Here is a 121,034-nt window from a genome sequence, read left to right as displayed (position 1 = left end):
TCTAATTTGATTTTTTCTATGAACAGTATTAAGCTGAGTTAAAATGGCTATCGGATATTGTGGAAAACTCTTTTTAAACCGAAGATTAGCAAAAACTTTAACTGATTTCGGAAATGCTAGTAAGAACAAACAAAGATTAAGACCCAGAAACCAGAGAATTTCAATTTCAACAGTTGGAAAAAAATTCAACATTTTAACCGAAAATTAACAAAATTCAAAAGAAACCCCCATCTGATGTTCTTCATGAAATTCCTTACTTCCTTTCTTCTAAGTTGTTAATGTCTACTTTTTTCTTTTGTTAAGAGGTACATATATTATTAAGCTATTAAAATGTCATTACAATACAAAGAAACGATAAAATATGGTACTCTACTCCATGTCTTCGATTTTTTCTTCTTTCTTGCCAATTTCGCAAGCCTATCCGCAGGCGAATTGAATTTTCTGTTTGTGTAGTTGAATTTCACCCTTTCAATCCTTCGTTTGACTTCTTGTATTTTTCGGATGTGAATTCTAGACTGCCATTGAACTTCATGCTTGATATTCTGAATGTTTTGGATGATATTGATGTTATCACTTTCTATGATGATTTTATTGTATTTATGTTCAGCCGCCCATATCAGGCCATTGAGAATAGCTATTGCCTCGCCTTCTTCACTATTTCTGCTTCTAGTAATGAATGTATGAGCTTCTATGAATTTAGAGTCAGAATCATGGATAATAAGGCTGGTACCTGTAATTTCATGAACATTGATAAAAGACGCATCTACATTAATTTTCATTCATGTATGTTCCGGTGGGTTCCACCTCTCTTGCGAGGGTTTATTCATGCTAGGTTGTGTTATAGTATTTCTAGAGAAAGATTGTATCATATTAATAATATGTGAAAGAGAATTTATTTCATGTTGAAAACAACGATCACATCTAGTTTTCCAAATGATCCACAGGATTGTGGCTAATTGATTTTGGTAAGCAGGATCGCTGAATTGAGGAGTGTGTTCCCATGAAAAGATCCATTCTGCCACATACATTATATTCTCCGAAATAATATTAAAATAGAACCAGATGTTTCTAGCCAGAGGACAGTGAAGGAGTGCATGCTCAATAGATTCAATATCATTACAATTAGGGCAGTCCAAGTTAATGTTAATATACTTACCAATTCTTTCTCTCACTGGAAGAGATTTGGTACATATTTTCCAAATGAAATTTTGGATTCTGGGAATAGTTGGGAGCGACCAAATAAATTTCCAGTTAGGATTGAGGGGAGGAGGGGAATTCATACTAGTGCAGAGGTATTTATACAGAGATTTAACCGTAAACTTACCCGATTTTGTTAGCGTCCAAATTCTTTGATCTTCACCAGCTGCATAGATTGGAATGGATTTTATTAAGTTATGGGTCAAGTTGTCAAAGGTTCTAGTAAGAGCCTCTTCATTCCACTCGTTGTTCATGATCAATTGAGTTACCTTAGTCAGATTGGACTCATTGCTACGCTTCTGGGGAGTATTAATGTCAAGAATCCAACTATCCGTCCAAATGTTGATGTTCTTTCCATTATGGACCTCCCAGGTCGTAAAATCTTCAATCTGGTTCAGTTGCTTCCTTATAGTCTTCCAGTTCCAAGAATGATGTCGCTTGACTGGACCCGGAGTCTCCGTATGGGGAAAATACTTAGCTTTCAGGAAACGGACCCACATTGCATTGGAGTCCACCTTAATCCTCCAAGCTAGCTTACTGAGCATAGCTTTATTATCTAGTTCAGGGAGATGAATACCAAGACCTCCCATGGATTTGGGAAGACAAATAGACGACCAAGATTTCGTGCAAATACCTTTGGACTTACCCCACCAGAACGACTTTTGAATAGTCGAAATGTTTTTACTTATGCCTTTAGGAATGGCAAAGCATTGCATTTGGTATCGGGGTACGACGGCTGCTACCGTCGAAATAATAACAGTGCGCCCGGCTTGAGAAAGGAAGGAATGATTCCAATTCTCTAGTTTGTTTTGATCTGTTGAAGGATGTCCTTGAAAGCATTGTTCTTATTCGCTCCAATGAAAAGTTGTGCCCCTAGATATTTATCCGATGTGGACGCATTCTTAACTTTAAGAGAGCGCATAATAAGACGCTTGAATTTAGGGCGATAATTCTTGGAATAGAAGATATTTGATTTCTTGTAGTTAATCATCTGACCAGAGGAAACACAGAAAGTATTAAGAATGTTCTTGAGAATATGAATATTATCCAGGGAGTTGCGACCAAAAATAATGCAATCATCGGCAAAGAGGAGGTGCGAAATGGTGAGATTAGGATAATTAGTAGGGAACCCCAGGAAAGTCTCTGAGTCACGTTCTGCTACAATCATTCTACTCAAGCCTTCCATGGCAAGAGTGAAGAGAAAGGGGGAGAGGGGATGTCCCTGCCTGATACCCCTGGTCGGATGAAAAGTGGGACCCGGATGACCATTGATCAGAACTGCCATCGAAGAAGTAAAGATACAACTGTTAATCATCTTAATCCAATGCTCAGAGTAGCCTAGTTTCGCCATGATATCAATCAGAAAATTCCACTCAATCCTATCAAATGCTTTAGACATGTCCAATTTCAATCCGAAGTACCCCGTCGCTCCTTTCATTCTTTTCATCGAGTGAATGATCTCCTGTCCTATTATAATGTTATCCGAGATCTGTCTACCCGAAATATACGCCGCTTGAACGGAGTAATGATAGAATTAAAGGTTTCTTTAAACCTATCAGCTAAAATTTTCGTGATGATTTTGTAGGTGGTATTAAGAAGACTAATAGGTCTGTAATCTGCATGAGTCTGAGGGGTAGCAGTCTTAGGAATAAGACAGATGTGAGTATGGTTTCGGCAGGCAAAGTAGCAGTAAGAAAAAAATTATGTACAAGGGTATGGATATCGGGCCTAACAGTGCCCCAGTTGGATTGAAAGAAAAAAGGGGGGTAACCGTCGGGCTCCGGAGCCGCCTCTTTCTTGAGACCCTTAATGGCCTTATTGATTTCTTCTTCATCCGGAATAGCATTAAGTTTATTATTCTGATTAGGGGAAATAGAATGGTGAAAAAGATTATGGATATTCGGGACAGTGGTAGTATTATTCGTAGTGTTGATGTTAAGGAGGTGAGAGGTGAAGATAGACTGAATGCTATTAATCCCTTCTTGCCAATCACCATTGTTATCTTTAATAACCATGATTTTATTGGTACGGTTACGTTGAATGGCCTGCGAATGAAAATATTTGGTGTTCTTATCCCCCACCGAAATGAAGTTATTTCTGGATTTCTCCTTCCAAAGATTCTCTTGGTATATGTACAGTTGTTCTAGCTGCTCATTCAGACTAGTGAGCTCCTCCTTATTACTGCTTTCCTGTAATCTCTCTGTAATAATCTTGATGTTTCTTTCAATATTACCAAAAACACTTTTGTTCCATTTAGTGAGATGTTTACTTAACTTTTTGAGCTCCACATGGATATCTTGATTTGTCTTCCAGTTTCCCGTAATGAAGTCATGGCATTCCGGGTGAGTCATCCAAGTACGAAGGAATTTGAACGGCTTAGGCTTATGATTAATATTATTAGCGTCAGCAAGGAGAATAGAGAGATGATCAGATCCCACTGTATCTATGTGAGATATACCCGAGAAATGGTATAGCGTCAGCCAATTAAGATTAGATAGAGCTCTATCTAGTCTCTCTTGTATGAGATTCTCACCATACTGCTTATTGCTCCAAGTATAAGGACTACCCTGATAACCCATATCCATGAGCTCAAGATGACTAATAATAGAGAGAATACTAGAAATATGGGAATTGGTAGCCTGAGAACCTCCTTGCTTCTTCTGCATGTCTAGAATATTATTAAGGTCACCGATGACCATCCACGGCATATTATTATCAACTCTAAGAGTTTTCAGCGTTTTCCAAGGTTTAAGTTTATTCTTATGGTAGGGGCAACCATAGAAGCGAGTAATAAAATTATAGACCCTGTTATGCGGATTATAGATTTTAGCGTGAATAACATTATTATCCAAGTACAGGATGGTAGTATCTAAATGATGCTTCCAATACATAACTAGGCCACCAGCTTTGTTAAGAGGCTCAACAAAGTGACTACTGTAGTGCTTATGAATCTTAATATTCTTATTAATAATATTACACTTATTCTTAGTTTCTGCGAGGAAAATAATATTCGGGTTATGTTTTTTGATGAGATTCAAAAGATGTTCTTAGTGAGATACTGCGCAATCCCTCTAACATTCCAGCTAAGAATAGAGGGACAAGGGCTAGGGGGAATTATTCATAATGTACTAACTAAGTATAGAGGCACCACCCCCAAAAGGTAAAATTAGAACGAACACACTAACTACAAGCCAGTATAAAAGCACCCACCCCAAGAGGATGGAGAAACCCGAAGCCTACATTAAAGGCACCCACCACCAACTCTCAACAGAGAAGGTAAAGTTAAAAACTAAAATAGCTAAAGCTACTATAACAAACCTAACATCTATATATACGAAGCCAGAAAGATACAGATCATAAATCGCAGGAGATTAAAAGTTACAATACATATAACTAAACAACTAAAAATCATACCACAACCAAAGCTATAAGATTAGCAAAAAAACATCTAACTAATGAACATATATTCATACCATAACCAAGTCCATAGGTTAACAAAAATCACATCTATCTTATATTAGATGTGAATAAGCAGTCCAACCAAACCAGCAAGCTAACTACAAGCTGAAATAAAGACAAGAAACCAAACCTAAGCTAGAACAAAGAACAAAAGCTAATACTATAATTAACAGAAACACAAATAACAAAAGTAAAGCTGATAATCAACCAAGTAAACTATTCATGATCTCCCTCCTCTCTGGCTTCTGTAGATGGACTAGGAGACGCCAACAATGAATCCGAGAAGATGTGTCTACGTCTTTCTTCTTGACTATCAATGGATTCCAGTGGGGGGTGAACCAGCTAGGAGGAATGGATGAGGAATGGAAGGACGACGACGAGGAATTACCCGAATACCAAGCTACTGGGTTCTCCACCAAAGATGTATCACTATTCTTCTCCATGACCTGAGCCTTCCTGAGATTAGTTTTCCTCCTGACTTCCTCCTCTATCTTGACCTCCATAATCATATCTAGGTCTTTCCGTTTTCCTCGATCCTGAAAAATCTCATGAGGAGGAATGGGAGGAACAACCACAGAGGAAGAAGGAACAACTGAGAGAGCCAAATTATCAGAATAATGAGGAACAGAGGACTGTGTCTCCATAGGAGAGCCAAAAACATGAGATTGAGGCTTGATACAGGGAGTGATAGGATGCTCCACTATTCTACACTTATGGCAAATGGCTTTAGGAAATTTGTAGTAGCTAAAGTTAACTGGCTTACCTCGATCAGTGAATATAGAAATAAGAGTAGCCAACAGAGGAGTCCTGACGTCATACATAAACTGAATCCGGATAGTAGAGTTGGTAACCATGCTGAAGTTCTTCGACTGAATCTGAATAATGTACCCCATGCATGAGAAGATAATCTCTAGATCGTGCCTATTTTGAATGAAAGAAGGGAGACCCGAGAAACTACACAACATGGGTTCTAGCATGAGTGGGGGAATCACATCTCTAAGTGGAAAATCCACCTCCTGCATCACCACTAGATAACCTCGAATGATCCATGGTCTACCTTGGTGGATTTCATTCAAGACAGTAAGATTTCGAGGTTTGATGAGGAAGTGATTAGGGTCAGTATCAGAAGGGGTAATCCTACACTCTCTGAAGAAACGAGATTGACCAGAAAGATACTTCCTTATGAAACCGATGCCATAGTCATACTGGCAACACAACCTAGCTAAGAAACCAGAGGAGATCTCTAGAAGTTCTTTGTTTTTTGAAGGCTTTGGGTAGCAGATAGTAAGGTTACCGTAGTCAGAAAGACTAAGTTGGATGGACATCTTCTGGGTTAGATCGTCAATATTCTGATGAGACATGAAAATGTCCCATCTGAATCTCTTAACTAAGGCTAGTTAGTCCAATTCGAGCAGTTACTCTGATGAATTATGTGTTTCTTTTGTCCAGGTGTCTTTTACGGAGTTCAATGCGTAAAACGGATAAAATCAAGAGTAAGACGTGTTAGGGGTATTTTGGTCATTTGTGATTCTGGGAATTTTTGTCAACATTGGTGCTCGGTTGAAAAGTAGAGCCCAAGATGAATTCGTGGGTGAAAACGGAAGTCAAATCGGAGTTCAGATGAGGAAACTAGAGCGGATCAGAGTCCGAGTCAAATCAGTTGACTAAAAGTCAACATATATTATTAGTGACACGTGGCGCGCAAGATGTAAGTAGATCAATGGTACAGGTGAACGTGTGGTACACTGTTGGGAAGCATTAGATGGCGCTCGGGATTTGTTTTGACACTTGATTTGGTACTTCACACGTTAAAGCTTCAATGCTCCCGAGACGATCTAACGGACACAATTTCGAGCGTGCGGATCAACAAGGATTAGATGGCCTCCTCAACTTTATTTGATGCACCTAGCTACAGCAAAGTTGTCCCACATTAAAGGATTTGCATTCACCCCAAATCTTTATCCAGTAAACCAAAAACGTGATTGGCTCCCAAATTAAGAACCATGACCAAGTATGTAGGATCATTCCTTTTTCTCTCTTTTATCTTCTCATATTATTTTGGAGGGATAAATTAATACAAATAGATAGAGAAGGAGATGAGACCGAGAGAGAGAGATATTTGGATGGATTGGCTTGAACTATTTTTAGAGAGAAGTATATGAGCTGGAGAGTGATTGAGAAAAATTTGAATGGAGGAGATATCTCCCGGCTCACGACAGGCATCATTATCTCGGCTTGGGACAAAAGGAGGAGAACCGACCACCATTAATCATCTCGGGTTTTTGGGAACTCACGGCTGAAACCAGAGAAAATATTAATCATCTCCTCACGGCCATTGAAAGAGTAACCGAGAGCTAGAGAGAGAAAGTGAGTGAATTAGTTTTTTTTCTGTTTTCTTTTTCTTCTTTTGTCATCCTTCTCTTTGTGAGAGAGAGAGGAATAGATTGAGAGAGTTAAAGAGAGAGATAATTACTGTTCTGTAGAGAGAGAAAGAGATTGAATTTGAATTTACAAACTCCATTAAAAACTCATCTTTTCTTCTTCATCCTTTACCGTTTTGGTTAAAGATAGAAAGGGAGAGTTATATTTCTGGTTTATAGAGAGAGAAAGAGAAAGTTTAGAGTAAAAAGAAGGAGAAAACAGTAGAGAGAGAGAAAAACCAGTCAAGGAAAATAATTTTCTCACCAGGAAATCGTTTCCGGGAAGACGAGAAAATTATTTTCCTTAAGGGTCTGTTTGGCTGCATAGAGGGAAATTTGCGAGAAAAAAGGTGTTTTCTTCTCCGATTCTTTTTCTTTCTTTAATGTTATTATTTCTCATTTATCCCACCATGATTATGATCTCTTTAGTGATGAGTAGCTAATTTTCCTTTAGTCTAGGGTTTTGATGAAGTTCTAATTATGCATATTACACAATTATTTTGATAAATTAAATGCTTCATGTATTGATTTCTTTCAAACTTTGTTCATGATTTATTCATCGATTAATATTCTTGAGTTGATTTATCATATTTAGATTGACACCTTTAATGATTTATACTTCTTAGTTGTTAGTTGATCATTGAATCGTGACTCGTCTTTCATTACCTATGCTTCTTGAAGCTTGATCCACCATGTTTAGGTTAGGTTCTTTAATGGTGGATACTTGCTAGTTGATAGATAATAGTTAGAGTTGATAAGAACTTAGTATTTTGATTCATAAAAGATATAAAATTTAATTCGAGGTCTATGCATGATTAGAATGGATTCTGAACCCTAGGCTACTTCTCCCATAAAATCATTTACCATTATTATTTGTCTTTGTTAGTATTATTGTTTGAAATTGCAAGGAAATCAAAATCTGAAGAAAATCCAAATTAGTTATAGGAGTCAGAATAGATTGACTTAGTCTCTGAGGAACGAACCGGTCTTACCGGAACTATTACTTGACACCCGTATACTTACGGGTGGTGGCCTATTTAGGAAACTTTATAGGCCCATCATATTCTGAGCAGAGGGGTTGGTCGACATGAAAGGAATAAAAAGGTAGGAGATGAAGAAGTGGATGAATCTCTCTCTCCAGAAGGAAACTATTATGAAATGAGGAAGAAGACAGGAAAGAACTTTAAAGGAGATGATACCTCCTTCCTTTCTACTTCCCTCAGAATACCTACCCATCTCTAAGAGTACACGTGTATGCAAGAGTATAAACACTCGTCTAGAAGAAAGAGAGATCTTCTAGAGATCATACACACTTGTACATCAAGATAGAGAACCAGCCCCAGCAGACGAAGCGGCTCAAAGACGCAACAGATTCGGTACATGCGAGGGAGAACTTGAATAGTGTACTCGATTGACTCACTTAGTTATTACACGTGTTTAAAATTAAAAGAAATTAATTGACAGATGTTGAATATTATTGGTTTATGATAAATACCCTGATCTTCTCTTGATTATTCCTCTTGTTTCTGTTTCCCAAGGAAAGTTAAAGCTGGCTAATCTTCCTTTATTCTTCTTAAATTCGCCTAAATTAGCTTTTAATGTTGACTATTGTGTCTAGGTAACCGTTCTAGGTGATTGCATGTTGAGTTTGTTGGTTGATATACCTTCCGTTATAGCACTAATGGTGGTATTAGAGTTTCGGTAGGGAAGAAAGGAGAGGGATGACTACTTTCTGGGCTGACGTCAGCTTGGAGTCTCTCTCTCCTCCAAAACCCTTCAGTTCTCAAGAGTTATAAGAACTTCAAGTTGTTAATGTCTACTTGTTATGATATTTTTGTCTTGGAAAATTATTCAAAAAGCATATTTAAAGTGACAGATTAAAAAACCACGAATTATAGAGAAGTGGCTGGCTAGTTGCAACTTCAACAATTTTAACCAAGAATTATAGAATGCTCATTCTGTGTATAAAAGTTTACTGCAATTCCCTGGCGAATTCAGTAGTTTCAGGTTGTCAAAGTTTTAAGTTTGGAGAGTACCAAGACATATATTCTTGGTTACTAGATCCCCCTTTTTTACTTGAAACTATTTCCACACGTCCCCTCACGTGTGACATTCTTGCAACATAACATCCATTTTTTTTTGTGACATTGAGTGTGCCCAACTTTTAGCAGTCACATGTGGATCTAGCTCCAGTATCATGTTAAGTTTGTAGTCATCCAATTCAAAACTATTTGAAAATGAACAGAGATGACTTGAACAATATTACATTCTTGGTTACCAGATCACTTTTTGTTCGTATAAAATTATTATCAGAAAAAGTATCACACTAAAGACTAGAATTAGTGAAGTGTATTGGAGTTATAAAATGTGACCAAGCAACCAAGTTTACTATGGTCACTCGGAAAGGTGTCAAATTTAAAGGTTGTGGCATGTACACTACACAAACATAGTCTTTTATAGTAGTGGGACACCTCACATTTGAACAGTAAGGGTTCATCGATATTATGCTAAAAACAGGTTCTGTCAAAACTATTAGTTGTGTTAAAGATGGTGTCTCAAACGATCTAAGATTATTTTTTCTTAATCTCTCGGTAAATAGATGTACTTTTGAAAACAAAAAGGGCTTAAACATTACAAACAATGGAAGCAGTAGAGAACGACTAGGTGGCTACGGCAAGAGAAATGGAGAAGTTACAAACGGAGCGAGGCAACTCGCCTAAGAACATATCATGTGATATTGTTTCTCGCTTGTGTTTTTCTTAGCGGTTGCTTCTGTATCTCCTTTAGCACTTATCTCCACTTGGTATTTTGAGTTTTTATAAATATGAACCTATGTCTCTTGGTGGTGTTCGTATAATTGTACAAGTGCTATCATATGGGGTCAATCTTTATGAATAGCTCAATAGCTTATAGGAAAATTTGGCATTGCCCCCTCTTCTAGTGTTACTGACGAGTACTTCACATTTATGTTGTCCCTTTTGAACCTAGATATTGGGATCTCCAGTCAACTAGGTTGGGTTTCTATTGCGATCTACTCATTTTCTTTAGGCTTTAAGCCCATTCCCCTTGATAACTTGTACATTTGCTCTTTCAATAACCCCTTTGTAAACAGATCCGCTAGGTTATCCTTTGATTTTATATAATAAATTGTTATAATTCCACTTGAGAGCAAATATTTAACGGTATTATGTCTTCGGTGTATGTGTCGAGATTTTCCGTTATACATTTTATTATGTGCCTTGCCAATTGCTGATTTACTATCGCAATGTATTTTAATAGCAGACACGGTTTTGGCCAAATTGGAATATCCTCTAGAAAATTACGAAGCCATTCGGCTTCTTCTCCAGCTTTGTGTAAAGCAATAAACTCTAACTCCATGGTTGATCTTGCTATGCAAGTTTGTTTTGAGGATTTCCATGAAACTGATGCACCACCTATAGTAAAATCATATCCACTTGTGGATTTAGAATCGTTTGTATCTGAGATCCAATTTGCATCACTATACCCTTCAAGAACTGCAGGGTATTTAGTAAAATGTAACCCATACTCCTTTGTATATCTTAAGTATCGGAGGACTCTTATTAGAGCACTCCAGTGGTTTGTACTTGGATTACTCGTAAACCTACTCAATTTACTTACTGAATACGCAATATCAGGTGTACAATTCATTAAATACATCAAACTACCAATTATGCGAGAGTATTCTAATTGGTTAGAACTATGTCCCGTATTTTTAGTTAGGTGTAGACTAAGGTCTACAGGAGTTTTAACAACCTGATTATCATTTTTGTTGAACTTCTCTAAAATTTTCTCAATGTAATGTGATTGAGATAAAACTATTCCGTTGGAAGTTCTACAAATCTTGATTCCAAGAATTAAGTCTGCTTGACCCAGATCTTTCATATCAAATACTTTTGATAGCATTTTCTTCGTAGATTTGATCATATCTAAATTGCTACCCATTATTAACATGTTGTCTACATACAAACATAAAATTATAACTCCGTTGGTAGTAGATTTAGTGTAGACACATTTATCACACTCGTTAATACTAAAACCATTTGACAACATGGCTTTGTCGAATTTTTCATGCCACTGTTTTGGTGTTTGTTTTAGCCCATACAGTGACCTCACTAATTTACAAACTTTCTTTTCTTGACCGGGTACTATAAACCCTTCCGGTTGTTCCATATAGATCTCCTCTTCTAATTCACCATTCAAGAAAGCAGTTTTAACATTCATTTGATGTATCTCTAAATTATATAGAGATGCTATAGCAATTAACACCCGAATTGATGTTATTCTCGTAACTGGAGAATACGTATCAAAATAGTCTAATCCTTCTTTTTGTTTAAATCATTTTGCGACAAGTCATGTTTTGTACTTGTCTATAGAACCATCCATTTTTAATTTTCTCTTAACAATTCATTTATAACCCAATGGTTTACACCCTGTTGGAAGATCTACTAACTCCCATGTATGGTTCTGAAGGATAGACTCAATTTCGTTATTTACAGCCTCTTTCCAAAATTGAGATTCAGGAGAAGACATTCCTTCTTTGTATGTTTGCGGTGCTTGGTATAACAAGTATGTGAGGAAATCAGGACCGTATGTTTTGGCAATTTTTTGTCTCTTGCCTCTTCGGAATTCCTCTTTATTTTCTTCTGCTTGTGGTTCTTGAACCACATCCTCCATATCATCTTTGTTTGTATTTCATCGTTACTAATATTCTCAAATTTCCTCTTTTGAGAATTTTTCTCATCATCTAATTTACATGGAAATATGTGTTCAAAAAATGTAGCATTTCTTGATTCGATTACTGTATTAACATGTAAGTCTTGAATTTCAGATATATGTATAAGAAATCGGTATGTACTTCTATTATGTGCATATCCTATGAAAATACAATCTATAGTTTTTTTTGTCCAATTTTGACCTTGTTTGGTGAGGGAATCGCCACTTTTGCGAAACACCCCACACTTTGAGATATTTATAAGAAGATTTTTTTCCTTTCCATAACTCATAAGGAGTTTTATCCTTTTTCTTATGAGGCAATTTGTTAAAAATATAGTTTGATGAAAGCAATGCTTACCCCACAAAATTTGGGGTAATCCAGAACTTATAAGTAATGCTCATCATTTCTTTTAAAGTTTGATTTTTTTCTTTCAGCGACTCCATTTTGTTGAGGCGAATAAGCAACCGTTGTTTGATGGATGATACCACTTTCGGCACAAATATCAACAAATGGTGATTCATATTCACCACCTCTGTCACTTCGTAAAGCTTTGATCTTTTTATCGAGTTGATTCTCAACTTCACTCTTATATATTTTAAATTTTTCTACAGCTTCATCTTTACTTCTTAACAAGTAAACATGACAATATCTAGTACTATCATGTATAAACGTGATTAAGTATTTTTTTCCCACCTACTGTTTGAACTGTTTTTAAGTCATATATATCACTATGTATCAGTTCTAATGGTTCTGTGTCTCTTTCAACTAAACGGAAAGATGACTTGGTCATTTTAGATTCGACACAAACTTTACATTTATTATTGGGATTTAAATCGAATTTAGGTATAAGGTCCATGTTAATTAATCTTCTTAAAGAATCGTAATTAACATGTCTTAACCTCTCATGCCACTTAACAAGAATCAACAATATAATCGGAATTATTAATTTTATTAATCTTAGGAATAGCAGTCATTACATTCATCTTGAATAGACCTTCACTTAAATACCCTTTTCCCACGTACATCTCATTTTTAGTAAGAATAAAATCACCCGATTCAAGTACAAGCTTAAAGTCATCCTTACTTAATAAAGAACCAGAAACTAAATTCTTTTGGATGTCGGGTACATGAAGAACATTTTTTAGAGTTACTTCCTTACCAGATGTGACTTTCAGTATGACTGTCCCATTGCCTTCAACTTTGGATATCGCCGAATTTCTCATACATAAAGGTTCAGCATTTTCCACCTTGTTATGAGATGAGAATACTCCTTTATTTGAACAGATATGACAAGTAGCACCCATGTATATCCACCATTTTCTTGGATTATTTACGAATTTATCTTTAGAAATAACGGCACGTAAATTAATCTCTTTAACGCCATCAGACAAGTTATCTATCACTTTGTCTTCCGTTTTTCCATCCTTGTAACTTTTCTTCCAAGTTTTGGAGCGACAGTCTTTGGCAAAATGTCCCTTCTTGTTGCAATTATAGCAAGTCCCTTTGAACTTCTTGGAGTTCCCTTGATATTTTACTTTACAATAAGTCTTGGGAGCCCGCCACTTGGGACTCCCAAGTGAACCGTCCTATCAAATGGGACAAAAAGACAAGGACCAACTACTTTCTCTCTCAAGAAAGTTCCTCATCATTTTGTCCCATTTGGGTAGGACGGTTCACTTGGGAGTTCCAAGTGACGGGCTCCCTAGACTCATTGTTTACTTTACCAGAAAAATCAACGCCAACAAATTTCTTAGGTTTTTCTCAATGAGAAAAATGAGTTAGAGGGACAGAAATATTATTTCCGTTGTTACTTGCCATTTGTCTACTCAAGTACACAATTTAATAGACAAATTAGCATCTCATCATGTAATATAGTAATTACATTTCAACACACTTCTTGATCCTATAACTACTTGATGATAAATAATAGATTCAAAAAATGAAAGCACTTACGAATAGCCGAAACCCAAATCAATGTAATATGTATACAAAGATAATATTTAAATAATGAGGAAAACAACATAATGTTTTATTCTCCAAAATAGGTTTTATTTTCCAAATCAATGTAATATGTATACAAATCAATTTTGTATTTTGTTTTGTTGGAAAGAGGGTCGCCGGAGTTTTTAGAGAGAGAGAGCGATGAGAGAATTTTTTTTTTTGGAGGTGAAGGTGAGTTGGAGAGAGAGATGGGTGAGTTGGAGAGAGAGAGAGGTGAGTTAGAAAGAGAGGTGATGTGGAGAGAGAGAGAGAGAGAGTTGACATGGAGAGAGATGTGTGGTGGAGAGGGAAATGAGGTGGAATTAAGATTTTGTTTTTAATTTTAAAAAAGGATTAATCGAAGGGTAGTTAGGGCATTAACTTAAAAGTAGGGGGCAATATTTGAATTTACAGAAATTTGGGGGCCAAATAAGAATTAACTCAAAGGAATTTATCCTGGTCCCGCTGGGATTCGTGCCGGGCATATTGGTCATTTCCTTTTGAAATGAACCACCTCGAAACCCTTACCCTAATATTATATATTAAATGGGCCGTATGTCATTTGAGCATTAAATCACTTCATTCAAAGCAAAAAATCTCGATCAGTTGCTAAAAGAAAAAAATCCCCATCACTTAGCTTTAACCCTAATCGATGGAACCAATTCCACCGCCACCACCGCCACCACCACCGCTACCACCGCCACCAGTACCAGCTTTTATCAAAAGCATTTTTAGGTACGTAGACAAAACTAAGACATGCTCCATCAAAATCATTAGATCCAATGTTGTCTACATAAACACATTGTAGACGGTAAAACGTCTACGGGTCGGAAAGTCTAACAGTCAACGGGTCGACGGTCAAAAGTCTTGTCGGGTCGGGTCGGATGCTTCGGGGACCGGCTACGTGTCGAAAAGAACCTGCACACAAAGAGAGAGAAGAGATCGTGAAGCCTCTGGGACACCGGGATGGTGCCGACCTAAGGGGGCTCCGACGGTCAAGTCAGATACTCGGTCAAATATAAATAAGAAAGTCAAAGTGGGAAATAGAAGAGTAACCGTCGTCGGAGTGCTTAGGTGTCGCGGCTCGTGGAGTTGTCGGAACAGATCCCCACGGTAGTGATATACTTACTGTACTAAAAAGGGTGATGGTGATGATATTTTGTCGTTAACTTGCTGGTCGAAGGTGGGACTTGCGATAAGGTGCTGGTCGTAAGTGGATTGGACGGTGAGGATTGTTGGATGGATGATGACGATACGCCTAGCGTCTTATCGCTAGGTGAGTGATGCGGTAAGAAGGTGGTCGTATTAGGATGACGATACGGCCAACTAGTTACTGCGAGATATTGTTACGGCTAGCTAGTTACTGCGAGATAGTGTTACGGCTAGCTAGTTACTGCGAGATTCGTGACTACCAAGCTTTTATCCTCCAACTTCTAAGACGATGAGTCAGAGACTTTGGAAGAGTGAAGAGCTCTTTGAGAGGCTTATCGAAGAGAATGGTAGTGAAGATGGATTGGATTACTCGAGTATTGCTGTCGAATATTGGATGCCTTGGTCTGGTTATAGCCTCTTGTATTTATAGTGGTAGAGGAGGGTCGTCTTGATGACGGTCAGCTCGTAACCGACGTAATTACTCTGTGACATTACTCATGGAAGAACGTTAAGAGATGATAGGGGATCTGACGTATCGACCGTCAGATGAGTATTCAATTCTCTTGGGGGACGGTCAGGATGTTACCGCGTGTGCGATAAGCTACTGGCCGGTAACGTCCGTCTTCAAGTGGAAGATACGGAATATTCACCATTAGTGCGGTTATGGATTGCGCGATAACCTTCTAGCCGTCAGATAGCTTAGTACTGGGAGGTGGTTATCGCGCGACACGTGTCAGATATGCTTAGTGTTAAGCGGGTATGGATCTGGTGATCATGCTAGCATCTTGGGCCGTTTACCGGGCCTCCTTATCAAGCTTCACGGATTTTATCCTTACGAAGCGGTTGTTCATAAATTCTGCGGGCACCTCGTGGGGCGGATATTTGCCCATACACACATACAGATTCAAACGAGAGTTTCCGTGGATTAATTTTTCGAAATTTCGCCTGAAGTTGAGAAATTTGGGGTTTAGTGAACCGGATGTGTGGACCAAGAAGGAACCACGAAAACATTATTTTTTCTACCATCAAAACCTGCAACGTGACGGTGATATGCTACACCGGGTGGTACGGGAGGAAAAATCTGATTTTCCGGAGGGAGATGTTTATACCACTATTCCGGTCTGGCCACCTATTGAAGAACAAAGGGTCGATGCTCAAGAACCAGCCGGCGAACCTCATGTTGAGGAACCAGCCGGCGAACCTCATGTTGAGGAACCAGCCGGCGAACTTCATGTTGAAGAACCAGCCGCCGAACCTCATGTTCAAGAACCAGCCGCCGAACCTCATGTTCAAGAACCAGCCGCCAAACCTCATGTTCAAGAACAACCAGCCGGCGTTCAAGAACTAGCCGACGTTGAAGAAGCACCAGCCGGCTTGCCAGATCCGGAGGTGATTAATCCATTTGATCCTGTGGGGTTCATCGAACTCTTTAATCAAGATAATTTTGAGGATCCTCATCCTTTCAATATTGGAGGTATGTTTAATCAAGATCCTTTAAATGATCCAGATCCTATATTTAACCAAAATCTTTTTAATGAACCAGATATGTTTAATCCAGATCCTTTCAATTTGGGGGGATTATTTAATCAAGATCTTTTTAATGTGGGGGATATATTTAATCAGGATCAATTCGGCTTCCATCCGAATCCTTTGGTTTTTAATCCCCATGCTTTCTTTTTTTTTGATGAAAAGAGTCTAATGCCTAAATTTATTAGCTACTCGAGCTTAGAGAAATATTTGTTCTATCATTCGTCAATTGACTTACAATACATCTAGGAGCCATAGTGATCTCCATAGTCTGGTTTAAGCTTAAATTAAAAGCATCCGTAGCTAACAAATGAGCTGTCTGATTTGCCAGTCGCGGACAAAACAGAAACAAACAATTTCTAAGTTTCCGAGCTTCATTTTTTATCTCCATAATTATTGGTCTGATTCTCCAAGGTCCATCTTCAGGGTTTGACAAGCATGCTTTAATGACCGACAAAGCATCTCCCTCAATTGTGCACTCATACTCAGGAATACGGGAAGCTAGATTCATCGCCAGCTTCGCTGCCTTTGCTTCAGCTTCCAAGGCGGACGAAGCCTCGGTAAGAGAAGTAGCTGCCAAAATAAACGCTCCGTCTTTTCCTCTACACACTGCCGCTAAAGCAGCTCTTTCCCCAACAAAAGCTGCATCAAAATTAATTTTGAGCCGATCATTATCGGGTGGAATCCAAAACTTTTGAGCCCCATATATCATTTTCATTGTCTTCAGTAACCATTTGATAACTAGTTAAGCCAGAGAAATCTTTATGCATAGCTTGGGCTTCCCGAATGACCGAATAGCAGTTCGGTTTCTCCCCTTCAAACACACATTTATTTCTAGCTTTCCAAAGAAACCATGCTACATATATTCGAAGTTCTATCACCTCTTCCTCTTCACTGCTAGCTAACCAACGACACATTAGGTCTTGAAACCTTTCATCTCCTTCCACCCTCAAATTTAAAGGTGAACTCAGCCACGTTTCTCTCGCCACCCTACACGTTCTTAAAACATGATCGAGGGCCTCTTCTTCTTCCTTACACATAGAGCACTCTTTTGAAATTTGAGGATTGTATTTAAGCGCCCTTGACTTTGTGGGTAATGTATCATGTAACACTCTCCAAACAAACATTTTAACTCGTGGAGCTAGATTTATCTTTGTCCAGATCCTTCTCCAAATAATGCCAAACGGCAAGTCGGTGAAAGAAGAGGAGGAAGATGCCTTTGCAATAGAAGTATAAAGTGATTTGGAAGTGATATTACCTTTTGTCGTATGTACCCAAACGAGTTGGTCGTCCCCTCCTTCTTTGGTCACCGGAATTTGTTTAATAGCTTTCACAGAAACTTCATCAAACATCACTGTTAATAATTGCAAATTCCAATTCTTTTCAACAGTTAGTAAGTCCCTAACAAGGAAAAGGTTTGGAATCTCTTGATACCCCTGTTTTTTATTTGGTTTGAACCCTCTTAAATTTGGTACCCAAGGGTCTTCCCAAATCCGAATCTTTGAGCCATCTCCCACCTAATAACAAGTGCCATTTTGAATAAAATTTCTCATCTCCAACATGCTTTTCGATGTGGAAGTGGTGGACGTTTTGGCCTTATAACTCCAAAAGTCTTCGCTTTTGAGATATTTAGCCTTCAATAATTTTACCCATAAAGCCTTTGGTTCGTTTAAGAACCTCCAAGTTAATTTTCCCACCATCGATTGATTAACCATTCCCATATCCCTTATGCCGAGACCACCATCTTTTTGTTTTGCTTGTAGTTTCCTCCAATTAATATAGTGCATCTTCGATTTTGCCGTATTGTGTCCCCACCAAAAATTTCTTTGGCACCTCTCAATTTTATCAATAACACCTTTTGGAGCAATATTTGTCGACAGAAAGTATATTGGTATAGAAGCTAGTTCACTTTTGAGTAAGATCGTTCTGCCAGCATGCGATAACGAGTTTCTTTTCCACCCCATTAACTTCTTCTCAATTTTGTTGATGATAAAGTCATAAGATGCTATTTTGTGTTTGGGCTTCAACAAGTAATTCCCTGAATAGACATCATCCTCCTTCATCTCTTTCACCTCTAATATATTTATGACTTTCCCCCTCCTCTCAATATCACAATTCTTGCTAAATTGTATCGATGATTTTTGATAATTGATTAACTGTCCTGAACAATTAGCATAAACCTCTAATATATTTTTCAGCTGATTAACATTATCTTCCGAGGCTTTCCCGAAGAAGAATAGATCGTCTGCAAACATAAGATGACTCACACTTGGGGCATATCTATTCACTTTCAACCCATTATAAAGTCCACTATTTTCTGCATGTATCATGAGTTTTGTGAGGGTTTCAGAACATAGAATAAACAAATACGGACTAAGTGGGCATCCTTGTCTAAGTACCCGCTTACTATAAAAATGACCTTTTGGTCGTCCGTTTAGTAATATCGAGAAAGATGGAGTAGACACACAATTCATTATAAGTTGGTGTGTATTTCCCAGGATCCCATATCTTCTCAATACCTCACTCAGAAACTGCCAATCTATTCTATCATATGCTTTGGCCATGTCGACCTTTAAAGCAAACGACCCTTCTTTTGCAGACGTATGAGCAATCGAATGAAAAATTTACCGGGCAATCATAATCAAAATCAAATGGGTTTCTTTCCCGATCCCCCTGTGCACAACAATTTAAATCCTGTTTTCAATAATGTAGTACATCCAGATCTTGCGGTGAATAATCAAAATGATCCTGAACCAGAAGTCATTAACCCTGAACCTCTAAATCCAAATCCCGTTAACCCAATTAATCCTGAACCTCTAAATCCAAATCCTCTCAACCCAATTAATCCAATGTTTAACCAAGATCTTTTTAATGAACCAGATATGTTTAATCAAGATCCTTTCAATTTGGGGGGATTATTTAATCAAGATCTTTTTAATGTGGGGGATATATTTAATCAGGATCAATTCGGTTTCCATCCGGATCCTTTGGTTTTTAATCCCCATGCTTTCAATTTACCGGGCAATCATAATCAAAATCAAATGGGTTTCTTTCCCGATCATATGGTTTTCATTCCAAACCCCCCTGTGCACAACAATTTAAATCCTGTTTTCAATAATGTGGTAAATCCAGATCTTGCGGTGAATAATCAAAATGATCCTGAACCAGAAGTCATTAACCCTGAACCTCTAAATCCAAATCCCGTTAACCCAATTAATCCTGAACCTCTAAATCCAAATCCCCTCAACCCAATTAATCCTGAACCTCTAAATCCAAATCCCGTCCACCTAAATCCCGTAAACCCAAACCCATTTAACCCTAACCCTAACCCATTCAACAATGTCAACAACAACAACCTCCTGTCGGCCAGAGTTATGGAAATGTCCGACATTCTATTCGGAATTGCTACCGAATTAGCAAATCGGGGTCTGTAGAAAAACTAGGCGTGGTTTGTTTATATTCTTTTAGTATATGGATTGCAGTAAATTTTGGTAAATTTTTCTAAGTAGGCTGTTCAAATTAGAAAAACTAGGCATGTGGTTGGTTTTGTTCTTTTAGTATATGGATTGCAGTAAATTTTGGTAAATTTTTCTAAGTAAGCTGTTCAAATTAGAAAAACTAGGCCTGTGGTTGGTTTTGTTCTTTTAGTATATGGATGTCACGTAGAATATGAATGGAAGTGTCTCTTTGAATATCAAATGATATCTTTGTATGGTATCAAAATCAATAAAGTGTGCCGTCATTTTAAAAGACTTCCTCGATGTCAACAAGAGTCTTGGAAAAGTGTATGTAGACATGAACTTCATAGGAGTCAATGAAAATTCTAATCCACTATTCATCTTGTGATGTATGAATACCAATACTATGACTCCATGAATGAATTTAAAGGGTATTCATGTCATTTCCTAGTACGCAAGTGTGTCATTTGTCAAAGATAGTTAGACAGCTTAATGGGTTATTTCCTAGAAAGTGATTGTTAACTTTTTTGTCCATAATTACGATCTAGGTTTCATTGTTTCAATAGTGATTAAATCACTCCTAATTTCTGAAGAAAATCACCTAATGAGTGTTGGCTCAAATTTATTAGACAACTAATGGAAGGTTTAATTCTTATTTGACTGCTATATTTGTATCAATTCTTATTTTAGTCCCACAAGGCCACAACTAACATATCAATCAATTTCACACCGTGGAGGCAAGCCAAGAGGGAAGAGGGAGAGGGAAGTGGAAAGACAGACAACGAGGTAGGATAAGTATATAGGATCCACAAGGGTGTAAGGGTTGACTACAAGTGAAAACTCTAAAATAGATTCATGGTTCTATCCAGGGGGCCTTGTTTAATCAGGTTGGACCATAAGACTTAAAGGGTGCTTCTAAAGGCACCAAGCCAAAAGGTTGTTAGCATCCATCTCTATTAGCACCAGACTCAACTGCTCATTTCTCTGTTAGCACCGTTCAACTATGTAGGCACCAGTCAAAGCCAACTTAACAATAACACCTCCATCCGTTTATCACAAAATCAAACAAAATCTATCGGACGGACTGAACCAGTCCGAGCCTTGAGAGGACCAAACGGATCAGTTAATCCGGAACTTAAGAGGACAAAACGGATCAGTTTATCCGGGACTTAAGAGGACCAAACGGATCAGCTGATCCGGGACCTAGGAGGACCAAACGGATCAGCTGATCCGGGACCTAGGAGGACCAAACGGATCAGCTGATCCGGGACTTAGGAGGACCAAACGGATCAGCTGATCCGGGATCTAAGAGGGCCAAACGGATCAGCTGATCCGGGGCTTGAAAAACATCCCAATCCTCACTCTTTCTCGTGAACTCGACCATGACCAGCTCCTCTGCTACTTCTCACAAGGTTTTCTTCATCTTTCTCTCTCTAAAAACCCTTATTCTCATCTCTCTCTCTCTTTCTCTCTCTCTCTCTCTCTCTCTCTCTCTCTCTCTCTCTACCTTTCTGAATCTTGCTATCTTTCTTCTACATTTACAAAGGGGATATAGAAGGGATGAAGATGAACATGAGAAGGAAGAGGAGAGAAAATGAGTTCATTTTGTGGATGAAATTTGGTGAAAAATGAAGAAGAGAGTGGACCCATTCTTTTCAATTTTGTGTATTTACTAACAGGAATAGAAAGTAAATAAGTAAAAATGATTTTTTTTTTTTTTACTTACACTATCTAGATGAGCACACATGATTTTTGTTTTGGAAAAAAAAATGAATTGGTATTCTTTTTATTTTGGAAGAAGAAGATGGAAGAAGCAAATGAAGGTGAATGTCACCCACATTAAAAACCGGTGCTTATAGAGAACTCGGGTCAATGGCTATTGACCCGAGTCAATAAAATTTCTGGATGCTAACAGCCTTTTGGTCCGATGCCTTTAGAAGCACCCAAAAATTCAACCTAACAAACTCATATTGCTGACATTACATGTTAACCTCTAAGTAATTCCACTATGCCATTGACCCGAGTCAATAAAATTTCTGGATGCTAACAGCCTTTTGGTCCGATGCCTTTAGAAGCACCCAAAAATTCAATCTAACAAACTTATATTGCTGACATTACATGTTAACCTCTTAAGTAATTCCACTATGTACTTGTAAATTTACTTATTTTTACCTCTTTTAATTAATGCCCATTAATAATAGAACGTCTAATTTTTCTTTAACCTAAAATATATACTAATGGAGATTTTTTTTTTTTTTTTTTGTTGAAGGGATATACTAATGGAGATTTCGGAGCTTTTGGAGAAATTGCCTGAATTGAATTCGAGGCTGCCCTAGATTATGGTGTTTATGTTAAATTAATTCTTGGGCATTTTCCCAAGAAAGTATCTTTTATTTCAGCTTTCAAGAGATATATTAATATTTTTTAGATATAAAATAATCTATTATTTAATAATGAAGATTTTTTTTTGTTGAAAGGTTTAATAGTGAAGATGATTCAACATTGATGTGGGACTCCACAATGGGTCTTCTATTTCATTGGTATAAAAATGAAGATAATTCAAAAATGAGGTGGGGCTCGAGAGTTAGTCTTCTATTTCTTCTTGTGTTATTCGAAAACCAAACCGTTTTAAGTTCTAAGTGTCAATTCTTTATGTTGCTTACTGTCAATTTGAATTGATCCCATTGATAGAAGTTCTTTTTTAACCTAAAACATAATGGAGATCACTCTGCTTTTGGAGAAAATAACCTAGATTGAACTCCAAACTGCCCTTGATTATACTGTTTATATTAAATAATTTAGGCAATCATTTCAGTTTCCAAGAGATATATTATAATGTTAATTCAAAGTAATCTATTGTTTTATAATGAAGAAATTTAAAATTGAGTTGTCAAATTGAAGGTAAACATTGGAAAAACACATAAATACTTTCAACAATTAGATAACCAAATGAAAATAGTTTTAAATTCAACCAATACCGGAAAATTGTCACTTGATATTGAATAATATTGCCTATTTTGTACTTTATCAATTTACTTGTTGTTTACGTTGACATTTCTATGAGCACATTCTTGGATTATTTTTCTTTTAGTCGGAAAAATCTACCTGCATTATGATTAAAAGAATTTTGAGCGGAACTATTTTCATTTTTGATCATTATATGCAACACCTCTAAAAGATGGAAACAAAATCGAGAATATATGTTAACCGGGAACTAACAATTGGATATTTGTAAGTTGTAACATTGTTTTACTGAATTTCTTGTCTCATCACCATCCTTGTAAATTTTCATTAAATGATGTTAGACATCAGTATAACAAATTCGCAGCAAGTATGAAACATTCATATTCATGTAACTTGCTTGTTTATAACGCAATCTAATTTTACATCAACAATTCATAGCATTATTAAAAAGACTGCGTCAAATAATTAGTTAGCATTAAAAATTTGCAAAAGAAATTCGGAAGTGAATAAGTCATTGAGTCGGTTTTAGATAAATTTGACCAGATAGACTCATTGAAAAAGTACCAAACGTACCTTCATGAGTCATGCATCGGTTGCAAATAAGATATAAATTATAAAATATAAAATATAAAATATAGAAATAATAACATATTTACTTGCATCATAAAATAATGAAAATGACAAAAAAATGAGCCAGTACTTGGCCAATGAATGATTTACAAAATAGAGTTTTGTTTGACTTGTTATCTTTACAAAGCTTACGTTTCTATGGGTGATTTCTATGTCTTTTTCATTTTGGAGATGGAAAGAAAAATTTGTAGCATTGTAGTTGTGTACAACTTCAATTTACCTCAATTAGTAGCAATGTAGTTGCCAACAACTCTTGATGGGAGTGGTAAGAGGTATAATCTTCCACCTTAGAGGTCAAGGATTCGAGGCACGCTGAACAATTCAAAAAAAAAAACTTCAATTTACCTCATTTAGAAATTTAAATCCGAATATTATTGACGTTTCTACTCTCCTCTCTATAATTATTGAGAAAGCTAAGTCACTCCATTGAAATATACCAAATTATAGTGAGAAAGCTAAGTCACTCCATTGTAATATACCAAATTATAGTTGGTATATTTTGAGTATATAATTATAGTTGTGAATGAGTTGGGTTCAAATTTTGAGTATAATTACATATAAGGACCATATTAGTTGAAATATACCAAAGTTTAATTTGAAACTAGTTAGGATAATTCTTTTTTTTTTTTTTGTTGAACTAAGTTAGGATAATTCTTTCATAAAAAAAGAACTAGTTAGGATAATTGATTATGCCAAACAACCCTTAATGGCCTCTAGTGGGATTAGTCAATTACAACCTAAATTATTACCTAATGCCTACTTTTGTCCTGCTCTATATTGTATGATTAGAAAGTTGAACCACTTTTCTCTAATAAAAAGTACTTTTGGAATCTCATTATAGAACTCTTTTTAAGAATTCTCTTCTAATGAAAGTAGACCAGTTTGTACAAAACTTAAACACGAAAAACCAGCACATATACCACCATTATTTTTTTTCTACTAAATATAACAACTCAAAGAGATGGGTATAAGCTCAACAACAAAAAAGAGATGGGCATAAAGACCCTACCATGTGAGTTATGACTTTGTAGAGGTAAGGGGGGACATTGAACTCATGGGCCAACCTTAACCAATTTGTGTTGTGTTAGAGCATCTCCAATAGGACACTATAATAAACACTCTAAAATTCTAGTTTTCAAGTGTCAAATAAAGATTCTCTTTTCTAGTGTCAATATAGAGACACTCTACATTTGTTTGGTCTCCAATGGAGATCTCTAAAATCTCTTACTTAATACACATGTCCCTCTTCAATTCAATAGATAGAAAGTAGTTGAAAAGCAAAGTTTTCTATTGGTGGAATCATAAAGTAACACTTAGAGAGTCTCAAGTAGACACTCTCATTTTAGAGTTTCTCTCTCTAGACACTCTATAATAAATGTGTCCAACTCATAATAGAGTGTCTAACAAAGTGTTCCATTCGAGATGATTTTTTAACAAAAACTCCAAAAAGTCATATGTGGCACTCTAAGTATTAGAGATTGAGTCTACTTGAGACTCTCTTACCCCAAAAGCTAGCTCAAGAGGTAAGGTTCATCCCACACATATTAACACACTCCCTGCCCCTTCCACAACCAATGTGGGATTAACCTAACAACTATAAATACCAAGTTAATGATTCGTTTATGGATCTTATCAAATATATACTATCTATCACATATTTTAATTATATCGGTATAAGAGACAGAGTCACGGAGACACATATTTGTCAATAAAAGAGGGGAGATAAATGACTGAAAATATTAACATCTTTGAAATGTTTAGTGATTCTTAGTTTAGAGAAGAAGAAGAATTAGAACTCAATTCACTTCATTAATGAGTAAGAAGGAGTTAGTTCATATTTATACATGAGTGTTGTTAGAGAGGGAGTTAGTTACAACAAGAAATAACAGAAATAACACTCCTCACTTTAGCTAACAGCACCCCTCTTTATTCTTAGACAATCCCTTCTATCTATATCCTTACACTCCCCCTCAAGCTGATGAATCGAAGAGAAATCAGATTGAAGCATAGACAAACAGCATCACCTCATGAAGGAGAGAAGTAAACAGAGGATTGAAAAGTCCTTTAGTAAACACATCAGCCAGCTGCTGAGAAGAAGGAACAAATTCCAACTTAAGAACACCCGAGGCAACAAGTTCTCTCACACAATGATAGTCAATTTCATCATGCTTTGTCCTAGCATGAAACACTGGATTCATAGCAAGATATTTAGCACCCATGTTGTCACAAAACAACTCAAATGGCTTAGAAAGAATAACACCAAGCTCCTCAAGTAAGTAAGAGACCCAGAGCAATTCAGAAGAGACACAAGCAAGAGACTTGTATTCAGCCTCAGTGCTGGACCTAGCAACTGTAGGCTGCTTCTTAGAGGACCAAGCCACCAATGTAGAACCCAAAAACACACAGTACCCTGAGGTTGATATTCTTGTATCAGGGCATCCAGCCCAATCAGAATCAGCATACACCTGAGCAAATAGGAATACCAGAACCTAAAGTACATTTTACATATCTGAGTATCCTTTTAACTAACTGAAGATGGAGCTCAGTAGGTGACTTCATGAATTGAGCTACATAATTCACTCCAAAGGAGATATCAGGCCTAGTCATAGTTAGGCATTGCAAACCCCCAACAAGACTCCTATACAAAGTAGGATCAGACAAAGCAACACCATCATGAACAGACAACCTCTTTCCAAAGGGAATTGGTGTAGCAATAGGCTTGGAATCCAAGAGATCAGCCTTTTGAAGAAGTTCTAGAGCATATTTCCTCTGAGTAAGTAACAAACCAGAGGTAGGAAGAGAGTTCACTTCAATCCCCAAAAATAATGCAATGAACCAAGATCCTTCATTGCAAATTCAACACTCAAGGTAGAAATAAGAGACTGAATAAGAGATGAAGAAGACCCAGTCAATATAATATCATCTACATAGAGTAAGAGAATGAGAATATCACTTCCTTGAGTGTAGACAAACATGGAGTGATCTGTAGAACTTCTCTGAAAACCATAATGTTGAATAAAATCAAAAAATCTAGTGTACCAAGCTCTTGGAGCTTGCTTCAAGCCATATAGAGATTTGTGAAGATGACACACTAGAGAGGAGTTTTCTGAATCAACAAAACCTGGGGGTTGAACCATATACACATTTTCATCAAGAACCCCATGGAGAAAGGCATTTGACACATCCAACTGTTTGATGTGCCAGCCATTTGTAACTGCCAATGTAAGAACTACCCTGATAGTGGAAGACTTCACCACATGACTGAATGTTTCAGAATAATCTACACCATCAAGTTGATTAAACCCCTTTGCCACAAGCCTAGCCTTGTGTCTTTCAATGCTCCCATCCTTTTTGAGTTTAGTCTAAAAAACCCATTTGCAACCTAGGATATTCATATCAGGGGTATAAGGTACTAAAGACCAAGTGTTGTTCTTTTGTAAAGCATCAAACTCCTCTTGCATTGCTTGACGCCAAGCTGGATCCCTAAAAGCCTGCTTATATGTTGTAGGATCAAGAGGAACCTCTAATAAGCTTAGATAAGCTTGAGGAAGTGGATGGCAGATAGAGAAATGTGAAACATAATCTGGTAAGTACCTAGACCTATGAACACCCAATTTTGATCTTGTAGTCATGGGATGAACTGGCATTGCTTCTGAGATAGGTGCAGGAGCCTCATGAATAGGACCTATCCCAGAAGAGTCATTTGACTCACCCTGAGAAGGAATTGAATTATGAAAAGAGGAAGTTGGTAATGATACCTCAGGTATAGATGTTTCTCCAGTTGTAGTGATGATAGGCAGAATCACTTTGTCAGGAGATTGAGGAATATCAAGAGATGAAGAAGAAGATGTCTCAGCAAAAGGAAAACACCCTTCATCAAACACCACATGTCTTGAGAAATAGACTCTACCAGTACTTTTGTCTCACTTATAACCTTTGTAAATTGGATTGTAGCCCAAGAATACACATTTCAGTGACTTAGGACTCAATTTATTCTTTCTTATAGCTGCCAAGTGTGGATAGCAGGCTGAGCCAAACACTTTCAACATGGAATAATCAGGAATCTGACCAAATAAAATTTCATAAGGGGATTTACCATCAAACACTTTAGTGGACAATCTGTTAATAATATATGAAGCAGTATCAAAAGCTTCAAACCAATATTCCTAAGGAAGAGAACATTGAAAAGCTAAAGTATTTCCCATCTCTGTGATTTGTCTATTCTTTCTCTCAGCTCTTCCATTTTGCTGAGGAGTGTATGGGCAAGAGCACTTAGAGAAATACCATTATTATCCAAAAAATGTTTAAACTCACCCTTAGATAATTCAGGAGCTCCATCTGTTTGAAAAACTTTAATAGAAGTAGAAAGAAGTTTCTCAAAAGTGAGCTTGAATTGCTTGAAACAGGAGAGACTGTCTGATCTAAATCTCATAGGATATATCCAAAAGTGTCTACTAAAATTATCAACAAACAATATGTAATATCTAGCTCCTGAAATAGATGTAATTGGAGATGGCCCCCAAATATCACAGTGAATCATGTGCAAAGGACTAGGAGTAATACTTGAAGAAAGTTCAAAAGGTTGAGACTTACTTTTACCTAGTTGACATGACTCACATATGCCCACTGAGTCAGATGAATCAAATGAAATATAAGAAGACCTATGAAGAGTTTCTAAAACTGATTTAGCAGTATGACCAAGTCTTTGATGCCACAAGGTTGCTGATTCAGTTGTAGTTGACACATATTTTTGATCTTGATATGGAAGTGTGTCAAATTCAATTGGATATAGGTCATTTATCATAGGTCCTGTTGTTAATATTACTTGAGTGGCTAGGTCTTTAACATCATAGCCCCATGGAAAGAACTCTACTGAGCAATTGTTATCTCTAGTGAATTTAGACGCAGATAGTAAGTTCTTTCTCAAATCAGGTACAAGAAGAATATTTTTCTTATAGAATTCATGAGAATTTGATTGAATTTGAGCATCTCCTGAACTAGTTATAGGTATTGAATTACCACTGCCTACTAAAACAGATTGAGAACCAATATAGGGCTTAGGGTCAGTGATTACCTTAGCATTATTTGTCATATGACTGGAGGCTCCAGTATCTGCAAGCCAAGAACCCCCTGATGGACACATAGAAGATTTTGAGGCAATATTACATTCTTCTAATATAGCATAGTTGCATTCTTCATGACCTGAATCATCTTTTCCATTTTGATCATCTGACTTAGACTCATCTGAGATATGCATCCCAGCAAATGCTTGTGTATTGGAATACTTATCATATGAATATCGAAATCTGCATCTATGTGCTTGATGTCCCCACTTTCGACAAATTCCACAGGGTATACTTGAAAAATCGAAGGTCACTGCCTTCTGATTATGCTGATATTGTGAATTTGTGTTTGAATTTGAAGTTGTGTTTGAATTTTGTTGTGTTTTAATCTGAGATTCACCTGATTTCTGAGAATTTGTGTTTGAATTTGGTCTCGAGGACTGAATATGGTTGAATTTGGAACCAGAATGGTTCGATTTGTATGAATTTGAAGACTGATTCGATCTGTATGAATTTGGTCTCATATTCTTTTGTGGAACATTTTTAACATAATAGGCTAATTGATCTTCTTGTTCTTGAGTTAATAGCCACTGTTCATGATGAAGGAGCTTAGATCTAAGCTCAGGTAATGTAATATTGTCTGTTCTATTATTCATAGTGATGAGAAAATGATTAAACTCTTTTCCTAAACCAGATAGTATAATTCGAATCATTTCTCTATCTGAAACCTTATCTCTAACAGCAGTTAATGAATTAGAGATAGATTTGAGTTTTCGAAGATATTCACTTACAGAAGCTGATCCTTTCTTCGTGTTTTGGAGTTGTCGACGAAGAAAATCTTGTTTCGCCTCAAATTCCTCAGCATATACTATTTCTAAATAAGTCCAGATCTCTTGAGAAGTTTGAAGACCTAATACATCTGCTGAAATTGATTTAGAAAAGGTAGCTTTTAAGCAAGATCTTACGAAATTATCTTGTTTTCTCCAGTTGATGAACTCAGGATTAGGTATAGATCTTCCTTCTGAATTAATTATTGATTCTTCTGGTTTGATCACAGTTACATCAACATAACCATAAAGATCATTACTAATCAGAATTGATTCGAATTGATCTTTCCAGATCAAATAATTTGATTCGTCAAGTTTATCTGAAACATAATTTGTGATGTTTATTGCTGGAGAATGAGATCTGAGATTTGAGGAAGATGAAGGTAATGAATTATCTAGGTTTACCGACTCCATTAGTGTTGTTTGATCGTGATCAATGAAAGCCCTAGAAGCTCTGATACCATGAAATGTTTAGTGATTCTTAGTTTAGAGAAGAAGAAGAATTAGAACTCAATTCACTTCATTAATGAGTAAGAAGGAGTTAGTTCATATTTATACATGAGTGTTGTTAAAGAGGGAGTTAGTTACAACAAGAAATAACAGAAATAACACTCCTCACTTTAGCTAACAACACCCCCTCTTTATTCTTAGATAATCCCTTCTATCTATATCCTTACAATCTTAATGAGATATATCGTTGATCATGTTATGGTACATCATATCAGTACATATACCGCAATGAACCACATCAAGTGTGAGTTTACAATCGGAGTCGTGTCATTAAGATGTAGTATACTGATTTTAATGTGTAAAAGACATAATATTCTCAACCCTACCAGACAAGTTTGAATGCTAATGGACAAAGTTTTGTTTTTCTTTTTTTTTTGGATGAAATGTTTTGTTTGTTGAACTGACACCCCAACAATCTAACATGAAAAATGCTCTTCAATCCTAAGGAAGGGCCACCAAACTTCCATTTTCCCATTTTTTCAAAATGGGTGAGTTGTAAAACTCAAACCCCCCAACTATAGTAAAGTCTTTCAACAAAAAAAAAAACTAAAAAAACTATAGTAAAGTCTTGTATAACTTCGACAATTTGTTTAAAATAAAAAAGATGTAGCATGGGTCGTAAGTATATCTTACATAACATGCATGAAGGCACACATTCAATACTTTTTCTCGTAAATATATTTTTGATTTATTCTCAACTTTTTATTCTATTTGGGGAAAGAATATAGTTCAATGTGTGAGATCCTTGCACATAAATACTTCCGAGCAAAGAATACACAACTAAGATGGTTATTTAGATTTATATCAGAAAAGCTTTTCCAATCTAATTGAAATCATTTCAAATTTTTATTAACCCACTCCATGTGAAAAAAAGGTTACACTTTATATTACATAAAAGAAAGAGTTCCAACTGAAATTTGTGAAATGCTAGAAAACAAGTAAAACCAAAAATATAGAGTAATCTTATGTGGTCATTTGTGATCGTATTTTTCAATAACTTTAATCTATTAAAATGTGAATCATGACATACCACATATTTGTGTCCATAGCTCCTCTAGTCTTTGTTTCGCAAGCAAACAATAATAAAGGGTTAGAATTTTTTTTGATGAAGAAACTCTTTTCTATTTCATATTCCTTTTTAGTTTGTTTTAAGTGGGATGAATTTTGAAACCGTCCAAGAGTTAGAAGGTCCAAGACCTTCCCTTCACCAGAATAGGTCAAAAATCAGAAGATACAAAAAAACAGGTCCCTACCTGGATTGGCAATCCATATCTCTTCTCTACAACATCTTTATATAGTACTATATTTTTCGGATAAATTTTTTTTTTTTTTTTTTTTTTATATAGTACTATATTGTTCTCACACATATACAATCCCACTTTTCTTTTCTCTATGGTTACTTTAGGCTATCGATGGCATATTCATATTTGCAAGTCATTGACTTTTCAATATGAAATTCCCAACTAAATTCTTAAACAATTTGATCAAATTCTACAAACCTAATTTTTGTAATATCAAATATCTTAGACTATATTAGAAGTAGAATATAAATACATTTCGATTTGAGTTTGGAGTTTGTTTTGATTTTAAAGTTAATTTACAATTAAAACAAGCATGATGTTTGCAAAAATAATTAAATAGAAAAGAACTTATATGTCTTTTCAAACTTTCAATATAAAATTAGATTAATTCTAATTAGGCTAATAATTTGTTACAAACTTATAAATTTGGCTAAAATATTTGTCCACCTTTCTAAGTGAGCCCCTTAAAATCATAACTCTATTTAGTAAAATTTAACACTTGCCATTATTTCATTTTTTTCTCCTTCACCACTACCACCACCATTGTCTTTTCTTCCTTTGGTTTTTTCCTTCTTTCTCTCCTCTCTAAAAACCCTAATCACCCTAATCGATCATGAAAAGAGAGAAGATAGTGGTTATATTGGTGAAAAAAATAATCATTTTTTCTATAATATTGGAAGGTGTCTGTCAATTAAATTTGACTAATGAAACTAGGTTCTTATTGGAATGTTAGCCTATAAAATGAGAGACTTTGTGCATGTGAGTCAAAGATTATGTGTAGTTGACTATATCAAATCCCACAGTTGAAGCCTGGGAATATGTTAGTTTAACCTAGGCGGTTGTGAAACACAGGATGGCAGGAAAACCTTTGTTGAGAGATGCATGCTAACGCAATAACCCGTTTCACAACTAAGTGAACAATACCCCTTCATCCTTTAGTCGTTTTGGTCCGGGGTAAAAGGTTCCATAATAGCTCCAATACAGATACTTTTGTTTAATGGAGTGCAAATTTTTGGTCAATTTTTTATTCTTACTTGTTCTATTTTTTTTTGAGAACTTTCTACTATTGCTTGTTTTCCAACTCGATAAGAGTAGCGCAAACGGTTATTTTATGCGACTTTTAATTCTTTTTATTTTTGATATGTTGCTCCTTTCATCTTTTTCAGACTATCACCTTCATTTTGCTCTCTCTTTCTTTCTATCTGATTGAGAAGTTTCAATTTGATCTGAAATTCTTAAGACTTATTCATGATTTTCGAATGTAATCCTAAATTTAATTCCAAGAGAAAATGAGAGAAAAAAGAGAGAAAATGGAACTTTGTCCGATGGCAGTTCGAGCCGGAGTACATGGTTATGCAGACTATTAAAGTTGGACTATTTATTATGTTTTGTTTTTTGAGAAATCGACTACGATCTACGTTAGTCGATACAAGACATTGATACATGAAAAAGATGTGATAAACACGATAACCGCGTAAGTTAAACCATTAATGAAAGATGCTTAAAGTCCAACAACATGAAAGAGGCTTCACATTATTTATACCCTTGATAACTCAATTTCACTAAACCATGGATTTGACCTCCTCCACTAATCGAGTCTATGTCAAAACTTTTAACCATTTGGGCAAACAAGTGTTCACATTTATTGTGTTTTGTTTCATTCACTTTGTAGGAAGGTGATAAATACAGGCACATTCAACTTAATGAGAAACGGTCAAGGGGTTGGTGAATATCTGCCACGTCAGCTCATCAACCGCGTAAGCAGTACAGATATCTTCCCTACACGGACAATCCGAAAGAATCACTGAATTTTCTGAAACCGCCTAAATGAAGTTGAGGAAACCGTATATATATACACATAGAAACTGTACCCTTTCTCCTACTCCCCAATCTCTCTCTCTCTACTTTCTCTCTCTAGAAAAGTTTCTCTCTTCATAATAGTCTATTCTTTCTTTCTCTGAAATCAAACTCATTTTGATCAAAGATGGTTCGTATAAGCAACAACTTAGTTGGTGTTCTAAACTTTGTGACATTTCTTCTTTCGATTCCCATCTTGGGTGGAGGAATTTGGTTAAGTACTAAAGCAAATACAGATTGTGAGAAGTTTTTAGAAAAACCCATTATTGCTTTAGGTGTATTTCTTTTGTTAATCTCACTTGCTGGTTTGATTGGTGCTTGTTGTCGTGTTTCATGGTTACTTTGGGTTTACCTACTTGTTATGTTCATCCTTATTGTTCTTCTTTTCTCTTTCACCATTTTTGCTTTTGTTGTTACAAATAAAGGTGCTGGTGAAGTTGTTTCAGGAAGAGGGTATAAAGAATATAGGTTAGGGGATTATTCAAATTGGTTACAAAAAAGGGTTAATAGTAATAAGAATTGGAATAGGATTAAAAGTTGTTTACAAGATGGCAAAGTTTGTAAAAGTTTGGATGAAACTAAAGATCCTCAAGATGTCTTCTTTATGAAGAATTTATCACCCATTCAGGTATAAAAATTCTCACTTTCTTGTTCTTGATGTTTGTTTTAGAGGGTTTTTTTTGTTTATGTTAAGTCTTAATTTGAGTTTCAGTACTGGGTAGTTGTTAATCTAGGGTTTTGGTTTCTTGGGTAGTTTTGGATCTTGATTTGTCTTCATGTTCTTTTAGATGTTCTTTTTTATGATTTAACTTTGGTACTTTTTGGCTATTGATCTTCTTCTTTACTTTCTAAACCAAGAAGAAATTTTCAGTTTTTTTATACCTTTCAATTTTCTTTTTGTTTAGTTTTTTTTCTTGTACTCCATTTAGGGTTATGATTGATCACTTGATCTTGGAAAGTAATTATGTGTTTGTTTTCTTTTACATAATTTTTATTCTTCATCTTTTTTCTTTACTTTATTGTTAAATTTATATTTTATTAAAGTTTTGATATGCTTTATTTTGGTTTGCTTCTTATGATTGTTTCACTTGTTTATGATTTTACTAATAATTTTGTCACTTTAATTCCAAATTGAAGGCCAATAAGTTCTGATTTTAGTTTGGATTTGGTTATCAAACTCTGCTTTTTTATTTTGGATCTTCATATTATGAACTAAAATTTTGGGTTTCCATATATTCTCATATAGGAACATATATATGGAGTTTTTTAGTTCCCCCCATTACTTATAATTTCTCACCATTAGTTTCTTAGATCAATGAAAATGCACTACTAGTGGAATTAGGTTTTTTCGAATTACCTTTCTTAAATGTTTGTTGTTCCAATTTGTTGTTTAAGTCTTAACCATTCTGTTTAGGTACCACATTGATCTCTTCTAGTAAACCCTTGAATTTTCAGCATGATAGATTCATATACCGGCATTAACATGGTTCCAAATCTACAATTCCGCCGTCTTATCATTTGGTTTAATACCAAAATGAGATGGTTCAGAATGTTGATTTTAAGTTCATTTGGGTCGGATATTACATATTGTTTCAAATAACTTAGGGTTATTGTGCTCCTAACCAAAACAAGTAGGACTCAAACGACTCGAATTCAAACGTTCTGTATTAATAGATTAGAGCTGCATATATCGGTTTTTATTTATAAACTACCTATGTTTGTTTTTCAATGAATCTATAGTAAATCTGTCTGAAATTTTGGTAGTTCTGAAGTAGTTTCGTTATTAGGAATTCGAAATCTGACTTGGGTTACCTTTGTGTTTGATTATAGTCTGGTTGCTGCAAACCACCATCTGAGTGTGGATTCACATACAAATCCCCTACTGTCTGGGAGAAAACCGCAACAAATTCTACGAACGCAGACTGCACATCTTGGTCGGACACGGATCTCTGTTACAACTGTCAATCTTGCAAGGCTGGAGTTTTGGCGAATCTTAAGACCGACTGGAAGAAAGTTGCCATTGTCAACATTATTTTTCTCATCTTCCTCATTGTCGTTTACTCGGTCGGATGCTGTGCTTTCAGGAACAATAGAGAAGATAATTCGTACCCTAGATGGAAGGGACACCCTTGAAGACTCCAATCTTCCTCTTAGTTTACCTTCATGATATGCTTTTAGTAGTTGTTGATACTTCTCTCTTACAACCCATATAGATATTATCATTTCTATGTGTTTGGATCTTATATTTTGTGATTTTGTTTGATTGTGTAGCTACTTCTGGTACATAATATGATTTCCTTTAGTTCTCGATTCAAAAAAATTTATTTGTCATACAATCTTGAGCAAGATCAAGTCTAAGTGAAACCTCCAAATAGAGGGGTTTTGAACTTCAAATTTATGCTACAATCTTGTTATCTCTTCAAAACAGAGCTAGTTTGCCACTCTAATCTCCAATCGAAAAAGATATACTACATGTTGCACATGAAACCTAAACAAATGGTGGAGGGTAGTGAAAAATTATACTAGTAGTTTTCTCTCAAGTTTTTTTTTGATGAAAGAGTTTTCTCTCAAGTTGCTAATAGAAGATGGAACTTAGAAGTTCTCATTTTTAGTATTTATTTTGCATAGAAATTCTAGGAGTTGGTGATCAATATCTACCTACTTTTTTTTTTTGTAGTATGTGTTTACTCCATTATAAAATATGGAGTATCAAAATCTTGTTTAAGGGGCTCACTTTACTAAAAGAGCAATCTTGTTTGGAATTTGTGAGGGTCTTCTTATAACTTTGAGCCACTTAGTTGACTTGAAAAAACTATTGCTTAGTCAATACTCACATTGATTGCCTACAAATAAAATATCGTACTGCAATTTCTTAGGTGTTGTTTGTTTTTTTTATTTTTCAGATCTGAAGATGTTTGTTTTTTACATTTAGGTAAATCTGAAATTTCGTCTGAATAGATTACATGTCTGAATGGGATGAATAATGGTCCATTCTTTTCAGACTTCAAAACTAGTCTGAAAATGAAGCCCAACATCTGATAAATTACGAAAGATGTATATACCCCTGTTTAAATCTAAAATACAGAACTATATCCATCTTCTTTGTCCTCTTCCACCACCACGACACCACCACCACCACCACCACCACCACCACACCAAAAAAGCACACCAACACCACCACACGACAGACCATACCACCACCAAAAATCAAATCGCACCACCACATGACAAGTCACACCAAAACGCACCAACACATGACAGACAACACCACATCGCACCACCACATCGAACCACCAAATCGCACCAAACCACACCAAATCGCAGCACCAAATCGCACCACCACATGACCAATCTTTGGTTGTAAAGTAATAGAACTACAACTGTTCTACCTACTAGCATTCGCCATTGTTAGGTTCACAGCTAGAAACAAAATGGGAGAAAACTCAGCTCGGGGTTTGTAGTAATGGTGTTAGAGAGAGAAAGGGGAGAGGGGAAATAGAAGAATTCTGAGATTGGGGTTATGGGTTATGGCGTTAGAGAGAGAAAGGGAAGGGGGCGGCAGGAAGGAGTTTTGCATTTTGGATTTAAGGGAGTAAGGTTTTGTGAGTCAAGTGTTTTGTTTGGTAAAAATATCATATAGGGGTATAACTGACAAAATTTTAATTGGGACTTTATAGTTCAGATTTAAAAAACAAACATCTTATTTGTAAAATAATTAAGCCAATTCAGATTCAGCCAGTTTAGGTCAGAAAATTCAGATTCAGACATTTCAGATTCAGACATAAATAAAAAAACAAACAGCACCTTAGTGTGCCCCGCTACTGTACCGGCTGAATTTGTAGTTTAGCGTAGTTTATAGAGAGATATGTATTACAATTTTTTTAGTTTGTCTTTCAATACATGGTACTGTACATTTAGTTTTAAATCTTAGAAAATTTTCCAAATTTCTTCCTTTTCTTTTTAAATCAAAACTACAATAAATTCATTGGTGAAGCCACAAAACCCTCATACTTTTAATTCTTTTTTTTTTTGACAATAATACATACTGAAAATAAGAGCTATCAAGCCAATCAATTTTATATTAATAATGATGATTTGTTGTTTAAGTAGTTGAATACATTTATATCCATTACATAGCTTACTTTTAGAGGTCTGAACTTATACCAACAAAAGAAAAGAGAGAGAGATCAAACAGGTTTGAAGCCATGTTTGATAGCAGAATTCCAGACCAAGTCAATTTTATCAACATCAATGGCACCAACCTCATGATGAGTCCAACCTTCTAGACAATGAACCACCCCTCCTGCATGGCATGCATGCACTTCCCCTCTTTCGGACGTATACTGTTTTTATATGCATTCACAAAAAATGAAAATTAGAATATAATCGGGTTAAGAATCGAAATAGAGTAAATTTGCACGAGTTTTACATATTAGTGTATAAAATTTTCAGACATTTACAAACATTTCCACAGGCCATAGGTGTATATACAGTTTTGAAAAGTTTTGATCTGACTCTTCAGTCAATGCACGAGAAATTTGAAATGAGGTTATCTTGGCATTTTCCGTTAACTTAAAGAGTCAACTCAGGAAGCTGGTTATATTGTTGAGGGCTAATCGAAAAATAACAGTAAAAGGTAATAATAAATAATTTGGAATGGAGGGGCATATTTGTGGTAGAAAAGATTACCTCACATGATCCTAAACCTTCAACATCATCAGGTAGTTTCATGGCAACAAGATCACTGTAAGTACAATCTCTTCTGAACCCAGAGATTGGTGGGACTACAAATTGATGGAAATGAGTTCCTGGTGGAGCCCATCTTTGTTCTCTTTGTGTGATCCATTTACCTACTATCCAAGTCTGTATAATATTCATGTACATATCAATCACCATATATGCACCAATATTCAAAAGATACAAAGTAACATTTGTTTTATACATAAAGGAAAAGGAAAAAAAAAACTATGAGATTGGATGAAAGATTGGATAGGGAATGTGTAGTAGTCCCACATCACTCGCAAGAGTGTCCGGAGACTGGACTATAGGTGTACGCTCAAATCTAGTAAGTACCGAGGCCTTTTGGGAGGGCTCGTAGTGCCTTCGTCAAGAACAAAACCCCGTACCAGTGTGAGGTGGTCAAAGCGGAGAAAATATTGATAACTCCTAGAGCTTGGGGCGTTACAAAGTGGTTATATCAGAACCGAAGACGGCTCTTGGCTGAGGGTGGGGGGATTGTAATAGTCCCACATCGCTCGCAAGAGTGGAGACTGGTCTATAGGTGGGCTCAAGTTTAGTAAGTACCGAGGCTTTTTCGGTGGGCTCGTGATGCCTTCGTCAAGAACAAAACCTCGTACTTGTGTGAGGTGGTCAAAGCGAAGACAATATCGATAACTGCTAGAGTTTGGGGTGTTACAGAATGGAAAAAAAATGGAAAAAAAAAAGATATACCTACCTTACAATTTTGAGCTTCTTCATACTTAATCACGTGGACCAAGTAATCTTGATTTTCTTTTGAGGCTTCTGTTTTAATCCTTTCAAATCTCTCTTTTGACTGGGTTAACATCTGCATACAAATAAAACCAATGTACTTAAATGACAATAAAAAAGTTCCATAACATCGTTATAACATAAAAATTATATATTTACCAGCACACGAATTTTTTTTCGACATAGATACAGAGCGATGGCTCTTCCTAGTTTTGAAGTAGCTCCAGTTAGAAACACTTCTTTTACATCGTTTCGGATCTCGTTAAGAATCACAGCTGCTGTCAGAGTATTACCATGAACAACTCGTACTCGAAGATTGGGATGTTTCTTAGTGAACAATGTTCCACCTCCATTTAGAGCTTCATTCTATTCATTTAGGGGGGAAGTGACATGCAAGAGATTGAAGAAGTATAATTGAATTAGAAACCCCTTTATGGTAGTTCTAAAGGCACCCCTTGAATGGTACATCAAAATTAAGAGAAACTAACCTTGTTTAATGCTGCAAGACTGATGACTTTGACTCCTAATTTATCAGCTCTAAGGATAGCTTCTTCTATTTTGCTATTAATCTCATCTTTAGTGAACGGTAAGAAATACTACAAAACGACATTAAATAAAAAGTTATCCAATAAATAATTTTCAGTCAACATCGTATAGATCATTTTCAACGAAATTTACTACATTTGAAATAAGTTGATTAATTATTACCTGAAAACCATAACGAGGAATAGTCCATGTTTGGTGGAGTCGTCCTCTAAGGTTGTAAAAAGAAACTAAAAAGGCCTTGGAGAAAATCCACAACCAGATCATGGCGAGGACGCTCACCGGCCAAAGTGGCAACAATATCAACCTTTTTGTAAACGGTTTCGAGCTATATGACCGTAAAACAAAAGGTACGTGGATTGCTTGGGTCAGGTCAATCACGTGAGCTAGAAATACAAAATCCGGCACTTTACTCTTCTTCTTTCCTGTGATTATTAGCCATTTTACAAACGAAATCAACTTAGAACATATAATTATTTGACATTAATCAGTGTGAGGCAAGCCTTAGTTGATTCGAGACAATTTTTAGGTCTATCTAAAACTCAAATTGGTAAAAATTGAATATAGCAAAATGAGAAAAAAAAAAGAGGGAAAGAAAAAGGAAAACCAAAATTGGAGAGAGAGAAGGTAATAAATTATGAATAAAACAAAGGGCAAAACTGGAAAGTAAAATCGATGGGTTGAAGTTATTTGACAAAGAGTTAATTTTGGAATTAAAAATTGAAGTTGGTCATAATATATGAGAAAAGGGTGAGGTGGGCATATTAATATATTATGGGGGCCAAAGTCAAATTAACCATCTGTTATAATAAAACAATTCAATCGGTTATCCAAAGAATAAGTCTGGTCGTCCCGCATTTTGTTGGGAGTTTGGTGTTTATCAGATCCCAAGGACTAGGATATCTTAGTAAGGTGCTGTTTGTTTTTTTATAAATGTCTGAATCTGAATTGGCTGAATCTGAATTGGCTTAACTGAATTTGCTGAATCTGAATTTTGCTGAATCTGAATACAAGTTTGATGTTTGTTTTTGGAATCTGAATCATGACGTCTGAATTAAGATAATGACATTTATACCCTTCGTTGGTATTTTTGACCAAAAAAAGAAAGAAAACCTAATTTCTATTTTCTCATCTTAATAAATAAAAAAAACCCTAAATCCTTACCTCATCAGCTCATCTCTTTCTCTTTCAACAGTCACCCTCTAACCCCAGATCCTTCTCTCATCTCTTTCTCTCTCTCTCAACAACCACTCTCTAAGAAACCCTAGGTCCTTCCCTCATCTCTTATAAATAAAAGAAACCCTAGATCCTTCCCTTATCTCTTTCTCTCTCTCTCTCAACAGTCATTCTCTAAGAAACCCTAGATCATTCCCTCAATTCTTTCTCTTTTTATCTCTCTCAACAGTCCGTCTCTATAACCTAAGATGGCAAACTTTTGGCGAGGGTTCAATCACGATTACCCTCGCAACCCAAATCGGTTCGACGCATAGTAAAATGTCTGGATAATGTTTCAGTTATAGATTCCATGAAATCTCTGGAAATTCCTAATTCACTTTATTTCCCCACTTTTCCTTCCAACAAAAATGGTGTGGTGGTTATTTGCTGTTTGGTAGGGTGTTCTGATCTGGTGGTGGTGGTTCTGTTGTGTGGTGGTTATTTGTTGTTCTGATCTGATGGTGGTGGTGGTTCTGTTGTGTGGTGGTATGTGGTGAATGTGTGGTGGTAGTGGTGGCGGTGGTCTGTTCCTGGTGGTGGTGGTGTTGTGTTTCTGAAGAAGGGAAGAAGATGTATATGATTCTGTAATTTAAAGTTTTTCAAGGGTATATGCTGTCTTTTGTAATTTTTCAGATTCTTGGTTCACTTTTCAGACTTGTTTAAAGTCTGAAATGTAAGGGCCTTTATTCAGCCAATTCAGACCTTGGCCAAATTCAGCCAGAATTTCAGAATTTCTTAAATCCAAAAAACAAACATCTGAAATCTGAATTGGGATCCAATTCAGATTTCAGATCTGATAATATAGAAAAACAAACAGCACCTAAGCCTTCTTAAATTTTTGAGTAATTATGCCAATAGTTAAAGACTAAATCAGTCTTTTGTTCCCACATTTATAGTTGAGAGCAAAAAATGGAGCTATATTTTTTTTTTGGAAAAATGGGGCTAGTTATAGAAGCCCATTTCACTTTCTCCATTTTCTTTTTCATCTAACCACTTGTATCATGTTTTTCTTCTTCCCGAGAAAGAAAAACCTATCACTTTTTATTAAGAGTGTACTTATCATTCAGTAGGCCTTAGATGAATTCTATTTATAGGCACCTCCCGATTAACTAACTTAACGACTGATTAAGAGGGTGTTTGATATTTTAGCACTTATAAGTGCTACCACTTACTAAGTGATAATCATATCGACATTAATGATGAAGTCAGTCGAAACCCTAACTATGTTCAATGGAGGAAAACTGACCATTTTGTTATGAGTTGCTTAAAATCCACAGTTGCACCTATTGTTGCTTCAGAGGTGCTTGGATTATCAAATGTTGCTTCCATTTGGAAAACAATTGAAATCCTTTCGTTTCAAGAATCATTTGCTAAGAAGGATCTTCTACAATCACAGCTTCAAACCATCAAAAGAGATAATGGCACTGGCTCAATCTATTTTCAGCGCATCAAGGCCATATCCGATGCTTTGATGCCATTGGAGAGAAGCTCATTGATGATAATTTCGTTCACCATACTTTACATGGTACTAGGAAAGGTACAAGTATCTCTCTATTCTAATAAAAAACAGAACCTCTCCCATTACTTTTTCTGAAATAAAGTCTAAACTACTAAACTTTGAGCAATATCTTGCTCAAGAAAAAGCTGAAGAAATCCTCACTCAACCTCCTCGAGTTTTCTACACTCAAAATTCACCACTTAAGTCTAGCTACAACCCTCAACACTTTTTTTTAGTCCAAACCCAAACTACTCTAGAGCTTCTCCTCAGAATCAGTTTTATCCAAAACCCTTACCTCAAGTTCAGTCAGATTAGTAGGTTCAATGGTTATTGTTAAGTTGGTTAACCGAGAGGTGCCTATAGATTGAATTCATCTAAGGCCTTGTGAATGATAAGTACACTCCTAATACTTTTCTCATCTTCTTCCTTCGCTGAAAATCACAATTTTCTTAATAAAACCAGGTCTCCATTTGTATATTTGGTGGCCCTTTTTGTCTCGAGAGACTTTGTGAGAAACAAGTCTATATGCGCACCCAAAGAAATTCAGACTGACCTGAACTTATCATTTTGTGCAACTCCCACGACTTGGCATTTAAGGTATTTCCAATTGCATCAAAAAGAGGCATAAATAGGCAGAAATTTGTATCCTTCTCAATATGGTGCAAGCTGTGGTATCTGCATAAGCTTACTTTAATTTATTAAATTCATTCAAATTAATTCATTTTCTAAGATATACAAACAAAGGATTGGGTTTGGACTTTGGACCCAGGATATTTAAAGCAAATTAGAGATTGACCCATATTTTCTAGTTCCTTTGGGTTTTTGCAGTCCTAACTTGATGTCATTTTAGAAGGAATCCGAAATAATATGAGTTAGGATGACTTCCTAATTCACATTATTATATATAAGAGGTCTTAGAATCAATCTTGCCCGCACTAGTTTACACTCATGTTATATCCCAGCGAAAGTATGTGTACCAAATAATTGAAGTATTGGTAATTCTATTTCAGAGGTCCAAGGTTCTGAACAATGGCATATTTGGAGTTTCGTTCCTTGACTTTTAGGCGGTCATTCACATTAGGTTTATGAGAGTATTTCATCTTTATAATATTTCAAAAATATTGATATTCATTAAATAGTTTTTGTTATAATCATTCTTGTCATAAACACGAAAATGAATACACATGACATTAAACTTGTCAAGGCAACTGTTAATGTTACAAAATAAAAGTTTAAAGAAAGGGTACTTAGGTAAAATGATGATGTGAAAAGACATGATAAACGTATGAGTAACTAGACAAAAGATTTAATAACATTCAACAACCAAAACCAACCCATGCTTTAACAGTGGCTAACAAAACCCCTTAAAAAGTAGTAGTTCAGTTGGTTTAATCATAATTAAGTTACTCTCTTCATTACTAATTCATTACTCTTGGAATTCTACTTGCACTTAAATTGAGATGAAGTTTTAAGTATCTAAGTAATTGATCATGTCAATTCACATTGACATAAATATGAAAAAAGGTCATGTGTACCAACAAAGGTAGTTGCTTTTGTCTGTCTATAAATGATATAAACATCTATCATGACTCATTTATAAGTTTTGTAAAGTTTAAAAAACTAAAAAGTAACTAGTTTATTTGTATATAGAAGGAGAAAATTACTTACGTGGGTGTATAAATGACGTATCGGAGAAGTGGGAAGAACTCAAATATCTTTTGAGAAATGACTTCTACGTTACAATGTCCCAAACATCTTAAAATGTCAAAGATCAAAACATAACCATAAATCATGCTTTTCGATCCGAACCCAAACATAATTGTTCCTGAAATTGGAATTGCTGTGACTATGCTCAACAATATATGCTCCAAAAACGTACCTACCCCAGCTGCACCAAGTACAATAAAAAAAAGCGATGATAAAATACCAAGTCTATTGTGGTGCCTATACATACAATTCTCTCACTGGACAGAACAACACATAGATTGGTTGTGGGTTGATACTGCTGACAACTTTATCATGTGAGAAACTTGTATGCGCAAACAGACAGCTACATAAGGGTTTTATCGTAAACTCTTACAATGACAAGTTATGAACTTATTTTCTTTAACATGAACTATGAAGGAGAGAGAAAGTATAGAGATATAGTCAAGAGAACGTACCTGTAAATGATTGAGTGACACAAGAGTTATGATGAAGTGAATGATAATGAGCAAAGAAATATTTATTTCCATGAAGAAATCTGTGGATACAATAATACAAAGGCTCTGAAATTCCAATGTGGAGAAGAATAGCACATAGAGTCCCAATTGATGAGCTCCACATAGGTAGGTTCTCAAAAAATCTGAATATGTAACATGTCATGGTAACCAAATAAGCTTGAAGAATTATGAAGTTATCCCTGTCAAATCAATCAAACATAATTTATTATATTAACATTTTTTTATTCAACAAGATTTGAACTCTCGTCTCTACAATTCAATTCACTAATGCTAAACCGTAATACACATTTAGAGAAAAAAAAGTATACCAGTCCCACTCTCTATCGATTTGTCTGAAATCGACTCCATGACGAACAATAAGGCGATTTCGAGTAAGATATAACATGGAGCTCAAAGTATACCATGTTTGATAAGTAACACCTCTAAGTAAACATAAAATAAGAATATGAAGAGCCCAACTTTCATTTTGTGAATCTTGCTTCCAAGTTCTTGAATAAATGACTTTTGTAATAAGTGGTCCATATAGTAAATACTGTAAATTAAGTAAGAAAAATAAAGAAATTAATTAGTGGTAATTCAATTAATTTGTGTATGATTAAAATTAAATATAAATACAATTGAGTATGAATACTTCAGAAAATAAACTTGCCTTGTAAACTCCAAGGTTCTCCCATGGCCACAGTGATAAAGGAGCCACCATATTTACTATTTAGTTCTTAAAAACCCAAAAGTATATACTAATCTATCTTTTCAAGTTGTATATATTTAATCATGAAAATATTATAAGAAAATAACTAGATGCATGAAGATAGATAGATAGATAGATGCATATATATGTCTTTCAACAAAAAAAAGATGCATATATATGTATATAGAGAGAAAGGGAGTGAGAGAGAAAGAGAGTTTTAAATCTCTATCCAACTTTTTAAGGACGCTCATGCATCTATCTCCAATTTATGTAGTACTTACTACTCAGGGCTGGCCCTGGCTCAAAGTGACCAAAGTGGCCGTTTTGGGCCCCCAACTCAATAAGGCCCCCAAGATATTTTAGTATTAGAGATAGTTTTTTTGTTGTTGTTGTGGAAAGAGTATTAGAGATAGTTACATCTCTGAATTAAACAACTAAGAGATGGCGGTGGAGTGGTTGGTTGTTGGTCATGCCTCATAAGAAGTGATCCTAAGAGCAACTCCAATGTGGGGGGGCTGGGGAATTTGGGAGCCCCAGCCCACATACTCCAACCCGGGAGCCCCGGGGCTCGGCTCCCGGTGGGGCTGGGAGCCCCATGCTCCCTGGCTCCCAAATGGGAGCCCTGACTGGGGGCTCCCAGCCCCATTTTAATTACCGTTGGGAGCTCCCAACGTTAATATTGGGTGGATCCCCTTTAAAAGGGGATCCACCCAATATTTTTTTGATCTCTCTCTTTCTCTCTCTCTCTCTCTATTTGCTCTCTATTTTATCTCTCTTTCTCTATTTTATCTCTCTTTCTCTATCAATTTCTTCTCCATTAATTTTTTTTTACAATGGATCTAAATGCCAATGGGTGAAAATATTAGAGCCAAAATTTAATGAGTGAAAATTAAAACACAAACCATTAAATTTAATGGGTGAAATTTCAAATATTAAAGCCAAAATTTAATGGGTGAAAATTTAATGGGTGGAATTTCAAATATTAGAGTCAAAATTTAATGGGTGAAAATTAAAACACAAACCTCACACACTTACACCACACATGTACAAAATTTAGATTTGGGAGCCCAACATTGGAGTTGCTCTAAGCCCCGGGGCTCCCAAAAATCAGGGGCTCCCAAAATTGAGAGCCCGAACCCCACATTGGAGTTGCCTTAAATCAAGTCCCCCATCTTACTTCATTCTGCACTTTTTCCCCATATCTCTTTCACGTAGCATAAGTCCCCGGCTATTTGAAAAGCAACGGTGAGGCTTTACGCCTTTCGTTAAGAAGGCGGTCTCATTGAACGCTCGCCTTTAAGATTTCAATTGTTATTATTTCATTTTATTTTACATATTATAACTTCTAAAATTGATTAGTACGAACCAACAATTAATTATGTCTAAAGCTTAATTTCATTTTTGTTTTGTACAAAATGACTTCCAAATTCTGTTGAAATGTTAAGAAACGTTTCTAACTTCAAAAATTTAGATCGAGATTAGTTTATTTTTGTTCACACATCTTTAGAAAAACCCTTTCTATAAATGCAATTGGAGGATCTATAATAGCTAACAAGATGGGGCCTCAATTTTATAATCCCCTTTGGGCCTCATAGTAACTATGGCCGCCCTGGTACTACCACTTGTTTCCTCAAACTGAAAACCCCTATTTATTCAACCTAACCCCTTTCTTCCTTCATACCTACCTACTCATGATAAAATAAATCTTTTAGGTCTTCAAATTTTGTGGTTCCATCTCTCTCAAGAGTCGAGAGAGAGAGAGAGAGAGAGAGAGAGACAAGCTACTAGTGATGGTTACTTCACTAGAAGGAAGTAAGCATGCAATGTGAGGTGTAAAGTTCATGGTACTAAATAAAGTATAAATCTTGTGATCTTTTGTGATATGTTATATTGGAAAAAGTGTTGGTCCAGAGTCTATCCAATCTCCTTAATTGGGCTTCCATTTTACCCACAAAAAAAAAGGTGTGAGCTCAGTCACTATCCATTCAGGCAAGTTTGATCGAAAATTTCACGTGTATACATGTAACCCCACGAAACAATTCAAAGGGGACCTCTATTTTGACACAAGAATGAGTTAGGCCGTAGTCACTCTCCATCAAAACAACTTTGATCCAAAAAAGTTTATTTCTATCGGACCTTTAATATATGCCAAAAACAATGTTTTGGGACAGAGTTGGTCTCCATCTAAACATACTTGGTACAAAAGTTCACTTGTATCAAACCCCCTTAGAGCAACTCCAACACGGGTTTGCAACAAAAGAAAAAAAAAAAATCCAACACGGGTCCAATGGTTTTGGAAAAGTGGTTGCCAAATTTCCTACTGTGTCCCATTTGTTCACATTTGCCAAATATTTGATTTGACACCTCAGTACTCATCTTTGCCAAATCTTGGGAACGATTAAATTTTCTTTTATGTCCTAGTTAAATTCTTTTTGTTACCTTTTCTATTTTTAGTATTAATTTTGCCTTAATAATGCAAAAGAGAAAGCGATCAATCTTTTTTTTTTTTTTTTTTTTGTTGAAAAAAGCGATCAATCGAATTATTACAACAACATTCCAACTACGGGCCCTGCTAAGCCTTTGTATTCTCTTTTTTGTTGTTGGAAGGAAACCTTGGTATTCTTGGAACTAGAAGGTCATTCGTAAGCGCTATGATCTATTGATCTTATAGGCATGTTGACCATTTGAGAAGTGCAAAATGGTTTTCAAATTAACATATGGAATGTCCACTGGATCCTGAACTTCGAAGCCTAACAACTCTACCCTCACTAAAGTTTTTCAGCTTATTCATAATAATAAGTGGAATGATCAGATTCTTGAAAATAATTTCGACAAACATACTTGTAACCTTATCAAATCCATGGATATCAAGGAAGACAGACAAGACAAAATTCGATAGACCCTCACCCAATCCGGTAAATCTACAGTAGGTTCCATGTATCAACATTTAATTACGGCCCAACACTCTCAACAACAAAATACATAAATTGGATGTTTATATGGTCGATTAAAATGATTCTTCGTATTACTATCTTTCTTTGAAAAAGTTGCTTTAGAGCTCTCCCAGTACGCCAAAGGATTGGGAATTTCATATCTACTAATATTAACTCTGTTTCGTATTACTATCCTTCACTGTCAATTTGCTAAGAATGTCTGGTTCTATTTCAATATTATATCTACTAATATTAACTCTGTTTCGGATTGGATTCTCTCGTGGCAGGATTTGGATACTATATCATGTACTACTATGACATTCACTTCTCTACTATCTTATGGTTCATTTGGAAAGTACGATGTGGTCAATGTTTTGAAAATATCATAAACATACAAGTTATTAATCAGATTCTATCATTCCTTACTGTACCTGGTATAGTTAAAACTACTAAACATGCATGCTCACAACATTGGTCTCCACCAGTTTACCCTTACTATAAAATCAATACGAATGCCTCATCTACTGCTATTAACAATTGTACTGGTATCAACTTTATTGTTCATGATTTTCAGGCCAAATTCATTGAAGCGAAAGAAGAAACTCCTAGAGCTCGCACGAGTGAGGAAAGCGAATCCAAGACTATTTTATCGGGAATTCGGTGGGTGATTGATCACAATTACATGCATATTATAATTGAAAGCGTCAATCAAAGTCTAATCCACCATCTCCATGATCCCAGGAAAACGATAGACTGGCCATCTGTGACTCACATACAACAAGTAAAACCTCTCATTCCGAAGTTCAACAATATCAAATTCTCCTACATCGCCAGAACTCAAAATAACCCAGCTGACAAACTCGCTAAATGGGGTAGAAAAATGCAAGGCAATAGATTCTGGAAATCCATTCTAAAGCTTATTTCTAAAATGTGCTGTAATTGCACTCTTATTTATTAGTTATATATGCATAACTTTCAACAACAAAAAATCTTAATTTTAATATATCCACGTAATTAAATGTATAACCTTCTAAGTTATGTCAGCAGTAATACTATTCTTCTTATTTTCTACGACACCTCAGTATTTTATTTGATTAAATAATTCACTAAAAAGATTAGTTGTTAGACTTAAGAATATGTTTATCGGTCTGTTGATTAAAAAGAGAAAATTCGAAGACATTGGCTATGTGTAACTACTAACCGCCTTAATATGAGTTTAACTATGTCAAATTTGTTTTAACAACGTTAGTTAATTCTAACTATATTAAAATAACATAATTAAATTCAAATTCAAGTTAGTTTGTGACCAAACTACAAAAGTTATTAAAGTGTGACTTTTTTGCATAACTTAGAGCATATATGTAATCAAAATGCAAAATAACTCCAATTTTGCAAGATGTCGATAGGGAGTTGTCAATTTTCTATAATGTTCTATTGTTCACGTAGATATTCTATTTGAGACCATGTTCACATTGAAATTTTTTGGCAAGCATACAATTTTGGGTTAATCCCTTTTAGCCCCAACTAACTCGTCATATTCTTTCGATTTGGCCTCCAAGCCAAAACATATTAATTTTTTTTGAAAATACGCTTAAGGGATGGAACAAAATTATTCCACGAAAATATGTTAAAACATTAATATCCATATAATCTCCCCTTCAACCCAAATTTTTTTTTTTTTTTTTATATCTTCCTTTCTTTTCTCTTTTCTCTTTTCTCTTTCTTCTTCTTCCTCTCTTTTTTCTCTTCTAACTCTCTTTTCCCTCTCGTTTTTTGGTTAATTTCGTTTTGGCCCCCAATTTGTGACCAACTGGCCGATTTGGTGGGAGTTCGATTTGACCCCCAGAGTTTGTCTAATCTTCCATTATTACCCTTATGGTACTTTTCTAATTAAATTTTTTCTTTTAATTGTCCAACTCATACTTATTTTCTCTCTACATTCATCAATCTCTTTCCTCCACCTCATCATTTTCTTTCCTCCACCCCACCTTCTTCTACCAAAGATGGTCGCTGGAATCCAGATGAAACTACACTTTCAAGGTCTGGTTTGAATCCAGATCTCGTGTGGTTTCAAACAAGACGGGACCTGGTTATGTTTGCAAACCGAAACCTACCTGGTTTGAAACCAGATCTGGTTTCGTCTGGAAACAAGAGCTTCGTTGAAAGGGCTCCTCCCTTTCGCCGGAGAAAAGAGAGTGGAGAGAGTAAAGAGGGAAGAGAATGAAGAAAGAGGGAAAAGAATAGAGAAAAGGAAGAACAAGAGAGAGAGAGGACAAAGAAAGAAGAAGAGAGAGAAAGAAGAATAATATTTTTCCTTTTTTAGTTTGAAGGTCGCCAGAAAATTCGACCAATGACTTTTTTTCCAGCGACCATCTTAGGTTGAAGAAGGTGAGTAGGAGGAAAGAAAATGATGAGGTGGAGGAAAGAGAAGGATGAGGTGAAAGAAAAAAATTTAATTACGAAAATGCCATAAGGGAAAAATAAAAGACTAGACAAACTTTGGGGGCCAAATCCTACTCCCACAAAAATCCTACTCCCACAATAAGCCAGGTCACAAATTAGGGTTCAAAAAGAAATTAACCCTTAATTTATGGTAACATCTTCGTCAAGATTATCAACTTAAGCGTTGATGATTTTGAATATTGCATTACATACTTCAGGAACACAAGTGTAGTTTTGACTTTATTCCTTTCTTTCTAATATATACTCTGCCAGATACAGGTAAGTTGAAAACAGTTTGTGTTATGTTAATGACATTAGTTGTAGCTCATACGGTTAAGTCTATAAACCACTTAGTCTAAGGGTTATTCGAGTTGTGTGAACTTACTGTATTTTTTTAAGTGCAAATTCTTTTACAATAAGAATTTTTTGTAAAAATAATATTTCGAGGGATCAAACTTAGTACCTTTACATCATAAAAAGCTCGTAACCTACAGGCTACGCCAATTAATAGTCTCTTTAGTATTTTCACTACTTAAATTAAAAAGAGAATCTCGAAAAATGTTCCCCTAGTTTTGGGATCCGATGCGAGGCTTTACTAGTTTTTGCCGCAGGGTCAGGTCGTGGTTTTAGAAACACCCAATTCGAAAGGGAACTGCCCCAATGAAAGAAAACAATGGGAATTGCACGTGAGTGTGCCAATCACTAAGAGCAAATCTTATGGGGGCTCCCAAATGAGGAACTCCTATTTCATTTTGGAGCTTGGGAGTCCCTGAATTTTTCAATTCCAATAGGAGATTCTAGAAAAGGTGGACTGTCAACTAAAATTTAACTTGTGTTAGTTCGTGTGTAGAATTTTTATTTCATTTTTCAACTATAAATTATTAAATCTAATTTTAAAATTCAAATTTGATCTAAATATCGAGAGAGAGAATTTTGAAAAGATAAACTAAAAAAATTCAAGAAAGAAAGAAAAATAGACAAGAACTTAAACGAATAGATTTAAAACGAAAAAGAAAATGAAAAAAGAATTTTAAAAATGAAAAACAAAATAGAATGAAGTAAATCCCCTCCACACTTACCCTGGGCTCCCCCATTTGTTTAATGGGCCGGGAAGGGGTCGAGCTCCCAATTTTTTATTTGGGGAACTTATCTCCATTGAATCTGGTCTAAGAGATGTGTTGAGTGTGAAGATGAGGGCAACATCTTGGCTTTTCATTAGACCTCTTATGCATGGGTCTTGATGAACCAAGGCCATCAATGGAAAGATGCGCTCACGAACAAAACTCAACCCGAAAAAATTGTGTATGATTCATTTAAAGATATGGCTCTGATTGACACATATGAGTTCAAATCAGCCTGACCCTTACTGGTTGAGGCCATCTGACCAACACGAATTAGACCTTGGGCTGGCCCAAATCAGGCAGTTGATTTTAGTGGTAGTCAGACTTGCTTGGCTAGCCCGAGGTCGAGCCCAACCTTAACAGGTTGAGGACCAACCCTGTACGACCTTAAATCTCACATAGTCATCACAAGGGTGCGGCTAAAGATGCCATTAATTGCTCTTCGCGCCTTAACCTATAGGCGCCTCATATGATCTCATTCTCTTTCTATTCGTGTCCCCGATAAACTCAGCGCCCCTTGACCGACACACTAGCTTTAGAACCCTAGCTTTACTTCTTCACTCAGTGGAGTCCTTAATTGATTTTAGAAGATAATGATCTCCAATTGCATTATCACAAAGATTTGGAGAACCAACAAGCCAGAATTGAGCTTTTCCATTTGACATAATTTGGAAGTTCGGGATGAGAATCAAGCTTGATCTACCTTTCTCATAAAAGATTTAAGAACTTCAATTTGTTAATGTGGAGACTAAAATTGTGAAAACAATTTAGGCAAATGAAATCTTTCATTCTGGGATCTACTTTGACAGGTTTGACGTTTCATGCAAATTTCCATTTGTGTATCTAAAAAGTGTAAAATACCTAAACTAATTAAGTAGTCAAAATATATTTGCCCCCAAGGAGAATGGTTAGTCAAACAAGTCATACCTTTTGACTTTTCATAGTATCTTCTCATTCTCCTAGTTATAGTGAGAGAAAATAGTAGTAGTAGTAGAGAGAGAAAGTAGTAGTAGAGTGTTTGCGTAAGTCAGAAGGTAATAGATATTCAGATTTCAGAGAGAGATGATTTGAGAGCATGAAGTAGTAGTAGGTTGCTAGCATGCATGTTTTGATGTTAAGTCTCATTAAAAATTCACTCTTCTTTCAAATCACTCACTCCTCTTATAAATACACTACCCATCTCTTTATTCCTTTCATTACCTAACTTTATTCCCATCTTTCCATCACTTCTCTCTCTCTCTCTTCTTTCTTTCTCTCTCTTCATATATATACATATAAACATGTCCACAACAACAAGTAGAATCAGATCATTTGCTCCATGTTCTTGTTACTATGTCAACTTAATCTTCCTCAAATCATTTGCTACAAGTACTCTTTTATCTATCTTCCATAGCTATAAAAGATGGAGATGGAAAAAACCCTTATTACTTATATGTTTTGTTGTGTGAGGCACTATCCTAACTGAGCTTTTTTTTTGTTTTTTTTTCGTGGGACGGCTATTTAATCTCTTTTTCTTGACCTTGCAAGGCTTTTAGTCTATTTCTAAATTTTTATAACTAATTTTTATGATGGTGTTCTCCTTCATGGCTACTTTCATTTTTCTCGTACCTTTCATCTTCTTATTCGGCGTTATTCCCTTCTGAGCTTATTATATCTACAAAGATGTCACACCGGAAGAATATGCAGTACTGGATTACAATATTTTTGGATTTTTTAATTTATAGTTTTAGTATTCAAGCAGAGAGAATCAGTTAGAAATTAGAACCATTTGTAGTCTACCATTTGAAGTTGAAAATGAAGTGTTTGTAATTTATTGAATTTTAATTTGTGTTTGAGGAGTAAGATTTGAATATGATGTGAATCATGGGATAAAGGTTGCAATTTGAGCTAAATTTTGATTGTTATTCTTGTACCAATTTTTTCAAGTACTTGAGCAAATCAAAACCTGGACTGGTTTTAAAAATGGGTTCCAAGATGTGTTATTCGTTGACTTAGGTCATTCATGGGCTTTGACCCTTGAAATTACCTGGGCTTAATTCATGTCATGGTATTGGTAGCCCATTGTAACACTCAACTGCATTGATAAGTTAGGAGCCCAGTTTAAAAGCGCCCCACACATTTTAGGCACCCCTTAATCTTTAGCGGGCCCTGGCGAAGCCGTTAGGGCCTCTTCATATTCAAACTTTTTTATCATAATCAATTACCAAAGCCGTTAGTCCAACTTCTCTTTATTTGGGGTTTGCTTGGTATCCTAAAATTTCTTTCGAATATTCTCATATTATAGATGCGTATGGTGTTTTAGCGCTATCATATGGACAAATTTCTATATAGTCTGCAAAAATTTCAATAGTTAAGGTGTGAATATTTTATACTACTGAAAAGGGCAAATACTTGAATTACATTTTATCGTGTTCATGAGGACTAAATAGAAATTGGTTCATCAGTCGCATACGCGACTAAAACATAAAGAAAGTTAATCAAGCCAATGTTACAAAATATCTAATAGTTTGCATTGGATTTCAATGCCACACTGATAAAAAAAAATCTAATAATTTGCATTGAATTTTAATGCCACATTGATCAATAAGTTCTTACAAAAAGAAGGAAAAAAATAGAAAGAATGATAAAACAATAACAAAAACCATGGATGTGGTAATGAAGAAGGGATTTAACTAACAACAATGAAAATAAGACCAAAGAAAGGATTACCAATATACTTGTTAAGTATGATTTGATCAAGTCTTTTTGTTCAATTCAAAAACGTACTTGACGATTGATTCTTTGATAGATAATAGTTCAGGAAACTCGTTTTTCAGCTTCGATGCGTCTAATTCGTTGTTACTCCTTGGTGCTACTATAACTTTAGCTTGTTCTTCTAAGTTGAAATTCTCCCACTTGAATTCAGGATCAATGTAATCTCTATACATTTCTAAGATTTCATTATGGCTTACTACACCAGGATTTGTGAAGTTCCATATTCCTTTACAGTTCCTTTTAGCCATTTCAATGGAAATCGGTAATAGTTCGTCTAACACTGTCATACTATTAGGAATGTTCACAACTTTGTTATAACGTGCGATCTTTGTTATGAAGTTCCTTGGGTTGCTTAGATCGGAAGATATCGGCATCCTGACTCTAAGTGTGCAGACATTTTCATATTCTTTAAGAAGCTCCTCAACCTGCACAAACTCCATCAAATTAGTGAATATAGCTATGGCTGAGTGATAGTATTAGTACGAGTGATAGTAGGGAATCGTCTGGAGCCTATGCTAAGGTGCGAACACAAGTTTAATAAGTGTCGAAGTCTTTTGGGTGGATTCTTGAAACTTGCACCAGGATAAAAACCCAATATCTATTGGGCTTGGGCCTTAGTGCCAAAACAGGAGACATTGCTAGAACTTGGGTCATGACTGAATGCACCATTTTTTCTAACCCAAATGTTACACCTCTTCAGAGCTTACTTGGTCATACTCCAAGGCCTGATTTCCCTTAAAGATAATGTCTGCACCATGTGGATCATCTTCACGAAAATTCAGACGGTTAAAAATTTTTGTGACTTCAAAGTACGATGAAATTTTACAAGTCAAATCTATGTTTTGTTAAACATTATAAATAAAACAGAAGTAGTTACCATGGCTTTAGTTTTCGAATAAAAAGAACCGATGAAATTTGGCTTATCTTCCTCCTTGAACCCTACTCCCGACCCTTCCATATGATCATTATCGTATTCAAATATACATCCGGTTGCAAAATTAACCATTAAAAGACCTTGTTCTCTGCAAATATCAGCTAAGGTTAATGTTCCCACTACATTAGTCCTTATTGTTTCAACCTTATGTGACTCACACCAATCAACATTTGGTCTACCCGTAATACCAGCCGCATTAAAAACATGAGTAGGCCTAATTTTCTTAATATCGTCTATGACTGATCGCCTATCTTCCAATCTCCCGCAACCATACTCGAATTCAATCCCTCTATCCTTACAAAGTCCTCCTAGTAATCCTCCTATCCATCCTGTTTTCCCATAAATCAAGAACTTCAAACCTCCATTTTCACCATTTACACTTTCGTCGTTGTTTCGACTATACCCACATTGAACAAAAGACGCCTCATCGTTTGAAAGACCAGCCACAGACATTCTCGGATGAGGAAGAAGAGCTGCAGTTACATCTCCCCACCAGTCTGGATTCTTTTTATACCATTCCAATGTCATGTTTAACCCTTCTTCCCAAGGAGTTCTTTCATGCCAACCAAGTTTCTTTAATTTTTGATCATCCAAGAAATATCTTTTATCGTTAAAAGGGCGATTATCAACGAACTTTATAACTTGTTCTGGATCCAATTGAAAGAGTTTACAGACATCTCGTGCCACATCTACAACACTCCTTTCTTTCTTCGTTCCGACATTATAAACGTGACCAATAACACCATTATGTAATACAGTATCAAATGCTTCAGCAACATCTTCACAATATAAATAGCTTCGAACATTTGAACCGTCCCCATGAATAGGCAATGGAAGACCTTTCATAGCAAGGAGAATGAACTTTGGGATAAGCTTTTCGGGGAATTGGTTAGGTCCATATACATTATTACCTCGTGTAGTTATAGTCGGTAAACCATAAGATCTATGATAAGCCATTACAAGCATTTCAGCACCAGCCTTAGTTGCAGAATATGGATTAGTAGGGAGGAGTTGAGAAGCTTCAGGGTTACCAACATCGGTTTCACTATCTGTTTCACCATAAACTTCGTCCGTACTAACATGAATAAAACGTTTAATACAAAGCGTGACTTTACAAGCTTCAAGAAGAACATGAGTCCCATAGATATTGTTTGTGGTGAACTCGAAAGAATTACCGAACGAATTATCAACGTGGGTTTGAGCAGCAAAATGCATTATTGTATCAATTTGTTCAACAACCAAGAGATGATTAACAAGATCTGCACTAGCGATATCGCCCTTAACGAATTTGAAGTTAGGGGAGGAAAAAGAAGGGAGAAGGTTCTTGAGACTAGAACAATAATCAAGTTTGTCAAGAGCAACTATCTTGTAATTAGGGTAGTTCTTTATTAACCTATTGGTTACATGGGAAGCTATGAAACCAGCAGCTCCTGTTATAAGAATGTTATGTGGCGTGTAAGATCCTGAGCTAGGTGATGACATTTTTGCTTTCTCTTCTATCTACTCTAATCTTCTTTGCTTCCTGCTCCAAAAAAATCAAATACAAGTTAAAAAGAACAAATTTCTTGTTCTCTTGTGTTTATTTACCTAAGTTTTGTTATTGCACCTGTCGAAAAGTTTGAGTAGAAACAAGCGTTAGACCATAGGGGCTAGGGCTCACTCATCGTAGCTCGTGTATATTTCACCTACAAGTTTGTTGTAATGCAGCTATCAATTTTAGAGTAGAACATGTGTTGGACCATGGAGGCTAGGGCTAGCCCGTACGTCGTTTTTCTAATTAAAAAGAAAAAAAGAACAAATTTCTACCCTAGCTAGTGGTTATTTTCGCGTGGAATTTTGTTGTAAAGCACGTGTCAAAATGTTATAGTGGTACATACGTTAGACCTGAGTGGCTAGGGTTCTACGATATGCTTGAAAACGAAAAAGATCTACTTTTGTACCCTTGTAACAAAATTTGAAACAAAATTCGAGCATTAAACAATATTTGAGAAGAAGAAATTAAGGTCTAATAAATTGAACTAATTAGAAATCACCAACATCCTTAGTGAAATTTAAAGAGAATGAGAAACTTACAGGTAGAAGATATAGAGATTAAAGATTGGGTAATGGTGTTGAAAGAAAGGGAATGCATGAATGAAAAGGATAAATTAAATTCTTAATTGAGATTAGTTGGGGGTTAATTAGGTTGTAATTTCAAAGTTTAAGAAAGAAAGCTATTTTAAAACCTAAAAAGTAGAATATGTGTGGATGTGATAGTTAAAAAGACCAAATAAAGTAGATTTTTATGGAGCATACGTGTTGGACTTCTCCTTAATTTTATACCTAAAACTGTATTTGAATTTCTTGAAACTATTTTAAGACTAGATCCAAATTTTTTGCCCTAACTTAAATCGTGCAATTTTTTCATCAAAAATTCTATTTATCCCTCCATTTTGATCCCTCTCCCAGCCCTCTGTTGATATGGCGAAATATCACTGGAGTATAATTCTCACAATTCTCTCTCCAATTACTCCACACTCAAATGATGTGTTGCCAAGTGCAAATCCTTTATTCTTATTAGTCTCCCAACAGCTCAAAAATAATGCTCCATATTAGTTTCCCAACAGCCAAATACAAAAACTGAAATTCTTTATTCTTATTCTCTTAAAAATTCCCTCTACTAAAGTTATACCACATGGTATGATTCCACTTAATTAAGAAAACATTAAGAGTGGGGCTAATCTAACTTAAAAGATTGTTTTTTTTTTCGTTGAAGAACTTGAAAGTTAGTTAATCATAACTCACATCACTTATTTGTATTATGCAGTAGTTTTTTAAGATATCTAATGATCTTATCTTGATTCCTTTAGGGAACAAGTAGGCGTGGTGTGCTTAAAAAGCCTGCAAATCTTCCAAAAGGATGAGCTATAAAGTTTTGGTGTGCTTTTGTCATCTACTTTTGCCATTTGTCTTCATCAAAAAAAATTAAATAGGTTTCTTTCTACAAACATTTTTTTCCCTCTCTCTCCAATTACCACCCCACTTTTGATCTTCTGTAGAAAAATAAATGTTAATTAGACTTCTCCTTCTTGAGGTAAAAGTTAAAGTCCTAACTAAGTAATATATTTCATCAAAAAAAAAAAAACTAATAAATTAATAAAAAGAACATTTTGAATGGGACTGTCAAATTTTAAAATTTAGAGTGTCACTTAAAATTTTACGAAATTTTATTGAAAAGATTATTTTTAGCGGTACACTCTATTTGACACTCATTGACGATGTGAGAATATTTATTATATACTCACTCTAAAACTAGAGTGCTACTTTGAGACTCTCTAAGTGTTAACTGTAAAATTTAAACTAATAGAAACTTTTACTCTTTAAATTCTTTTTTCTTATTGAAGTTAAGAGTGGCATGTGTATTTTTTTTAGTTAAATGAGAGTGACATGTGTATTAAGTAAAGGTGTTTTAGAGATCTCAATTAAAGAAAAAAATTAAGAATGTCTTCATATTGTCACTTAGAAAAGAGAATGTTAATTGACACTTGATAACTAAGACTTTCAGAATTTTTCTTAGAGTGAGATGCCCTAAAATGATCCCTATTGAATGAGAAACCTTTGCTTCTTATATGAATGTTGGATATCAGCCTTTTCTTTTCTTTTCTTTTCTTTTCTTTTCTTTTCTTTTTTTCTTTGTTGCAAATCAGCCTCACCTCTTCAAGTGAGGGAAAAGATGATCTATGTTTTTCAAGACAAGTTAATCTTTTATATGATATATCTTTGAAATTTTTATCTGCTCATATATTCTAAGAGCATGTTATCAAATAAAGACCTGATTACAAATAAAGACCTGATTACAAAGTAAAAAAGCAATAAAGACCTGATTACAAAGGAAAAATAATATCATACTCTCGTGTCGTTTTCGGGTTCCTTCTAAATATTGAGCACATTTCTTTAGGGATCATGTCATAAGTGTAGAGTATACGGGGAGTTATTAACATTTTCTTCCAAACATGAGGATGTTACTGAAGTAAATAAAAGAACAAGTGAAAAGTAAGAGAGAGAAAGTAGGAGTGGTTATGTTTTGTTTTATCCTAAAAAGGCTTGTTTGAATTTTGAAAGGGCAAATCTGACTCTAAACTCTAGAGAGAGAGAGACAGTGAGTTTGTTTGAAATGCAATAAAGTTGTGTGTCCCTGAGTGATATTAATCCGGCCAGAACAAGTGGGGGACTTTTCCTGTTCTTGGATGAGGTTTAGCAGTCAAGGGGGAAAGAATTTTCTCTGTTTTCTTCCTATAAAATAGGACCAAATTACCCTTCTGGGTGAGGATTCAAAAGTGACCTAACTAACATAGTCATGGTTGGTCTAGTTCAACAAATAAAAAAAACATAGTCATGGTTGGTCATATAAAGTATCAATAATGCGAGGAGGCAGTGGCCATCAATTGTTGTTGTAAAAATTTCCCCCACCAAAAATGTTAGTAGTATCTTCCAAATTTTAAGGTGAAACTTAGATTAGAATTTGGCGTAGACAACTGGACTTCACTTCTGTTTCTTTCTCTTGATTGGTTGGGCAAAATTCAGTCGTCTATGTCAATTTTGAAAAATTTTAGGCATTCTAGCCCATTATTTCGCGACATATCAAAAGAGACGAAGAAAGAGGAGTCCATTTTACTTAATGAACTTGTACACAATCAACATTCAATAATATTGATGAGATGACCCAACTTTAATTGATTATTATTTGTAATTTAATATGAATTATGATAAAGGAAATATAACATAAGAAATTATTTTAAGGAAATGAAAAAAAGAACAACTCCAAACTTGCCCAGAAGTATTGTTACTTCTCTTATCTGTCCTCAATATTTACATATCTACCCTTTCAGAATGAGGATAATTCCCAACATATCCCTCTATATTTTTTTTCACTAGTCCTCCATAACTAATGTGATTTTACTAGGTAATAGATCTCCATTCTTTCTTCTTTCTAATGATCCCCTCACTAGAACAAGCTTCACAACTAAACTTTCATCACAAGTATCTAACTTTGATTTTAGTTGGTGAAAACTTGGAGCCAAAGTTTTTTCAACCCAATCTTCCAAACTTGTTTTGCCAAACCAAACACCACTTATAATTTGTTCTAATACTTCTTCGTCGACTTTTATTGACCGACCATCTCCCACGATCGATGAAAATTTCAAACCAATAGTACTCGAAACTTTACTTCGAATAGGATCGAAATCTATAGGCTTGAATATAATCTCATTGTCGACTGAATTGAATAGCTCGATCGTTGCTGCTGTAACATGAACTTGATTGCTCTTTACCAAACTATGTTCATTTTCGTGTTCTGTAGTAACACCACTTGAATTTCGAGATCCTTCTGCGGTATCCTCTTCGGTTTCAGCAGCTTCGTTTAGGTCGAATGAGAATGCTGAACTTGTGTCGGTTCTTGCCTTCGTTGACCTAATTTCATCGTGAAGCCATTCGAGACGACGCTTACAAGTCTTTCCAGTTACTGACAGTTGAAGCTCCCATTGATTACAGGCGATAGATGAGAGCTTATCTTCATGTAACTGAGATGAATTTGAGATGTTCGTAATGGTTTCTGGTACCCAATCTGCAGTCAGGATGAAGATTGTACTACCCAAACTAATTTCTCTTCCATGGGAATCTGGTAATCGACCTCTGTCCATTGCCTGTTTGATGCTTCCGTGAACGAGCATGTCTGCTTGATCGATATCTTCAAGTACAATAACAGAGAATGGGTTTCTTCGAACTGCTTCTGCTATTCGATCAACTGTTGTTTTCCCACGGAACTTCATTTCCGATTCTTCATCGTCGTTTGAACGTAAACCAAGATTAATTGTAATCGGACTTGCTCTCCCTACTAATTCCGAAAGCGCTGACGCCACTTTCGTCTTACCAACCCTATCCGGACCTGCAAATAACAACCATGAATCTCCTTTCATTCCAACTCCTCGTCGTTTGTTGTTCCCAATTTTGCTTTGGATCATAGCTGTAGCTACTTCAGAGACTGCATCTGGTTGCCACCATACCTTTTCCAACAAACCCTTGAAGAGACTCTTGAATGAATCGGGGTCCACTGTGCTGGCCAGTTTGTCACGTCGGACCTCAAAGGACTCGGGCTTCAGGTGCGAAGGGATACAGCCACCAAAGTCCATTACACGTTCCGTGTGGATTTTCTCGAGAGAATTTTCTGGGGTTTTTGGTTGTCCAAGAGCAAGTTCTGTTCTTACCGGGCTTGTAGGTGGAGAGCTCCGATTTTCAGGTAGTTTCAGAGACAGACTTGGGCTTATCTGTTGGGCTTTGTCGGAAGTCTTGCTTATTTGTATGTTGGGCTGGAGAAATTGCCGATTGAGCAAGTTTGAGTTATACAAGTTTGTCATCGGGATAGCAGTTGAACCAATTCTTTCAAAGTTCGGATGGTGGAAGCTTGGATGAAGACGTGAGCAAGTATCGTTCCATTTCCTTTGAAGTTCATCGGTTTTTTGTTTCAAGATTGTTTCTTGATCCTTAGTCTGTTAAGAAAAAACAAGAATTAGGTACAAGTATAATACACTTCAAATGGTATAAAAATTCGGATACGAGTTTCAAAAGAACAAACTTGAGACTGGTTTGTGGCTTCGGCACTGTCGTCGTCTGGCTTTGCGATCTGCAACCACTTCGGCAAGGTTTTGCGAGCAGATTCATGTTTCGAATCACCAGATGATTTATCAGACTCTAATTCTTTCAAATTCACTAATTCTTGTTCATATTGCTCCATACATTGAGGGCAACATTTTGTTTTTCTGTTATCCATGTTTTCAGATGAACGTCTCGGTAGAGCAATTGCCGATATTGGGAAGGCTTTTAATGGAGTGAGAGATCCCACTGAACTACTTAGAATCCCATTTCCGCCTAGCCTGAAAATTACCACACATAGCATACAAATCTAATCATATATCAAAATAGACTCTCGTTTATATGGCGTAATACCGACTTTGAACAATTCCTGGGTTCTATCTTTGGTATTAACTTCGAATCATACTATTTAAGTTTCCCCTATATTTGTTGATTGAATTTGAAGCTAAATCTATTATAACATTTAAGTTTTAACAAGTGTTCAATCCAGAAAGTTTCTCAAGGATATATTCAATTCACTAATGAATTTTTTAAGTAAAAAGGGACGATAATCTAGTCTAGTCATTTAAATTTCGGAACGTAAAAGAAATCAAGTGAAACACACCTTGGGAACAAACCAGGATGCGGATTTCTTGTAGTGACTGGAACAGCCTGCAAATCCCACTCATTCTCCATCGACGGGTGGTAGACTTGACATCTCAGATAAGTCTCACAAGTTGCCGTCCCGATTAACCATAACTTTCGGGTACCCTCTCCAAACCTTCCTAATAACTTTCCCATCTCGGAAACAGCTATTTTCCCCGTCTCTGATACCATTTGTTGTTGTTGAACCGGACCTGCACATGATTTTCCAAACCCAATATTTGGCTCAACTAACCATTTTAAGTCTCCCAGATTGAGAATCACACCACCACAACTTCCACTTTCCATTCGACTTTCGATCAAATTCTCCAACTCCTCCACCTTAACTGAGATCTTTGTTCGATCCGATGTGAAATCCTTATCCAAGGAAATCACTTGAACATTTGTAAGTGAACCTTCGTCTAATTCCTTCTTCTCAATCTTCTCCAAAAGCTCTCTCATCACTGGTTCCGGCTCAGAATCTCCAACCAAAACCGGGTTTTTCTTCTTGCTCTTTAAAAGAACCTCGAAAACCTTCTTAACCTCATCTTTTCTCTGATGCCCAAACTGATCAGAAACAGAACTCCATTGTTGCTGGAACCGAGGATTCATATACAGATTCCTATTAGCAATAGGTGCCGGTCGAAATCCTAATCCAGAACCAATACTAGATGCCTTATTACCAACTGAACTTGACGATGAATTCAAGGATTGTTCGATAACGGCTTTAACAGCAGGACTCGAAAAACTAGCCTCCCGCATAACACGACTAACACTTGGATCATCAAGAATCGATATAATAAGTTGTTCTAATTCAACTTTGATAGCTAAAAGTGGTTGTTGTTGTTGTTCGGGACAACCACGGCGTTGATGAGCTTGAGCGCGTTTTAAAGCAGCCATTAAAGCATTAGAAATGGGTGGTTCAAGTCCTGGTGATGAAGTTTGAGAAGCAGGAAGTCGATCGAGCGAGACACTAAAACAAAGTTCAAGTGCTCTACATTGAAGAGGATGAGATGAATTCGGGTGAGATCGAATACAAGCTTGTCGAAGATAACCAGAAGGTGAAGCTAAAAGTGTTGAAGCAACATGAAGAGGGGTTGTTTGACCATGACTTCGACGAGTTGCCTCGGCTATAGATTGGGTTAAAACATTAGCTGCTTCTGGTGTTAGGGTTTGCTGGATAGTACTTAATCCAGCTCTCATGTTGGAATCTCAAATTTAATCAAAATTTTCAGTTTTTCTCCTTCTACTATTGTTTAATATTAAATCTAAAAGACTAGAAGAACAGATTGATTGTTCAAATAAATTCTCTTCTAATTCAAATCCAACAAAATCAAAGAAGTTGAATCGAAATTACTTACAGATAGTAATTGAATTTCAGTTCTTCATTTACCACCATACTTGAAATCTTTCAAATCCAATAAAAGCTTCAGAGACATCTCATTTATCCCAACAAAAAGAACCCTAACACTGATTATTGAAACCCTTATTCCTCCATTTTTTCTGCAGATATTATGAAGAAGAAGAAGTGGGTTTACTCTAAAATTCTCTCTAATCAAAGAATCTAAAAGAAATGGGTATTTTCTATTTGATTTCAATTCAGAGAAAATATTCATAAAAGATGAAACTTTTCAAGTGGACAATTGGAGAGTTTCAGAGAAAATTTTATCTTCCTTTTGACAACATTACAACCTGACCGACAAATTTCATTCTCTGTTTTCTCTCTCTAAAAAAACAAATGAATTGAAGTCCTAAAAGATCAGATCGTCTCTAATAAACTTCAACCCAAGTTTAAACTTTTGATTCCTAAAAAACCCCAGAAAAGAAAAACTTTCAATTGATAAAAAGCACCGTCCTTTTTATTGAATGAAAGAACATTTCACGAAAAAAAACAAAGAAAATTAAATGCAAAAAACAACAGTAAACAAACACAACTCTTTTGGGTTTTTTTTTTTACAGAGAGAGAATAAGAGGATACCTCTTTCAAGTTTTGATTTTGAAAATGAAAACAGTGAAATCTGATTGAATTAAAGAAATCTAGAGAGAGAAAGTTAGAGAGAGAGAGAGAATGACTTTTTATTGTCTAAAAAGGGAGTTTGGGTTAGGGTTGTTGTTTTTTGTTGCAGTTGTTCTTGAATTGTACTTTGTTGATAGCAGCATATGTTCTTCTCTTTTTTAATGTTTTCTTTCTTCATATTCTGCTTCAATTCATCCTTCTTTCTATTGCTAGACCTTAATAATTTGTATATAAAATAGAGAGAGAGAGAGAGAGAATAGTACTACCTTTTTAACAGAACTAAAGACAGAGACTGCTTTTTTCTCACTCTAAAAAGGTCCTACCTTTTTCTTTTTACTCCAACTACTGCTCTAAAAAAATATTTTTTTTTCTTCTCTAAATTTAGTTGTGATCTGATTCAATCCTTATTTTTAGATGTTTAAAAAATGAAGATAGCTTTTTTGTTTGTAAAGGAAAATATCTTTGGAGAAAATATTTTTTAATTTCACTTCAATTTTATTTCGGATGAAGTATTTTTCTTCTGGATAGATTTTTATTAATACAGTAAAGAGTTCGTACTCTTCTTTGTTCTTTGACGAAAGAAAAAGAGAAAATGAGTGTCAAATTCATAAGTTCATAGTTGTTGTCCAAGATGATAACCACCTAAACTAAATCTTTTTTTTGAAGTAATTGAAACGAAAGTTCTAATCTAATTTACTTTTTTTGAAGGAGCCTTGTTGTTCAAAGTGGCCCAATTTGGTCGAACAAACTGCACCTCTCAAAATCTTGGGCGGAGGATGATTAGGAGAAAATCAATGTGAGAGGATTTGATAATAAGTATAATAATTAAGTAGTGTGATGGGATTTTTCAAAATTAAAAAAGGGGCACACCTGAAAATTGGTTAAGACTCTCAAGCTAACTTTCTGGTTAAAAGAGAAGATTATCTTTTATGTTTAAATCTGAACTCCTTACAAAGTTTGTGTAGATTGTCTCCGAATAAAATCTGCACAAATTCTTACCTATTATATAAAATCAACACATACTTTATATGTATTTTCATACAGATTTGAATAACCTTGCATATATGTAAGGGAGGGAGGAGTTCGACAAAAAAAAATATATGTAAGGGAGGAGCTCAAGCTTAAAATTATATTGGCATGTCGTCTTATTCGAGAACATTTTTTTTTTTGATGAGAGTTATTCGAGAACATTTTTTTTTTTGATGAGAGTTATTCGAGAACATTAGACAATAGAGTTTGAAAATTTAATTTTATGTTAAGTGAAGGCTAAATATTACTCCCATCTCCACTTATAAGTAACTTTTTTCTCCATACTACCCACCAATTCTAACTCAAAAGAAAGGGAAGAAGGCTTTCAACTAAAATATCTGCTTTTTCCAAACACGCAAACTAAAAGTCTTGATTCTCACTCTCTCTCTATATCTCTATCTCTAAAGACACTTTCTTATTCAAACATTAAGTTTAAACTCGTTTTATCTTTATTTCTTTCACTCGTTTTGAGAGAGAAAAAGAAGGTTATCCCAAAAGATAATGTATTTGGGACACATACTTTTTGAGCTAACTTTTTTCAAGTCCTTTAATAAAGTGATGGTATTATTCATCATATTATTCCCTCTCCATACGCCCTCCTCACTTACCTTTTACGTCTTTCTAAACTTTTTCACCTCCCTCTCTTTCTTTATCTAGAAGAGTGCATAACTTTCTAACCTAATTGAGGTCCCATCTCTTTATGTTCCCCCAATGTGACATCCTTTAAGTATGTTGCAGACTATTATTGTACTTTGACACCAAGTCATTACTTTTGGTCATGTTATTTTCGAACTTAAGGAGCAACAAATGGTAAAGAGACATATATTAAGAAACGAGTGAGATATAGATGCTCACAAAGGACATACAAACACGGGACACACCTCTCTACCGACAAGTCTATTTTCATATATGAAGCGAGTAATGGGAAATGAAAAGCTAGAGAAAAGAGTTTGAAAACAGGAAAAGTAAAGGTCTGCGTTTTGGAGAAGCAAGAAAATTTTTCGAGATATAAATGTTTAAAGTGATATTTTTTTAATTTTTCTGAAGCAACAAACTTCATCTCCTCCATCTCCAATCACCAATTATGTCCACCACCATCATTTCTCTTTCCTTCTCTTTCCATCTCCTTCTTTCAATTTTTTTCCTCTTTCTGCCCCTCTCTCTCTCCATCATCCTCACTCTTGTTGAAATCGGAGTCAATTTCGAATCGGTTCAAATCGTTAAATTCAGAAATGAAGTATGCTATTGCGTTCGTCTCGTCAAACTCTTAAGTTAAGAGTCAAGAATCACTCAAATCCGATTCCGGATGAACGAGATATTCAAGTCTGAAGTTTGGACTGGAAATGGTTAAGTTAGGGACCAAATGGCAATAAGGAAATGTTGGTTTGAGGGCCATTTGCGCAAGGAGCACTGGTTCAGATCTAACGGCGATTATTGACTCCGCGCAGATCCAACGGATGGCGTTAAGCACGTGTCCAGCATGGGGTGGGACATCTCCCGAACTCCATCTAACGACCACCGAGATTAATCTGGTGCGCCAATTTCGGGCGCGCTTGAGAAGATCTAACGGAGGGCGTTCTTCCCGAGCTTTTGAGCAAGATCTAACGGTTGCAATCTCAACCGACATAATCTGTTGTGAATTAAGTGAACCGTCACTTTACTTTCTCAACAGATGTGTCCCTAAACCTAACAGAAGTGTCCCAAATGCAAGTGTCTATTCGAAACCTATTTATAGGACCCAAATGAACTCCAACTTCTAATCCGTTTTTTTCAGAGTTTCAAGCATTGTTAGAAGATCCTATTAGAGTGTCTAAGAGAAAGATTTAGCAGAGTTTTCAAGGAGTTTCATAACCAAGAAGTTTAGTCCATTTGCATTAAGTAAGAGGTTAGTATACTTTCAAGTTCGACTGCTTTCTGATTCGAAGTACCATTGAATCGAAAGGTAACCATTGTATCGTGGGAGACAAACGCCGGTAACTGTTTGGTACTATACAGGGCGTCAATTGTCTTAAGGAAAGAGGAATACCTCGCCTCGATTAAAAATCTTCTTTTTCTTATCCTCCGATTTTTCTTTTTCTTTTTAGTCTATCTGATTTCTTAATCAAAGACATTCTGTTTTTTTTTTTCAAATTAGAAGTGTGTTGATTTTAAAGTAATAAATCAGTAAACACAGAAGGAATACAATTCCTCTTTCCAATCTTAAATTGATAGTGAGATTCGACAACGAATCATCTGTTCTGGATAACAGACATTATCGGTTAGAAATACGAAAGATATTGAGTTGTTTTATTCCTTAATTTTTCTTCATTAATTTGGAAAGAAAGTATTTTTGATTGATTTACAAATAAAATCAAAGTAGTAACCAGTTTCACCAGTGATTCGGTTATAGACTCGCTGAGTCAACTCGTTGAATCGGTACACCGAAAACAACAACTCTCTCTCTCTCTATTTGCTCTAGCGAAAGGGGGTGCCTTCGCCGGAATGCCGACCACTGGTTTTGGGGGATTCCCTCCAAACGAATCGACATTCCGACAAAGCGGGAGAGCGCCTTTCGCCATAGATAGAGTAGAGGAGGATAGAGAAATATCTAAAGGAAAAACAATAAAGGTCGTCGACTACCGTTGTCGGAGATGGGGGGCGTGAGAGAAACACACAAAATTTGACTAAAAATTTTGCCCCGTTTTTTTATTGTTTCTTCAAAACAGTGGCCAAAATAAAAGAAGAAAACTTTTGACAAACTAAGGTTTAGTGATAGAATGGTCAACTTGGAGGGCAAAAATTTCAGTTGGACAAATATGGGGACTAAATCTAGTTGATCACAAACTGATGACCATAAAGGAATGAACTCATTAGACCCACACGTATAGAATTTTGAAGACATTTCTTACAGACTGAGTACATAGGAAGTAAATTGGCAGTGTGTACAATTATAAACATTTAAAAGAGGTCCCAGGTTGCATTCATAACATTTCCAGGTTGCCTTAAATGAGTGACAAGAAAACCAAGTACATATGTCACATTACTTGTATTATAACCAACCTGCTTATATTTGTTGACAATTTTTTTTTTTTTTTTTTGAAACACTAATATTTTGATCTATTTAACATAAATTAAGGCATATATGTTGTCCCTCCACCAATATGAAGTTCCACGATAGTTTAAAATTTGGAGTTCACGCGACATAATATATTATGTGTTAGTAATTAGATTTGAGAGACAACCTTCGTTTAGATAATTTAGAGTTGCTCCTTTTTCAACTTTATATGATATTCTAGTATTCTCCTTTCTTATTTTAGATTTTGATTTTTTGGCGAAATAATCTCAAATACCAAGATTATGAACATTAGATTAGATTTAAACATTTCTTACCGGTTCGGTCACAACAAAATTCGGCCCAACACATTCGGTTAATATACTCATTGAAGTGTCATGGTAGTTCTATAAATAAAAGGGTATCTCATGTATGAGATACTCAAAATTACTCCAAAACATAAAACCCCTAAACTCTTTAGAAGCTTATATTACGATAGAAAGATGAGATACTCAAAATTACTCTAAAATATAAAACCCCTAAACTCTTTAGAAGTTTATGTTACGTTAAAATTAATGTCATACGCCCAGACTCTATTCGATGTCTACGAACTTAACTTAGCCAAGAAATGGTTTGACTGAGTTAGAAGTCTCTTGGCACGCTTACCACTTTTCACAACTACTCTTTTTTTTTATGAAGAATTTCACAACTACTCTTACCTATTATCTTGCAAAGGATGGTATTTATTGAAGCTCTTCTAGCAAAACTCAAATTATTTTCTTTCTTGTTAGACTTTTTTACCATATCCCTTCTCATCTCTAAAAAAGGTCCAAACTGACCTCATGGTCCTCAACATCTCTCAAATCTCTTGCTTATCTTTCCAAAAGAATCTCTAAAATATGTCAAATCTCTCCATTTCATCCATCCTTGTCATCATCATTTACATTTTCTAGTTTGTTACCATCTTGTTCAGACCTCACATTTAATTCATTTTTTCTCTCTCCTTTGTGCATGTGCACTAATCTTGTTACTACAACCTAACACAGTCCTTGTTTTAGAACTTTATCCACTTCTTTTGGTACTCATATCCATGAGCTAAACGTTCACAGAGATGATTTGGTGAAAATGTTTTTCTTTTATTAGAAAGGAAAATCATTCCGTTTTAGAAAATGAGGCAGCATACATTATTTAGTACCGAATATTCGCATATTATAACGCAGCAACGCTATCTTTAAGTAAATCGGTGGGCGTTCTGTATACGTGTGGCCGTGAAAAGTGGTTGTAACACGTATTTCATAGTCATCATAAAGAAACCATGATTAGCTTTTCAGACCCCAAAATTTTTCAGCAAGCATTCTTCCATCAACCAAGGGACCCATATATGTTTGGTCTGTCCTCCAATTGAAAGTCATCAAATGCTTCTCTATCTAATTAGTGGTCATCCATTGATTGAAAATTATCATGAAACATGAAAGTCTATGAGATTTTGCACTAGTGTAAGACACCTTCCAACTTCACATGAAAAGTTCAAACAAGTAAGAAATTTCATGAATTCAAGACCCCACATTTCTCACCCTGAAAAGGCAAGATAGATTCTTGAATTTGAAGGAATGTGACATTCAAAAGTTCCTTTTCTTTTTCTCCTCTTTCTCACTTCTTTTATTTTTCTGGTTTAAAGTGGAGAAAGTGGGTTAGCTTTGTTTTTGTAAGATGACTTTAAGTATGAAAAGCATCAACAATCAAGCAAAGTATGACTTATTGTTCCTTTACAAGAAAATGAAAGAAAATTTAAAAGAGAATAAGAAAAGATGACAACACTTTTTTTGTTAAAGATACTTAAACTAAAAAAAGGAGAAAATATGTGCTCATATATTGACCATTAACACAAATAATTACTAGCCGTCCGATCAATGAAATACATATTCATCATAGGTATAGTGTGAACCTAATTAGAATATATTGCTAGAACTCAAGGATCACATTTATTTTCTTGGTCACTTGATTCATCAAGGAGGGGTGGGAGTTCTACAGTAAGATTCAAATTCTGATCTCTATACTCGAAAAACATGTACTTACACTACCACTTGATTAAAGTGATTGAGATGACAAGGTTGATAATTAAGTAAACCTCTCCACTAGTGGATCAATTTTATTTCAATAAAAAGCTTAGAAAGTGATGATTCATTTTGTTTCAAAAGAGCAATTGGGAGATGCAATCTTAAAAAGCTAAGTTTGAAAGAACAATTCACCTATTTACTTTAGACTTTTTGAAGCATCCTTAAAAGCTTACCATCAATAGAAAATCCTACATAAGAGAAAGATGGAAATAATTTTTTTATTTCTATCTAAGAATTAAAATATTGTTTTCTTCCCTATTTATTTTACTTTTTTTTACTTCAATATTATCATTATTTTCAGCACTAACAATATTAGATATTTGAAATATCATTAACATGGAATATGATCACTAGCTATTGGAGTAGAACTCGATAGACCTAGTAGGAGCCTCTGCTACCACATAGCAACTAAAGTTTATTTGAGAAAGATATGAAAATTAATTTAAAAATTTCACATTAATTTCTTAGTGATGGCTGGATTACCTTTTTTTGTTGAAAGATTTGGATTATCTTAATCATGAATAGTTTACTAATATAAGTAAATAAACTAAACAAATTATGTCAAGTTGAAAGTCGGTCAAGGGCGAAGAAAATGTATTTATGGATCAATTTGTCAAGAAAATGTAATGGGTAGTTATAATAGAGCTCCTCATACACGTTATAATACTTAAATCGAATTATTGCACGTTATTTACTTATATTATTGTTAAAATACCATTAAACAAATGAAACAATATTGTGTCTCATTTACCTAATTGTTGGTTTGTTAGAACTTAAAACTAATTATAGTTACAGAAATAATATTAATTAAATGGAATCCAGACCCAAATGTTGAATTAATTAAGGTTCTATTAGAATACAAACTTTATTGTATTAACAAAGAAGATTTGGTTTAGACCAACACAGATTTTGTCACTCTTAATTAGTAGATGTATTATTGAGAAAGTTGAGTTTTATTAATCTATATAATAAAAAGGCAAAAGTTAAACTTCTATTATTTAAAGAAAAGGAAAGATGGGCTTTTCAAGATGTATTTATTCATATAATATGGGTGTGGAAATGCTTTTGAGAGAAACTAGAGACAAACTTATCTTTTAGTTTAAGGTTCTATCATTCTCTAACTATATATAAATAGTTAGCTATGGATCATATGAGAATATACTATTTTTTTTATCTTTTACTATAGCATGTTGTGACCACATGAAGATGATCAAAGGGTGCTATAAAAAAAAGATGATAAAAGAGATCGGTTTTTTGTTAAATATTATCCTCCCTATCTAGATTATCCGTTCAAAAAATTGTTTCAGAAGTTATTGCACTTTTGTCAGAGTTACTAAGGAAAATAAATATGTACTGAAATAAACCTTTTTTTTTTTCTTTTAGATATAGACTCAAGAGTCATTATATCATTAAATGGCATGGATACATGATGAAGACATAAAATCTCACTAACTACCAGTTTAAAGACATTTTAGGCGTTAAGGGTCATATAAAAACCTTTAAAGTTAGAAAAGTCATTTTTCTTGCTCCTAAAATTTATATTAATAAATCGTGAATTTCTCGTATGCGGAGTGAGTGTCCAACCAGTAAACAGAACCGTGAAGCTTCTTCACTTTTCATTATAATTTTCAAAGTTAGGAATAAATGTAAGGAAATGGTTCTTCTTTTGTCATGATCATTAATTACTCTTTATTATTTAATTCTTTATATAAAATATTTTATTTATTTATAATTTGTATAACTTTTTGGTGGGAGTTGGACTGTCAACTTTGATAGTGGTCCAAAAGAGAATCAAATATTAAAGTTCATATCTGAATTAATGAACATGTGATGGTCTGACTCTTCTATCTATTAAAGATTTATATGTTTGGTTATATATACAAGTTGGTTTCTACCTTTTATAAATGGTTTCATGACAAGGCTATACTTTTTGTAGTGAGATGTTTATTTTGAAAAATCATTTGATGAATTTGGTTCTAAACATTCTTTCATTTGATCTTTTTTAGTGGTCCTTAGGGTGGGTGATGCAAATCTACCTACCGAAATTTTATATACACTTATCGTTTTACCCATCACACTCACGCCTCTTTTGCCTTGAACCAAAAATACGTGAGATGTAAGTGTATAAAACAAAAATGATAAATACATTTAAAATTTCTCATCTACAAAAGGATTTGGGAAAGGAAAATTGGGTATTATTTTTGGACAGGGGTTCCTTGGGGCATTCAGTCTGATGGGGTACCTATAGATATTCAAGTTCTTCTATAGGCACCACAAACCCCCAATTCATAGGCATCCTCTCAAATTCCAAGTTCAGAGTTCAAATTTCCCAGAATCAGAGGGTTTAGAGAATATTTTTTTCCCTCCCACCACCATGTATACTGCACAAAGTTTGACATTGTTTATGTAAACATTATAGGCTTTGCATAATCATTTGATTTATACTAGTGAACAAAAAAAATTTAAGTAACACATTTTTAAATAGAATTGCTTAGGTTTCCATTTTGATTGTAAGTGAAACCAACCTGCTATTAAGGAGGTGTCAGAGATAAATAATAAAAAAGAACCCATGTATAAAGAAATGATGTCGGAAAGTGATATTATGAGTATCTTCCTCGTAAATAATTTTTTTCATCTCAGTATCGAATGATTTTTCTTCTCTGTCTGGTCTTAGGTGGGAAAATAGCCTACAAAAAAGAGAATAACATAATCCGTCACCGAGATATTTTTGTAGTTAAGGAAATAATTCATCGAGTAAGAGTGAATATCTCTTTTTAGATAAATCTGATATGCTTATATATGTTTGGGGGGTTGCGGTGATGCACGACCGAGATGATGTGTGGTGACAAGACATCGACTCTGATTACGACCACGGGTGTATGACAGTTTGGAAGATAATATCTGTCGAGTTTTTAGCTTCTGGCACGTAACGGTTCATGTATGAAAAGCAGATTTTTGGCTCTATCTGACTTTTTGCGTCATTGATGTTATCCTGAGACATAGCTAAGCTTCGAGGTGTCGATTTTGTTTCTAACGACCTTCTTACTTTGGTTCTCTAACCAAAATGAAGCAGAGTTGGTTCAGATCCACCTTCCCATTTGCTTCGAAGCGGTAAATGGCTCAAGGCGCCGAACTGACTTTTTTCAACCTCCGCCCTCTGTTTCGAGACTGAAATGGAGCTTAGGGCATGGTTGACTCAGATTCATCTCTTCGTCCTCGGAGACTAGCGCAAGGTCCAAGGTGTCTATGAGACTCCTACCAACCTCCCAACAATCTCTCAAATTAAAACTGGGTGCAGGTTGTAGAACTTTGTAAGATCCGCCCCCTGTTAGCTTTGACTAGGGTTTGTTTATTCTCGTGTGGGTCTTCCATTCAATTTGATGACTCTCTGACTTGTCAAACCTGACTAATATTTAACTTAACATATATCTTCGAGAAGAGGAGTTTGATTCAGTCAAAACGTTAATACGACAAGAAAGAATTGTCAATTCATACCATTATAGTTTTTGTAACCCTAACTCTACTTGTACTCCAAAAGATTATTCCAAGGATAAATTGCACTATTATGTTGTTTCTTAGCGATGTCTGCTTTATTTTTCCTACGCAGACTTGTTTCATTAATTCATTTATTTTTCTGTTTTTTCTTTCATTAACCCTTCTGACTAATACAGCTTAGAGTACGAATATAGGAGACAGTGGGGAATCAAACGTCTACAATACGAGAATTGCCAGTTTGATGTTAAGCTTCATCTTTATTAGATTGGTTACCCCATAACAAAATGTTGAATGAATGAAATCCAATCCTCTAGTTCTGAAATTGGAATTTTAAAAGTGCCCCTGCCAGTTTTAAAGGCCCCTCCTTCAAAGCAAATATGATAGGAAATTTGAGGATAAGGGGGCGCCTATATAACTCCCTCTCAGGTCTTTCATTTTGTTTTTACTGTGAGCAACCTTAATGTAACAGGTTATATTGATGGGAGATTTTATAGGTAATGCTCAAAGTTGTTAAAGGCAATCTCGCTAAAGGCAATCCCAATTTTGGTTAAAGGCAATGTGCGTTTGAGAAGCAATGCCTCAACCAAAGTTTGTCTTGCCGCCGACAAGCTCCGACTAACGATCTTGACTGACTTTTTCTATCTCTCTCTTCTTCCTTCATCTTCTTCTTCTTGTTCTTTATTCATCTTCTTCCTCTCCATTATTATGTACTATTTTATAAAAAAAAACGACGGATTTTACCCTATCATGTCTTCAAGAAACTTGTGATAGACATCAAAAGTTTGCAGAATATGTACACACAGGTCTTACATACAACCTCTGGAGAAGAAGGAAAGGAGAAGATGAAGAAATTTAATTTTTTCTTGAAATAACGACAATCTTCGGCCAGTGATATTTTTCCGGATAGATGAAACTAACCTTCAACTTAACGAAACTTAATCGTAAAAAATTGACTAAGTCAAACTTACAAAATACAATGCCTTTAACAATAAAGAGCATTGCCTATAAAATTACCCTATATTAATAATTACAAGAGTCACAGAGACATTGTTTATCAAACAAGAATTATTATCTTCCTTATGAAAGACAAGACCACAACTCAAGATTTTGATATTGTATGATATGCTTATTGGCAGTTCTGAGTAAATCCAAGAATCTAAAGACAATAAAGTAAAGATACGATAACTAGAAGTCATACTACATGATTGATGTTCACTTCGCTATAAATGACCACTTCCCACAATGTCGGTGTTAAAATAATCTACATACAAGATCCTACCGAAAACCTTACTCATCCAAAAGCCCAACCAATTCAACCAGAGTCTCAACCTACCTATAGATGTATACTAGAGTCATGAACAAACAGTCTAAACCAATCATTTTAATTACTTAGCCACAGACAATGATGTGACTGAAATTCAAGAGTGTGATAGTAAACTTTAGTCGGAACCCTAACCTGAACCAAAAACTTCTGTAGCGATATAATGAAAAATTTACTATATTCGTCCCCTCACAAAGTCCCTCCCACAGGGAGGAGCCTTTAGAAATTTATAGGGCACTCTTAAAACTTTCCAAACTTAGTAGGGCCGAACAAACATTATTAGTTGGCCGCCCACTTCACGTTTGAGCAAGTCGCTAGTAATGGTGGTCAAAAGGCCGGGCTGGGCCTAGTCAATTCTGGTTGAAATAGTCCCATGTCGGGCCCGGTTAGCTTGTCTTTGGATAATCTTTTTAAATGTTATTTATTTTTTTAAAAAAAAACTACAACTATAGTATAAAACAACAATAAAAAACTTACTTACATTAGCAGATATCATTTATGGATATCTTTTACAATTTTTATGCCAAAGCCAAACACTTTTGGTATGTTGTTCCTACAAATTAAAGAAAAATATTGGCAAGAATCATATTCCTATAAGTTGACATTTATATTATGGAAAGTATCCCATTATGGTTCCTTCATCAAAAAAAAAAAAAGTATCCCATTATGGTCTATATAATATAAAATATCCTACATGATTACAAATTATTGGTAAAAATAATTCCTTATCGAAATTTTACATGGCTTCTCCAATTTTGTTAAAAGACCTCCCCATGAACCATTTTACTTGCTAAATTATCACTAAGGGGAGGCCTTTTAACAAAAATGAGGGGGCCCTATAAAATCTCCCTCAATTGAAATTCGTATTATGAAAAATATTTCATTATGGATTAACTTTTGTAAAACTTGCTAAATTTTGTATGGAACAGCATACCGAAATTGATTTAAATTTAAAAACTCACACTTACCTCAAATTGATTTTGAAAAGCTTTCTTAAGAATTAATTTTTTTTTTTGATGAGAGGTCTTAAGAATTAATTTGATTTTTTGTATTGAACAATATACCTAAACTTATTTTGAAAAAACTTGTTTAAAATTTTTTATGACAACCTACTTAAAAGAATATGAATTAAAAATCTAAAACATTAAGATACCGATAACAAATATAATCTTTTTTTTTTTTTGTTGAATCAAAATATATTCTATTAAATGATACCAAAAAAGGAAAAAAATTAAAAAGGAGGGAAAGAAAAACGGGCCCAACCCGGGCCGGCACGGGCTTTTGAACACCACTGATGGCACCTTCTTTATGCCCTCATTTCTCCAAAACAATCATATAAATTCCTTCCTTTTTGTCATCTTTCTTTTCATTTCGTTTTGAATTCTTCCCAAATCAACATCAGCAATTTCTTCTCACTCCACCAAAAACTCATTTCCGCTTTTCTTCGTTCATGGCTTCCGAAGCTCCTCCTCTTTCCGGCGAAGTTCCGGCGAAACAAGAAGAAGAAACTCTCGACTTGAAAAACAATCCTCTTTTACAGGATTTCGTTTTTCCTCCTTTCGACGTTATCGAAGCTAAACATGTTCGTCCAGGAATCAGAGCCTTACTTAAAGAACTTGTAAGTTCCGTGTTTAGGTTTTCCATTCATGTCAATTATTCGCTTACTGGATCTCGTTATTCATCCATGTATCATAAGTCTAAATTAAAGTTTTTGATTGAGAATCATAAAGCTAATTTAGATCATTTCTATAGGGTTCATCATTTGGATTTTGTTATTGATTGATTTTCAGGAGAATGATTTGTCTGAATTAGAGAAAACAGTGGAACCTACATGGCCGAAGTTGGTAGATCCATTGGAGAAGATTGTTGATCGACTGACAGTAGTTTGGGGGATGATTAATCATCTTAAATCTGTTAAGGATTCATCTGACCTTCGCTCTGCTATTGAAGAAGTTCAGGTATATCATTTTGCCTCCTTGTACCAGAATTTAGCTTTTTTAAGTTTTTTTTTGTTTTTGTTGTTTGTAATTCGATTTTGCATGGACAAATGACGATTAATGTCGGAAATGTTGATGTTTTACTTTTCAGCCCGAGAAAGTCAATTTTCAGCTAAAATTGGGACAAAGCAAGCCTATTTATAATGCTTTCAAAGCTATTCAAGAATCTTCTGATTGGCAGTCTTTGAGTGATGCTCGTAAACGCATTGTGGAAGGTAAATTGAATATGGTTTTCGACGTTGTAATTGGATTTGAGGAGGAGGTTTTGAAAATTGTTAGTTTTCTTATGATTGAACATTCTTCCAATACTGACAGGAATATTGATGCTTGAAAACACTCTATATATAAGATTATCTTTCATTGAGAAGAAAGTCCTATAGCGTATTGCCATTAAGAATGACTTTTCCACATTATGTAATTATAACAGTCTGAATTTTAAGTTTAGTTTTTAAAATTAATTTCCCTTTCCCAAGCACATATCTTTCAGGTGACGTTTAGTTTCACCAAAAAAGAAGACAGTGACAATCAGTGAGTAACAATCCTAACACGAGTTTCAGGATATTCGGTTTTGTGAAGCTACTTGAGGGCATATATCTGTTTGGCACATTACCTCCAAGAAACCATTTCAGCCAGAGTTGTTTACAATTATTTTTTCGATCACCTTTCCGGAATGTAGAGGTATAGTAGCAAAACGAAATAGAGATGAAATTTACATTCTGTCTGGAATGCAAAAAGAGAAATAAAAGCTTTACTGTAATTGAAATTCTTAAAGTTACGGTGACTAGTGAGTGCTAGAGGTCATGTATATTTATGCATGCACAGGAGCCGGATCTTGCTTTATTTATGATTGTATATGAGCAAGGAGTCTGCACGATGTATCTGAGGTTTTGGTTTTGTAATTTTGAATCAGTTTATCTGGATAGAGAAGATGTCACACCAATTATATTAATTTTTTTCTACGGTTCATGTTCGGGCTTTTAGTGATTATATCTGTGCAGGTCAGATAAAGGATGCTGTTCTTAATGGTGTTTCTCTTGAAGATGCTAAAAGAGAGCAATTTAACAAAGTAGAACAGGTCTGTTTTAATGCATTTGTTTGGTCTTTACGTACCTCGATACTACTGACTACTGAGCTGTAACTATTTTTTCATGCATAGAAGGACATTCACCCCAACTCTCTGACCTATTTGTCAGGACTTAGGTCGCATATATTTAGAAAATGATGGGCAGTCCTAAACTACTTGAGTTTGCTTCTGTCCTGAAAAAGTTACATGAGAAAATTGCCATAGATCTTTTTTTTTTTTTGCAATGGGAAAATTGCCATAGATCTTTTTTTTTTTGCAATGGGAAAATTGCCATAGATCTTTATAGGTAGAATCTGACATTGGGTGGATGAGGTTAAAGAGAGCGAAGAATTAGAAAACAAAAAAATGGTGTAGTGAGAGACCTTATGCCAGAATTTTAACTGTTGTCTTGTTTAGAGTTGGATCAAGAAGCTTTCTGGCAGAGGACTTCTTTCCAAATGGTTTGTAGATTTGTGTGAGTATGGAGTTGCTAGAAAATTGAGTTAACTTTAATGAGGACAAGGGAATCAATATATTGACTTGGCCAGGGCACTGGTAACTGGAAATTAGAATTGTTAGAGATTTTTGATTTATTATGTCTACATTGTGCTTAATAGTTAATGAGTGATGCATGTGATTTGAATGGAAGGACACGAACATCATCCTTCACAAGCAAGAAACTTGATATGATGGCATGAGTTCCTTTTTTTTAACATCAGAGTTTGACTTTGCAAGCAAATAAAGCTTTAATCTTGTAATACTTGTTTTGTTGCTTCTGTCAATAACTACTTTTAATGGTGTTGTTCTCAGGAGTTGGAAAAATTATCACAAAAGTTTGAAGAGAATGTTTTGGACAGCACAAAAAAGTTTGAAAAGTTAATTACAGACAAAAAGGAGATTGAAGGACTACCTGCTTCAGCACTTGGATTAGCTGCACAAACGGCAGTTTCCAAGGTAGCTCATCAGCTCATGTTAAAATGCTAACATATTCAGTTTCAGTTTCTTCTCTCTTTCCTTTTCTTTTGTTGTTGGTATTGTTGTATTCATTGAGTAGTTTTCTCACTTCTACGTTTTTTGATCTTCTTGTCTTTATTGTTCATTTGCACCCCCACATTAGGGTCATGAAAATGCTACAGCTGACGATGGTCCATGGGTTATTACATTGGATGCTCCAAGCTTTCTCCCTGTTATGCAACATGCACTTAATCGATCTTTACGTGAGGAAGTCTATCGAGCTTATGTAACCCGTGCCTCCAGCGGAGATCTAGATAATACACAAATTATTGACCAAATTCTGAAGCTTAGGTTGGAGAAGGCTAAGCTTCTTGGTTATATCAACTATGCCGAGGTATGACTTATCATGTGTTCATGATGCTCCATATTTGGATACTTAAAGAGCAGCATTTTCTTTTCTCAGGTTAGCATGGCAATGAAAATGGCCACTGTTGACAAAGCAGAAGAACTCCTTGAAAAGCTTCGTAGTGCTTCTTGGGATGCTGCAGTTCAAGGTAACTGTTGATTGTTCTCTGAATACTACAAAATAATGGATGGAAGTATCTAGTACTATCCTTACAAGTTTTAGAAGGATTTATATCCTTTTATCAACCGATTTTTTATAGAAGCGAGCACCCACTCTTAACATAACAAGAGTTCTAGCGAGAAAGTATTCTAAGATGGATCTAATATTCACACGACAAGTTAAAACCTATAACTCATCAAAGGTTTGACCATAACCTATTATTTCTTCCTCTTTTAGCAATAAATGTTACAATATAATACGAATGTACTCTCTTAATGATTTAGTTAATAATTAGTACTAGGATGACCGTAATCTATAGCATTGGATTAAATCTAGAAAATGCATCGTTGCAGATCCTGCAATTTCTTTTTGATAACGTGAATGTGCATGTTATCAAGTTTAAGTAGGTATAACATGAGCTCATATATTATTTTCTTCGTAGACATGGAAGACCTTCGAAAATTCTCTCGAGATCAGGGTGCTTTAGAAGCTAATGATTTGAGCCATTGGGATATTAACTTTTGGAGTGAGAGACTTCGGGAGTCAAAGTATGACATCAACGCGGTAAGCTTAGCTGTTACCATCTCCTTTTGTACGCGCTCGACTGCTACTTCTGTTTTTTTTTTTCTAACAAGTGCTGCAATCTGTGGTCAAATGACCTTATATTTTATCCTTTGATTTTGTTTTACAGGAAGAGTTGCGCCCGTTCTTTTCATTGCCGAAAGTTATGGATGGTCTTTTCAGCCTTGCGAAGAGACTATTTGAAATTGATATTGAGCCAGCCGATGGCCTCGCTCCAGTAAAATATCTTTGCAACTGCGTCACTTGTTTGCTACTTGTTTATCTAATATTTTTGTTCTCATCCGGTTAAGAAATGTTATTCTGTTTAACAGGTGTGGAACACTGATGTGAAATTTTACTGCGTCAAAGATTCACTAGGTAGCCCAGTTGCATATTTCTATTTTGATCCATATTCTCGTCCGTCTGAAAAACGTGGAGGGGCATGGATGGATGAGGTTGTTGCACGAAGTCGTGCTCTTGCACCTGTTGGTTCCTCCACCAGGCTGCCTGTTGCTCATATGGTGTGCAATCAAACACCTCCTGTTGGGGATAAGCCAAGCCTTATGACCTTCGATGAGGTAAATTTCGCTTCTACAAAAATATATTTTGATATTAAATTGACATACTGATTCGTACTGGGGTATAAGGGATAATGTAATTTGTAATATCACTCTACCACACGATTATATATTTTGGTCACTAGGCATAAGCTGTGCTCAATGGGCACAGGCAGTACTGGTCTGCTTTTAGCGGTAATTAATTTCCGTTTTCAGAGGTAATTACTCGCCATTTAGCCAGAACTGACCTCCTGATACCTGAGTTAACCAAGCTTCTCTTAATTAGAAGTTATCTTCGGTCAGGGGAGCTCAGTGACTGGGACAAGCGTCCCAGTCGCTGAGCCCACGTCTAATTAAGATGCGTAACAACTCATTCTAGGGTTCTTTTTGAGCATCCTGCATCTAGTTCTTAGACATTATGTAGTTGGCTTCTTGTCTTCACAACCTTCTTCTGTCAATGAACAGAAGAAGATTTCTTGGTTAGCAGCAATTTGATTCACATGAACTATTAGCTCCTAACTCTACTACTGAGGTTCAAGTCTGGTTATTTTTTCTACGCGCATGGTTTTGGTCGGAATCCTGGGTCAAAAAGCACTAGATCCAGTCAATCCTTTTTGTGCTCTGTTGTGGCATTTGGATAGTTCAGAGTTAGTTGTTTCTTTATTGCTTTCTGATTGGTAAAATTCAACTTCAGTAACGAACACACCACCCATCATACATGTTTAGGGTTTAGGGTTAGCAGTTTATACGCTATTGCGGAGATAAGCAGTCCTAGTTAAGAAACCCTTTCTAGCCTTAAAAACACCACCATTATGATCTAAGATTCAGATTGTATGATCTTTATTGTATCACAAAGAATCCTATTAAAATCCTAGCCTGGTTTCTGCCTATCTCCATTTGTCCTTTCAATCTCTTTCTATATATTTCCTCTTTTTCTTCTTCGCGTCAGGAGAGTCTATTCTGTCTTCAGAGGAGTCTTAAACTGTTGGGATAGGTTTCGCACTTTGGTTTGAGAATATAATTTATTCTTATGTTATAGGGCTAGAGTTGGATATTCCCACCCAAAGTGAAAAGGTCTAACTTGTTTGCTCGAAATATTTACATCCTACCTAACTGACGTGTATCTCCATCACTATCATTTAGTTATGTAACTTATGGATTTGTAACATTACCAAAAAGTAAAATGACCAAAGTACATATAATTTTCTACATGTATACATTGTATAGATTTCTAATATGCTAGATATTGAATCTTACAGTTTATGATTTGATTTGGCAACATCACTTCTGAAATGCAAAAGTGGTTCACGATATAATTCAACCCTCAATAAAACTTACCGGTACAAGTTTCTGTTTTCTTAAACTTGCTTATATTATTGTATTTATATATGTGGTGGCATTATATGCAGGTTGAAACAGTTTTTCATGAATTTGGTCATGCACTTCAACATATGCTCACCAAAGAAGACGAGGGTCTAGTTTCTGGTATTCGAGGGATTGAATGGGATGCTGTGGAATTGCCGTCCCAGTTCATGGAGAACTGGTGTTACCATAGGTGCTTTTCCATCAAACATCCTCCCCAATTATATTCATTTATATATATTTTTGTATCTGAGTCCACATATTATTGTGGTAAAATCTGAAAATAATTATTCCAGAAAGAAGGGCCCAGAGAGTTGGTACCACAAGGATTCGCACATGTCAACACAAATTATATAAAATACCAGAACCTTTCTATATTACTGAAACAGTGCAACTAGTCAGGCCCGGCCCTGGCCCAAAGCGAGCAAAGCCTCGCTTTGGGCCACCACATTTTTGGGGCCACATTTTAAGGGGGTGCCTGTAGTACAGTCTACCAATTAAAGTTATCAAGCTGGCCCAGCACGGATTTAACCGAAGAGAGCGGTCAGGATGGGCTGGTCTTATGCTTTTACTTCTTTCCCAACAAATGGGACCCACCAGATTTTGACTTTTTTCAAGAAATTGACTCTAATTTGAGTATTTGACAAGTCTTTTTTTTAACTAGTGTTCTTTGTGTAGCTCTCCTCACTCCATCAATCCATCTCCACTTCTTGTCTCTCCTTTCTCTCCAAGCCACTTACTCTGTTTATCCCCATGTTCATCTCTCTACGATTTTATTGGTGCCTGTTAATTATGTTATTATCTATTACAATATTAGTCATCATTTCATTAGATTTATTCCAATAGTGTTCATTGTAGTTATTGTGTGTAATATGCTAATTACAATATCTCGAACTTTACTTAATAATTTTTGTCCTACGTGTGTGAAGACGAGTTTAGCGAAGTTGGTGTCTCATATGTGTATCCTTCGTTGTGTGAGGAGTCTTCCTTTCCAATCCTTGCAAGTGAGTTCTTTTCCGTGAGATTGGCGATTAATGCATTGTCATATAAGTATCTTGTTTCCGTTATTAAGAATTTTGTTTTCATTTGACTTCTAAATATATTATGTAACGGTAGAACCCGCTTCTTAAGTACTACATGTAGTTTGAGAATTAGATTTACCTCATGCTTTTAAGTCATTGATGCCTAAAGTCAGATTGGTCTGGAAAAACCAACAACAAAATCACCTAAATATCATCTGGTACCATTTTAGCATCACAAAAAGGTGCACCCATATTTGCTGGCTAACTATTGCGATGTATGGATTTAGAATTAAGTTGATAGAAATTATGATATGTATGGGTTTTTGAATGATGTAAAAGATGTGTGGTATCTACGCAGATTTTATAGGATGGGCTCCGGATCGGCTTAGGTCCATGAGGGTCTAAGGTGAAATTTGAATTTGTACAATATAGGGGGCCTCATTTTTGGACTTCGCTTCGGGCCACTACAAAGTCAGGGCCGGCCCTGCAACTAGTGGCACTCTTGTAGTTGTTGCTGGGAATCAAATTTAAGCATGAGGTCAGCTAATAGCTAAAACTTGACTTGTCCCTTTGGTGCAGGGATACTTTAATGAGCATAGCCAAGCACTATGAAACTGGAGAGACTCTCCCAGAAGAAGTTTATAAGAAGCTCCTTGCCGCCAGGACGTTCCGTGCAGGCTCTCTAAGTCTTCGACAGGTTAGTTACCATGCAGATACATTATATTTGTTTCTCGGAGCACTTTAAAAAATGGTCTCTTACGGATTAGGGGTTTAATTGGTCCCTGGGTTAGCCTTTGGAAATATAGTATCATATGCAAAGTGGCATTTTGTTTGTTACTTTCCTTCCCCCCTTTTCTCTAGACTATGCGAGTCTGTGATTGCAAGCTCAGTTCTATTTATTGTTCTTGGGTTAGCCTTTGCAAATATAGTATCATATGCACATGGGCATTCTCTTTGTTTCTTTCCTTCCTCCTTTTCTCTGGACTATGTGAGTCTGTGATTGGAAGTTCAGTTCTATTTTATTGTTTCTGTCAGCCTTTCTTATTTTTTCTTCCGGAGAAAAATGAACACTTCATTCTTTAAATTTCTGTTGTCCATTGATCACTTTCCCTGTTCACTATGTTACAAAAGGTGAATTCCTGGCTCTCGAATGGATCTATCTAAATTCTGGGGGACCGCCTCTCCCTTAGCGTGTTTTTAGCTTAAGACTCTTCTTCCCCACCGTTCCTTTCGCTTCTAATATAATGCGTAGTTGTCATCCATTGTGAAAATGGTGCCGACTGATATCCTTTTAGCGTGAAGCTAGATTTTGTTTTGGCCACCATGACAATGGTCATTGAATTGAATTCATGATCTACTTAAGGTGCATGAGTGAACTCATAAATCATCTAACACAAAGGATGGTGAGGGAGCTGAGGACCATAACGGGCTGAACTGGTTTTAGGTTTTCTGTCCTTAAATAAAGGAAAAAAAGGACGCATCAATAAGCGAGAAAAGACCAAATATTTGCCTGTGATATTTTTATGAAATATATGTAATGTATCGATCTTTCTACTTATGTTTGCAGATACGATTTGCAAGTTTAGATTTGGAGCTGCATGTAAAGTATGTTCCTGGTGGATCAGAATCTATCTATGATATTGATCGGCGAGTGGGTGAAAGAACCCAAGTTATTCCTCTACTGCCAGAGGACAGATTTCTTTGTAGTTTCAGCCACATTTTTGCAGGTACCGAAGTCAGCTTTTTTAGGTTTCACATGTTAACAAGCTAGATTTTTTTGTCTTCATTTATTTACTTTCGTATGTTCCAGGTGGATATGCAGCTGGATACTACAGTTACAAGGTAACCTTTTCTCATCTTTCACATGGAATGTATATAATATGGACATGGTGTTTTGAAAGTTTTTGTTATCAATTCTTGTTCAGAGCTTGCCAACATTGACTATCTTTCCTATGTTTTGCTCAAATCTAATTCTGCTTTCTTTTTTACTACAAAATTTTAACAAATGAAAATGGAAACCTGTCGGATTCAGAATTTAAAGATGCATTTTGATGTTTACCGATGTAAAGTCAACATATTTTTTGAACTGTAGTGGGAAAAAGTTCTCGAAAATTTTTCATTTTCATATAGAGGTGTTACAAATTATGGAAAAAGGGTGTTGTTGTCTTGAATGTGATTTTGATGCATGCATACTTCCACAGCCAAATTCATGCTACACATGCAGCGCTTTTGGCTGACGACAAACATCATTGATTAATGATTTAAACTTGTATGTGAAATACGTATTTCGTTAATCTTGGTCTTTAAATTTGCAGTGGGCAGAGGTATTGTCAGCTGATGCTTTCTCTGCATTTGAGGATGTTGGATTGGATAATGAGGAGGTACGAGGGCTTAAGCCTTGAACATATTACAAGCATACTTCTGACAATTTGACTTGTTTATATCATTGTACAATCTAGAACCGAAACTCTCAACTTTACGTCTCTATAATTAGTAAAATTGCCCTTATCCCCTTCAGTTCTTCAACTTGTTTACATATTTACGGATTTACCTATATCACGTGGATTCTCCTTTTTAGTATTTTGTTCATGAGTGGTAGACTCACGTATTTTTCTTCAGATGTCACTTTGGTATAGGATCATAAAATACCAGTCTAGGTCTTTAATTTGTAACGTAACAAGGGTTCATTAAAATGTTAACATGTGGTAAAAACTAAAGGACCAATAACTGAGACAAGTACATACAAATATATGCGTGTGTGTGTGTGTTTGTGTTTATTTGTTTGAGTAAAGTTGTAATCCTGTACTGGCTTTTTTCTACTCAATAATTCTGATCCTTCTTTATCTGATAAACATAGTTACTGAAATTAACTTTTATCCTAATGATCTTGTGGAGGTGGATCTTTTCAATGTTGATCAACTAAAAACTTATCCTCACAATCTTCGGCCCAGGAATAATTTCTCATGTGCTACTTTTTGCAACAGGCTGTAAAAGAAACGGGTCACAAGTTCCGAGAAACAATTCTTGCTCTTGGAGGTGGAAAACCGCCACTAGAGGTTAGATTCTTGTTAAAAGTAAACATAAAAGTCAATCTTATTTGACTAATTTTAAGAGAAGTCTTTATTCCCCGGAGAATTTTCTTTATTCCCCAAAGCCGCGGCCAAAAACAATAACATGCTGGTTTCAAGGGTTTTTTCATTTTGTTTTGGATTACGTGATACCTTTGATCCCCTAGCAAATGCCTGCTTTATCTGTTTTTGAAACTCATATAACACGTCTCTATCTTTAGAATCGTAATTAATACACCCAATTTTCTCAAGCAGGACTAGAGTTCAGGAATTAGTTTGGTATTATAAACAATTATTTCCATTTTATTTCTGAGTTGATTAAGAATATATTTAGAAGTACACAGCAAAAGCAAAATATTAAACACAAATATTACTATGACCATTCCCAGATACTCAAGTCCATTCTCATTTTGCTAAGAACTCTTAGGGTGCCTCAACCATTGATCTTCACCCTAATCAGATTTCTTTTTATGATGACAAATATTGATCCATTTCTCACCGATTTGTAATTTTTCAGGTATTTGTAGAGTTCCGAGGACGTGAACCTTCTCCCGAGGCTTTACTCAGGCACAATGGCCTACTGACAGTAACAGCAACCGCTTGAACACATCTCTCATCAGAATCCAATAATGCTTTACTCTTGGAGTTCAATTTGAAACTTTTGGTTCCATAGACAACAATTGTTCAATTTACAGTCATTTAAGAAGCTTTATATCTTGCTGATTAAAAATTGAACTCACAACTTTCGGTTACTTGGGAATCAATAAAAACTACTTATTTTTATGTTTTCCTTTTTTTTAATGCTTTATATTTTCCTATGTGCATATTTTGTAGCAGCTAAACAGCGCCACAAGTGTTGCTTAGTTTCCCATCGGTCTGGCAAGTTAGTGTAAGAAGGAAATTAGGTACGATGAATCTAGATCAAACTAGTAATCTTTGGGAATAATAATTTGGTGGTAATAACGAGTGAGCTACTTTCAAGTTCCATTCATTCCTATTATGGCAAAAACATGTGTTTATGGTTTGTCTTGACGAATTTGTACTACGAAAGTTCAGCCCAAATCAGCTATTCAAGCCAGTCAGATATCTCTGAGTCAAGTTCAGCCTAAATCAGCTATTCAAGCCAGTCAGATATCTCTGAGTCAGAAAATAACAAACATTTTTAAGTATGGCTCCGAGTCAATTCAGACATGGAGTTTTACTTCAGATTTGACACAAAAAACAATGTTACTCCATACTACCATAATTTGGATTGGAAACATTAGAAAATTTCACACGATACACATTCTTCGTATTACTATTAAACAACTACTGGTTGTGATACAGTGATGCATACGGTCATACTGGGTCCTTTTTATTCAGAAAAACGGAAATTAATTCATACGCTAAGCGTAAATGAGGAGTCTGAAGAGGTGATCTACCACAGATTTATATTTCGCAAGGTAGTGATCTTTTCCTGCTTTCATTTCTTCCTCGTCGAGAATGGCATCAGTCTTAGGGTAGCAATTGCTTTTGATCTTACAGATGCATCCTTTTCCATCAGTAGAAGCTTCGAACTTAACTTCGTTTGTTATATAATCGACCTTGTCTCCAAATTTGTCAGATTCTATTACGGTGTAGTTGCACGCAAAATTTTCTAAATCTTTATAGTCCAATCTGTTCTTCACGTATTCCATGTGAAATCCTGCGATTTGATTAAGAAATCCAATATAATTTCACCTTAAAGAAATTCTAAAATGTTACTTGAAGATTACATTTTAATGCAGAGTTATTAGAATTTTGTTCATGTGAAAATCGTAAAATTGTCAAGTTGGACATTTTTTACGTACCATCTGCAAAGTTAACTTGTTGAATGCTTCCAGGCTCACCATCACCAGAGAGAAATTCAACATTTTTTATAACATGGGGCATAATCTCAGGCACCAAGTTATGCGCGTCGACAAACATGGCTTCAAACATCCTCTTTGGCTCAATTGGACAAATGAACTCCTCGTCGAAACTGATCACACCGTTGGACGCCATGTTAATCTTGTCTTAAAATGGAAGTACGACTGAGAATGAAAGGAAAATGTACAAAGGAAACAGATATTGAGTTACAAAGAGGTAGTAATAGGCTTTTATAGATTTGTTAAAACGACCTTAAAATAAATCATTTTTCTTCTTAATGGGTATGGATGTAAGTTGATCAAAAGTCCTTTTTATTGGTCTATTCTAATTTTCAAGATTATTAGGAAATAATTGACTAATATTTTCTTGACTTCATTCATCCAATGTGGATATGACAAGACCATATATACGTCCAAATTTGGGATATATGTCACGTGATATACTGACGTATCAAGATATACAACCGTTGCATTTGGGCAAGACCCTTAGTATGCAAAGATTAATCATGTGAAATGAGATATGTGATAAAGAATCGATGAGAAGAAAAAGTCTTCCTGCACCACCACCATGAATAGCTCTTCTTCTTTTCTTCATCATCTTCATTTCTAGCTAAAAGAATTTAAAGTGGAGGTTATAGAAAAATAAACAGATCTAAAGAAAAATATAATAATTTTGTTTAAGATAATAATGAGGATGAATGTGAAAAATGATCAAGATGAAGCTCAGAGAAACGACACGAGAGAAAAATGTTAAAAATGCCACATTGATAAACTAGAGAATCATTTAAAATATAACCATAAAACGAACCATTTCTAAATGAGTTGCATCTCCTTTTATACAAATTGGTTCTTAAGTTCACACGAGACAAACATTCTGACAACAAAATACGTTTCATTCTCTCCAAGAATTATTGGTCTCTACAAAAAGAAATTAGTTTACACGAATACACCAGTATACAAACTAACTTGTTCTCATTCTAACCATTAATTTGTTGGTTGTGGTGGGTGTTTTGAGTTCATAAACATTATTGGATTTTAATGACATAGAAATGCCACATAAATATGTATATGTACCTACAAACAAACCTTTTGTTACCCTCCCCTTTAACAACCAAATTGGTGAGTGAAATCATCATCTGGGTCACGGGTCATTAATAATTCAGCTGCCATTCTACCTACTACAGTACTACTACTACTACCCATCACTCTTTTTCTTACTTACCAATTCAATATTGAAGTCTTTCTTTTTTTGTTGAAACTATTGAAGTCTTTCTTGCTCACTATAAACTCACTCATTTCCATAACTTACTCTACCTCATCTCTTTCTCTCTCTCTCTCTGTCTCTCTCTCACTAGATAGAAAAATCAAACATGGAAAATAATACTAATACTAACAACAAACATGTAGTTGTATTGGCATTTCCATATGGTACTCATGCCATTCCTCTCCTTAACCTAGTCCTTAGGTTATCAAATGCTTCTCCATCAACAAACTTCTCTTTTCTTTCAACTTCAAAATCAAATCTATCAACTTTTAGTCAAAAATCAAACCTACCCACTAATATTAAAGTTTATAATGTTGATGCTGGTATTCCTGATGGATTTACAGGCGGAGGACAAAATCCAATGGTCGAGATGGAACTCTTTCTTAAATCAATGGATAAAAATTACCGAAAGGGTATTGATTCAGTGATGATGAGGTCAGACGCTAGGAAGATTAGCTGTTTTATTGCCGATTCTTTTTTATGGGTTGTTAAAGATATTGCTGAGGAAATGAATGTACCTTGGATTTCTCTCTGGACTGCCGGTGCTTGCTCTTTATCTACTCATTACTATACTGACCTTATCCGTCAGAATATTAAACTTGGTGAAAATGGTAATTTTTCTCTATTTTTCTAGGTTTTCCATACATAAATTCTTGACTCCAATAGAAGTAGTATATGTGCACTCTATTTTTACACTATTTTCTACTAATATCGAAACATTTATTACTTTTCTACTAGGCCGTTGGACTGGTCCTAATCCGTGTTGGGTTTGACAACACAGACTCGGGCTTGTCCAAGGCCCATAAAGAGCACCAATAGAGGGGCGAGCCAAGAATAAAAAAGAGGGGCGCTTATAGACGGACCCTTCGGACATTACATTATTTTATTACACTAACAAAGACAAGTTGTCCGTCTACTTGGCTATTTGATAATAAAACAAGCTGAAAAAACGTCAAAATGACTAATATTGCCCCAAATTCACCTCTTTCTTCTAGTCGAATTGTTCAGGTGGTCAAGTGGGGGGTCCAAGTGGACGGGCAACCTACCATTGTTGTTTATTATGCTCTTATATAGTTATATGACCTAGTTGTGTCATAGCATGCTTTAGGTTACCTCGTTACTTCTTGTCAACAACAAAAAAAAGGTTACCTAGTTACTACTATGTTTAATTGTTTCATAACCCTAAACAGAGTTACCTTTGTCCATATGGAAGTACGCTCACAAATGGCGATCTTTGAGCCCAAAACATGTCTTTTTGTCCAGGGACCTAGAGCATATGCAGTTGTTGGGTCTATGATCACTTGGACTTAGTTCTGATATTATGTTTGTGAAAATCCAACACAAAACTGATTGGTAATGACGGAAGAAGACATAATACTGCAAAACTTGTTCTGACTCTTCATGATACAATGATATAGGTATTGCAGGACGGGAAGAAGAGTGCATCGATTTCATTCCAGGAAACTCGGTTTTACGAGTCAAGGACTTACAAGAGGGAGTCATTTTCGGCAACTTGGAATCTGAATTCTCACTCATGTTGCTCCAGATGGGTCATTCGCTCGGACAGGCCACTGCTGTGATGTTTAATTCATTTCAAGAACTAGAACAACCTGTTCTTGATGATCTAACAAAAAAGTTTCAAAAGTGTCTTACTCTAGGACCTTTTGCTCTAACCTCACCATCACAATCTAAGGTTGATGATATTCATGGCTGCCTCCCTTGGTTGGATACTCAAAAACCCACTTCAGTAGTTTATATTAGCTTTGGCACGGTTACTGTACCACCACCTCATGAGCTTGTTGCCTTGGCAGAAGGGCTAGAAGAGATTGGTCTACCATTTATATGGTCCCTCAAAGACCATAATAAGGTTCACTTGCCCAATGGGTTTCTTGAAAGGACTAGTGGAAGGGGACTGGTCGTCCCGTGGGCTCCACAAGAACGAATACTAGGGCACGTCGCAGTTGGTGTTTTCGTTACACATTGTGGATGGAACTCAGTGTTAGAGAGTGTAACAGCCGGAATACCAATGATTTGTCGCCCGTTCTTTGGTGATCAAAGGATTAACAGCCGAATGGTATCAGACGGATGGGGTATCGGGATTAAAATGGAAGATGGGGGCTTTACCAAAGAAGCAACAATTGGTAGCCTTCAGTTGGTTTTCTATAGTGAAACAGGGAAGAAAATGATGGAAAAGGTTGGTTCACTTAGAGGATTAGCAAAACATGCTGTTAGTCTTAAAGGGAGTTCTAGCATAAATTTCAACACTCTCTTGGAGATTGTTAGTAGAAATTGAATGAAGAAATATTATTAAGTAGTGGTCTTCTGTTCTTCTTCAGAATTTGTAATAAAGTTTGATTTGGACTTTTATTTCTCTTGCGACATTTGCAATACTTGGCGACTTACATAGTAGGTTCACATTGTTAGTTTTACCTGTAACTCCGACTAATAACACATGCCAAAACGTAGTACCGATATTGCCACACTCAAATGTTCCTTACTGAAAACTTTTGGAAGTTTTATTATTCTTCACTAATTAATTACAATCACTCAGTCTCCTTTTATAATGCATTGTAATAACAGAATCTAGAGAAAGAACAAGAGATTAGTTTCATCTAACTAACTATTAACATACTAATAACACTCACACGAGTGCTTAGCTCATGTCAGGGAGTGCCTGTAGACTGATTACACTTGCAAAATTGAAACGGTATAAACCGTTTTTACTCTATTCTTTTTGGTAGTTGTACACTTGTACAACAGTTTGTTTACACAACCCTCTCACATGAGAGTTGTATGTCTAGAATCGTCCACTTCGTAATACCTTAAGTGAACTTATAAGCAAATTTTTGATCGTTTTCTCTTACGCTATTAAATTGCATTGATGGGCTTAAGCCCAATATGGTCTAGCTAATTGAGCCGATTAGCTTACGAGTCATATCTACAACCAACTACAGGAAAATATTTAGTCGGGAAGTTATATAGGTGATGACTCCAACAATTCATAGACTCGCACATAATAACTAAAAGAAAGAGTTTGGCCTAGGATTGTCTTGAACTGCTCTCGACCCGATCCAGTTCAAGAGTTATTGCCTATTGGGGTGCATTTGTGACCTGAATAAACAAGAAATGCTACTATCTTGCCATAAAGAAGTACATGCAAAATTTTCTGCAACTTTAGGGGTACTTTTCCAAATGATTGTGGATAAGTTTATAACTAATTCTAGTATCCTAATCAGAATAATTCATATATAAACATCTTTCATTTCTTCACTTTTACTTTTAAACTGCTAGACGTTTTCAATAATTAACTTCGACGATTTTAATCTTTCCTCATTCTATAATTTAATCAAGAAGGTTGTTATAGACTTTGGAGTAAACTATAAAAATAATGTCAGAAGTTATATCGTTAAGAATAATGTGGAATAAGAGTAATTCCATTACATAAGCAATTTTCTTTGGTGCTCAATTGAAATTATAAGGCTGAATTTTGGTATAGTAGTTTTGTCAACAGATTTGAGTATTTTTTTTTAAAAAAATTTTCAAATGAATTCTAGTAAGGTCTAGTTAAGCATATCATATATTTAGTCTTTCGTAACTAATCATCATGCTAAAAATACAAGAACTTTGTTACTTATCCACTCATATAGTAGACATCATTTTTCCCGTCTTCATTTTGAAGCTCTCATATTTTCTGTCAATTAATTTCAACTATTGTAATTTTGCACAATACAAATAAATGAACGACCTTATTTGAGATGTTGGAGTAAACTAAAAATCAATCAACTCATTATAGTATGTACACTACAAAAATCAAGGTTATTGCCAACTGCATTAAACCGTCGGTATTTAAAGAAAACCGTCGGCTAAAGTTTCCCACGACGGAGCAAAAATCGTCAGATATAGACACGTCGGGAGAACTTCTAGCGACAAATGTCTCGACGGAAGAAAAGCGTCGCAAAAGATTCTACCAAAAAAGAATTTCCTTGCCTTCTGCCGACGGCATGTGGCTTTAAATATACCGTCGGCAGTAGCTAATTTTTTTTTTAAACTTCGACACCATTATAAACAATTGCCTGCTACTATTACAATACATAAGTTTCAAAACAAAGTTCTAACACATCCATTAACATATAATAAATCTATGAAATTCAATATGTTCGTAAACAAAGCATAACTATCGAAGTCATCTGTATATAACTAATCTCTGTTCTTTAAAATCCATATTTCTTCGTCCTTAATTTTAGTCCCTGCAAAAGAAGAATCAACACATATATCTTAATATCGAGTTACTTAAAAATTGATGAAAAGTCAATTCAGCCAAATTTTAGAAGTAAAATCATACAAATGGAGTCGATGATTCATAAATATAAGAACCAAAGTTACTGCTGAAATTGTGACAAATCAAGAGAATTACGATATGTCATCGTAGACCCGTGCTACATTCAACGACATATATATATATATATATATAAATAGCTTGTTGGTAACTTAAACTCTTGTATGATAATGAAGGTGTTTTAATGAGGATGACAGTTCCAATGATACATATGAAGTATGAAGAACAAATAAAAAGGTGCATGTACAAAATGAGTGAACAAGGAAGAAGATTGTATCCCTGGTGGATGAGAAGCTACAAAATAAACTAAAAACACAAATTTGGCTCTACAAGGAAAAAGAGTTTATAATATAACTAGGCCAGTTACTTCATATAACTAGATCAATAATACTTAATCTCATTCATGGCATCCAATATTTTGTTCAATTGTAGTTTCCGAACTTCAAGTATATATGTTCTTATATATTTTCTAGCTAATCTATGTAGTGTTAGGTTTATGTGATGAAATGAAAAACCATGTTTATCATTTGGGACTACTGAACTCCAAGTTTTCTTATGAACCATAAGTAAAACAAGTATAAGCTACCTAAGTAGATTACCTTTGCAATAGGATGCACTATTGAATAGCAAATTGCCATCAGAAAACGAACAAGCCATACACAATTTGAACCTACAGCTACCTGTATCTCGTACAAGTTGCTTGTGGAATAACCTGAGAGAACAGATTGAAAAATTATCAAGTTGACTTCCTTCAAAGCAAGGCATCTATTCAACAATTTAAAACTTGATGGGTTTGAGTAGAAACTGACCTCTCCAAATGCTAGAACAAAAGTTGCGGACATAAAAATAGCAAGAAATGGATTAAAAATCTTATCTAGAAAGAGAGGAAGAGCCTGCACATAGAAAGTAAAGCTGAATTTGGATTAAAAGCTACTACATTGTTAATCCGTGATTATAAGTTAAGAAGCTATATTTTCTTTTTTCGGTACATATTGCGCCGTGGACTATCGATTTCATGAAATACACTAAAGTCATGGGGTATTGCGAATTATCTTCTTTAGTCTTCACTGATTGAAATTTCAGTAATCCTGAAAAAAGTAAAATTTCGCGAACATAAATGTGAATCAATTACCTCCATAGCACAAACATTATAAAAAAGCAAGTAACAAGAAGTTGGTGGCTGCATAAAGATATATATATACTGAGTCGAAATCAGTAATTAGAAGATGTTATGAACTAAAACATTATCAATTCAATTCAACTTCGTAAGTGAAGTTACTAAAACCAGTGATTAAAACGATCCGGTTTTATAATCAACATCGGCCAATAAATCCTAAAACATGAAGAACCTGCAACTGAAAGTCAAAATTTCCCAATTTCTTACTAATCAAGCGTAGAAACTGTAAATCTTTTCTTAAAGAGAGAAAAGAAAACCTGCTTGCTTCTTTTCTGTTGGTGTTCCACTTCTCTGTAAGAGCAAGTCCAATCCCAGCCTGTCTTAGGCCGAAAAAACCACTTTTTCACCTAAAATTATTGGCCTCAGCTCAGCCTCTAAAATTCAGCTCCAGCCCCAGCCCCAGCCTCTCTTGAGGCCGAAAATTTGAATTTGGAATTTTCCAATTTACTAATAAAATTCAATTAAAAAAACATCGATTACAACTAATAATTGATTAAAAATTTAAAACTACTTAAATACGACTAAACAACACTAGAAAAATTAATTAAAAATAACTAGAAGGGGTTTCTTGGGTCTCGTGGTGCACCGTTGAACCAAGCCTCTCGCGCCGCTAAAAGCATTTGTTGAGCATGTTCGTCGAGAGACCTAATATCGATCTTCATTAAGTCCATCGCATATTGTCGGTTCGCCACCTCCGTTTGCACCCGTAGAAAATCTTGTTGCACCTTTAGGGTCTCTTGTTGAACCCGTACTGCTTCACTCAAAGTTACTGATCTTTGTTGGGAATCTTCGTCTCTTTTTTCCCAATCCCTCACTGGGAGTTTTTGAAGCGGTAGAATGTGTGGATGGTTCGCCAACTCTTGCATTTGCTTTGGCTTGTTTACGGCCAATTGGTCTTTCTTCCGATGGATTGGTATTAGAATCTCTTTTACCGGATGTTGACTCTCCTGGCATGTCTGCCATCCACTTGTTGTGTGTCATCAAAATTTTGTAAACATGTAGGAACCTAAACCCTTTACCTTGATGATTTTTTTTATACAATTCGATAGCTCTTTGTAACTAAAATAAACAAAATATATATATATATATATATATATATATAAGTATATTATATGAATGGAGTGAAAAGATAGAAAAAAGAAATTAAAAAGTTAGAAACAATTACCCGGTCATAATCGTTTTCTCCGCTTTTTGGAACTTTATTTATTATCCTCAAAGTCGATATAAAACTTTGACATTCCGAGCTTATCTCACTGAAACGAGATTTACAACTTCTAAGTGTGCGTTGAAACTTTGCACTCGCATTATATTCATCCGATATTTTTTGCCAAAATACTTTATATTTTTGGCTATTTCCGACAACCGCATCAAATGTGATTTTCAAATAACAATTAGTAAGTAAAATATCTTCATCCGGCTTATACGGTTCCCGTTTAGTTATCTTTGTCGAAGACGTCCCTCCTTGCACACAAGAATCCTCACATACTTCATAATCATCAACTCCTAATTGAGCCGACGGGTAAGTAGAATTAGGGGACAACATTTCCATATAACTTTGGTTATCGAATTCATTGATGTCTAATGGATCCATGAGTGAACAAATGAAAAGATCAAAAAAAAAAATTGAAAGAAAAAGAGATAGAAATGGAGAGGAAGTTGCAAGAATGAGAGAAAGAAAGTGATGAGAAGAGGGTGAGAGATGAAAATGGATCCAACCCCTATTTATAGGGGTTGGATCCATTTCTAGCCGTTGGATTTGCTCCAACGGCTAGGGGATGCCCCCCAAGTGACCGTTAGGGCCGGTGTTCAGTCGCCCCTAATGTTAGGGGCGACTGAACACCGAGCCCCAACCTCCGCTCCAAGCGGCTGGGCTTGGAGCGGGGGGCTGAGGCCATAAATTTGAATTTATGGCCTCAGCCCGGCTGGGGTTGGACATGCTCTAAGATCTCAAGCTCGACAAGACCGAGAGACATCAAACCAAGAGTCAAACCAGAAATTATCCCTTAAAAAAACAACCAAAAAGCATGAAAATCCAGCAAAGGTGAACCATCTTAAACCAATTCATTGATATAGACAGGTTGAAAGAATACTAACAATAACATAAAAACAGTTAGATTTACTCACGAGCAAAATAATTCATATAACATATTCGAATCAAGAGACTAGGGCTTCAAGATGATCCACCGAGTTAAAGAATGAGAGGAACCGAGGAGTAACTCACAGATTTATTAATCTGGAGCCGAAGTCGCTTAGGCTTCTAGAAATCCACCTCTTTGAGTAATTAATCCCCAAGATTCCAATGGACCTAGTAATCAAATGGGAGAAGAAGAAGATTGAACTTATTTCTCTGAAACTAACCTAATGTTGCGTCCAGGGCTAACAAAAAAACGTCTGGAAATAGAGAGAGAGAAAGAAACTAAGATTGAGCGAGTTAAAGAGAGAGATGAGGGAACTCACCAAAAGATTTACAACCTGAAGTCCTCTAGGGCTTGATTTGCAACCAAGAGAGCTGAAAAAACCATTCATGAAGAAGAAAAAGGAGAGTGAGAAAGCAAGAGAGGGAAAGAAAGGTGAAGGTCGATTTAGGGCATTTTTTTTCTCACTGCCGACCGAAAACTTAAATAATCCGTAGGTAGAAAATTTCTTTTCGTAGGGCGCGAATTCTTTCCCCCAAATAATTCATCCGCGCCAATTCCTTACCGACGCTAGCAAAATACTGTCGGTAACTAATATCTTACGACGGAATCACATTTCGTCGGTAACCCAAGTAAAAAAAAAACAAAATCCGGACATTTACCGTAGTTGAGCTATGCCGACGGATACAAGAAAAATCGTCGGCCAAAGTCATTTACTGCCGGCGCAAATTTGAGCAACCCGTCGGCAGTTTAGTTTTCCCGATGGTTTTATGTTTTACTTACCTATCCTTCTTATTCTATACTCACTACAAAAATGAAGCCCATTTATGACTGACAGAAATCGTCGGAAATATAAAAAGACCGTCGGAAAAACTTAATTCCGACGACTGTTACCCGACATAAATAAGGGCGACGCAAATACTATTTCCGACAAAAGGGTCCGTCACAAAATATTTCATTTGCGACGACAATGAATAACTTGTCGGAAATAAGCATATTTCTAACGGCTTTTTCTTGAGCCGTCGGAATAACATGGATATTTGCGACTACACTCCGCGTTCGGTTGGAAAAAGTCTGTTACAAATAACCGGTATTTTTGTAGTGACTTACCGATTTCTATTTTCCAAATCTAAGTATATTTGGAAGTTAAAATTTATTCATTCATCGATGAACAATTTTTTTTTGGTAGTCAATATATCGACAACCAAATAGTTTATGTAAACAACATTTTATTAATAAACAACACTTTTTTTGGTGGCCAATATAGGATATTTTGTTCTAATGTCACCATCACAATCTAAGGTTGATGATATTCATGGCTGCCTCCCTTGATTGGATACTCCAAAACCCACTTTAGCAGTTTATATTACCTAGCATTTTACCTTGCAAATTCTCAATGTTTACATAGGGAATTGGTCGTCCGTGTGCTCCACACGGACGAATACTAGGGCAGGTCTCAGTTGGTGTTTTCGTTACACGTTGTGGATGGGACTCAGAGAGTGTAACGTCGGGAATATCAATGATTTGTTGCCGTCCTTTGGTGGGGGATTGGAATTACGATTAGAGCCGGCTTCACGAAAGAATCAACAATTAACTTGTTGCCTTGGCAAAATGGCTAGAAAAAATTGGTCTACCATTTTACATAGTCAATTTTGTTAAAACAATAAGATTTAAACCTTCTCGAGTAGAAAAACATTAGAAAAACGTACACTTAACTACTCAAGCCAATTGAACTTTATAAAGAAAAAGTCGAAAGCATTTTACCTTGCAAATTCTCAATGTTCATAAAGGCCTTGATTTCATCTTGCATAGTGAAATAGGGAAGAAAATGATTGAAAAGGTTGGTTCACTTAGACTATTAGCAAAACATGTTGTTACTCCTACAGGGAACTCTAGCATAAATTTCAACACTCTTTTGGAGATAGTTAGTAGAAATTGAATGAAGAAATATCTAAAGATATATTTATTACGGAGTGGTCTTAATTAGTTCTTTAGAATTTGTAATAAAGTTTGATATGGATTTTTATTTCTTTTGGGACATTTGGAATACTTGGCGACTTACATAGTAGGTTTACATTTTATTTTAAGAGCATGCAATTCACTTATTGCCACACTCATATGTTCCTTACATAATTGAAACTGTATAAGCTGTTTTTTATTTTATTCTTCTTGGTAGTTGTACTACCCTCTGCTTTACACGCCTCTCACATGAGATAGTTATGTTGATTTACGGCATTCCATTATAACACAATAATCTTTCCTTGATAGACTTGGTTATTCATTCTAAATGAGAGATAAACCATAAGATCTTATCATTAAGAATCTATTTTGTTTCTTAAAGAAAAACATATCAAAGTATTCTGGTTTTCGAGACACTGGATTTATTTCGACGAATCAAGTAAAACTGAAAGAAAAATAAATAAATAAAGAAAATAGTAAGAAGATTTACTAACTCCGAGTTGAGGATATCTCCTTCCTTAAGACAATATACACCCTGTATACAATACCAACAGTAATGGTGTTTGTCTCCTAAAATAAATCTCAGTACACTTTCGAAGTATGGATGGTACTCTTGTTATCGATAGTCTGGCGAACTCTTATAAGTAATATGAACTTCTTGGAAGAAAATGATAGGAAAAACCAAAACCAACTGCGGATATGTTTTGAGTCATATCTATAGGAATTGAATAGTTACATATTATTGGGACATGTATGTTGGATTTGGGACACAAATAGTGACGGTAGGCTTACGGGAGGCGATGGTTGTTGTAAGATCTGTTAGATCTTGAGTGCAAAGGGCAGACTAAATCTCATCCGTTGGATGATCCCGAATTATGGCCACCTATCACCTAAATTAGTCATAACTTCATCAAAACTTTGATCGAGCATATTTAATTCATCAGAAATCGGATTACAGTGACTCTTGATTCTAAATTGAAGAGCTTAACGAGACAAATACAATGATGTGTTCATCTTTCAAGTTTGACTAGTAAAAACCGATCTTAAATCAATCAACCCATTTCTCTTGAAATAATGAGGTCACTAAGTTTAAAGCTCAAACATACATGTGGCAATACTCTTTACTTAGAGCATCTCCAATGCAACACCCAATCTTAGAAACGTTGAGTGCCACATAAGGTTTTTAGAGTTTTTTTTTCTTAAAAACTCTCTCCAATGCAACACTCTATTTAGATCTTTAAGATGACGTGTCGAGGGTGGAATAGAGATATCTCAAGAGAACACTCTATCTCTAGAGTGTCTATATTTTCTAAATATTTGATTTTCAACCAATAGGAATTGAGTCGTCTATATTTTCTAAATAACTAAAAATTTATTTACAAAAATTACTGTGTCATATAAGTAAATAAGATAACTTTAGGCCACGTTTGACGTGTGGAAATCACATGGGAATGAAATGTGATTCCTCGGAATTACGATCCCGTCTATTGTTTGGCTCGCGAAATGCAGTGAGAATTCCCCCTATTTCGGAGATTCCCCCTAAATGGGGTAATAGCAAATCCAGAGAGGGGTTGAGTTTGTGATTCCCATTCCTAGGAATGATTTGTTTTAATATTTATAGACAAAATTATCCTCAATAAAATATTAAAATGACTAATATTAAAAAATCCTCATTCACATAATATCGAACTCAAAAAAGTAAAAACTTAGCGTTTTAGCCACCACAACATCATCTCTATCTTCGCTAAAAAAACATCATCTCTATCTCTCGCTCAAATATTACTCTCTCTAGTTTTTTCATTCTCTCTTGCTCGTTTTTCAGTTCAATCGATCGAGTTCACAAAGTTCAAAAAAAAGAAAGAAAAAAATTAGCCGGAACTTTTATTTGTTTTAAATAAAATTTTTAGTATCACCTAAAATTGGTGTATCACATTACTAATTCATATATACAAATTTGAATAGATAATGTTAAAGTACATAACAAAGTTGACGTATAATTTATGCAGTTAAAGTAAAAAGATATAACATGACTTTTAAAAAAATTACAATCTTATTCCTGTACGAACCAAATACCAAGTTAGGAATCTATCGTGAAGCGAATTCCTATTCGTGGTCAAATTAAACATCAAACTAAAATAATCAGATTCACAGGAATGACATTGTCAAAATGCGATTTTCAGGAATCACATTTCATTCTGGCGCGCCAAACATGGCTTTAAAGTTAAAGAGAGTGACGGAAAGTTAAAGTTAACGGAAAAAGGGGGCCATATGGGTATTTCTCGTAAAGTAGGGGGTCAGGCAGGAAGCTGGTCACAAAGTTGGGGGCCATTAGGGAAACTACCCTTTAAAAAACAATAATCCTTTCCTTCTTAGAAATAAAATAACTAATTTAAGAAAAAAAAGAAACAAAATAAATTTCAAGGGTTTAAAAAAGAAATTAAGATCTCTCTCTCTCTCAATAAAATAATAACTAATTTAAGAGAAAAGAAACAAAAAAATAATACAAAAAAATAATAACTAATAAAAATCTCTATCTCTCTCAATAAAATATAACAATAAATTTCGTAACATTTGATTGATACAAGTGTCCGTGCCCTAGGGCACGAGATATACCCTAATTATTATAAGCCGACATAGAAGTCACCAAAAATTCATTTTGAAAACCGCCTATACCCATAAATTGGAAACAAGGGAAACAGCCTCTTAGTTCCAAAACGGCCATAAGCTACATATTCAAACCACCATAAGCCACAAATTCAAACCTCCTCTTACACTTTCCATAAAGAAACAGGTGGCCAATACGTGGACAACCAATTTTCTTATATGGACAACTATTTTGGGGTCCGATGCGAATCAACTATGTTTGACTTAGTTGACTTTAAATTAATAAGGGGACAACTCCGTAAAGCCTTAAATATTAACCGTTACAACTTTTTGGACCATTACAAATAGTTAAAAATAGATAACTCTACTGTCATGTTCATCATCATCATCTTCTTCCTCCTTTCGTTCTTCACTAGTTCAGTTCTCAGATTCCAGATTTGGTGCGGTATTAATTTCTTAGATCATTAAAAAACGTTAAGATGGATTCTATGTCCTCAATATCTACTCCAATCGTTCTCCCCACCCTCCCCCCAAACAGTCCTGTTGGATATCTTCATCAACGCCAAAACAGAGTTTTTCTCTCTTCGTGCCTTAAAAACGAACCTATAATCACCACTACCACCACCATCAAAATCTGTTATTTTCTCTCTCTACCCTTTTTTTCAGAACCTTTTTGGAGAAGAACCAGGAGAACCTCTAGTAGAAGCGGCGACAGCAGTGGAGTTCCAGAGAAAGAAGATAATGGAGGAGAATAACTAGAGAAGGCACTTAATTTAGATGAAAGTTTTCTGGAAACTTCCTGTGAAATTGTTGAGAGGGTTTCTTCCCGCTCTTATGATATATATATATATATATATATATACATGTCTTCATCTTTTGTTAATTAATTTGAGCTCTGTTACATGTTAATCAATTGATGTTCTACCAAGATTAATTTTGTTAGATCTTGATCCCTTTGTGATTTATAATCAACAAATAAGTGATGTGTATGAGTCTGAATCAGGAAAACATCACTAGGGTTTTCTCTCTCTAGACATTTTTTGGTGATGAAGAAGCAGTAAAAGAAGACTAAAGTCTAGGGTTTATTTTGATGAGATAAAAAAAAGTTCTAATTCTTTGAGGACTTGAAAGAAAAGTAATAGAGTGGTGTCCCCTTAAAACTGTTGTCCATATAAAATTTTTAAATTTTCTAGTTGTCCACATAAAATAATTATCCATATAAGAAAATTGGTTGTCCACGTATTGGTCACCAAGAAATACATGCAAAATTTTCTGCAACTTTTGGGGTACTTTTCCAAAGGATTGTGGATAAGTTTATAACTAATTCTAGTATCCTAATCAGAATAATTCATATACTAAACATCTTTCATGTCTTCACTTTTATTTTTAAACTACTAGACGTTTTCAATAATTAACTTTAATGATTTTAATTTTTCCTCATTCTATAATTTAATCAAGAAGGTTGTTCGAGACTTTGGAGTAAACTATAAAAATAATGTCAGAAGTTATATCGTAGATTTCCATTTGTTAATTTTATTAAAATCAACTGATTGAAGTTTACACTTAGAATAATGTGGAATAGAGCAATTCCATCTTATAAGCAATTTGCTTTGGTGCTCAATTGAAATTATAAGACTGAATTTTTTGTAGTAGTTTCGTCAACAGATTTGAGTATTTTTTAAAATTTCTAATGAATTCTAGTAAGGTCTATTAAGTATATCATGTATTTAGTTTCTTGTAACAAATCATCATGCTAAAACACACAAGAACTTTGTTACTTATTCACTCATATAGTAGACTGTAGACATCATTTTTTCGGTCTTCATTTTGAAGCTCCCATATTTTCTATCAATTAATTTCATCTATTATAATTTTGCATTACAATACAAATAAATGAATGGCTTTGAGATGTTGGAGTAAACTAAAAATCAATCAACCCATTATAGTATATAGTTGGAATAATGAGGTTAGTAACGTCGGGAATACCAATAATTTGTTGCCGTTCTTTGGTGGGGGATTGGGATTACGATTAGAGATGGCAAAAAAGATCGACGAAGCCTTCTTTTGTTTATGTAAAGTTTCTTATTCTCTCCATAACATAATAAAAAAAAAAATCAGCTACCATTCTCCATATAAAAATTAGCATTATAAGTTCAAAATGGCATTTTGAAAGGGGTTGTTCATCCCTAACCTAGTAGTAGAAGATCTTGCTCCATGAAGATCTTCATCCCACTCCCTAAACATAATCTCTCTTCTCTTAGTTTTACATATGCCCAAACAACAATGCTAGTTGGTGTTGGAAAAATTGACATTTAAGTTGAAATGGAAAGTGGAAAAAAACGATGAATAAAATAATGTTGATCACTAGACTTCAAAGCTCGATAAATCGATTTTTTAAACAGTAATTCGCCCCCTTCTGGTATGAAACCACGAGTACACAACGGGTCTGGAATTATGCCTTCAGGATACGATGAAGCCCTTCAACAACTACTTGGTTCAAAATATGTACGCTTTGACCAAGACCAAGAACACTCTGTTTTAATTAACTGATAATGCCAAGAACCGACTACGAATTCACAAAAAAAATCTTTATAAATCATAAATGAAATACCCAAAAAACACCTTCACTATTTTCAGTGTTTTAATTATGAAAGGAGAAAAAAATGCAATAGGAGAGAATTAGAGAGAGAAAATTTCGTTGGATTGCTTCTGTATATTTAAATGGAAAAGGAAATTTTTTTTTTTTGTTGAAGTTTAAATGGAAAAGGATGATACTTATTTATAACCATGCAATGTGTTGCCATGTTAATGGATGTGTCCATACAATTGGGATGTGCCATACCCTTTCAAAGTGAAGAGAAAGGACGCCATGTGCTGTTAGGAAAGCTTATGCCCTTTCACTTAGCTTTAACGAAAACGTCACATATCTCAAACGGTAACACATTCCATGCGTGCATATTTCAAATGTTTGAAAATTTCCAACATTCCCCCACCATTTTCAAAATTTTAAAAGCACAACCAAACAAGACACAAAAACAAAATAAAACAACATTTGGAATGAAAGACGATTTTGGCATTATCGTAGAAACTTGTATGTGCGAAAATTATTTACGATAATGCCAAAATTATTTGTTTTATTTTAATTTGTTTTTTAATTTTTTCTCGGTTTCACTATATTACTTTATACTTCCAATATTTAAAAAAATGGTGGGGGAATGTTGGGTATTTTTTTTAAAACTGGAAATGGAGGGAAGTTGATGTTGGGAATGAAGGGATGCATCACTTTGTTTTGGCATGCACGGCCAGACTTGGTGAATGGGTGTAATACCCACTTGATGGATGCAAGCTTCCATCAAATAGACACATCCCATGTGAATGGATATATATCCATTAAAAGGGCATCTCTTGATGCCTAATAATAAGTTGCTCACCACCCCGACAAGATAGACAGACTACAAAACAATCAATTATTCTCTCTTTCTCCTGATCTCATTTTATGTTATAAAACAGTGAAAGTATTTTGGAATTTTCATCAAGTCATTTGACAAGTTTTCGGGTCAATTACTTTGGCATTATCAGTTTATTCTCAGAGTGTTCTTGATCTTGGTCAAAGCGTACATACTTTGAACCAAGATAGTTGTAAAGACTTCATCGTATCCTGAAGGCAAAAATTCCATACCCGTTGTGTACTCGTGGTTTTACCAGAAGGGGGCGAATTTCTGTCTGAAAGAATCGATATAATCGAGCTTTGAAGTTTCGTGTACAACATCTTTTTTTTTGTTTTCCATTTCAAATTAGTAGTAACAATTTTCCAACAGTTGGCTCGACATAACAAGGCGTGCTTCACGAAAGAAGCACCAATGAACTTGTTGCCTTGGCAAAAAGGCTAGAAGAAATTGGTTTACCATTTTACATAGTCAATATTGTTGAAATTATAAGATTTAAACCTTCTCTGAGTAGAAAAACATACACTTCACTAATCTAGCAAATTGAACTTTATAAAGAAAAAAGTCCAAAGCATTTTACCTTGCAAAATCTCAATGTTTATAAAGGCCTTGATTTCATCTTGCATAGTGAAATAGGGAAGCAAATGATGGAAAAGGTTGGTTCACTTAGACTATTAGCAAAACATGCGGTTACTCCTAAAGGGAGCTCTAGCATAAATTTCTAACACTCTTTTGGAGATTGTTAGTAGAATTCGAATGAAGAAATATCCAAAGATATATTTATTAAGGAGTGGTCCTAATTAGTTCTTTTTTTTTTTTTTTTTTTTTTTTGTTCTTTAAAAATTTGTAATAAAGTTTGATTTGGATTTTTATTTCTTTTGGGACAGTTAGGAATAGTTGGCGACTTACATAGTAGGTTTACATTTTGTTTTAAGAGCATGCGATTCACTTATTGCCACACTCAAATGTTCCTTACATAATTGAAACTGTAGGAGTCGTTTTTTATTTTATTCTTCTTGGCAGTTGTACAACCGTCTTTTTATACAAGCCTCTCACATGAGATAGTTGTGTTGGTTTACGATGTTCCATTATAACACAATAATCTTTCCTTGATAGACTTGGTTATTCATTCTTTTAATGAGAGATAAACCATAAGATCTTATCATTAAGAATCTATTATGTTTCTTAAAGAAAAACATATCAAAGTATTCTGGTTTTCCAGACACTGGATTTATTTCCTCGAATCAAGCAAAATTAAAAAAATAAAAAATAAATAAAGAAAAAAGTAAGAAAATTTACTAACTCTGAGTCGAGGATATCTCTTTCATTAAGACAATATACACCCTGTATACAATACCAACAGTAATCTGAGTACACTTTCGAAGTTACATGGTACTCTTGTCACCGAAAGTCTGACGAACTCTTATAAGTAATATGAACTTCTTGGAAGAAAATGATAAGAAAAAACAAAACCAACTACGGATATGTTTTGAGTCATATTTATATAATTGAATAGTTAGTTACATATTTTTGAGACATGTATGTTGGATTAGGGGTACAGATAGTGACGGTTGGCTTAAGGGAGGCGATGGTTGTTGTAAGATTTGTTAGATCTTGAGTGCAAAGGGCAGACTCAATCTCATCCGTTGGATGATCCTGAATTGTGCCCACCTATCACCTAAATCTAGTCATAACTTCATCAAAACTTTGATCGAGCATATCTAATTCGTTCGAAATCGGATTTTAGCGACTTTTGACTCTAAATTGAAGAACTCGACGAGACAAATACAATGATGTGTCCATCTTCCGAGTTTGACTAGTAAAATCGATCTTCAATCAATCAACCCATTACTGAAATAATGAGGTCACTAAGTTTAAAGCTCAAACCTACATGTGGCAATACTCTTTGCTTAGAGCATCTCCAATGCAACACTCAGTCTTAGAAACCCTGAGTGTCACATAAGATTTTCAGAGTTTTTTTCTTAAAAACTCTCTCCAATGCAACACTCCATTTGGATCTCCAAGATGACGTGTCCAGGGTGGAATAGAGATACCTTAAGAGAACACACTATTTCTAGAGTGTTCTCTTGAGGTATCTCTAATTGTCCAACTCATCAATATTTGATTTTCAACCAATAGAAATCGAGTCTTCTATATTTTCTAAATAACTAATAATTTATTTACAAAAATAACTATGCCGCATAAGTAAATAAGATAACTTCAGGGCACGTTTGGGGTGCGAGAATCACATGGGAATAGAATGTGACTCCTGGGAATTACAATCTCGTTTATTGTTTGGCTCGTGGAATGCAGTGGGAATATGATTCCCCTAAATGGGGTAATAGCAAATCATGAGATGGGGTAGGTTTTAGCCACCATAACATCATCTCTATCTCTCGCTCAAACATTACTTCCCTTCTCTCTTGTTCGTTTTTCATTTCAATCGAGTTCATAAAGTTTAAAAAGAAGGAAAAAAAATTAGTCGAGACCTTTATTTGTTTTAAATATTTTTTTTAGTATTACTTAAATTGGTGTATCACATTAATAATTCATATCTACAAATTTGAATAGTAAATGTTAAAGTACATAACAAAGTTCACGTATAATTTATGTAATTAAAGTAAAAAAGATATAATATGACTTTTACAAATAATTATATTCATATTCCTCTACGAACTAAATACCAAGTTAGAAATCTATCGTGAAGCGTATTCTTATTTCTGGTCAAACCAAACATAAAACTAAAATAATCAGATTCACAGGTGTCACGGTGTGGAAATGCGGTTCTGAGGTATCACATTCCAATCTCGCCCCAAACATGGCTTTGGAGTTTTGGATGGGAGATCTCTTACGGTCTTACCAGTAGTACCATAGTTTTGGAGAGAGAGAGAGAGAGGAGGCAACGAGACTGAAGAGAGTGAAAGAGGTCCTTGTTCCTTCTCCTTCGTTACCTTTCCCCAAATTTCCAAGATCAGTAGTATTTTTGTTACAGACAGACATATAATGATTATCCGGTCTAACACTTTTTCCTCCTCGTAAGATCTCTTACTTTCTCTCTCTCTCTCTAGGGTTAGAGTTTGTCATCAATCAATGGGGATTGTAATAGAAAGCGTTATTTGGCAACCCAAACCCCAATTATATCTATTCATCTTCATCTCTAATTTCTTATCAATATTTCTTCTTCCATATTTCTCTAAAACCCCCCTAAATTCTTCCTCTTCTTCCCTCCTCGACATTACTAATAATCCATTTCCTCTTCGTCTTCAGAGAAGTTTTTTGATCCTCTATTCTTTCGCTTCAGGTTTCTTTTTTTTTTTTTATTGTTTATTGCAATTTACAGAAATTGTTTTGAATTTCTCTTATTAGTTGATTTTGAAAGATTTTATTAATTTTGTGTTAACAGTATTGGAAGGTAGTCAGTATGTGTTTGGAGAGTTTGAAAATGGTTATTATGGTGTTAGTAGAGAGCAGATGGTGGTTTCTCTATGTGTTGGATCAGCTGCTGCTCTTATCATTGGTACTCTCTTGGGCATGATTTCTGATATTATGTAAGTGAAACATATTCTTTGTTGCCCATGAATTCTTTAATCATCTAGTCAAAATTAAAACTTTCCCTTTCCATGAACAACTATTTTGTGCATCCAATGCTAGCATTTGTTATCTAGATAAGGGTATTAACAGTATTAGTATCTTGAGACATAACCATTAATTTATACAGTGCAGCTATCGTAGACTTTCCAGAGTTAGTGAGAGAGCTGTGCATTTGATTTGCTTCTAAAACATTAATATCGATATTACGAATTAAATTGACAATGTGCAGTTCAAAAGTGGCATTTAAGATGTCGAGGTTCCAAGCATTATTCAGGATCAATTGAGAAACATATATAAGATTGGAATGGTTGATATTAGCAGTAGGGGGAGCAGTGATGGAATCCAATTATCTGTCCATATGTTTAATATTATGGCCTTGATTGACTTCCCAACAAGTGAAAGGGTTTATAATATGATAATTTTTTTGGTGCTCTTCCATCTCCAAGAGCTGTGAGATTTGGCTGGACCTGCGTTAGGGGAGCTCAAATATTTGGGTTTAAGGAATTTAACCCAGGTGATGGTGGGTTCAGACTTGAGGCGCTAGGTTAGTTTTCTCTGGAAGGCGAGATTGTCGATACGGGGATTTTGGATTACATATCCACCATTTTTCTTGGGTTTGCAAAAAGATTTCCAGGCTTTGGTAAAAGGCCTTTTAATTTTCCTCACTAGAAAGAATTTTTTGTAGTCTCGATACGTTTGCGTACCTTTTTGGGTATAGCAAAACGTTGCATTTGTTAGACAGTCGTGGCTTTCGCTATAACAACAACAATGTGGGCAGTTTGAGATAGGAGGTTGTTCTGCCAGACATAAAGTTTAGAGTTAATCTGGTTGATCAGTTGTTTAAAGATAGTTGTTTTCTGAGGGCCAATAGGAAGCTGAACACTAAGATATTTATCACAAAGGGAGGTTTGGTATCTTTAAGAGATCTGATGATGACGATCAAGTTAAAGCAAGGATCGGAGTTCTTCGAGAAGAAAACATTAGATTTGGCGTAGTTGATCATTTGCTTCGAGAAGTTACAAAAGATTTTGAGAGTGTCTTTGAGGTTATAGACTTCCTCAATGCTTTAGGATGAAAAATGATGCAGTTGTTCGTATAGAGATGATGTCTGAGGACTAGGTCATGATTCCGGGTAATAATCTTATAAGTGGTGTTGAGCAGGCTAATCGGCCGGAAATTGACCGAGGATTGAGGTATATTAGATTTAGAGAGAAGGAATATATGAGAATGGTTACTACTAGAGAGGATTTTGGCCGAGGCGAAAAAAATTCTTAACCATGAGGTCTATGACTTCATGTTACCTTGTAAAGTCCCCAGTTAAATTGAAAGAAGAAAGGAGGGAACAAATCCGGACTCGAGGCAGCTTCCGCTCTAAACCATTTGCTACTGTAGTTTTTTTCCTCAACAGAGGGACACACTATAAGCGACTCGTTTTGAGCATAAAAATTAGCCTGGGTAAACAAATCTAGCTTTTGAGGGGGAAGTGATGGGGTTGCTAGTGGTAGCAATAATAGCAAAATAATTAGTGAATGTGTTCATGATCTCTGTCTCTTTCTATGTCCACACACCATCCTCCTCTTGATAGTTGAGATTTTCTTTTGCTAATTCTACATGACAGCGTGGATGAACTTGTGACAGTCGATGAGACATCGACCGTGTTTGGATTAGACGGAAGAACTGGAGTGGAAGAGAATAGGATAGTGGTCAGACCCAACAGTGTAGTGCTCAAGCATCGAATGAAGGAATTTGATGGACCACTCATGATTAACTAAAGCGTTGTCCAATCTTTCTTGGATGACGTTATTCTTGAACTGTTAATTTGACCAAGTGAAAGGAGTGCCTTCAAATCCAATATCTTGAAGGCTCAAGGCATTGAGGTGCTTAATTATTTTATTCACGTAAGAGGACAGGCCTGGGCTGCCACAAGATTTGTAATTTCTGTCAAGAGTGATATTATGGCTATAAGGAGAAACATAGAACCTTGTGAAGAGCCTGAGCTGATTAGAGGTGTTATTCGTCAGTTGGGCTTGGATGAAATGCTTGCTCTCTTTAAGAATTTCGATGTTAAGAGAGTTATCTAGAGGAGGCACTGTCCACCAACTTTATTCTGTGACTCGGCTTTATTTTGGGTCTCAACATAGAAACGACCTTTGGATCAAATTATTTGTTTGGAAATGTTGTTCTCAGACATTGCTTGTGAAAAAGAGAATAGGTAACTATGTTGGGAATGCCATGAATTGTGCCAACTGTGGATAGATAGAATTTATTGAGCATGTATTACTCCATTATAACTATGCACGTAATGTTTGGTTCTTTTTTAACATAATTGCCATTTATCGGACATGTGAAAGATTGGATTTCAGGATGGCATATCAGCGCTGATAATACTCATAGCTCTTTTTTTGTAAATATCTTATGGCATATTTGGAAAGCTAAGTGCTAAGTGTACTTTCAGCTTTTAGTATATCGAGGTCACTGCAATGGAAACCATTAGAATAATCACTGGTTTCCCTATGAAGCATAACACTCATATTATTTCGACAAAAGATACTGAAGCTAAGCCGTCTCTTTGGGGTCTTTATAAAAAATAAGTCAACTTTACTTAGATTTACTAGTTTAATCCAAAACTGGTGATAAATTCTGATAAAAACTTGCAAATATACTATTTGTGGAGTAAACTTTAACGAGGAAGACATAGATAAACTAATTATGGAGGACTTTCAGCCAATGCAGATGCATTATAGTCAACTAACGACAGAATCCCAATTCTCATGTGGCAACAAAGAAATTTATGAGTTACATTTGTTTGAGGCATAGAGCATAAACTTTTCAGTTAAATAAATCTTATCGATTAAATTGAATACCTATGTAATATATGAATTAGAATATGACGATTTGTTTCTTATATGTAGCGGTCAAAAGAAAATTTGTGTGCTTTTCGGCATATTCCACATTTTCGTTGGCACATGGAAGACGTTAACAATGCACCCGAGTGCTTGGGTAGTAAGCATCTGTTTAGGTCTAGCTTCATCTGTATTCTCATTCAGTTTCGAAACATGGATGGTAACTGAATATGAGAAGGTTCGTGATTTCCGTCCTACTTGAATTTTAAATGCATCATAATATAGAGATAATGCACATTTGTCTTCCAATATTTTTACTTAGCAGTTATGAACTTCCCTACATTTTGATAAACTTCATTCTCTTCTTCTAACATATATTGGAAAAAGTGTGATATAATTGTGGACACGTTTGTAGAAGCATATGACAAAGGAGTCGCAAAAGTCACAAGTTGTTCTTATAATTTCTACTTTCAGATGTTTTGCTTGATTGGCCCAACATTGTTAGACTGCAACTTAACATGTATCTCCTTGCCAGTCTAAAAAACGGAAACACTAATTTTGGATCAAATTCTTCTTTCTTGTAGCTTCTTATTTCCCTCCAATAAGCATGTAACTGCGTTGGATCATTTGCATATATAAGGTTTTTTTTACTAAAACGTTCTTTGATGCAGATAGGCCATAGGCAGGATTTACTAAGCGAGACCTTTTGGTTAATGACTTTTTTTGAGTCTGCATCTCTCTTTGGAAGTCAAATGATGGCCAATTTTCTTGTTGGTGTGAATGCTGAGAATGGAGTTACTTTCCCTTCTACAGCAGTTGCTTTCCTTGCAATTATGTGCATCGTTTATATCGCTAAAGGATGGAAAGAGAGTAAAGCAGTAGCTAGTTTTCGGGACTACAGGACTGCTTTCTCGACAGTCATCCTTGGAGGTCAGATCTCATAAACCTTTGGTTTAGATACATGGTTTGCTATTTCATCTTAGAATAGACTTGATTGGTGATACAATTATGTTGTATAAGAGGGTTAAAGTAGTATTGCTAAGACTAATGAAGGGTAACTGGGGGAAGTGGGGTAGGAAATTAGTTAATTTATCTCCTGCAGCGAATAGAATAATGTTGTTTATTTTTCTGACCCAAACATTTTAGATTAAGAGATGATATATGCACTTTCGTTTAAATGGTATCCTTAATTTAGTTAAGAACAACCAAAATGTTTTCAAATTTTAAGATGACGAAACTGGATGGGCTGTCCGGGAGAGAGAATATAGTAATTACATCTAAGAAATGCAGTGGGTAGGAGGTGTTAATACTGAGATATCTGACTTCTAACTTCCTTGTTTAACCTTTTGCTCAATTTTCTAACGAACTCCATCCTTTACAGATAAAAGAATATTGTTACTGGCATGCGCACAAGGATGCCTTCATTTCTCAATCACAATCTTTTGGATTCTTTGGGCACCAACTATAGTCGTAATTCTCTTCCTGCCGTTAGACTACTAGTGTTGTTTCCCTTTTCACTATTTGTGTCAAGGTTGAAGAGCATATCTTTTTGTAATGATTGTTAAACTACTGGAAATTGTCTGTATGGTTTCAGGCTGATGGACGAGAGGTTAACCTTGGACTAATTTACCCATGCTTGATGGGTGCTAGAATGTCAGGAAGCACTGCTGTTCCTTGGTTCCTTAACGGGCCATCACCAGTTCGAACGGAGGATTACCTGACTGGTGCATTCATTATTGCAGGATTATCCTTGTCTATAGTAGCATTTGATTATCAGGTACTACAACCATGAATTATGAAAAAGTTCAACCCAACCTGGCACTACACTATTCATCATGAATTTGAACTTACGTTTTTATTGCTGCAGGAAATTGGAATTCTAGTGACTCTCTTTTGCTTATTCCATTCCAGTGTTGGATCAATGCTACCTTCACTTGCGAGATTGAGGACCATGTAAATGAGTAGCTCTCTTTTCATTTCATAACTTGTCGTCCCGAGTTGAAAATTTTGTTGACGAGAACAAACCAATAATTTTCCTAACTACCTTTACTCAGGTATGTGCCGAATCAGCTACGTGGTGGAATGATTAGTCTGTCACTTGCTCCAGCAAATGCCGCAGTTCTCATTGTTTTGATTCAGGCATGTGTTATCTATGTAGATTCGTTTAGTAGGGTTACTGAAGAACCTTTACTGTTGAAAAACATTTTTGATGACACGCTGCCCATTTCTAGATCAACGCTGAGGAGATATTTAAAGACAAAACTTTGATATCTAAGGCGATTGTCCTATTCTCAGTTTTTAGTTAATTAAACCATCAGGTCGTCTACATATTGTTTGACATACTGATACTTCGATAATTCCTCCTGAAAATTCTACTTAGCGGCGATAATATAATTCTTTTTTTATTTTGTTACAGGGTGGGTATAGTAAGAACCTTGAGAATTCAACAATCATGGGTCTTGCTGCCTTTGGGCTCTTCGTAGCAGCAGGTTGCATGTACATGCTGAAGCGTACTGGAAAACAATCTCACCAAAATTGGCACAATCTGTAAGTTCATCCTACTTCGAGATGAGCAGGCAGGCGACCCGGCTCCCAATTTCGCTGTTAGAGAAAAGAAGAACAATGCCTCCAAATGTTGGTCTGGTCAAGAAGAGCATGTTGGGACTTGGTTTCCAGGTGAATCTTAAGAGGGATGAATCCGTGTAGGCCAAATCTGAACAGTTGCAGTATGAGGAAGTATTTGATGGTGGAATTTCTTGTAGTTTTGTTTCATACTGATGGTTAGTTAAAGCAGCACATCTACTTGTGGAAATGCTACATGGTTTTGTAGTTTAGGAGACCAAAGGGGAACCCCTTCAACAAAAACGAAGTTGAGTTTATATATTTCAATGCATAAATTTGAACGTTTTCTTTGTTTCCTCTTCATTAACCTAAATTGTCATCACCAGCAAATTAGAAAGTCAGTGAGAAGAGAAAAAAGAAATAGAGAAAAAGAAAAAAATGAAATGGAGGAGAAAATGAGGGATGAAATGTTGAAGATGAAGAAAAAGAGAATGTGGGAAATAAACTAAATACATGCATTAAAACAGCCGAATGGTATCCAAAGATATATTTATTAGGCCTGCGCTTTGGGGAAAGCAAAATAGTTTCCGGGTGTGAAGACTTGGTCAATTTTGTTTGACAAGTTTATTTTGGGAAAGCAAAATAGCTTCTCCACCTCACTTCTCTCTCTCCACCTCATCTTCTCTCTCCCCACCACTCTCTCTTCTCCGACAAGTCGCCGACCGGAAAATTTTCCGGTTGGCGACCATGAAAAAAAAAAATTCTCTTTCTCTCTCTAGAAACTCCTGCGAAGGGTGAGAGAGAGTGAATTTTTTTTTCATGGTCGCCAGCCAGAAAATTTTCCGGCCGGCGACCTAATCGGAGAAGACAAAGAGGTGAGGTGGAGAGAGAGAGGTGAGGCGGAGAGAGAGTGAGGTGAGGTGGAGTGTTTTTTTTTTTCCCTTAAAATTTTTAAAATTTATTTAGCTTTCACATATTCCTTAAAATTTCATACTCCGGAAAATATTTAGCTTTCCCAAAGCGCTGGTCATTTATTAAGTAGTGGTCTTTAGTTCTTTAGAATTTGTAATAAAGTTTGATTTGGAATACTTGGGACCTATCTAGTAGGTTCACATTCTATTTAAGAGCATGTGATTCGCTTATTGCCACACTCAAATGTTCCTTACATAATTGAAACTGCTTTTACTCTACTCTTCTTGGTAGTTGTAAAATCATGGATAGTTGTATGTCTAGAATCACCCACTTCGTAATACCTAAAGTAAACTTATAAGCAAATTGGTGCTCGTGTTCTATTACACTATTAAATTGCATGGATGGGTTTAAGCCCAATATGGTGTGGCTCACTGAGCCGATTACGCTACAAGTCATATCGACAATCAACTACAGGATAATATTTAGTCGGGAAGTTCTATAACTTCTATAGGTGATGACTCCAACAATTCATAGACTCACACATAATAACTAAGCGGAAGAGTTTGGCCTAGGATTGACATGAACTGTTCTCGACCCCGTTCCAGTTCAGGAGTTATTGGGGTGCATTTGTGATCTCAACACACCGAGAAATGTTACTGTCTTGCCATAAAGAAGTATATGTAAAATTTTTCTGCAACTTAAGGGTGCTTTTCCAAAGGGTTGTGAATAAGGATCTGCATCTTTATAACTAATGGTAGTATCCTAATCAGAATAATTCACATACTACGTACTTAACATCTTTAGCGTCTTCACTTTTATTTTTAAACTACTTAGATGTTTTCAATAATTAACTTTGACGATTTTAATTTTTCCTTATTCTATAAATTAATCAAGAAGGGGATGTTTGAGACTTTGGAATGAACTATAACAATAATGCCAGAAGTGTTGTATCGTTGATTTCTACTTGTTAATTTGATTAAAATCAACTGATTGAAGTATACAATTAGAATTATGTGGAAATTGTATAAGCAGATTGCTATGCTAAATTGAAATTATAGGGCGGAATTTTGTAGTAGTTTTGTCAACAAATTTGAGTATTTATAAGATTTCTAATGAATTCCAGTGAGGTTTGGTGAAGTATCATACATTTAGCCTTTCGTAACAAATCATCATACTAAAAATACAAGAACTTTGTTACTTAACTACTCGTATAGCAGGCATCATCTTTTTTATCTTCATTTTGAAGCTCACATATTTCCTATAATTAGTTTCAACTATTGTAATTTTGCATTACAATGTGAATATTTGAATGAGGTTATTTGAGATGTTGGACTTTTGGAGTAAACTGTAAATGAATCAACCCATTACACTTCGAATAAGAGGTCACTAAGTTTGAAGCTCAAACCTATATGTGGCAATACTCCTTGGTTGCTTACTGGCAGAGACCTAACGCGGATTTCAAGTTAGGAGGGGTTGTTACAAATTAGTGCAGATTTTTTTAAGTCTCTGATTTAGTCTTTGGTTTGATCAAGTCATCAGTTTATTTAGGAGTCAAGTTGAGCTGTTTGGTCATTAGTTAGTTGAGTTAATTTAGGAGCAAGTCAGGTGTTAGCTGAGTCATTAGGAGAAAGCTTACTATAAATACTCATAAACTTCAGCAGTTCTCTACACATCTGTACTGCGATTTATTTTTCTTCTTTTCACTCAATAATAAATCAGCTCTTATCATTTGTTTATTGTTCACTTTTGTTATCTCTTTTACAAAGTTTATATTGTTAAAATTATCTAGTTTGACTCAATTGATTTGTGTTATGGTATCAGAGCCAGGTTGCCTACAAAGTGTTTGATTTTATTACTCAGTGAATCTGTGTTATTGAGTCTTACGATTTGAAGTGTTTTTCTATCCATTTTAAGATTACATTGGATATGATTCACATAGGAAAGGATGGAGGTGTATGGATCCCGTTACAAAGAAGTATATTGTTTCTCGAGATGTGATTTTTGATGAAGCATCAACATATTTTTCTGCTGCAAATGTGCAAAGTGATTTGGCTGATCTTGAGCCATTCTATAGTGATTCTAGAGAAAGGGGAAGGACAGGTCATTCGTTTGAGGACCAGGAGCAGCAAAATGAAGTTACGGTACGAAGGTCAACAAGACAAAGGTCCCAACCTGGGTATTTATCTGACTATGAAGTTCAATTGAATAATTGCAGTGTTATCTCATGTTTTTTGATGGGAGATACATATGCAGATGAACCTAAATGTTATAACGAAGCTAAAAATATTGTTGAATGGGAGGGCGCTATGGGTGAAGAAATGGATGCGCTGCATAAAAATTCTACATGGGAGCTTGTACCAAAACCAAGGGATGTTGACTTAGTTACTTGTAAGTGGGTTTATAAATTAAAGAAGAAGGTAGATGGCACCATAGACAGGTATAAAGCTCGGCTCGTTGCACGTGGTTTTTCCCAGCAATATGGACTAGATTACGAGGAGACTTTTAGTCCTGTCGCTAAAATGATAACGGTTCGAACAATAATTTCTTTGGCTGCGCATAAAGCTTGGAATCTGTGGCAGCTTGATGTAAAGAATGCATTCCTATATGGAGAGTTAGATCGTGATATCTTCATGCAACAACCACCAGGTTTTGTTTCCAAGGAGTTTCCTGATTACGTGTGTCGACTTAAAAAGGCTCTATATGGCCTCAAGCAAGCTCCGCGAGCCTGGTATGGTAAGATCGCTCAATATCTTTCTTTTTGTGGTTTTAAACCTTCAAATTCAGATCCAAGCTTATTTATTAGGAGAACATCCACAATGTGCATAATGCTTCTTTTATATGTGGATGACATGATAATAACTGGCAACGACAATGCTGAAATTTCTCGTTTTAAAGATGAATTATCTATCCGTTTTGACATGAAAAGTTTGGGTGAAGTTAGTTGTTTTCTTGGTCTAGAAGTTGAGAAGTCAGATGCTTATTTTGTATCTCAAAAAGGGTATGCCACTAGCCTATTGAGTCGTTTTGATATGACAGAGTCTAAAGGAATGTCCACTCCAATGGAACCATCTCTCAAGTTAACAAAGGATGAAGGACACGTATTGGAAGATGCAACACTTTTTCGTCAACTTGTCGGTAGCTTGTTTTACTTAACCATCACAAGGCCTGACATTGCATATTCTGTAGGGGTTATATCTCAGTTCATGGAAAGACCTTGTGTTGGTCATTTAGTTGCAGCAAAGAGGATTCTCCGATATGTAAAAGATACTCTAACTTTTGGGCTAATGTACAAGCATTTATTACCATTCTCTTTAAGTGGTTTTGTAGATGCAGATTGGGCCGGTGACGTAAATGACAGACGATCCACAACAGGCTATTGTTTCAACACAGGTTCAGCTGCAGTCTCATGGTGCAGTAAAAAGCAAACTACCGTTGCTCTTTCAAGTTGTGAAGCTGAGTATGTGGCAGCCACTATGGCCACTCAAGAGTGTCTCTGGCTTAAGAGGCTCCTTCAAGAAATAACCTTTGTCACCGACCATCCAGTTCCCATTTATTGTGACAATGAAAGTGCGATCAAGCTCGCTGGAAATCCAGTGTTTCATGCACGCACGAAACACATCGAAACCCACTTTCATTTTGTACGAGAAAAGGTGTTAACTCAAGACATTGAGCTCCAGAAAGTACGAACTGAAAACCAAGTTGCGGACATCTTTACCAAAGCGCTTGCCAAAGCCAAATTTGAAATGTTTCGAAGTGCGCTTGGTGTTGTCAACTGTACATCTGCACTAAGGGGGAGTGTTACAAATTAGTGCAGATTTTTTAAGTCTCTGTTTTAGTCTTTGGTTTGATCAAGTCATCAGTTTATTTAGGAGTCAAGTTGAGCTGTTTGGTCATTAGTTAGTTGAGTTAATTTAGGAGCAAGTCAGGTGTTAGCTGAGTCATTAGGAGAAAGCTTACTATAAATACTCATAAACTTCAGCAGTTCTCTACACATCTGTACTGCGATTTATTTTTCTTCTTTTCACTCAATAATAAATCAGCTCTTATCATTTGTTTATTGTTCACTTTTGTTATCTCTTTTACAAAGTTTATATTGTTAAAATTATCTAGTTTGACTCAATTGATTTGTGTTAGGGTCAACCTAAAATGATAGAATTAAATGTCTACTTATAGTTTATGTAGTAGTTGTAAATTAATATAATCAAAACAATTTTTTTGTGAAGACAATTTTTATGAAATATCTCAAGTACATATAAAGATTTCAAACTACCTCAATTGGTCAAAATAAACATTCCATAATATACAACAATTGAGACAGCAATAGCTTAACTTGAGAACTAAAATGTATAAACTATAGTTGATCGAGATAAAAAAAACGTACAAATAAATTTTCATCGATTATTGTAGAATTTATGCATCAAATTTACCATATATCTACGAGGTAAATGATAAGGGGATCTTTGTTTGTAGTACATCTCTTGGTTGTTTTAGGTGGTTTTTGTGTGCAACCTTGTTTATCTATTAAAGCTTGGAAGTAATGGTGAAGCTTGTGGAAAATCTGGGGGTTATTCCTTTTTTAATTTAGGATGTCAAAAGACCACTTATTTCAGTTCGGGATGGACTAGGTTTAAGGAGATTACATGTTTGGTTAAGAACATGTGATATTATTTTGGTGAAAAACAATTTGTGTTGAGTTGTAAATCAATTAGGGAGGTCAAGAGAAAAAAATGATTAAGGTTCCATGTTAAACTATAAATAGTGCTGATTGCAGTTATACTTTGCTTATAATTTAGAAGTTGTTTGCTCCCAAGCTTAATTATGTTGAGGCCAAGGGGGGACATGGCCCGCCTTGGCCTAAACATAGATCCGTCCCTGCTAACCCGTACTGTACCTCTTCACATTTTAGGTTTCTACCAATATCATGTGTGCTTCAGTTTTTCTGTTTTCAACCTTGTTAGATTTAACCATAGTTTTGGAGAGGGAGATTAGGAAAGAGAGTGAAGGGTTCTTTCTTCCTTTTCCTTTCTTCCTTTTCCTTCATTACGTTTCCTTTTTTGTTTCCACCCTTCAACCATGCTTTTGTTTGAATTTGGAAGTTAAAATTTACTTTTTTATTTATGAATGGACAGTACTTTTTTTTCCTCTCCACATATTATTTTCCCTAATTTTTACCTATTTGATTTCCATGTTACTTTCTTTCTCTCTTTACTTTCTACTATAGTATATCGAACAGTTTTTTGATCATATTTGACGAAATTTAGTGCTTCTATAGGTGTCCCATAGTGTTGTTCAGGACTCTCTTCTCAAACATATCACCGGACATTTCGTATTTTTTTATTGGTATATTCTACTTATTGTTTATGTTCTTTTGTTTCATTTTTTCTTAAATTAGTTGTTTTATTGAGAGAGAGATTTCAACTTTTTTTTTTAACCCTTGTAATTATTTTTTTAAAATTAATTATTTTATTTTCAAGAAAGACACGATTATTTTTCTTAGATAGGTTATTTTTTTTAAGAAGAACTATATTTTAAAATTTTCGGAAGACCTTCTATACAATCAGGGGCGGAACTATGTGGAGACCAGGCTGTGCAGCTGTCCGGCCTGATCTCCACATATTTAAGGCAAGCTGCCTATCTTCACAATAGATCACTTTAACTCTAGTGAGGAGTCAGTGTGCATTCCACCAAAAATACATGGGCTCAGATCCCATTGCCATCCTTGTTCTCCCTTTTTTATTTTCAACTTGGTTTTAAGTGTCATTTACTATAGACCAATTGCTACACAAGATCATGTTTTTACTTTTTTTTTTGTTCAAGGATCATGTTTTTACTTCGGTACACTTTTGGTTACCTAATGTTTTCTACACTAAACTTCTAATTACACATAAAGTTTCAGCTACGATATATAATAAAAAAATCTTGTTGTTTCTGTCTACACTAAACTTGATCTGTCTACACCATTAGTATTAAAAAAGCATGATCTAATTACACA

At 35.4% G+C, this 121,034-nt stretch overlaps 9 protein-coding genes and 2 long non-coding RNA genes across 11 annotated transcripts; 4 read left to right on the top strand and 7 right to left on the bottom strand.

Annotated features, from left to right (window-relative positions):
* Window positions 1–1,996: 1,996 nt before the first annotated feature.
* LOC147550437 (uncharacterized) lies at window positions 1,997–3,905 on the bottom strand. The gene is made up of 2 exons (XM_086668457.1): window positions 2,969–3,905; window positions 1,997–2,664 (listed from the first exon to the last, which is right to left on the bottom strand). Exons 1-2 carry the CDS (start codon window positions 3,903–3,905, stop codon window positions 1,997–1,999), a joined length of 1,605 nt encoding a protein of 534 aa, XP_086524583.1.
* Window positions 3,906–33,089: 29,184 nt separating this feature from the next.
* LOC147550436 (tetraspanin-8-like) lies at window positions 33,090–35,478 on the top strand. The gene is made up of 2 exons (XM_086667490.1): window positions 33,090–33,708; window positions 34,911–35,478. Exons 1-2 carry the CDS (start codon window positions 33,208–33,210, stop codon window positions 35,211–35,213), a joined length of 804 nt encoding a protein of 267 aa, XP_086523616.1. The 5' UTR covers window positions 33,090–33,207; the 3' UTR covers window positions 35,214–35,478.
* Window positions 35,479–37,139: 1,661 nt separating this feature from the next.
* On the bottom strand, window positions 37,140–45,184 carry LOC147550435 (very-long-chain aldehyde decarbonylase CER3-like). Its single transcript, XM_086667489.1, has 11 exons — window positions 44,698–45,184; window positions 44,357–44,580; window positions 43,989–44,227; window positions 43,495–43,714; window positions 42,380–42,501; window positions 39,279–39,538; window positions 39,059–39,166; window positions 38,730–38,936; window positions 38,536–38,646; window positions 37,770–37,943; window positions 37,140–37,423 (listed from the first exon to the last, which is right to left on the bottom strand). Exons 1-11 carry the CDS (start codon window positions 44,746–44,748, stop codon window positions 37,268–37,270), a joined length of 1,872 nt encoding a protein of 623 aa, XP_086523615.1. The 5' UTR covers window positions 44,749–45,184; the 3' UTR covers window positions 37,140–37,267.
* Window positions 45,185–53,766: 8,582 nt separating this feature from the next.
* Window positions 53,767–57,206, bottom strand: LOC147550434 (trifunctional UDP-glucose 4,6-dehydratase/UDP-4-keto-6-deoxy-D-glucose 3,5-epimerase/UDP-4-keto-L-rhamnose-reductase RHM1-like). The gene is made up of 3 exons (XM_086666215.1): window positions 56,994–57,206; window positions 54,864–56,442; window positions 53,767–54,411 (listed from the first exon to the last, which is right to left on the bottom strand). Exons 2-3 carry the CDS (start codon window positions 56,400–56,402, stop codon window positions 53,968–53,970), a joined length of 1,983 nt encoding a protein of 660 aa, XP_086522341.1. The 5' UTR covers window positions 56,403–56,442; window positions 56,994–57,206; the 3' UTR covers window positions 53,767–53,967.
* Window positions 57,207–59,618: 2,412 nt separating this feature from the next.
* On the bottom strand, window positions 59,619–64,691 carry LOC147550433 (protein SUPPRESSOR OF MAX2 1-like). The gene is made up of 3 exons (XM_086666214.1): window positions 62,152–64,691; window positions 61,531–61,828; window positions 59,619–61,444 (listed from the first exon to the last, which is right to left on the bottom strand). Exons 1-3 carry the CDS (start codon window positions 63,369–63,371, stop codon window positions 59,831–59,833), a joined length of 3,132 nt encoding a protein of 1,043 aa, XP_086522340.1. The 5' UTR covers window positions 63,372–64,691; the 3' UTR covers window positions 59,619–59,830.
* Window positions 64,692–76,411: 11,720 nt separating this feature from the next.
* On the top strand, window positions 76,412–87,110 carry LOC147550432 (putative cytosolic oligopeptidase A). The gene is made up of 17 exons (XM_086665934.1): window positions 76,412–76,796; window positions 76,969–77,136; window positions 77,267–77,390; window positions 78,174–78,250; window positions 79,049–79,192; window positions 79,356–79,586; window positions 79,656–79,746; window positions 80,200–80,321; window positions 80,449–80,556; window positions 80,651–80,896; window positions 82,285–82,430; window positions 83,839–83,956; window positions 84,827–84,986; window positions 85,070–85,101; window positions 85,575–85,640; window positions 86,244–86,315; window positions 86,845–87,110. Exons 1-17 carry the CDS (start codon window positions 76,629–76,631, stop codon window positions 86,929–86,931), a joined length of 2,160 nt encoding a protein of 719 aa, XP_086522060.1. The 5' UTR covers window positions 76,412–76,628; the 3' UTR covers window positions 86,932–87,110.
* Window positions 87,111–87,486: 376 nt separating this feature from the next.
* Window positions 87,487–88,408, bottom strand: LOC147550431 (major strawberry allergen Fra a 1-3-like). The gene is made up of 2 exons (XM_086671141.1): window positions 88,157–88,408; window positions 87,487–88,011 (listed from the first exon to the last, which is right to left on the bottom strand). Exons 1-2 carry the CDS (start codon window positions 88,347–88,349, stop codon window positions 87,713–87,715), a joined length of 492 nt encoding a protein of 163 aa, XP_086527267.1. The 5' UTR covers window positions 88,350–88,408; the 3' UTR covers window positions 87,487–87,712.
* A 911-nt stretch (window positions 88,409–89,319) lies between these two features.
* On the top strand, window positions 89,320–91,844 carry LOC147550430 (anthocyanidin 3-O-glucosyltransferase 7-like). Its single transcript, XM_086670397.1, has 2 exons — window positions 89,320–90,088; window positions 90,896–91,844. The coding sequence occupies exons 1-2, from the start codon at window positions 89,584–89,586 to the stop codon at window positions 91,768–91,770; spliced, it is 1,380 nt and encodes a 459-aa protein (XP_086526523.1). The 5' UTR covers window positions 89,320–89,583; the 3' UTR covers window positions 91,771–91,844.
* On the bottom strand, window positions 89,546–91,953 carry LOC147550429 (uncharacterized). Its single transcript, XR_015238054.1, has 2 exons — window positions 90,627–91,953; window positions 89,546–90,590 (listed from the first exon to the last, which is right to left on the bottom strand). It is a non-coding gene; the product is annotated as an uncharacterized LOC147550429 (long non-coding RNA).
* A 1,586-nt stretch (window positions 91,954–93,539) lies between these two features.
* Window positions 93,540–94,712, bottom strand: LOC147550428 (uncharacterized). The gene is made up of 3 exons (XR_015238263.1): window positions 94,623–94,712; window positions 94,413–94,525; window positions 93,540–93,724 (listed from the first exon to the last, which is right to left on the bottom strand). It is a non-coding gene; the product is annotated as an uncharacterized LOC147550428 (long non-coding RNA).
* A 6,377-nt stretch (window positions 94,713–101,089) lies between these two features.
* Window positions 101,090–114,480, top strand: LOC147550427 (Major facilitator superfamily protein). Its single transcript, XM_086669190.1, has 10 exons — window positions 101,090–101,304; window positions 107,965–108,435; window positions 108,538–108,682; window positions 111,638–111,806; window positions 112,240–112,498; window positions 112,950–113,038; window positions 113,163–113,345; window positions 113,436–113,521; window positions 113,623–113,707; window positions 113,985–114,480. The coding sequence occupies exons 2-10, from the start codon at window positions 108,225–108,227 to the stop codon at window positions 114,117–114,119; spliced, it is 1,362 nt and encodes a 453-aa protein (XP_086525316.1). The 5' UTR covers window positions 101,090–101,304; window positions 107,965–108,224; the 3' UTR covers window positions 114,120–114,480.
* Window positions 114,481–121,034: the final 6,554 nt, after the last annotated feature.

This window comes from Eschscholzia californica, unplaced genomic scaffold, assembly GCF_041429995.1.
Source record: "Eschscholzia californica isolate CP2 unplaced genomic scaffold, dmEscCali1.0.p SCAF_3, whole genome shotgun sequence".
Taxonomy (NCBI): Eukaryota; Viridiplantae; Streptophyta; class Magnoliopsida; order Ranunculales; family Papaveraceae; genus Eschscholzia; species Eschscholzia californica.
Note: the sequence above shows the minus strand (reverse complement) of the source record. Positions and strands in the feature narration are given on the sequence as shown.

Bases quoted from the DNA above. Each gene is read 5' to 3' on its own strand.
- LOC147550437 (XM_086668457.1), bottom strand. From the start codon at position 3,905: ATGCCGTGGATGGTCATCGGTGACCTTAATAATATTCTAGACATGCAG. The intron at 2,665-2,968 runs GTTACCCCCCTT...ACATTATAATAG, and splicing joins GGCGGCTCCGGAGCCCGACG to GACAGGAGATCATTCACTCG.
- LOC147550436 (XM_086667490.1), top strand. From the start codon at position 33,208: ATGGTTCGTATAAGCAACAACTTAGTTGGTGTTCTAAACTTTGTGACA. The intron at 33,709-34,910 runs GTATAAAAATTC...GTTTGATTATAG, and splicing joins AGAATTTATCACCCATTCAG to TCTGGTTGCTGCAAACCACC.
- LOC147550435 (XM_086667489.1), bottom strand. From the start codon at position 44,748: ATGGTGGCTCCTTTATCACTGTGGCCATGGGAGAACCTTGGAGTTTAC. The intron at 42,502-43,494 runs GTAAGTAATTTT...AAGCTTATGCAG, and splicing joins TACGTCATTTATACACCCAC to ATACCACAGCTTGCACCATA. The intron at 39,167-39,278 runs GTAATAATTAAT...GTCGTTTTGTAG, and splicing joins TTCCTCGTTATGGTTTTCAG to TATTTCTTACCGTTCACTAA.
- LOC147550434 (XM_086666215.1), bottom strand. From the start codon at position 56,402: ATGTCATCACCTAGCTCAGGATCTTACACGCCACATAACATTCTTATA. The intron at 54,412-54,863 runs GTAACTACTTCT...GAGTTTGTGCAG, and splicing joins ATTCGAAAACTAAAGCCATG to GTTGAGGAGCTTCTTAAAGA.
- LOC147550433 (XM_086666214.1), bottom strand. From the start codon at position 63,371: ATGAGAGCTGGATTAAGTACTATCCAGCAAACCCTAACACCAGAAGCA. The intron at 61,829-62,151 runs GTGTGTTTCACT...GGTAATTTTCAG, and splicing joins CATCCTGGTTTGTTCCCAAG to GCTAGGCGGAAATGGGATTC. The intron at 61,445-61,530 runs GTTTGTTCTTTT...TTTTCTTAACAG, and splicing joins AAGCCACAAACCAGTCTCAA to ACTAAGGATCAAGAAACAAT.
- LOC147550432 (XM_086665934.1), top strand. From the start codon at position 76,629: ATGGCTTCCGAAGCTCCTCCTCTTTCCGGCGAAGTTCCGGCGAAACAA. The intron at 80,897-82,284 runs GTAAATTTCGCT...CATTATATGCAG, and splicing joins GCCTTATGACCTTCGATGAG to GTTGAAACAGTTTTTCATGA. The intron at 82,431-83,838 runs GTGCTTTTCCAT...CCTTTGGTGCAG, and splicing joins GAGAACTGGTGTTACCATAG to GGATACTTTAATGAGCATAG.
- LOC147550431 (XM_086671141.1), bottom strand. From the start codon at position 88,349: ATGGCGTCCAACGGTGTGATCAGTTTCGACGAGGAGTTCATTTGTCCA. The intron at 88,012-88,156 runs GTACGTAAAAAA...ATCAAATCGCAG, and splicing joins ACAAGTTAACTTTGCAGATG to GATTTCACATGGAATACGTG.
- LOC147550430 (XM_086670397.1), top strand. From the start codon at position 89,584: ATGGAAAATAATACTAATACTAACAACAAACATGTAGTTGTATTGGCA. The intron at 90,089-90,895 runs GTAATTTTTCTC...ACAATGATATAG, and splicing joins TATTAAACTTGGTGAAAATG to GTATTGCAGGACGGGAAGAA.
- LOC147550427 (XM_086669190.1), top strand. From the start codon at position 108,225: ATGGGGATTGTAATAGAAAGCGTTATTTGGCAACCCAAACCCCAATTA. The intron at 112,499-112,949 runs GTCAGATCTCAT...CATCCTTTACAG, and splicing joins CTCGACAGTCATCCTTGGAG to ATAAAAGAATATTGTTACTG. The intron at 113,346-113,435 runs GTACTACAACCA...TTATTGCTGCAG, and splicing joins TAGTAGCATTTGATTATCAG to GAAATTGGAATTCTAGTGAC.